General features: G+C 43.8%; 5 long non-coding RNA genes across 15 annotated transcripts; 3 read left to right on the top strand and 2 right to left on the bottom strand.

Moving 5' to 3' along the window:
- Positions 1-50853: 50853 nt before the first annotated feature.
- Positions 50854-79624, bottom strand: LOC139041474 (uncharacterized). Of its 2 annotated transcripts, XR_011496701.1 has the most exons (3): positions 79325-79590; positions 58464-58655; positions 50854-52080 (listed from the first exon to the last, which is right to left on the bottom strand). It is a non-coding gene; the product is annotated as an uncharacterized lncRNA (long non-coding RNA). The 2 variants fall into 2 exon arrangements; XR_011496682.1 differs by lacking the exons at positions 50854-52080; positions 58464-58655 and adding an exon at positions 72574-73244 and having other exon boundaries at positions 79325-79624.
- Positions 58612-69037, top strand: LOC139041507 (uncharacterized). Its single transcript, XR_011496797.1, has 2 exons — positions 58612-58748; positions 58933-69037. It is a non-coding gene; the product is annotated as an uncharacterized lncRNA (long non-coding RNA).
- On the top strand, positions 77999-106863 carry LOC139041481 (uncharacterized). Of its 7 annotated transcripts, none has more exons than XR_011496729.1 (3): positions 77999-79164; positions 98259-98450; positions 104834-106863. It is a non-coding gene; the product is annotated as an uncharacterized lncRNA (long non-coding RNA). The 7 variants fall into 7 exon arrangements; XR_011496727.1 differs by lacking the exon at positions 77999-79164 and adding an exon at positions 79685-79777; XR_011496743.1 differs by lacking the exon at positions 77999-79164 and adding an exon at positions 103625-103919 and having other exon boundaries at positions 98205-98450.
- Positions 82514-84342, top strand: LOC139041513 (uncharacterized). Its single transcript, XR_011496804.1, has 2 exons — positions 82514-82863; positions 83672-84342. It is a non-coding gene; the product is annotated as an uncharacterized lncRNA (long non-coding RNA).
- LOC139041501 (uncharacterized) lies at positions 87879-98302 on the bottom strand. 4 transcript variants are annotated; one of them, XR_011496787.1, is made up of 4 exons: positions 98166-98302; positions 97791-97981; positions 94506-94558; positions 87879-90009 (listed from the first exon to the last, which is right to left on the bottom strand). It is a non-coding gene; the product is annotated as an uncharacterized lncRNA (long non-coding RNA). The 4 variants fall into 4 exon arrangements; XR_011496784.1 differs by having other exon boundaries at positions 94506-97981; XR_011496781.1 differs by having other exon boundaries at positions 87879-94558.
- Positions 106864-144179: the final 37316 nt, after the last annotated feature.

Below are 144179 nucleotides of genomic sequence, written 5' to 3'. Positions count from 1 at the left end.
CAATAGGTGGAGTATTACACACAACATGAGATGTCACAGGGAGTGTGACACATGAAATCAGAGGCACAATGGGGAGTGTTACACACAAAGTAGGAGATGCCAGAGGGAGTGTGACACATGAAGTTAGAAACGCCAGGTGGACTATGACACACGATATCAGAGATGCAACAGTGAGTTTTACACTCAAAGTCAGGGTCGCCAGAGGTATTGTGACATAAGAAATCAGAGACACCAGTGTGAGTTTACACAAGAAGTCCGAGACTAAATGGGGGAATTTTACAAAAGCAGAAAGGTGATGTTGAGTGTTACGAAGTAAGACACGCTGGGGGAGTGTTGCACATTAAGTCAAAAATGCCACATGGAGTGTTCCAAAAGAAGTCCAAGACACCACAAGGGAGTGTTACACATGGTGGAAGAAATGCTACATGCAGTGTTACACACAAAGTAAGAGACAGCAGGGGAGTGTTACACATGGAGTCAGAAATGCCACATGGTGTGTTACACATGAAATCAACGATGCCAGGGTCAGTGTGATACACGAAGTCAGAAATGATTGGTCGAGCATGACACTCGAACGCAGAGATCCCACTGGGATCATTACACACGAAGTCAGAGATGCCAAAGGGACTATACAGATGATGTCAGAGATGACAGGGAGAGTATTACACACAAACTCAAAGACAACATGGGGAATGTGATACACGAATTCAGAAATGCCATGTAGGAGAGTTACAAACAAAGTCAGAGACACCATATTGGTTGTTAAATATGAAGTCAGAGACGCCAAAGTGATTGTACAGATGATGTCAGAGATGACAGGGGGAGTGTTACACACAAGGTCATAGACGCTACAGGGAGTGTGACACAGGAAGTCAACAATGTCATGGGAAGTATGACACCCGAAATCAGAGGCATCACCGCGTGTTACATACAATGTCAGAGATGAAAGGGGTAGTGAGAAACAAGAAGTTAGAGACAGGAAGCAGATTCTGACATGATGTCTGAGATGCCATGGTGAGTGTTACACAGGAAGTCAAAGACACCACATGGAGGGTTACACACAAAGTTCGTGGTGCCAGGTGGAGACTGACAAACAAAGTCAGAGGAGCAAAGGGAGGGTTACACACGATGTCAGTCTTCAGGGGGACTGTGACACACAAAGTCACAAATGCCAGTGGGAGTATTACACACAATGTTTGTGAAGCCAGGGGAGTGTGACGCAAAAAGTCAGAGACACCAGGGGGAGTGTTACACATGAAGTCAGAAATGGCCCTGGAGTGTTATACATCAAGTCTGAAATGTCTCAGGAGAGTGTCACACATGAAATCAGAGACACCAAGTGGAGTGTGAAACGTGAAGTCAGAGACACTAGGGACAGTGATACACACGAAGTCAGAGATGAAAGGGGGAGTGTGATGCATGAACTCAGAGAAACAAGGGGGAGTGTGACATATAAATCAGAGACATCACTGGGTGTGTTACACACGAAGTCAGAGGAAACAGGGCTAGGGTTACACACGAAGTTGGTGACACCACAGGGAGTATTAAACAGGAAGCCTGAGATGCCAGGAGGAGTGTGACACAAAACCGAATACCCAGGGCTAGTGTTACACAGGCAGTCAGAGATACGAGTGAGTGTTATTACACATGAACTCAGAAGTGCCAAGGGATATGTGACACATGAAGTCAGAGACATGAGAAAAGTGTGACTCATGGTGTCAGAATTGCCAAAAAGTGTGTTACACACAAAATCAGAAATGCCAGGTGGATTGTGACAGATGAAGTCAGAGATGCCAGGGGGATTTTTCTATACGAAGTCAGAGACACGGTGGTGAATGTTGCTCTCTACGTTGGAGATACCAGGCTGTGTGTGACAAAAGAAGTAAGAAATGACAGGTCGAGTGTGACCTATCAAAGTAAGACACCATGTGGAATATTACACAGGTCAGAGACGCCATGGTGAGCATTAAACATGAAGTCAGAGAGGCCAGGGGGACTGTGAAACAAGACATTAGACATGCCACGGGGAGTGTTACACACAAAGTCACTGATGCAAGGGGATAGACCTACACACGTATTCAGAGACACCTTTGTGTATATTACTCAGGAATCCAGACAGGCCACTTGGGTGTGTTACACACGATGTCAGAGACTCCACGTGACGTTTTACTCTCGAACTCATAGAAGAAATTGGGAGTGTGACACACGAAGTCAGAGACTACAGGTGGACTTTTAAAAAGGAAGTCAGAGATGCCAGGGGAAGTGTTACACACCCAGTCATAGATGCCATGTGTGGCACTACACAGGAAGTCATAGACACAAAGTGGAGTGTTACAAATGAAATCAGAGATGTGATAGTGTGTGTTACACACACAGTTTGAGATGCCAGGCAGCATGTGACACATGAAGGCAGAGACACAGCATAGAGTGCTACACACAAAGTAAGAGAGTCCAGAGGTATTGTGACACAAGACATCAGAGATGCCAGTATGAGTGCTACTCATGAAATCAGAGAGGTCTCGGGGAGTGTGACACACGAATTCAGAGATGTCACTGGGTTGTTATGCATGAATTCTGAGAAGCCAGGGGGAGTGTAATGCAATAAGTCAGAGACACAAGTGTGAATGTTATGCAGGAAGCCAGAGATGCCACAGGGGGTGTGACACATGAAGTCAGAGAAGCCAGGGACTGTTAAACACCAAGTCAGTAACAACAAAGGGAGTGTGACAAATGAATTCTGAGATGCCAGGAGAGTGTTACACACGAAGTCAGAGATGCCACAAGGGTTGTTGCACATGAAGTCCAAGACGTCATGGGGAGTGTGAGAAATGAAGTGAGAGATGCCACATGGGGTGTGACACAGGATGTCTGAGAAGCCACAGGGAATGTTTACACACAAAGGTAGAAACACCACGTGGAGTTTTTAACGTGAAGTCAGAGAGGCCATGGGTTGTGTCATACACAAAGTAAGAGATGCCACATGGAGAGTTACATACGATGTCACAGACACCAGGGGCAGTGTTACACAAGAGGTCAGAGATGCCATGGGGAGTGGGACACACAAAGTTAGAAAAGCCAGGTGTATTGTGACACATGAAATCAGAGATCCCACAGATATTATTACACACTAAGTCAGAGACGCCATTGGTAGTGTGGCAGAGGAAGTCAGAGGTACAATTGGGAGTGTTGCACACAAAGTCAGAAACATCAGGGATAGTGTGACACAGGAAGTCAGAGACAACAGGTTGAATGTGACCCTCAAAGTCACAGACACCGTAGGGAATGTTACACACAAATTCAGAGATGTCAGGGGGAGTGCTACACACGAAGTTATAGATGACAGGGGTAGCGTATCACACAAACTCAGAAACACAAGGGGAAGTGTGACACATGAAGTCAGAGAAGCCACCATGTGTGTTGCACAGTAAGTCATAAACACCAGGGAGAGTGTGATATACAAACTCAGAGATGCTAGGTGAGGTGTGACACACAAATACAGAGATGACAGGGGTACTGTTACACTGGAAGTCAGAGATACAAGGGAGTGTTTTACACACGAAGTAAGAGATGCCATGCGAAGTGTGATACATGAAGTCAGGAACACCATGGGGAGAGTGACACATGTAGTCAGAGATGCAATGGTGAGTGTTACACACAAAGTCAGAGATGTGAGGGGTACTGTGAATCATGAAATTAGAGATGCCAGGTGGATTGTGACACATGAGGTCAGAGATACCATGTGGAATGTTAGACATGAAGTTTGAGATGCCTGGTGGAGAGACGCATGATGTCAAAGATGCCACACGTTGCTTTATACACGAAGCTAGAGAAGCCAGTGGTAGTGTGACACACAAAGTCAGGGACACCAGCTGGAAAGTGACTCACCAAGTCAGAGGTACAAGGTGATGTGTGACACGTGATGTCTAGGATTCCATGGCAGAGTGTTACAGATGAAAGCAGAAACGCCATGTGGAGTGTTACACATTAAGTGAGAGACACCAGTGGGAGTATCCCACAGGAAGTCACAAATGTAACATGGAGTGTTACACACAAAGTCAGAGACACTAAGGGAAGGGTTACACAACAAGTCAGAGATGCCACTGGGACTGTGACACACAAAATCAGAGGTGACACAGGAAGTGTTACTCATGAAGTCAAAGACGCCAGGGGGAGTGTTACACACAAAGTCAGAACTGAGTGGGGGTGTGTTATGCATGAATTCAGAGATACCAGGTGGAGTGATACACACAGAGTCCGAGATGCAAGGGGTAGTGTTATGCAGGAAGTCAGAAAGACCAAATGGAGTGTTAGACTAGAAGAAAGAGAAGCCAGGGTGTGTGGGGCACAGGAAGTCAGAGACACCAAGGGGAGTGTTGCACACAAAGTCAGAGGTGACAGTTGGTGTGTGACACATGAAGTCAGAGACGTCATGGGGAATATTACCCACAGACTCAGAGACACCAGGGGCAGTGTGACACACGACTTAAGAGATGCCAGGGGGAGCATTACAAATGAAGTCAAAGAAATGAGGGGTAGAGTAAAAAACAAAGTCCACAGGGGGAGTGTGATACACTAACTCACTGACACCAGGTGGAGTGTTAGTCACAGGAGGAAAGACACCACATTGGAGTATTATGCACAAGGTGAAACACACCAGAAAGAGGTTACACACAAAGTCAGAAAGACCAAGGTGATTGTCACACATGAAGTCAGAGACACCAGGGTGACTGGGAAACACGAAGGCACAGACACCATGGGGAGTGTCACAGAAGAAGTCACAGATGGAACGTGGAGTGTTACACAGGAAGTCAGAGAAACAATATGTTGTATTACACATGAACTCAGAGACGCCATGGGTAGAGTTACACATGAAGTACAAGAGGATATGATGAGTGTTACACTTGATTTCAGAGATGCCAGGGGAATTGTGAAACACGAAGTAGGAGATGCCATGGGGAGTGTTACATACGAAGTCACTGATGCCAGAGGAAACGTTATGCGTGAATACACAGACACTCCTCTGAATATTACTCACAAATTTAAAGACGCCACATGGGCTGTTACACACAATGTCGCAGAAACCAGGGGTAGTGTTACACAAGTCAGAGATGCTACATGGAATGTCACATATGAAGTCCTCGACATGGTGGGTATTGGGACACAAAGTCAGAGATGCCAGGGGTGTGTGACACAAGAAGTCAGAGATGCCGCCTGGAATGTTATACAAGAAGTCAGAGAGGCAAAGGGAAGAGTTAGACAAGAAGTCAGAGACATCACAGGAAGTGTTACACATGAAGTCAGAGACACCAGGGTGACTGTTACAGACAAAGTCAGAAATGCCACAGGGAGTGTTACACACGAAAGCAGACACAGCATGGGGAGTGTTACACATGAAATCAGAGACATCAGGTGTATTGTGACACACAAGAGCAGAGAACACTGGAGGAGTGTGACACAAAGTCAGAGACACCAAGGGTGTTTTTACAAATGAAGTCAAAGACACCAGGGGGAGTATTTCACACAAAGTCAGAGAGGCCAGGGGACATGTTAGACATGAAATCAAGATGGCATGGGAAGTGTTACACGTGAAAACAGAGTCACCAGGGCAATCGTTACACGCAAAGTCAGAGATGCCACAGGGAATGTTACACATGAAGTCAGAGATGGCAGTGGGACTGTGAGACATGAATCCAGAGACGTCAGTGGGAGTATTACACAACTAGTCAGAGATGCCTGGGGAGTTTTACACATGAAGTCACAGATGCCACGGGAAAAGTTTTACACACAAAGGAAGAAATAGCACGTGTAGTTTTACACACAAAGTCAGAGACACCTGAGGGAATCTTATACATGAAGTCAGAAAAGCCATGTAGTGTGCTACACAAAAATTCTGTGATGCCAGGGGCACTATTACAGACAAAGTCAGAGATGCCACAGGGCAGTGTTAGGCACAAAGTCAAACACACAGGGGGACTGTTAATCAGGCATTCAGAGACCCCACAGTGAGTGTGACACTGGAAGTGACAGTTGAAAGATCGAGTATGACATGGGAAGTCACAGATGCCACCTGGAATGTTACACCTGAAGTGAGAACACATGTAGGAGTGTAACACAAGATGTTATAGATAGGAGGGGAACTGTGACACATGCAGTCTGACACACCATAGGGAGAATTACACTGGAATTCAGAGACTACAGGTGGAGTGTTAAACACGAAGTCAGAGATGCCAGGGCAAGTGTTACCCACCAAGTCAGAGACGCCGTGTGTGGTGTTACAGGAAGTCAGACACCAGGGGGAGTGTTATAAAGAAAATCAGAGATGCCATGATATTACACATGCAGTTCAAAATGCCAGGAAGTGTATGACACATGAAGGCAGAGACACATTGTAGAGTGTTACACACGAAGTCCAAGAGGCCAGGGGGAATGTGACACAAGAAGTCAGACATGCCAGTGGGAGTGTTACACACGAAGTCAGAGATACAGGGGGAGTTTTATGATTTCAGGGATGCCATGGGGAGTGTTACGCATGAAGTCAAATTCACCAGGTGGAGTGTAACGCACGAAGTCAGAGAAACCAGGGCAAGAGTTACACACAAACTCAAAGACACCAGGGAGAGGGTGACACACGAAGTCAGAGACCAAATGGGGTGTGTGACAAAGTCAGAGATGCCACATGGAGTGTTACATACAGAGTCCGGGACAACATGGGGGACTGTTACATGGGGCCTGGGGGAGTTTTACATATGACGGCAGAAACGCAATGTGGAGTGTAACACAGGAAGTTAGAGACGCCATTGGGAATGTGCCACATGAAGACAGATACACCAAGTGTGTTGTGCATGAATTCAGAGACACCAAGTGTAGTGTGACACACGAAGTCAGAGATGATAGGTCAAGTGTGAACCTTGAAGTTAGAGACACCATGGGGAATGTTACACACAAATCCAGACACCCCAGGTAGAGTGTTATACACAAAGTCAGAGACTCCACTGGGAGTGTTGGACACAAAGGTATAGACGGCTGAGTCAGTGTGATGCATGAATTCAGAGACACAAGGGGTAGTGTGTTACATACAGCATCAGAGATGCCTCCAGGAGTGTGGCACACAAACTCAGAGACACCAGAGGAAATGTGACAAACGAAGTAGAGCTGCCACAGGAAGTGTACCAAAGTCAGAGGTGACAAAGGAAGTGTGACACCTGAAGTTAAAGATGCCAGGCAGATTGTGACACACAAAATTAGATGTGCCACAGTGAGTGCTACATGCAAAGTCAGAGACGTTAGGGGTAGGGTGAAACAGGAAGCTAGAGATGCCAGGTAGATTGTGACACACAAAGTCAGACACATCATGGAGTCTTACACTCAACGTGAGAAACATCTGGGGAAGTTTGACACACGATATCAGAGATGACAGTGTAAGTGTTACATAAGTTGTCCAAAACTCCAAGGATGAGTGTTACACTCAAAGGTGGAAAGGTCTTGTGGAGTGTTACACATGAATCAGAGACACCCGGGGGTGTGTACCAAAGTCTGAGGTGCCCCATGAAGTGTAACACACGAAGTCAGCGATATCAGGTGGAGCATTACACAAAGTCCAAGATAACACAGGGCAGTGTAATACACAAAGGAAGAAATGCCATGTGGAGTGTGACACAGGAAGTCAGAGACAACAGGTGAAGTGTAACGCATGAAGTCAGAAACCCCAGGGGGCTGTGACACACAAAATCAGAGATGCAACAGTGAATGTTACATGCTAAGTTGGAGACAACAGCGGTGTGTGACACACAGAGTCAATAATGACATGTCAAGTGTGACCCTTGAAGTCAGACACCACAGGGAATGTTTCACACAACATCAGAGATGCCAGACGGAGTGTTACACACGATGCCAGAGAGGCCACCTGGAATGTTACACATGGAATCAGAGGTGAGAGTCTGAGAGTTACAAACGAAGTTAAAGACACCAGGGAGAATGAGATGCATGATGTCAGAGACGTGAGGGGCAGTGTGAGACATGAAGTCAGTGACGCCTGGGGGAGTGTGATAAATGAAGGCAGAGATGCCACAGTGTGTAACACATGAAGTCACAGACACCTGAGGGAGTGTGATACATGAAGTCAGTGAAGCCCAGAGGAGTGTGACACACGATGTCAGACACTGCATGGGGATTGCTATACACAGTCATGATGCCAAGGGGTGTGTGACACATGAAGTTAGTGATGAAAGGGGAGTGTTACACATGAAGTCAGAGACACCACAGGGCTGTGTTACACAAGAAGTCAGAAGCAACTGGTTGGTTGTGATACACTAAGTCAGAGAGAAGAAGCGGAGTGAGACACACAATGTCAGAGAAGTGATGGGGAGGGTTACACACGATGTCAGAGACACTTGAAGGAGGGTTACACACAAAGTGAGAGACAGCACATGGAATGTTACACACGGAGTCTGAGACTCCAGGGGGAGTGTAACACATGAAATCAGAGATGCCAGGGGTAGTGTTATAAATGAAATCAGGGATGACAGTTGGAGCATCACACGTTATGTTGGAGATAACAGGGTTTGTGTTACACATGGTGTCAGAGACAACGGGGGTATTGTATCGCAAGATGACACAGCGAACACGGGTGACACCAGAAGTCAGAGACGACATATGGGGTTTGACACACGAAGTCAGAGATGCCACAGGGAGCATTTCACATGAAGTCAGGAATGCAAAGGGGAGTGTTACACACGAAGGCAGAGACGTCATGTGGTTGTAACACATGATGTCAGATATGCCATGGGGAGTGTTATGCAGGTAGTCAGGTCACGTGTGGTGTTTCGCAGGAAGTCATAGGCACCAGGGGGAGTGTTATGAACAAAATCAGAGATGCCATGGTGAGTGTTACACACACAGTCTGAGATGCATGTAGCATCTGACACACAAAGGCAGAGAGACAACATAGAGTGTTGCACACGAAGTCCAAGATGCAAAGGGGAATGTGACACATGAATCAGAGATGCCGGGGGCAGTGTTACACATGAAATCAGAGACAGCATGAGAGAGTGTTACACCTGTAGTAAGAGAAGCCAGTGGGAGTGTTATGCACAAACTCGGAGACACCAGTTGGAGTGTTATGCAGGAAGTCAGAGATACCAAGGGGAGTGTGACACATCAAGTCAGACACGCCAGGGAAAGTGTGACACACAAAGTCAGAGACACTAGGGGAATCATGACACAAGAAGTCAGCGGCAACACGGGGAGAGGTACACACAAACACAGAGATGCCAGTAGGAATGTGACAGACAAAGTTAGAGATCCCAGGTGCATTGTGGCACGTGAAATAAGAGATGCAATGGTGGGTGTTACACATTAAGTCAAAGACACCAGGGGGAGTGTGACACATGAAATCAGAGACGCAATTGGGAGTGTGGTACACGAAGTCAGAGATGCCACCGAGAGTGTTGCACACGAAATCAGAAACACCATGGGGAGTATGACACACGAAGTAAGTGACAACGGGTCAAGTGTGGCCCTCAAATTCAGAGAAGCCATGGGGAGTGTTACACACAAATTCAATGATGCCAGGTAGAGAAATAGACACAAAGTCAGAGATGCCAGCGGGACTGTTACACAATGAAGTTTTAGACCACATGGGCACCATGATGCACCAAGTCAGAGATAGAAGGGGGAGTGTGTTACACATGAATTCAGAGATGCCACGTGAAGTGTTAAACTCAAAATCAAAGACAACAGTGTGAGTGTTACACAGGAAGTCAGATACGCCTCATGAAGTGTCACACAAATCAGGGACACCAGGGGGAGCATGATACACGAAGTCAGAGACGCAACTTGTAGTGTTAGACACTTAGAGACAGCAGGGGGAGTTTTACATATGAAGTCAGAGATTCCAGGGGGAGTGTTACTCATGAAGTCAGAGACAGCACATGGAGTGTTACAAATGAAGTCTGAGATGCAAGGTGGAATGTGACACACAAACTGTGAGATGCCAAGGGTAGTGTTACACAAGAATTCTGAGACACAAGTGAGAGTGTGATACATGAATTTAGAGACATCAGTAGGAGTACTATGCATGAAGTAAAGGAAAGCAGGATCAGGATGTGTGTTACACCAGGAGGTCAGAAATGCCACATGGAGTGTTACACACGACATCAGAGACACCAGGGGGAGCGTTGTAATCTAAGTCAGAGATGTCACTTGGAGTGTTACACACAAAGTCAGAGACACCAGGGGGAGAGTTACACAGGATGTCAGAGACACCACATGGACTGTTACAAATGAAGTCAGAGACACAAGTGTGTGTTTGACAGACGAAGTCAAAGATGTCACTGGGATTATGACACACAAAGGTGGATAAGACATGGGGTGTGTGATCCATGCATTCAGACACACCACAGGAGAATGTTATGTGAAATGTCAAAGACACCAGGGATTGTAATGCTCTAAGACAGTGATGCAGCAGGAAGTGTTACAAATTCACTGATGCCAGGGGAGGTGTTACACATGAATTCACACACCATTTGGAGTATTACTCACAAATTCAGAGATGCCACGGGTGTGTGTTACACACAATGTGAGACACCACATACAGTATTACCCGTGAAGTCATAGATAATATGGGGAGTGTCACACCCAAAATCAGAGACGCCAGAGGAGTTGTGACACATCAAGTCAGAGAAGCCAGAAAGATTGTGACACATGAAGTCAGTGAAGCCAGGTGAAGTATTACATATGAAGTCATAGATGTCAGGGGAGTGTTACATGAGAACTCAGAGACACCATGTAGATTGTTACAAATGAAGTCTGTGTGATGCCAGGGAGAGTGTGACAAATGATGTCACAAACACTATGGGGAGTGTTACACATGAAATCAGAGAAGTCAGGGGTACTATGACACAGGAATTCAGAGATGCCAGGGGAGTGTAACATACAAAGTCAGTGACACCTGGGGGAGTTTTATGCACAAAGTCTGAGATGCCACAGTTGTGTGTTACACACAAAGTTGGAGATGCCAGGAGGAGTGTTACGCATGAATTCAGAAAGAGCATGGGTAGAGTTAAGGAGGATATCAGAGATGCCACAGGGAGTGTGACACACAAAGTCACAGATGCCAGAGGCATTGTAACACACGAAGTCAGAGATGCCAAATTGACTGTTACAGATGAATTCAGAGGTGCCAGGAGGAGTGTTACACACTAACCCAGAAACACCACGGGAATTGTTATACATGAAGTCTGATGTGCCAGGGTGAGTGTGACACACAAAGTCAGAAATGCCAGGGGTAGAGTTACACAGGAAGTCAGAGACACCAGGGTGTGAGTGACGGAAGAAGTCATAGACATTTTGGGAACTGTGAAACACGAAACCAGAGACAACAGGTGCAGTATCACACACGAAATCAGAAAGGAATATTGGGGTGTTACACATGAAATCATAGACACTAGGAGGAGTGTAACAAACGAAAACAGACATGTGGTGTGTTACAAAGTAAGAAAACCCATGTGGAGTGTTACACACAAAGTCAGAGACACCATGTGGAGTGTGACAAACAAAGTCAGAGACGCCATTGGTAGTGTAACACATGAAGAAATAGACGACAGAGGGACTGTGATACATGCACTCAGAGAAAGAAGTGGGAGTGTGAAACGAATTCAGAAACAACAGGGTAGTCTGACACAGGAACTAAAAGATACCAGAGAGGTTGTGACACAGGCAGGCAGAGACACTAGAAGGATTGTGACACACGAAATCAGTGACACCACTAGGAGTGTTAGAAACAGTCAAAGAAAACAGGGGGCATTTTACACACAGAGTCAGAGAGGGCATGGGCAGTGTTAGACACAAAGTCCGAGATTCCAGGGCTTGTGTGACACACAAAGTCTGAGAATACAGGGGGAGTGCTACACATGAAGTCAGCAACACCAGATGAAGTGTGACACACGATGTCAGAGACGATGGGGGTAGTGTGATGCATGAACTCATAGACCAAACAGGAAGTGTGACACGGACGTCACAGACGCCACTGGGTGTGTTACAAACAAACTCAGAAATACCATGGGGAGTGTGATACGTGACGTTAGGGATGCCAGGCACAGTGTGACACACGAATTCAGAGCAGCCACAGGGAGTGTTAGAAACGAAGTCAGAGACACAAGGGCGAGTGTGACACACGAAGTCAGAGACACCAGGGGAAGAGTGATACACGAAGTCAGAGGTGCTATGGGGAATGTCACACACGAAACCCATTATGCTGTGCTGAGTGTAACACAGGAATACAGAGACACAATGGTGGAATGCCACAAGAAGGAAGAAATGCCTCATTGAATGTTACACACAAAGTCAGAGGCCCCAGGAGGAGTGTTACACGTGAAGTTATAGACACCACTGGAATTGTAACACACGAAGTCAAAGAGGCCAGGTTGGGTGTTACACCTGAACTCAGAGATGCCAATGGGAACATTACAAACGAAGTTAGAGAAGCCAGAGGGAGTGTGATGCAAGAAGTCAAGAGTCAAGAGGGAGAGTGTCGCATGAAGTCAGAGACAGTGGGGGACTGTTACACACAAAGCCTGAGTAGCCACAAGGAAATGTTACCCACCAAGTCGAAGACATCAGCAGCAGTTTGTGCAAGAAGTCAGAGACCACAGTTGGAGTGTGACACAGGAAGTAAGAGATGTCATGGGGCATATTACACACAGCCTCAGAGATTCAAGGGGAAGTGTGACATGAAGTCAAAGATGGCACAGGGATTGTTATATACAAAATCATGATACCAGGGGAATCGTGACACACGAAGTCAGTGATGCCAGGGGAGTGTTACACACGAACTCAGAGACACCATGTGGAGTGTGATATATGAAGTCAGAGATGAAAGCTTGAGCATGACACATGAAGTCAGAGACAACAGGGGGAGTGTTGCACACAACATCACAGACACTAGAGTGTGAGACACAGGAAGTCAGAGCCACCAGGGGTAGTGTGACACACGAAGTCAGAGACACAAGGGCAATGTTACACATGAAGACAGATACACCATGTAGAGTGTTCCAGACGACATCCGAGATGCCAGGCAGAGTGTGACAAACATAGTCAGAGATGCCATGGGGAGTGTTACAAAGTTAAAGAAACTAGGGGTAGAGGGACAAATGAAGTCAGAGACGACAGAGGCAGTGCTACACAAGAAATCAAGATGCCATGTGGAGTGTTAAACACAATGTCACAGACTCTAGGGAGAGTGTTACACACAAAATCAGAGATGACACATGGAAAGTTACACACAAAGTCCGAGACAACACAGGAGAATGTTTCATCTGAAGATAGAAGCACCATGTGGAGTGTTACACACGTAGTCAGGGACGACAGTGGGAGTGATACATACAAAGTCAGAGACGACATGAGGTGTGTGAAACATGAAGACACAGAAACAAGGAGGAGTGTGACACAAGAAGAGTCATCATGCAGAGTGTTACACAAGAAATTCGAGAGGACATGGGGAGTGTGATACAAGAAGTCAGAGACGCCAGAGGGATTGTGACACACAAAGTCAGAGACGCCAGGTGGAGTGTTACAGACAAAGTCAGATTTGCAAGGGGAACTGTAACACACGAGCTCATAGGTACCAAGGAAATTGTTACCCACGGAGTCAGAGATGCCAGGGAGAGTGTGACACACAAAGTGATAGACGGCAGGGGAAGTGTGACACAAGAAATCAGAGATGCCAGTGGGAGTGCTATACAAGCAGTCCAAGACATCATGGGGGAGTGTTACACATGAAGGCAGAAAGGCCACCTGGAGTATTACACATGAAGTCAGACAGCGTGGGATGTGCACCACATTAATTCTGAGATGTGAGGGGTAGTGTGACACATGGAGTCAGAGACGCCAGTGGGAATGTTACACACCAAATCAACAATGCCAGGTGAAATATGACAAACGAAGCAAGAGACACCATGGGTATTGTGACAAAAGAAGTCTGAATCACCATGGGGAGTGTTAGACATGAAGTCAAGATTACATGTGAGTATGAAACACGGAGTCATAGACACCATGGAGATTGTGACAAAAGAAGTCAGAGTCACCAGGGGTAGTGTTACACAAGGAGTCAGAGACGCAACAGTTTGAGTGTTACAGTCAAAGTAGAGACAGCAGGAGTTGTTGGACACTCGAAATCAGAGCTGCCAGTGTTAGTGTTACACAAGAAGTCTGAGACGCCATGGAGGAGTGTTAAACTGGAAGGCAGAAATGCCACATGGAGTGTTACACATGTAGTCAGAGACTCCAGGGGACCGTGACACATGAAGTCAGAGATGCCACGTGGAATCTTACAAACGATGTCACAGACATCAGGGGGAGTGTTACACCCAAACTCTGAGATGATATAGGGAGTGTTCTACGTGATGTCTGAGACTCCAAGGGCAGTGTGACACAAGAATTCAGAGATTACAGTGGGACTGTGACACACGAAGTCAGAGAAACTACCAGATGTGTTAGACATGAAGTCAAATATGTTGAGGGTGTGATACACAAATTCAGGGATACCAGGGGGAGTGTGGCAAAAGAAGTCAGAGACACCCCAGTGAGTGTCAGACACGATTTCTGAAACTCCAGTGGGAGTATTACAAACGAAGTAGAAAACACCAGGGGGAGTGTTACACACAGTCTGAGACACCAGGGCGAGGGTGACACACGAAGTCAGACACACAAGGGGTAGTGTTGCACAGGATGTCAGAGACACCAGGGAGTGTGTGACACACTAAGTTAGTGACGCCAATTGGAGTGTGACACGCAAAGTCACTGATGACAGGGGAAGCGTTACACTGGAAGTCAGAGACAACAGGGGGAATGCGACACGTGAATTCAGAGTTGCCAGTGAGACTGTGACACAAGAAGTCAGAGACGTCAGGTGGAGTGTTACACACTAAGTTAGTGACAGCTGGGAGAGTTTTGTGCCTGAAGTCAGAGACACCATGAAGGATTATTGCACATGAAGGCAGAGATGCCATGGTGAGTGTTACACTGGATGGCAGAGAGGCCAAGGGAGTGTTACACACGAAGTCAGAGACACCATGGGGAATGTCACACACGAAGTCAAAGACAGCACTTGGAGGTTTACACACAAAGTCCGAGAGGCCACTGGGAATGTGACACACGAAGTCAGAGGCACCAGGGAGACTGTTACACACGAAGTCAGAGAAACCAGTTGGAGTGTGACTCACAATGTCAGAGACGACAGGATGAGTGTTATGCACGAATTCAGAGATGACGAGGGAGTGTGAAACACTAAGTCACAGAAGCCAAGGGGAGTGTTACACACGATTTCAGAGATGCCATGGGGACTGTCATACATGAATTTAGTGACGTCACATAGGAGAGTTACACATGAAGTCAGAGATGCCACAGTGTGTGTTACAGATGAAGTCAGAGATGGCAGGTGGAGTTTGACATATGAAGTCAGATATAACAATTGGAGTGTTATACACGAAGTCAGAGAGACCAGGTGAGTGTTACACACGAAGTCATTGATGTCACCAGTTGTGTGACACACAAAGTAAGAGATAACAGATGGAGTATTACACATGAACTCACAGATGCCATGGGGAGTGTTACACACTAATTCAGAGATGCCACGGTGCAGTGTTGTGCATGAAGTCAAAGACATGTGTTGGAGTGTTATACACACAAAATTCGAGACATGAGTGCAAGTGTTACACACGAAGTCAGAGGTGCCACATGGAGTGTTACACATGAAGGCAGAGTCACCAGTTGGACTGCCACACAGGAAATAACAGATGCCACGGATGAGTATTGTGCACAAATTTACAGACAACAGGGAGAGTGTTATGCATGAAGTCAGTGACACCAGAGGAGTGTCACATGCAAAGTCAAAAAAGACAGGTGGATTATCACTGATGAAATCACAGACACCACAACTAGTGTACCACAAAGTCAGATACGCCAGGGGGAGTGTTACACATGATGTCAGAGATGCCAGGTAGAATGTGACACATGAAATCAGAGACAACATGGGGAGTGTGAAACAAAAAGTCCAAAATGCCATGTGGAGTGTGACACACAATGTCAGAGACGCCACTTAGACTTGACACACAAAGTCTGAGATGACTTGGGGGAGTGTTAAACTAGAAGGCAGAAATGCCATGCTGAGTGTAACACATGAAGTGACAGACACCATGATCAGTGTTACACAGAATGTAACAGATGCCACTTGGAGTGTCACACATGATGTCAAGGATGCCAGGGGAAGTGTTACATAGACAGAAAGAAACACCAGGTATCTTGTGATATACAAACACACTGAACACAGGGTGATTGTGATGCATGAAGTCAGAGACGACAGGGAGTTAGTGACACCTGAATCCAAAGACAGCTGGGGGAGTGTGACACACGAAGTCAGAGAAGCCACGGGGGGGTGTTCTGCATGAAAACAATGATACCAGGGGGAGTGTTATGAGCAAAGTCTGAGACAAGGGGGATTGTGAGACACAAATTCAGAGACACCAAGGGGGAGAGCTACACATGATGTCAGAGATGCCAGGAGCAGTGTTACAAGTGAATTCAAGGAAACCATGAGAAGAGTGACACATAAAATCAGAGACGACAGGAGATTTGGGACATTTGTCAGACATGACAAATTGCACAGGACACAAGAAGTTAGAGACGCCAGGGGAAGTCAAACATGGCAGGAGGAGTGTTACATGCGAAGTCAGAGAGACCAGGGGGAGTGTTACAGCTGAAGTCAGAGACAACAGAGTGAGTGCTACACATGAAGGCAGAGACGCCATGGGGAATATGACACATGAAGTCAGAGGCAAAACCTTGTATGTGACAGTTGAAGTCAGAGGTGCCGGGGGAATGTTACAAATGAAGTCAGAGGTGCCAGAGGGACTGTTATACACAAATTTATAGACAGCAGAGGGAGTGTGATGCACATACTCAGAGACACACGTGGGAGAGTGACACATGAAGTCAGAGTGGCCACAGGGTGTATTACACACAAATCAAACAGAGCAGGGGTAGTGAGATCCACGAAGTCAGTGACACTAGGAGGAGTGTGACACACAGAGTCAGAGACACCACTGGGAGTGTTACACACGAAGCTCATGATGCAAGGTGGAGAGTGACACATGAAGTTTCAGATGCCATGAGGAGTGTTATACATGAAGTCAAAAACACCACAGGGAGTGTTACACATGAAGGAAGAAACGCCAAGTGGAGTGCTACACATGACATCAGAGACGATGGGGGAGTGTGACACACAAAGTCAAAGATACCAATGGGAGAGAAACACGTGAAACAAACACAACAGGGGAGTGTGACACACAACGTCAGTGAAGTCACTCAGATTGTTTCACACAAATTCATAGATAACAGGGCAGTGTCACACATGATTCCAGAGAGGGAACATGGAGTGTTACACACGAACCCAGAGTCACCAGTGGGAGAGTTATGAATGAAGTTAGAGAAGCCAGGGTGAGTGTGATGCATGAAGCCTGAGACACCGTGAGAAGAGTGTCACAAAAAGCCAGAGACAACAGGGGGACTGTTAAACACTAAGCCAGAGAAGCCACAGAGGAGAGTTATCCACGAAGTGAAAGACCCAGGGGGAGTGTTGTCCTGGAAGTCAGAGATACAATGGTGAATACTACACACAGACTCTGAGATGCCAGGGGGAATGTGACACATGAAGACACACACCTAGGGGACTGTTACAAAGGAAGGCAAAGAAACCAGAGGTAGAGTGGCAAATGAAGTCAGAGACGACTGGTGGAGTGTTAAACATGAAGTCAGAGATGCCAGGGGTAGTATCACAAATGAAGGCAAAGACACCAAGGGAGGTGTTATGCCTGATGTTAAAGCCCAGGGGGAGTGTTATACAAGAATGCAACAAAACATGGGAGCAAGTGACAAAGGAATTACCACCTACTGTCAAATTGCATTCAGCAGGGACTTATTTCTTTCCATGACAGAGAGACTCTGTCAGTATGCCCTGAACTGCCAAGCTAGAAAAGTCCAATTCAAGAGATCCTTGGGAGCTGTAAGCAAGCGTTTTAGGTCAAACTCTCCTCTCATGCATTGGATGTCATAGATATTTTGACCCTGTTTCTAAGTCTAAAAAGGCCTCAAAGACTGGCCCTGTGGCCGAGTGGTTAAGTTCGCGTGCTCTGCTGCAGGCAGCCCAGTGTTTCATTGGTTCGAATCCTGGGCGCGGACATGGCACTGCTCATCAGACCACGCTGAGGCAGCGTCCCACATGCCACAACAAGAAGAACCCACAACGAAGAATATACAACTATGTACCGGGGGGCTTTGGGGAGAAAAAGTAAATAATAAAAATCTCTAAAAAAAATAATTAAATAAATAAATAAAAATAAAAATAAAAATGCCTCAAAGAAGATCTTCCTTAGCTCCAAAGGTTAAGCCGGGTTCCACAAGACCTCTCTTTCTAGGAGACAGAGTCTCTATCGGTAAGCTGTGAACTGCGATTTTGAAAAGGCAGTTTCAAGATGATCTTTCCCATCTGCAAGCAGGAGTTATTCTACACAGAGGTCTCTCCTGTCACGGATGGTACAGACACCCTGTCCTAGCTAGAGAGGAAAGATTTAAAAATCTGAAAGGAAATATTTCCATTAGAGGCATGGCAAACTGTGTTCAGTAATGCCTTCTCTCTTTCTATGTGGGAGAGACCCTTTCAGTGTGCCTTGAACTGCAAAGTTAGAAAAGTCACTTTTCTAGATGATCTTAAGCTGCTCAAAGGGAGAGTTTTAGTCCACCCTCTTCTTTCAAGGACCGGATGTCACGGATATCTTGTCACTGCTGTAAAGTCCAATGTCGCTGCATGGAAGATGTTCCTTTCCGCCTAATGCGACGCTGCATTCAGTGAGGCCACCTTCCTATGTGAAAGAGCCCCTGTCTGGACGAAGCGAACTGCAAAGTTTGGAAACTCATTTTTCAAGATGGTCCTAAAGAGCTGCAAGCAAGAGTTTTTGCCTGCAGTGTTTTCTCATTGAATGGATGGTATAGATGGTCTGTCCTGGCTGTAGGGAAAAGGTTTTAAAACTCAAAAGGAAGATGTTCCTTACCTGCTGTTGGCCAGCTGTGTCCAGCAAGGCCTTCTTTCTTTCCCTGTGAGTCCGAGACTGTCAGTTTGCCGTGACCTGCAAAAATTGCAGTCACTTTTCAGGATGATCCTAAAAATCTACCAACATCACATGTTCTCCACACTCTTCTTTCCTTGAGCAGATATCATGGATATTCTGTCCCGGCTGGAGGGGAAAGTTTTAAAAGTCTGAACAGATGATGTTCCTTAACGGCCACTGGCACACCGAGTTCTGCCTGAGTGTTCCTTCTTCATATGTAAATCAAAGCCTCTATGATACTGATGTGGATTAAGGCTGCCCCAGCTAGAGGAGCCCAAGGTGACCTGGCCGACATGCCAAACTATGTGACCCAGTGGACTTTTTTGATGGTATGAATTAGGACTGCTCCAGGGAGACAGGCACAGGGCATCCTCACCTGCATGCCAATCTATCTAAAGGGCCAGATTCGTATCTAAAGTTGTATGACCACACAATAACCGGACCCCATCTGCACTGAAATCATTTAATGACTTTTTACATCGTCTTTTCTTCTACCAGTAAAAATAAGTCACGTACCCATGCTTATAAAATTAGCCCTAACCCTCAACTCAGGGCAGCAGCAGGAGCTCTGACTGCCCATGGGCCCTGTCCCCATGCTATTCCACACTATTCTCTAAATAAAAGAGCACTACTGCCAGATCTTGAGAGTCCATGAAATCTTTCTTTCAACTCCTCAGCTCACCAACCCCGCATCAGAGAGAACAAATGTTTTCTGGAGCCCCTTGACCTATGAAACAGGATGAAAAAATACTTAAGTGTTTCTTTCTGTATGTACCAAAATGTTCTTTTCCCCTCTAGGGAGGGACAGGCTATATAAGTTAGGGGCCTCAATAAGCTGGGAAAAAGATAAAGTAGAGATCCAAGACCCAAAAAGTTGGGGAGTTGAGCTTATGGCCCTATTACAGGATACACCAGCACCTGAGATGGAAGAGATTCCCCTAAATGTTTTAAGTTGAGCTAACTCAGAATTATAGGCACAAGGACAGGTGGAGTGAGCAGCCAGTGCCATCTCAGTTAAGGCAAAACTGAAGCAGGTAGATTGCTGGCCCCGGGTAAAACAATACCCCTCGAAACCAGAAGCCATAAAGATGAATATTTCTTATGATCAATACGTTTTTAGAATTGGGGAATGTAGATTTGTTCAAGACTGTAGTGCTGTCAATGCTGTACAGTACTGTATTTATAATAATAAATATCTTCATTTTGTTTCCGGGACAGTGCTCCAAAAACTTTTGTAATTTCCCATATAGGAGCCATAGAAGCATATTTTGTTATAATAATTACTTTAGTCCTCGGTTCCTGAAATAACTCCAGAGCAATAAAGGGGAAAGAGGTGCTTTTTGTTATTCCTAACAAGGCCCTTTCAACCACACCTGCATTTATGCTAATAAGGTGACATTTGGAAAACCCCTAAGGGTGGGGGCTGGTGTGTGGGAAAATAGGGAAACCTATTGTGTGATTCGGGGTTGGAATTTTCAGCCCCATCCCCCTCTCCACAAGTCCAGGATGAGGAGAGAGGCTGAAGATTGAGTTCCATTGCCAAAGGCCAATGACATAATCAACTGTGCCTATGTGGGGGGGGTTCCATTAAAACCTAAAGGGATGGGCTTCAGAGAGCTTCTGGGTTGGTAAACACTCAGGGAGATTTGGGGAGAGTGGCATGCCCAGAGAGGGTCTGGGATCTCCACAGCCCTGCCCCATGTATTTTACGCTATGCACCTCTTCTATCTGCCTGCTAAATAAAATGTTTTCCTGAGCTCTGTGAGCTGCTCTATCAAAGTAATCAAACCCAACAAGGGGCTGTGGGAACATCTGCTCTGTGGCTGGTTGGTCAGAAGCACAGGTGACAACCTGAACTTGCAATTGGCATCTAAAGTGGGAGGGAAAAGGTAATCCTGTGGGACTGAACTCTTAACCTGTGGGATCTGATTCTATCCCCAGGTAGTGTCAAAACTGAGTTAAAATGTTAAACTTCTTAGCCAGTAAGGGATATAAAGTGTCTAAAGGGAAGGCACAAATATCTCAAGAGACTGTAAAGTACTCGGGGTTCATCATTTCAAGGGGACAACACAGCCTTCCCCTAGAGAGGAAAATGGTAATACGTCAACTTGCTTCACCAAAAACATATAGGCAGCTCTGAGGATTCTTGGGGATGGCTGGCTTTTGCTGCATTTAGATCCCTAACTTTGGATTAATTGCTAAGCCTCTCTAGGATACACTACCAGGGCCAGAAATAGACCACTTTGAATGGGATAAGCTATGTCACCAAACTTTCAATAAGCTTAAAACTTGCTAATGGAAGCATCTACACTGGCCTTAACAGACCTGAACAAAACATTTGACCTATGTGTCTGTGACAGACAGGGAGTAGCTACAGGACTGCTAACCCAAATGCTGAGAACTCCTAAAGGCGTGGTAGCCTATTACTGTGGCAAAATGATGACTCCCATGCTTGAGAACTGTAGCTGCCATCTGCCTATTAATCAACAATGCAGAAAAAGTGATGATGGGGCAAACTTTGACTGATGTGGAACCCCCATCAAGTCTCTAGCCTACTGATGTCGACAAAAATAATCCATAACCAATCTATAAATGAAAATTTGGGTGAGTTTATTCTGAGCTTAAATCTGAGGATTATAACCCAGGAGAGTCTTTCCACAAAGGAACAGAGCACTCCAAAGAAGTGGGGGTATACAGGATGGTTATATACCCTCAAAGAGTATGTTTCACGTATGATTGAAATGTCCCTTACAATAGTCACAAGGCTGCTCTGTCAGCACAGTGACTGATGGAAGCAGCAGATAGGCCTGCTGTCTCAGTGAACCCCGCAGGGTGACAGGTCCATTGCCTCGAGCTGGGCGGTCACAGATTAGCGCTGCAATCAGTTCCCAGCCTAAAGAAAGATGCTTAATCTTTAAGGAGATGCCAACATTGGGAGGGGGTTGGAAGATGCACCTTTATCTCAAAATGTCTAAGCAGATATACAATGCATGCTCAATGGCCACAGTCAGGCCCTTTTGGAAAAACAAAGTCAGGCCGAATTAGGTTTATACCAAATGGCTTCCTCATATACTCCAATATATCCTATTGCTTGCCATTTTTATTTGTCACTAGAGACTAAAGGACATCTCTGGCTATCCAAGAATAGAATACTACAATATCAAGCTATGCTGTTAGTGTCCCCTTGGATTTCTTAAAACCTTGTCATACCTTAAACCAAGCTACCCTGCTCCCTGATTCCAAGGGGCCTATTACCCATGCTTGCCCAGAAGTGATTGATCAGGTTTACTCTAGCCACAGAGATCTCCAGGTTGAACCATCGCCTAATGCAGAGGAAGTATGATTTGTAGATGGGAGCACCTTCATGAGTAACAGATAAGGAAGAGCAGGTTATGCAGTAGTGTCTCTGCATGCAACCATAGAAGCCAAGGGGCTGACACTGGTCACCTGGGCCCAAAAGGCAGAAATAATTGCATGAATCAGAGCTTTGGAATTGGGACTAGAAAAAACAATAACAATATACACAGGCCCTAAATATGCTTTCTCTGTAATTCATGCTCATTGCAAAGAAAGAGGACTTTGTAATGGCAGCAGTAAAAGATATCAGACGTGAGCCAGAGATCCTCTGGTGCACGGCCCCAAAGAAGTATCTGTGGCCATTGTAAAGGCCATCAAAGTGGGGAATCAGAGCATATAAAAGGGAATGATTTGGCAGATGCAGCTGCAAAAAGGGCTGCTATATCAGGAGAGCTTCTCCAATTATCATTAATTCCCATTCTACCCTTCTATGAATTTACACCAGTGTAAATTCCCCTGACTAAGTAAGGGAAGCCACTACACAGGGTTACCTGTGGTCCCCAATAGTCAAGAGCTGGATGATGAACCCATGAGGGAAGATTTGGGTGCCCAAACAGCTTGGGGGCTCCTTAAGAGTGCTCATGATTCTACCCATTATGGAAAAGAAACCTTATATACCTATGGCTGACAAAGGTCATAAGCACCCCAGGTATAAAAGAACTTATTGAAAACAATAACTGGACAGTGCATTTATTGCCAGAAGAATAATGCATAAACCAGACCTCCTGTACCTCCCCTGGCCAAAGAAATGTAAATTGGGGGAACTTTAGTGGGGGAAGACTGGCAAGTTGATTTTACTGTTATGTCCATGGCCACTGGAGGGTACAAATTCTTCTTGGTGTTTGTGGATAAATTCACTGGATGCATTGAAGCCCTTCCTTGTAGGTCAAAAATTGTGAATGTGGTAATAAAAGTGTTAAAAGAAATAATTGCCCATTTGGGGTAGCCTAGATCAATTCAGAGTGACAACAGGCCAACTTTTATATGAAAAATAACCTCCAAAGTAGCCAGAGTTTTAAAAATTAAACGGAGGGCTACATGCTGCAAAGAGACCACAACTTCTGAAAAAACTGAGTGGGCCAATCAAACTTTAAAGAAAACATTAGCAAAACTGGGCCAAGAGATGCAGGAAAATAGGCTAAATTACTGCCAATAGCCCTCACTCAGATAAGGGCAGTTTCAAAAGGCAAACTGAAGCTTAGCTCCTTGGAAATCACCTATGGGGGGCTGTTCTCTAAAGACTCAGATTCACTACAAACCCAGACAAAGAGGTTTCCATGGCAATCAAACACATAACCAAACTGAAGCAGGTGGTAGAAGTACTCAATAAATATGGAAACTTCTGACTTCCCTTGTCCATGGAGGTCAAACTCCACCCATATGAGCCAGGAGATTGGGTCTTCCTTAAAACAGTGAGTTGTCCCAAGTTGAGCTAAATCCTATTTGGGTAGAGTCTTGGTTGGTGTTACTAACCACACACTCTTCCCTAAACTAAGGAGTCGCCCCTTGGATCCACCACACAGGAGTTAAAAGTGCGCCCACGCCTGAACACCAAGAGAGGTCATCACAGACACTTGATGACTCGGAGTTTTCCTGGAAACCCCTCTCTGTTTTGAACCTCTCGTTTTGGTGACACTATACAGATTAGTAATGACTCCCTACTCACCCCAGGCTCTTCCCTGGATCCTAGCCAACCCCACACCAATTAGGGATGGTATGCTTCTAAGGAGGTGGCATGTTCCTAGGCAGCAAGACTAGGTCCATCAGAGAAGGATAGACAACTCATTAACCAGATTATAAAGAACTGGTGGAATCGGGGGCAAGTATGCCAGATCCTAAACATATACTAAACACATTGAGGGTATAAAATTACAGGTGGTTGTTATGAACAACTTGGGGCTATGCCTCTGGTGAGCCATAAACCTATTTGAGAGTAGCTGGAAATTCAGCTCCTCTTCTGGTCCCTATGACAATGCCCAAGCTCAGCAGTCACAGAACATGGACCTTCGACCTGTGCCCCTCAAGAACAAGGTGCAGGATTAAACCAGAGGAGGGATTTGTGTCACCGACTAGTTACCCTGTGAAACTCAAGGGTGGGTATGGATATTTTAACTGTTTTTCCAAGTTGTTACTGTTCCTTATGTTAAGGAGATGCAATCACCAAGCTCCCTGAATCAGACCAAGCCTCATCACAAAAGAAATGCCTATGACCTTTGCCTTATTTTTAACGCCAAGATCTCTCCAGGAGGAGCTTAGGCCTTATTACCATAACCTACAGTGTATGTGGAAGCATGTTTTCAAACTGAGCCTGTGCAAGGAAATACCCATCTCTCCCTTTTAACTATTCACTTCTTATCTGAAATAAATGTCCCTTCTTCCCTTTGTTCAGGGAGGCCATGACTTGGGAGATGATTCTTCATAGTCACCTATTTGCTGCAAATGTACCTTAATTTGTGAGATAAATACTTCTGATGGAGAGCCTGATTTAACTCACCAGGAACAAACCCACATTGGTTTGGTAAAAAAGGGAATCCTGAGAATAAAATAACAAAGCTGGAGGTACCACACTCCCTGATTTCAAAATATACTACAAAGCTATAGTAATCAAAACAGCACTGTAGTGGCACAAAAAGAGACACACAGATCAATGGAACAGAATTGAGAGCAAGGTAAATAAACCCACACATCTATGGACAGCTAATTCTTAACTAGGGAGCAAAGAGCATACAATGGACAAAGGAAAGTCTCTTCAATCAATGGTATGGGGAAAACTGGACAGCCACCTTCAAAAGGATGAAAGACCATTATCTTACATCATACACAAAAATTAACTCAAAATGGATTAAAGGACTTGAACGTAAGACCTGAAACCATAACACTTTGAGAGGAAAACATAGGCACTATCCTCTTCAACATCGATCTTAGCAGTGTATTTTCAAATGCCATGTCTGAACAGGCAAGGGAAACAAAAGAAAAAATAAACAAATGAGAGTATATCAAACGAAAAAGCTTCTGTACAGGAAAGGAAACCATCAACAAAATGAAAACTCAACCTGAAAATTGGGAGAAGATATTTTCAAACTCATGCTTATCACATATACGGTATGAGCAGTTAATATCCAAAATATATAAAGAACTCATACATCTCAACAGCAAATAAACTAAAAACCCAACTCAAAAATGGGCAAAAGACATTTCTCCAATGAAGATATACAGATGGCCAGCAAGCACAAGAAAACATGTTCACCATCACTAATTATCAGGGAAATGCAAATGAAAACTATCATGAGATATCAACTTATGCTCATCAGAATGGCTATAATTAACAAAAAAGGAAATAAGAAGTATTGTGGAGGATCTGGAGAAAAGTGAACTCATATCCAGCTGGTGGGAGTGCAGCCACTATGGAAAACATTATAGAGATTCCTCAGAAAATTAAGTATAGTAGTTCAGTATGATCCAGCTAGTCCACTGCTCGGTATTTTTGCAAAGAACATGAATAGGTAAAGACATATTCACCCTTATGTTCACGGCAGCGTCATTCAGAGTAGCCAAAACTTGGAAGCATTTAGGTGCCTGTTAAGAGATGAATGGGGGCCAGCCCAGTGGCACAGCAGTGAAGTTCACACGTTCTGCTTTGGTGGCCTGGGGTTCACCAGATAGGATCCCAGGTGTGGACATGGCACTGCTTGGCAAACCATGCTGTGGTAGGCATCCCACATACAAAGCAGAGGAAGATGGGGATGGATGTTAGCTCAGGGCCAGTCTTCCTCAGAAAAAAGAGGAGGATTGGTGGCAGATGTTAGCTCAGGGCTAATCTTCCTCAAAATAAAAAAAAAAAGAGAGACAAATGGATAAAGAAGAGGTGGTATATATACACAATGGAATACTACTCAGCCATGAAAGAGAATGATATCTGGCCATTTGTGACAACATGGATGGAACTTGAGGGTATTATGCTAAGTGAAATAAGTCACAGTGAGAAAGTCAAATACCGTATGATCTCATTCCTATATAGAAGATAAAAATGAGAACAAAGACATAGAGACAGAGATTGGATTGGTCCTTACCAGAGGTTAGGAGGGAGGCAGGAGGGTAAATGGGGTAATTACACACTTGGGTATGGTGATTCATTGTAATTAGCCTTTGGGTGGTGAATATGATGTAAATTACACCAAAATCGAAGGATAATCATGTACACTTGAAATTTATATAATGTTATAAACCAATGTTACTGCAACAAATAAATAAAAAAGGAATGAATATGGTAAAGTTGCAGGATGCAAATCAACATGAAGACATATGTTAGGTTTCTATACAATAACAAGGAATTTGCTGAAAGAGAAATTGCAAATGCAATCCCATTTACAATTGCAGCAAAAAGAATAAGCCACCTCGGAAGAAACTTCTCTAACGAGATTAAAGAACTTTGCATTCAAAATCGTAAAACATTGTTGAAAGAAATGGAAGACGCAAAGAAATGGAATGATATTCCATGCTCTTGGATTGGAAGAATTAACATAGTTAAAATGTCCATACGTCTTAAAGCAATCTACAGGTTCAATGCAGTCCCTACCAAAGTTCCAATGACATTTGTCACAGAAATAGAACAAAGAATCCTAAAATTTATATGGCACAACAAGAGACCAAAAAGACCCAAAGGAATCCTGAGAAAAAAGAACAAAGTTGGAGATATCACACTCCCTGATTACAAAATATACTACAGAGCTATAGTAATCAAAACAGCACTGTACTGGCACAAAAGCAGACACACAGATCAACGGAGTAGAATCACGAGGGCAGAAATAAACCCACATATCTATGGACAGCTAGTTTTTCACAAGGGAGCAAAGAACATACAATTGACAAAGGAAAGCCTCTTCAATAAATGGTGTTGGGAAAACTGGAGAGTCACTTGCAAAAGAATGAAAGTAGACCATTGTCTCACACCGTATACAAAAATTAACTCAAAATGGACTATAGATTTGAATGTAAGACCTGAAATCATGAAAATTCTAGAAGAAAATAAAAGCAGTAACGTATTTGACATCAGACTTAGCAGTATATTTTCAAGTACTATGTCTGACCGGGTAAGAGAAACAGTAAAAAAATAAAATAAACAGATGGGACTACATCAAACTACAAAGCTTCTGCACAGCAAAGGAAACCACCAACAAAACAAAAAGACCACCTAACAATCTGTAGAATATATTGGCAAGCCATATATCTGATAAGAGGTTAATATCCAAAATCTATAAAGAACTCATGCATATAAACTAGAAAAAATTGAAAAGCCCAATAAAAAAATGGGCAAAAGACATTTCTCCAAAGAAGATATACACATGGCCAACAGGCACATGAAAAGATGTTCAACGTAACTAATTATCAGGGAAATGCAAATGAAAACTACGATGAGATATCACCTCATGCCCGTCAAAATGCCTATAATTAGCAAGACAGGAAATAAGTGTTGGAGAAGATGTGGAGAAAACAGAATTCTCATACACAGCCAGTGGGAGTGCAAACTGGTGCAGCCACTATGGAAAAACTTTGGAGATTTCTCAAAATAATTATGAGTAGAACAACCATACGATGCAGATATTCCAACAAAGGATATTTACCCAAAGAAGATGAAAACATGAACATGTCAATATGTATGCACCCCTATGTTCATGGAAGCATCATTCACACTAGCCAAGACTTTGAAGCAAACAAGGTTCCTGTCAAGGGCCAATAAGTAAAGAAGATGTGGTATACAACTAGACAGACACACAACTAAAACTGCACGACTATGTACCTAGGGGTTTTGGAGAGAAAAAGGAAAAATAAAATCTTTAAAATAGAAAAAAGGAGATGTGGTATATATACACAATGGAATACTGTTCACCATAAAGAAGGATGAAATCTGGCCATTTTGTGACAACATGAATGGAACTTGAGGGTCCACTGTGCTAAGTGAAATAAGTCATAGTGTGGAAGTCAAATATTGCATGATCTCATTCATAAATAAAAAACAATAAACAAACACATAGAGACAGAGATTAGATTTGTGGTCACCAGAGGGTAAGGAGGGAGGAAGGATGGTGAAGGGAGTGATGAGGAACATGTGTATGGTGATGGGTTGTAATTGCCCTTTGGGTGGTGAGCATGATATACTCTACACAGAAATCGAAATATACTGATTTACACCTCAAATTTACATAACGGTGCAAACCAATGTTACCACAATAATGAATGAATGAATGAATAAAACAAATAAATAAATAAGAAACGAATATGGTAAAGTTGTAGGATACAAAGTTAACGTGCAGAAATCAGTTGCGTTTTTAAACACTAACAAGGAAGTAGCAGAAAGAGAAATTAAGAAATAAATCCCATTTACAATTGCAGCAGAAAGAATAAAAAACTTGGGAAGAAACTGAACCAAAGAGGTAAAAGACTTTTATACTGAAAATGATAAAACGTTGTTCAGAGAAATAGAAGAAGACACAAAGAAATGGAATGGTATTTGGTGCTCTTGGATTGGGAGAATTAACACAGCTAGAATGTCCATACTCCCTAAAGCAATCTACAGATTCAATGCCATCTTCATCATAGTTCCAATGACACTTGTCACAGAAATAGAACAAACAATCCTAAAATTTATATGGCACAACAAGATTCCAAACAGCCAAGGGAATCCTGAGAACAAAAAACAAAGCTGGAAGTATCACACTCCCTGACTTGATGTAAGTTGAAGAGATTGGAAACATTGGCTGAGCCGGTGGCTGGTGTCTCTGATGAGCTCCTGTGGCTCATCTTTGATCTGGAAGTCACTGACATGCTTCCCATTCTCCCCTACATCCCTAATCCTGCCGTCTCCTTCCATAGGTCTCAGGGGTGGGAAAAGCATTAAGCCCCAACATCTACCTCCTTCAACTCTTCCTGGCACTTTTGGCAAATATCAGCCCAATAATGACATTGACCATGGCCAAGCTCCCTGCTGAGCACTTTCATTCATGATCACCTCATTTAAATCCCATAGAAGCCTCCATGAGGTGGATAAAATGAACATTCCTGTTGTTCAGATGGGGCAACTGAGGCTCAGAGAAGTGAAGCAAATGGGCCAAGAAGTGCACATGGGTTTGAATCCAGGTCTCTGAGGGATGGGTGGAGAAACTAGGACATCCACACAGGGGAAGAGGGGGATCATGGGACACAGAGCTATCTTTGAATCTTTCTAAACTTCAGTTCCTTTGTCTTTAACATGGGGATAATTATAATAATACTTTCCACCACAGTAATGGTGAGAGAACGTGTAAGTCACTTCTCAGAAGTGCTCAGTAGGTGTTCATTATTGTCACTGTTATTGCTTCTATTCCCAACTCCAGGAAGCCTTTTCTTTCTGGTCAGGGTCTCTTTCCTAGCCTGGGAGAAGAGACAGCCAGACAACCCCGCACTGCTTGTCCCTAGGTCTCTGGCTGTATAAAGCAGGACCTCAGGAGTTCCCTTGGTCTCTGTCTCTAGTTTGGACTACATGTTGGCCACCATCCAGGCACTGTTCTCCTCCAATCTGGACCACCTCATGGTGAAGCAAGTGCTTTTAGACAACATCCTGAATGCCTCATCCCACTGCCTGGGTGCAACTTAACTGGTTGTTGATGTGCACGTGACAGGTGCTAGATGGGGTCTGGTTTCATGGCTCGAAGAGATGGGGCTGTGAGGAAGGATGGGTTTTCTCAGTAGCAATGTAATGGATGGAGGCTCTGAAGGTGAAAGGGGGTCTATCTAGATACCCATGGAAGTGTGCCATCCAACAGGAGGCAGGAAGACGACGTCAAGCAACTGCACCCAAGGGAATGGTTATTATTACACATCAATTTTTCCAACTCAAAACGTGAAGGATCCTGAGTTGACTTCTTAGGTTCCTTAGTTATGAGTCATGCATTGTTTCATTCTCATTCATTTATTCAACAAATACTTAAGGGGAGTAAATAGGCACTGATGGTACATTTTGATGGTTGCTATAATCAGAGAATTTCAAGAGCCTGTGGGAACCTAAAGGAGGGACACACAGCCATGTCTTGAAAAGTTTTCTGAGGAAGTGATGAGGAAACAGAGATGTGATGTGGAACAGGACCTAGAAAGGGGGAAGAGATGGGGAGTGGTGCTGCATGTGTCTATAACCTAGAGAGAAAGATCAGGGCATATTTGGGGAAGCTGTTAGAAGTTTAGTGAGGCTGAACCATACAGTTTGACACAGGAGAGGTGACAGTTGAGGCTAAAGGTGTGGGCAGGGTCTTTGGGCACTGGAATAGTTCATGGGGGGACACTACACATTCAGAGTCCTGCTTTTGAAAGCTCACCTTCTAAGTGATGTTTGGAGAGTGGATTGGGAGGGGGAAGAGGACCAGAGGCAGAAAGCCCCATTATGAACCTAGATCAGAAAAGGTATGTGACAGATGCCCACTGGGATGATCAGCAACTGCACTTATTGACTATGCCCCCAAAGAGGCCCAATCTCCTCTTCCCCCATCCTAGTGAACTTTCATAATTCTTGGTTGAGAGTTGGACAGGTAGACATATGAATGGGTTCAATGTGGGCAGGGAGATGAAGGGTCTTCTGCAGCCCACCCTTAAAAACCCAGCTCAGGTCATGTTGCCAGGAATAAGTGGACCTGGCTGGAATGACGTCTTTGTTAAAGTCGTCTCCTGATCGAGGAGTTTTATACTTTCTGTTTATTCTAGGTGTGGAGGCACCATTTCAGCTACTGACAGACAAGCCAAGAAGCGATCCCAGTCCCCAGCATTTCCAGCTGAATTTCACTGTCACCAACCTACTCTATTCCCAGGACATAACCCAGCCAAGCACCACCAAACACCAATAGAACAAGAGAAGTATTAAGGATGCGGTGAGAATGGAGTTGCTTGGCCACTCTGTTCTCATGTAAGGACTGACCTTTGGGCACTGTGTGGTCAGAGTTTGACTTTTCTTAACAATTCATGAAGACACGTCCTTATTCCTGTTTTACAAATTAAGAAATAGGCACTGAGAGTTTCAATAGCTGGCCCAGGGTCACATAGCTAAGTCATAGCCTGGAACAAGACATCCTTTGGTACACATACCTGGTCTAGTGTTCATTGAGACAAGAAAAAATAAATGGGGAAATTCATTCAGTAGCTGAAAACTCTCAGAGGCCACGGAGCCTGGGATTCTGACCTCGGCAATATTGCCGTGTCTTTCAGCTCAACCAGCTCTTCTGAAATAGCAGTGGCAGGAGCTATTTTTCTGACTGTTAAGTTTTAGCATTCAGTTGAGTTTCAACTCAGGACCTAATGACTCTGGGAAGTTCTCCTTCTGTAAAAGTATTCCCATTCCATAGTCTCTCAGTTCCAGCTATTATGGAAGAGAATCCTTGGAATATAGAACTGTTACCTAAAATCCAGCTTCTTCCTAAACCAGTGAGCCCAACAGGTTTAGAACCTCAAGGAAGCCTGTGTAAACTCAGAAGTCATGGAGGTACCTAGTGCTGGGAGCCATGGAATATAGTGTGTAGGAATCATGCCTTAGTCAAGATTCATGGAAGATGGGGGCCTAGAACCAGTTGATTTAGGATCCAGCAGTCTAACTGTGCTGTTCAGTAGTGTATCCACTAACCACATGAGGCAATTTAAGTTTTTATACACCTGTTGGGATAGATTCACATAGCGTGTATTCATCTGCTTATCTCTTAGGATTTCCTATATATGATATGTCATCTGCAAAAGGAAATAGTTTTACACCTTCCTTTCTAACCTGGATGTCTTTTATTTCCCTTTCTTGCCTAACTGCCCTCATTAGAACCTCTAGTACAATGTGGTTACCACATGAGATGAGGGCAGACCTTGCTGTCTTGTCCCTGGTATTAGGGGGAAATTTTCAGTCTTTCACCATTGAGTATGTTGTTAGCTGTGGGCTTTCCAAGGATGATATTTATCAGGATGAGAAAATTACTTTCTATTCCTAATGTGTTGAGTGATTTCTTTTTTAATCCTGAAGGATTTGTATTTTGTGAAACCTATATTCCATGTGTGTATTGAGATTATGTGGTATTTGTCCTTTACTCTATTAATATGGCATATTACGTTAATCAATTTTTCAGATAAACCAAACTTTCAGCTAAAGGTGAGGGATTAAGACCTTCTCAAGTCTTTCCTGGTTATGCACAGAGCCCTGCACACTTACAGCCTTCTAGATAACCACAAATCCACTGGAGCTTTCCAAAGCCCCCTATGGACATTTCATTCCCACAATTTTTCTTTTATGCTTCTGCTCACCTCTTGCCTGCCTCAACTGGTATAGCTCACTCAGGCCTCTGAAATGTAAAACACTTATCACTGATGTTTTTTCTTCAAGTGCTCTGGGCTAAAGCTTTCCTTACTGAGCAAGCTCTGAGTCAACTACAGAGAAGCCCTGAGAGTGAGGCTTTTTCAAGGAGCTGCCAGACAGGTCAAATAGTGACAGTTCATTGGGGATGGGTCTTTTGGGAGCTCCAAATCCATTATGGCTGCTAAGGTGTTGGTTTTCAGAGTGACCATGGTTCTGCGACTGATGGTTTTCAAAGTTATTGAGAATACTGTGAGGGCAGGATGGGAATAGTGCACGTTATAATGCCACAGAGCTTACTCGCTTCACCAAGAATCAAGTTTTTCTTAACCAAACAGTCCTCAGATTGCTGTAAGCCTTTGGTTCATTTCTAGACTTCTGAAAATATTGATTTTGACCATTTTGACCAGTCTTCTCTTTTTTTTTTTTTTGGATTTTCAGAAATCCTTTCTCCAACATTTCCCTGTGACTACTTATTTATAAATCAATTACTTTAAAGTGCATGAGAAATTTAGCTCCTTGTCCATGCCCAGTAGGCACATTTTAACTGCTCAATAACAATATAGGACTAATAATGACTGTATTGGGTAGGGCAGACAAATGTTCACATCCTTACAGAAAGTTCTCTTGAACAGGACCTAGAATCAGGGTAGAATTCCAGACACACTTATGCATCCCTTGTGCCCTTCTAGGTCTGTCCCCACAGTAACCACACTGGGGGACCGTCTGTGTAACTTCTCACCATTGATGTGGAGACTGGACAGAGTTGCCATCTGTGAGGAATTCCTGTGACTGATGCAGAATGGTACCCAGCTACAGAGCCTTACCCTGGACAAGATCAGTATTTTTGTGGATGGGAAGGCTTCCTGGTCACTGGGGCTGGAGTAGGTTTCCAACTTCTAAACCTGAGGTTGTTCCTGGGAATCTGGAGGACTGGAGCGGAGAGAGCATGGAAACTTCTCAGGCTAGTGGGAGGTGGCATAGACCCCCAGGCTTTACCTACCATTGAGGGAGAGAAAAGGAGACCCAGTGGAATATAAGAGGCCTTCTCCTAGACAGCTCTGTGAGCTCAGGCTAGTCACCTCCCCTCTCTGGACTCTGTTTCCTTATCTCTGCACTGAAAGCCACTTGGCCAGTTGGTCAGTGAGGGCCTCTAGCTGTGTGTGAACCAGCATTGACAAGTGTGGCAGGGTGGACCTGTTTCCACATCTATAGGCTGTATAAAAATAGGAATGAGCCTGATTTGGCCCACAGGCTGTAGTTTGCCAAGTCCTGCTCTAGATCAGCACCATGAACTCGAGCTTTCTGCAATGATGGAAATGTTCTATATCTGTGCTGTCCAGTGCATAACTACCTGTGGCTATCGAGTACTTGAAGTTACATTATTGTGACTAGGATTTATGATTACCGATTTCTAATGGTACTGAGGTACCAGATTTTTAATTTTACTTAATTAAAATTAATTTTAACTTAAAAAGGCACTTGTTGTAACTCCACATTGGATGACACATTGGCTGGAGAGAGGTCGCACAAGTACAGGGACCTGAAACCCTCCCCCCATGTACAACAGGTGCTGTGTGTCCAAACCCTCCTGGAGTTTATGTTGCAGTTGGTAACAACAATGATAGGTGATTGAAAATTATAAATTAGGTGATGCGAACCAATCCATGATTGGGAGTGGTAATCTGAGAAGGCTTCTTGGAGGAAATTACAAGAGAATCCTTAAAAAGTAGTATAAAACAACTCAGTAAAGGAGAAGAGGATGAATATTTTTCTAGGCAGAGGAGAAAGCGTTTGAGTGAGAATTTACAAATTTGGAGAGCTCCCATGGGCTTGCCAGTTATGATGACCCATTGTTCCCACGACCATCATGAGATGGCCAGGCCCAATTTCAGTTCTCCGTGCCCAGAGGTATAAGTTTGATTTAATTTGTTACTCTCTTGTCGTGCGATAATGGCCTTGAATATGTAGCAAAATTCCCTGATTTTTCAGAGGTGCAAAATGGGGTTGAAACCCCACGATGTCTACTTAACTTTAGTATTTCAAGGAAAATATCCATTTTCATTGAAGCAAGGGTGGCAAGTGTTAATAATTTACACATTGGAAGAAACATTGTTTTAATTGGCTAAAATATACATTGTTAAATCTAGGTGATGGATGTTCCTGATATTGTTCTACTTTTCTGTGTTTGAAAAGTTTTACTTAAAAAAGTAAACTACACATGCATTCTCCATTCCATTCACTTCCAGGGTATTCTCTCAACAGAAATGGTGCCTTGACTGACAGTTCTAGTCAACCTCAAGGAAGCCCCAGCCCAGGGTGGGGAGGGAATTTCTTGATGCTCTGACCCATAAAAGATAACCATGCAAACAGGGCCTTGGGTGATGATGAAAGTTGGCCAACCCATGTCAAGGAGTGTTGCAACACAGTGAGGGGTCAGCAGCAGCCCTGGGGGAATTACAGGAGGTTCCTCACACCAGGAATTGTCTGCCCATATCTCCCCTTCTAGACCATCGTTCTCATTTGATTGGCAGGATTCATGGTGCTCATCACATGTCTGATCTGCTGTCTCCTGGTAAGCAAGGAAGTGTTGTTTGTCTTCTTACTGTTGGGTTGTAAGAACTCTTTATATTTATAAATACATGTGCTTTGCTAGGAATATGTTTTGTTTTCTCCCATTGACCACTTGGTATGCAGAGCTCCTTTAGAGCTTAAATTAATAGTGAAATTATCTACCTGACTCTTAGTGACTCACTCCCACATCCCAGATATTTCCATCAACCCAAATGGTCTTGTGCAAAAATAAATAACTCAGAAAACATATCCACCCCCCACCAATTCCTGATTTCCTGTTTTTATTCAAATGCTCATACAATAGATACTCTTTCCTCAAGATTGGAAGTGATGCCAGATCACCACATCCTCACCTTCATTTCTCTTCTCCTCTTCATTCTCCTCTCCTATCATCCCAGGATTCCATGGGCTATGATCTCAATAATTCCCTTGGAATGATCCAAACTTTGTTACTGCTCATATCTGTCTTGTAAAACTTCAAACCCAGAAGATCCTGGTTATCTGCCATGCCCTACCTGCTGCTGGTCTTATGTTAACTGCTAAGAAAAGCACATAACATATGTTGGTACCACTGTATATCCAATATCATCTACCTCAACTGGGAAGCATCCATAAAGCCTGGACATTTTACTTTCTTTTTATGTGTCAGTAATTTAGAGCCTGTTTTTAATATTCTCCACTTTCCTTATTCCTTCCAACATATTCAAAGTCACTTAACTTTCCTCACATTTCACAGAGAAATTGCTGTCTATAACTCCTTTTCTGTAGTGGTGCACCATTGCGAAAAGATCATCTATCTTATGTGTCTCTGTCCCACCACCTCCTCAGATCCCCCACACTCCATCTGCCCTCAGTATTCTATGAGTGATTCCCTTGGTAAGGCCGCACTGACTCCTTTCTTACTAGACCCAAGAGAAACTTTTCATTATTCATCCTACGTGATCCTTAAATGGAAATCTTTTAAGCATGGTTCCAGCAACTTAGAGATGTGAATCTTGTTACAACTGTCAACGTTATAATATAATGTATATACGAAAAAATTCAAGTTACGAATGGAGATTATGCTACAGCTGAAGGGTACAAACTGGATTTGTGGAACCAATAAAACCCCCCAGAATGTAAACTCTCTCATTATTAATTTTTATATAGATTGCATCACGAATAATATCATGGTTATAATGGGTTAAAATATACTATTAAAATTAGGTTCAGCTGTTTGTTTTTATTTTCTTAAATGTGCCACTAGAAAGTTTTGATTTCATGTTATAGAGTGTTAATGCTACTATTGCACAGCACCGGTCAAGGCAGGAGTGAAAATAAAGCACAGAGAAAGTGGTTAGGGGGGCCCGCTGGGTGGTGCAGTGGTTAAGTTCACATGTTCCGCTTCTTGGCAGCCTGGGGTTCACCGGTTTGGAACCCGGGTGTGGACATGGCAATGATCTGCAAAAGCCATGCTGCGGTAGTCATCCCACCTATAAAGTAGAGGAAGATGGGCATGGATGTTAGCTCAGGGCCACTCTTCCTCAGTGAAAAGAGGAGGATTGGCAGTAGTTAGCTCAGGGCTAATCTTCCTAAAAAAAAAAGTGGTTAGGGAACATTTTTCCCAAGAAAAGGAGTGTACTCTGCCCCACACTGCAAGAGGCAGTAAACACTCTCATTCACACACACAGACACACAAAATGAAACAAATGTCATCCTAGGGTCCCACCACTACTTCTCAAGTGGCATGAAGTTGCACTCCTACATAGTCCTAAATAGACTAATCTCAAGAAAGTAATCAGAAATCAAGATAATTTACCAATCAGGAAGATCTAAAACCAGAGACTAAGGGTCAAAATTTTTTGTGTGAATTTTCCATCAATGGCTTCTGTTATTAATTCAATATGCTAGGGAGACTCTTTGAAGGAGAGTTCTTTTAAAACTCACTTTTTCTTTACTATGTAAATGTATACAAGATATGTAAAGAATAATTGAATTACACTAGCCAATCAATGAAAAGGAGATGATAGAATACAAACATCACTACTATAAATCACTACTGGATTAGCGAATTGGTCAGGGAACAGATGACATTGGATTAATTTGGACCTCATTGGGATGATTCTGACTTCATGAACCATCATATTGCAGGTATTATGCTAGGACCTATGAAACAGCCATCCCCACCCCACACACAGTTTAACTATCAAGGCCCACCAGCAAGACCGGTCCTTGCTGACAACTCCCCTGACTCCACCCCTCTGACAACACCTGGAGAGTTTTACACAAATCCCACCCTGTCACTGCATGCTTCTACCTGCCACAGGCCAGGAAACGTTTCTACAAGGCTCATGTTCTGTGCATGCCCAGATCTGGGGATGACACTTCTCCTTAGTGTGAAGAAAAGGATCAGAGTGCAGACCCTGTGAGCTGCAGCAATTAGGACAAGGACTGGGGTTTGTGACAGAGAGAAGAGAACTTTTAGAGGGAATCTTCACTAGGGTCCAAGAAGCCCCAGTGATTCCTGGATAGAATCAAAGAAGACACTTAAGGATAGAACACATAGGTTTGGGTGTGATTCTTCTTGGGAATGCCTGTAGGATGACATATGTGACAGTGGTAAAGCATTCAACAGTGTTGTTCATTCTTTTATTCATTGTATGTCATGGAGTGCTTTCTACATACATCCGGGCACTAGCCTCACCCTCTGGAGCTTATGAACAGGGTCAGAAGATTTTTTTAATTTTATTTATAATGCATAGATACAGTGCTTATGATATGCTAGGTGTTCCAAGCATTTTACAGACATTAACGCCTTTAATACTCTCCATGACTTTACAAAGTGGCTACACTTATCATTATTGCAAGATGACATTATTGACAGATGAAGAAACTGAGGCACCAACGACATAGTAATTTGCCCAATACACATATCTAGTAAGTGACTGTGCTAGAATTTGAGCATGAGATGTTTGCTCCATTTTCTATGCTCCTAATAATGATATTTGCTCTCTAAAGACTTCACACATTGAAAAAATTTGATCAACTTACCCATTTTCTTGGTGTATTCAATAGCCTATCTTATCTGTTTGAAAAATATAATACCTGCATAGAAACTATTGCACATACACACCCAAAAACATTTACTATGTACCAGGGGACTTTTGGAGAATAAGCAAAAAAAAAGATTGGCAACAGATGTTAGCTCAGGTGCCAATCTTAAAAAAACAAAAAACTTAGACATGATCCCATCACCTTGGCTGTATTAAGTTGTTCAGAATCCAGTAACTAACCACATCATGGTTACATGAGGATATGCACACCAGGAGGCAGGGAGTATTGGGAGCCATTGTGAAGAACCCATAGGCCAACATGAGGCACTTGGGTCCATAAAACAGGAGACCCTGGAAGGTTTAATGCCAGTGGATGACATTAGATGAATATCTGAATTTCATTTACTTTCAACCCTTTAAAGATGCAGGCCTGAATATGAGGCCTGGTGGGGCAGTGAATTTCCCAAGATCACACAGCTGAAACCCAGGCCAGCATTGAGAGATAGTCCATGGTATATCCCACGCTTTCTTGTAATTATTTCATCTGTAAGTTTGTGCATCAGACACATGTGACGCTAGCCCACAGGTGTTGTAGATGTCATCTCATATACACCTGACCATATGCCTAGGTAGTAGTTTTGAGCATCATCACCATTGTGCAGGTTGGGAGAGTGGGGAAGCCCTGAGAGGCACAATGGTTTTTCCAGGACACAGGACTGGTAGAAAAAAAGAGGTCTGAATTCAGTTCTGCCTCCTCAAAGCTGGAGCCCTGGCTTCATCCCCAAGGATCTGTGGGCAGGGTTGTGATGGATATTTGTGTACAGTTATGGAGATGACATGAGCAAGGAGGATGAGCAGTCAGAGCCCAGAAGGCTCAATGCCTCAGCACAATGCCTTGCGAGCACAACACAATGTCTGCCTGTTTAGCACTCAGCAGAGTGCTGTCCATTTGAGCATTCAGCACAGTGGTTGGTGAGCACTCAGCATAACGCCTGCATGATGAGCACTCAGCACTGTGCCTTCCTGTGACAAATAGAAATGGCAAGCAATAGGATATATTGGAGAATATGAGGAAGCCACTTGGTGTAAACCTAATTTGGCCTGACTTTGTTTTTTCCAAAAGGGACTGAGCACAGCCATTGAGCACGCATTGTATATCTGCTTTAAAACATTTACTATGGCAAGAACAAATGGCCTTAATTAAGATAAAGGTGCAACTTCCCCCCACATTGGCATTTCCTTAGGGATAAGCATCTTTCCTTAGTCTAGGAACTGATTGCTGTGCTCACCCTTGACCACCCAGCTCACCTGTGACCACCCAGCTCGAGACAGCAGACCTGCCACCCTGCTGTGTTCACTGAGACAGCAGACCTACCTGCTGTTTCCATCAATCATCATGCCGACACAGCAGTCTCACGACTGTTGTAAAAGGACATTTCAATCCTGTGTGAAACATCCTTTTTGGGGGTATATAACCACTCTGTGCACCCCATGGTCCTCACATTTTAGCTCAGAATAAGCTCACCCAAATTTTCACTTATAGATTGGTTATGGATTATTTTCATTGACACCTGTGAGAACTCAACACTGTGCATGGTGCTCACTCAGCCGAGTGCCTTCCTGGTGAGCACTCAGCACAAGGCCTGCATGGTGAGCTCTCAGCACATTGCCTGGTGAACATTCACAAAGCTCACGCCAAGTGAGTGATAAGCACAGTGTCTGCCTGGTGAGCATTCAGCACAGTGACAGCCAGGTGAGTACTCAGCATAGTACCTACACTGTGAGCATTGTGCAAAGAGGCTGGTGAGCAGTCAGCACAGTTCCTATCTGGTGAGGACTCAGGATATTGCCTGTCAGATGAGCACTCAGCAAAGTACCTGGTCAGCATTCAGCAGACTACCTGCCTGTGGAGCACTCAGCAAAGTGCTAGGGGAGCACTCAACACGGTGCTTCATGAACACACAGAACTTCCCATATTTGCATTCTTAGCCCTGGCACCTCCATTCCCAGGTCTCTTTCTCTGAGGCCACCAACAGAGTTCTTCCTCAGGCACCTCTGCTACACATTTCCTATGAAGGGAAGAGGAAAAACCTGAAGACACTTTTTCCCTCTCTGACTCAGTAATCCACACTTCTCCACTCCTATCTCATCCCTCCTAGCCCCCAGCATCCAGAGAAAAAAATGAAGCCTTTTGTCTGGGGCTCTCCAAACAGTGAGATGACCCACATATCTGTGCTGATCCACATGACTCTCAACCAGTAAGCCATTCCATGGGAGAAAATTAAATAGGAGGAGACTAAAATTCCAGTTCTAGTTTCTTGCTTATACCATCACAGTAAGTGGTTAAAGGCTTAACTCCTTCATTTTGGGTTTGTATTTTAATCAGTCACTCTGACACCTGGCAGTTCAGCTGTCTCTCTCTCAGCCCAGCTGATCTCCTGACACTATCTTTATATAATTGTGTTACAAGATTCAGGAGGATAAAAGACAAGTTTAAATATTCTGTTGGAGGGGCTGGCCCCTTGACCGAGTGGTTAAGTTCACGTGCTCTGCTGCAGGTGGCCCAGTGTTTCGTTGGTTTGTAATCCTGGGTGCAGACATGGCACTGGTCATCAAACCATGCTGAGGCAGCATCCCACATGCCACAACCAGAAGGCCTCACAACAAATAATATACGACTATGTACCGAGGGGCTTTGGGGAGAAAAAGGAAAAAAATAAAATCTTAAAAAAAATTCTGGTGGAGAAGTGGAAGATAAACTTTCAAAAAGACAAAGTAAATTTGGAGAAAGGAAAATAAAAATTCTAAAACTGACAAGTAAAATAATATTAAGAACTCAACTGATGTGTTTGAAAGTATACATCTTAGAAACAGCTAAGGAAAAATTAATAAGCAGGATAAATGGTTGGAAAGAAATCCAAAATAAAGTCCAAAGAGGCAAAATTTTGAAGAAGAGAGAGAGAGACCATGAGAATGAAATAGAAATAATTCTAAAATGCATTCAGCTATTACCACAGGTTAAAGGGACACATGGGCAGCAACAATGTTGAACTGAAAATGACTAAGCATTTTTAAACTGATGAGTGACTACTCCATAGAGACAATAAGCTCAGTGGATCACAAGCACAACACAAAAAACAAATTCCACATCTACAGTGAGTATAATAAAATCACAAAAAAGAGAGGAATGAAAAGACAAAGAGAAAACCTGAAAGCAGTCAGGAGGGGGCAAAAACAGGAAGGAGAGGAGGAAATAAGGAAAGAGAGAAAGAACAAATTCAACAGATATCTCTTTTTTCAACAGCAAAAATGGAAGCTGGATCACAGTGGGAAAAAAATAGCTTTAATGTGCTGAAACAATAGAATGACAAACTCAAGAACTGTAAAGAAAACAAAAATATCTTTTGGAAAATAACAGAAAACGAAAACATTTCTAGAAAAACAAAAACTGAAATTTATCATTAATGTGTTGTCACAGAGCAGAATTTGCTACCCCAAAATGTGCATTTTTGGCTTGATTATTTTTTTTTAAGATTTTTAAAATTTTTTCCTTTTTCTCCCCAAAGCCCCCAGTACATAGTTGTATATTCTTCATTGTGGGTCCTTCTAGTTGTGGCATGTGGGATGCTGCCTCAGCGTGGCTTGATGACCAGTGCCATGTCCGCGCCCAGGATTCGAACCAATGAAACACTGAGCCGCCTGCAGTGGAGCGTGCAAACTTAACCACTTGGCCACGGGGCCAGCCCCTTGGCTTGATTATTTTTAGGAACAAAAGACCAAGAAGATCCGTTGACTTTCCTCCTAACTTCCTAAAGGATTTTAAGATAGAAGGCCTGTTCCAGGAAGGAGCTCTCACCATAGATAACTATAGTGTAATATGTAGTAGGTGTGGCAGACAGGGAGGAGCCTAGCAAGGCCCATTTGATCAAAACTCTCCTCATGTCCCACACTCTCTGCCAAACATGACAAACATTTGTTGACCAAACACTTACTTTTCCTTCTCTTAGTGAATTGCCTCCCTCCTCTTTGAAGTCTCAAGCCACTACCCTCAAAACCCTCTTTTGTCTTCAGCTGAAGTATTTAAGGTATTTCAGGTGGTGGCTCCAGCCATTTTGGGGAATTACTCAGTTTTCCTGTGTTTCTCCCATGTATACATGTTCTTAACTTTCTTTGATTTTCTCCTGTTATTCTTTCTCATGTCAATTTAATCCTTAGACCAGCCAGAAGAACCAAGAGGAAAGAGGAAAATTTCTTGCTCCCCTAAAATATCAAACTGAAGGATAATAGTGAAGGATATTTTTTGAGAGAAAGGGAGGAAATCTCATGATGGAGAAGTAGGAACAACGTAAGAACAGCAAAATTAATAAATATGTGGGTAGCTCAAAATAAATAATCTATAAAACAAAGATAAAATGTGATAGGCTTCAAATATATATTTTCATATATTACATTTATAGTTTTATAGTTATATGATAATTTAAGCACACAACAATAATAATCTAGAAGTCAGAAAGAGGTAAATGGGATTCTTGCACTCTGTGGGAAGAAGGTATACATACTAATTAATGTTAGACCTTGATAAAGTAGGGTAGCCACTAAGATAATAGGAAAAATATTTACTCCTCTGAGAAGAGAGAGCACACAGGAACGAGAAGGGAGTATTACTAGAGATGTGGTGGAGGAGAAGGAGCAGGAGGAGGGAGAGATGGGGGAGGGAATTCAGGAGAGAAGGGGTGTCTGGAAATCCAGAGGAAAGTGTTTCAAGAAGGAGGAGTGTTCAATTGTATAATCGGTGTCAAATGCAGCTGAAAGGTTGAGTGAGATGAGAGCAAAAACTTAACCTTGAATTTAGCAAAATGGAAATCATCGGTGACCTGGAAAAAGCCATTTCAGTGAAGTGGTGTGGAGAAAACTCCTGAATTGGTTCAGGAGAGAACCTGAGGAGAGGCAGTTTGAATTTGAGCAGAGAAACAGAATGGGAAATGGAGAGGAATCTTGGGTCAAAGGAGGTCTGCCTGTTTAACACACATTAGGGCATGTTTGTACATGGATGTTGGCAAGGAATCAACCCAGATACAGGACTACAGCACTCTGAGATTCAGCCTGAAAGGACTTCCCAGCCCAATTTTACTCAAAGTTACCACTTTAGGTCAAGATGGTGGTGTAGGCAGACTCTGAACTCACCTCCTCCCGTGGACACAACAAATCTACAACTACCCTTGGAAAAATTAACCCTAAGAGAGAACTGAAAACTGGGTTAAAAGAACCCCCACAAAATGGGACAGGGCCGACTGAGGTGGAAGAGGCAGAAACTCCTTTCTGGAGAGAAAAAGACCACCTTCTAGCAGAGATGCTTCACGGCCAGCTGGGAGTAACCTTAAGCCTAGCCTCCCCAGGCACCTGCAGCAAGAGCAACACAAACAGAAGGGCACATATAGCGCACACAGGTGATACTCCTGGAACATTTGGAACTGGTGATGAGAGGGAAGCAAACTGCTGGACCTCATAAGGCATCTCTTATATAAGCCCACCTCTCCAAGATCAGGAGATGTAGCTGGCATACATGATACATAGATATAAGCACAGAGAAAGAGGCAAAATGAGGAGATAAAGGAATACATTCCAAGTAAGGAAACAGGATAAAACCCCAGAAAAAGTACTAAATGAAACAGAAGTAAACTACCTATGTGACAAACAGTTTGAACAAAGAGTCATAAGGATGCTTGTTGATCTTGGGAGAAGAACTCAGTGAAAACATCAACAAAGAATTGGAAAATATAAAAAAGAACCAATCGGGGGCTGGCCCCGTGGCCGAGTGGTTAAGTTCGCATGCTCCACTGCAGGCGGCCCAGTGTTTCGTTGGTTCAAATCCTGGGTGCGGACATGGCACTGCTCATCAAACCACGCTGAGGCAGCGTCCCCCATGCCACAACTAGAAGGATCCACATTGAAGGATATGCAACTATGTATCAGGGGGCTTTGGGGAGAAAAAGGAAAAAAAAATCTTTAAAAAAAATAATTTAATTTAAAAAAGAATCAATCTGAAATGAAGAATACAATACTAGAAATGAAACCTTCACTTGAGGGACTCAATAGCAGACTAGATACAGAAGAATGCATCAGCAAGATGGATGAAAGACCAGAGGAAATCACACAAGCTGAACAGATAAAAGAAAAAAATTTAAAAAGAGTGAGGGCAGTCTAAGGGACCTTTGGGACAACATCTAGCATACTAATATCTGTGTTATAGGTGTCCCAGGAGGAGAAGAGAGAGACAAAGGTGCAGAGAATCTATTTGAAGAAATCATAGCTGAAAACTTTCCTAACCTAAGGAAGGAAACAGACATCCAAGTACAGGAAGCACAGAGAGCACCAAATAAGAGAAACCCAAGGAGGCCCACACCAAGACACATTATAATTGAAAGGTCAAGAATTAAAGATGAGCGAGAATCCTAAAAGCCACAAGAGAAGAGCAACAAGTTACATACAGAGGAAACCCCATAATGCAATCTGCTGACTTCTCAGCAGAAACTTTACAGGCTAGAAGGGAGTGGCGCGATATATTTAAAGTGCTGAAAGGAAAATCCTACAGCCATAATACTCTACCCAGCAAGTTTATCACTCAGAATGGAAGGAAAGATAGTTTCCCAGACAAGCAAAAACTAAAGGAGTTTATCAGCAAGAAACTAGCTTTACAAGAAATGCTAAAGGGACTTGATTGAATGGAAAAGATAAGACCACAAATAGGAATAAGAAAATTACTTTTTAAAAACCAATAAAATCACTGGTAAAGGCAAATATACAATAAATGTAGCAGCTAATATGAAGGTCAAAAGACAAAAGTATTAAAATTATCTATTTCCATGATAAGAGGGTAATGGATACACATGCAGAAAAAAAGAGGTTAGATATGATATCAAAAACAGAAAATGTGGGATGAAGGGAGTAAAAGAGTAGAGCTTTTAGGGCCAGCCCAGTGGTGCAGTGGTTAAGTTCACATGTTCTGCTTCAGTGGCCCGGGATTTGCCAATTCAGATCCCAAGTGTGGACCAATGCACCGCTTGTCAAGCCATGTTGTGGCGGCGTCCCACATATAAAGTAGAGGAAGATGGGTATGGATGTTAGCTCAGGGCCAGACTTCCTCAGAAAAAGAGAGGAGGATTGATGGCAGATGTTAGCTCAGGGCTAATCTTTCTCACACACACACACACAAAAGAGTAGAGCTTTCAGTAAGAGGTCAAACTAAAGAGACCAGCAACTCAATATTGACCATGATACATGTAGACTATAATATATGAACCTCGTGCTAATGACAGACCAGACACCTATAATACACGAATAATTAATAGAACGGAACCCAAACATAATACTAAAGAAAGCCATCAAACTATAAGGGAAGACAGCAAGAGAAGAAAGGAACTGAGAAGAATTACTAAAACACCCAGAAAAAAAAGCAACGAAATGGCAATAAGTACATTCTTATCAATAGCTACTTTAAATGTCAATGGACTAAATGCTCCAATCGAAAGGCATAGGGTGGCTCATTGGATAGAAAAGTCAGTGGATACAGAGGAAATTATTAATAAATGCTATTTTGTATCAAGAAAGAAAAAGTACCAGCTCTAAGAGATAACACGAACACCTTCCCCGTTAGCTCTTTCAAGAACGAACTTAAGGTAAAAGCAGAGCCCATGCCCACAAGTTCCTTTAGCTCATTATCAGAGCACTGCACACTATTTGTTGACCTTCACTGGAAGAATGGCTGCAGTGGACTTGCCGGGATGAGTTCTCTTACATATGAAGGGGGATCAGAATAAATAGTCTTAGTTGCAAAACGATATATTCTCCTGGTAAGAAAATAGATTCTTCATCATAGTAAATGTGGTGGCCACAAGATCATACCAGCTACAGGGAGCAGAACTGACCAATGGCCCCAGCCGCTGCTCTGAAATCCATCACTTCTTTGTGCTGAGGCCACGCCTCCCACAAGCTCTTCCCAGCCCATTACTGAGCTCAGCAGGGATAGCTTGGCTGCCCTCTTCCTGAAAGATGTGAGCTGCAGGGTTCCTCTATTGGTTGACTTTGGTTCAAGGTTGTCCCCCCTTTCCTCAAGTCAGACCTCTATTACAGTGTGAGAGCCCTGCCAGCTTCTCTAACTTCTACCACAATTTCTCTCTGAAATATTTCCCTGCCAAAATCCTTGTCATCTCTTGGAGGATCCAGATTTTCTTTAAGCAAAACAAGAAAATACTCAGTTTTCAAAAAATTTTTGCATCTATAATAACATCTATTCCTTATAAATATCCAATACATTACACAAAATGGAAATTGTAACCCCCACAGTTTGGATGAGGAAACGAGTTAAGTGATTTAGCCACGGTCCATTACCTTATTTTTGTTCAGTAGCTTCTCCATTTCCTAGTCTTCCATGATCAGTGTTCAGAAAAGAACTTTGAGTCTGCTTTCCCTTTTGATTAGTATTTCCCTACTATGGATAACAATAACACCTATAGTTTACTAAGCAGGCACTGTGTAAGCACTTTGCATATATTCAATTTTTCATTTAATCCTCACAACAACTCAGGGAGGTAGATACATCCCCCTTTATATATATGTGAGGAAATAGCTCCCAGGAATCAAGTGACCTGCTCAGGTCACTCACCTACTAAGCAGAAGGCCTAGGACCAGCCCCTGACTCTAAATCTAGTGCCATTAGCACTTATCATAACACGTCATATCTGTCAGCATTTTACTAAGCACACCTACATTCATTAGGAAGTGGGATGGGCACCCACCAGCAACTCCCCCTGCAGAGGTCTGGAGATGACAAGAGCCAGGGAAAGGAGGAGGTGGTGATAGGAGGTGACAAGGTACAGGCAAAGGTGAAGATGAGTAACCTTCTCCCAACTGCTCCATCTCAGGTTGCAGAAGAGTTGCTCATGGCCACCTGTACTCCAAGGGGTCTTATTTCAAAGAAAGTATGGGGGGAAGTAAGCTTTTATTTAAGAGGTTGCAGCAATTATTTTCGCAAATAATTCTCATAAAAATGTTAGGAGATGGGACCCAGCTCCCTCCCACCTGCCAGCCATGGAATGGGGAAGAAAGTATTAGACACTCAAGCTTCTCCATGGTCCAATCTTTAGCCTCCTCTCCAGCTTCATCTCCCCTCATACTCTGTTTTACTTGATGCTTCAATACAGCAGCATCCTTACCGTGCTGTCACATATCACTGTACATTCAGTCATGAAGTTCACTGTCTAGTTCACCCTTACTTCCCTTCCCTTGGCGAACTCTTACTCATTTCTCCACATCTCAGCTCAGCCACCATATACTTCAGGAAGTCTTGCTCAACAACCGAATTGAGAACTCCCAGAGGACACCTCCTCTGTGTTCCCCTATCCTACCCTCAGTGCTTACCTTGCCTCAACATTTCCCTTATTACGTGAGATTATCTCACACTAGAGATACAAACAAAATTATCTCCTTAAAACCTCACTCATACCACATCACTCTGGCCCATAAAGTGCTTCAAGAGGCATCCTATGGAAGGTAAGAGAAGATACAGGTCCCATGCTCTGACCTTTAAGGCCCTAAATGGCCTGGTCCCTGACCTTCTCTCCAAACTCCTCCTTTGTCCTTGCTTACTGTGATGCCACTGTCTGTTTTCAGATCCATCACCCTGCCAAACCGTCTCATGCCTTAAGACTTATTTCCTGAGCTCTTAGCACAGTTGTTCCTTTTTATTCTCCAGGGCTTTGCTTGAAAGTTGCCTTCTTACAGGCACCTTCCATCTCCACCTCTAGAACTGTCATCCTTTCCCACTGTTCCCTATTTCTTTTCTTCACTGCAACCACAGAATTTTATAATTAAGATATTTATTGACTTATTCATTTATTGTTTTCTTGTTATTTAAATCTCTAATTTAGTGGAAAACACACCGTCAACTCTTCATGCTACTGGAAAGCACAATCCAGACTTTTTAATCTGTATCCTTCCAGGGTGTTTGGTGCACTGTTACATCCTCAAACGTGCCAAGTAAATGAATGAGCAAGCAAAGTTCAGGAATGACATAAAAAGAGAGGGAATTACAAAATAGCAGAGATTTAAATAAATTAAATATTAGTGTTAGTTTCCATAATAACTTGCATTGAGGGAACTCTGAGTGCTTTAAAAACACTAATTTACACTCTGTTCACAGGAAGAACTCATTATCTCTAACTTACGAGCAAAGAAAGTCAGCCAAATGAAGCGACTTTTCCAAAAGGAATATAATGCATTAAATAGGGAGCTTGGTCTAAACTCTGAATAGCTTTATTTTATACCCTGTCTTGTTCCCAAAGGATTTTCGATGGCTTTGAAAGACACAGACAGTTACACAATTTAGAGTGTTCACAAAAACAAAACAAGCCAGTTGCTCAGGAGAAGCACGATTATTCCTGGTACAAGGTCTGAAAGAAACTTCTTTCTTGGGTCCACACAAAGGGCAGAAAACCACATCCTCAATCACATCCTCCAGGCAAGGAAGCAGTGGGGCTCACGGGGTTGTTTGCGGCACTCCTCAGTGTGGGCCAATGGCGCGGGGCCAAGGCTCAGATCCACAGAGCAATTCTCCAAGGAATCAGATCAAGACAGCCCAGGTGTGCAATTCTCTGATGGCCTGTCTTAATCCAAAAAGAACATCTGGAGATTCTGGAGGAATCATTTAACAGCACACTCTTCATACGCTGGGCTCTGTGAATTTTACTTTTCACCCAAAAACTTCTAATAAGTACTACCTAACAGTGAAATTGAATGTGACAAGCATCTGGAACACGGTCAATGTTGTGTAACAATGAAGATTTCCATCTGATTTATCAGTCAGATGACCTGGGGAAGGGTATATTAGCTAAGGTGTAGGTTAAGCTGTTCTAACAAAGAGACCCCAAAATACAGTGACCTAGATAAAACCACACTAACATTTTGGGAAAAAACACTGGGAACTTCTGGTCCTGTTGCCTGTGTTAACTAGGCCAAGAGGCCCATGGTGGGTAAGGAGGTCCTGTGGACCCACTGAGTGGGGCCTCAGAGAAGGGGCTTAGGGGGTCACTTACTGGGCTTCTGCGTGTCCTGTCTATAGTGCAGGAATTAGAGCTGTCCACTGTGATGTTTCCTCCTTTTAATACTATGGCTGGGGCTGTTCTTCTATGAGGCATGACCAAAGTGTAGACCCCTCAGCCAGGAGTTCTCCACTGTGAGGGTTCCAGCAGCCCGACCAGATGGAGGGGACGGAGGGAAAGGTGGCTTTGAAAATGCAAGTTCCACCTACCCGGGTCCCAGTATTTCCATTTTAGCCACTGAGCTTTTATCAGCCAGGGAGCTTTTGCTGGGTTTCAAGCTGCCTCAGGAGCCCTCAGGAGCCGGCCTCAGGCGCCATTAATTAAACCCGCTTTAGCCCGGCAGCATGGCTGCAGGGTCAGAGTGTGGAGGATGCCGGGAGGAAGGGGAGGGTCGTGAAGAAGGAAGGGGAGGGCTGTGAAGGAGCACAGAGCGTGGTGGGCGTGGGGAGGGGTGTGGGAAGGGGTGTGAGGGGAGGGGCTTGAAGGAGCGCAGAGCGTGATATGCGTGGTGACGGGCATGATGGAGGAAAGGGTGGATACATCGGTGCTTTCCTAAGAGCTGTAAGCAGCAGTGACTGTGACTCCTTTCAGCCCTCAGGCCATGGAGCAGTGGGCCTTTTGCTGCAATTTGCGCTTGCCCTGAATCTTTGGGGTGGGGCCTTCAGCCTGGGTGAGGCGTGAAGGGGGCGTTCCTGACGCCACAGGCGTCCAAGTCTTATGGCAGGCACCACTGTCACGCTCAGACTTCTCAGAATTGGTCTCAGGCTCACCTGCTGTCTCTATGGGGCGGCTGTGGACTCTTCAGGTGGGTGGGACTCACTTTGGGGGGCTAAGAGCTGGGGTGGGGTGAGCACAGCTCAGCAGGCAGGGGATGAGGGGCAGGGTGGGGGATGGGGTGGAGGGTTCTGTGGCCATTTGGGGTCTCCTGGAGTGACCATATACAATTGAGAGGCTGCTGTTACCTGTTATCAGATGCATAGGACTAAACTAAATGATAGCGGATGCTTGGAGGTCCCAGAGAAAATTCACAATGGAAGCCTCACTGCAGGTGGGGCAGGCTAGGGCCATCCTTCTGTATAGAAGTATCAGGGAACCTTGGGTTGTGTTTCTGGACCATCTGTCCTTCTACCTTGTAGTGAACACAGGGAATGTGTACAGATAAGAGACAGAGGCTGTACCTGCCGATCCGGGTTCTCTAAGTCTGTTCCATTCTGCAGAATGGTCAGCATGGCTTCATTCAAATAACATACTTATTACTTATATGTATTGAGTGTTTGATGCAAAAGAAGTGCTTTGCAAATTAGCTCATTGGGTTGGTCAACATTTGTAAGAGGTTGCTAAACCATTTCACAAAGGAGAAAGGTAAGGTTCCTATAGGGGAAATGTTTACACATAATCACAGTTATATGTCACAGGCAATTGATATTGCCTGCTGTGTGATGAGTCTGTGATTCACTTTAAATTGGTGAGGAGAATCTAGTTATGTATTCTTAAGTTGACAACCAATAAACTGTATTAAGCGTGCCAGTCTGTAAATGAGATTTACCATATTATTGCACATCATGTGATATTCCTTAATAATGAAGCTAGTATGTATTAAGGCTGTGTACAGACTGTATATACGTTTGCGGTTACGCAAGAATAACACATGCCAGATCAGCACAGGGAAGCGTTTGGCTAGAACCCCAAAGAGGACTTCAGCTTTATATACCTACAGCCTCATTTCCCCCACTCTATCATGTCAACTTTCTGCCCCTGGACTCTGGTAGAGATGTCCCTGTCTGAACCAGAATGTCCACAATGTTTTAGGAATCAGCGACCTTCATGGATGTGGTTCTGGGCTTCACCCAGGAAGAATAGGCCTTGGTGGGCGCATCCTGGCAAAAGCTACACAGAGATGTGATGCTGGAGAACATCATTCATCTTCTCTCTGTTGTTGAGTCTGTCAATAAGGATTTATTTACTCAACAAGTATCCAGAGAAGTTTCCACATATCATGCTCCCCTCAGCTCTCATTTTTATTCTTTCATAACACAACTACGAGAAGGTAACTCTGTTTATTGATTTAATGACATGTAGTTTGCCCCTTCACTAGAATATAGTCTTCTTGACCACAATTTTATGTCTTTGTTGCTGCTCTATTGCCAGCACCCAGAACAGTGCTGAAAACTCAATGGATTTTTTTTAATAACTAAAAAATAAGATTAAACAGTTCCTAAGTAATTATTCTGTTCTAAGCAGTAAGCCCAAAGTTTGAGGCCACAGTAGAAAAAACCACCAGGCAACATAAATTTAGGTTATTCTGGATTAACTAGAAACATTTAATTCCTCATTTGTTGAAAACACTGGGAATCTTTACTCTGTGAGCTTGCTCATGCACATCCACGAGTTCCTCAATGCTTTTGGCTTGGTGTCATGGTGTTCCTCCTGCTCTGCTCAAGGACTTACAAGGTTTTCTTCAATGCTCACTTAGTCGTTCATTGAGATCCTGTCCTTTACTTGAGGAATATGTATGGTTCCTAAAAGACAGTTCAAAATTCAAGTGGCTTTTCCCCATGAACAGGGTGGCAGGTCTGCAAATAAGACAGAATTTCCCATTGGAGCAAGGAGAGGAGTTGTGGAGGGAAGAAAGGGGATTCCCACAAGGCCTGAGGCTGGGTAAGCTCCAGGCATGTGTGTTCACTATGAGGAAAAGCCTAGTCAGTGAGGGATCAGGACCTTGGTAATGCCAACTGCAGATTTCCTTAAGTCCATGGTCTTTTCAGGAAAGTATGGGAATCCAGTGGGGAAAAATTCTCAATGTTGTCATTATTCCTAGCATTTATCAATGTCTTTTATTCATAGTTTATGTCCTCTTTGGATTGAAAGTTTCATATTGTGAACTTTGCCCTCATCCCTTCCCCTTGATGATTTCTTCTCTCATAACCTTACCAAAATCCGTCTTAGTTTTCTCTTCAATCTTGAGAACATTTTGTAATTGACAGTGCCCTAAAACATGTTTCTAGACACTAGTGCATTGCTCCATTTCACATTCTTGCCCTGTGTAAGGGTCAATATTTGCCTTGCATGCTGTACAACACTTTGGTTCCCTAATGCCTCTTGAGAAATTTATTTTTTAATTGACTTTAGGCAGGAGAAGTAACCTTTAAAACCAAGAAATGGTACCTATACCAGATATCTGCAGGAAGGATCCATCTAACTGCACAGTGATGGTAAGTTTCTTGGGTTGAACCCTGGTCCCCTACGTTAGAGGCCTGGGAATGGGATGATTACTAGTAAAGCACAATAACGGGACTATAATTTGAGTTGGGAGTAAGTGCCATCCCAGCAGAAAGTTTTGCATAATTTTAATTTAGGAAAGATATTGACCTGAGCTCAGAGCTACAACCTGAGTTCTTATAAAAGGAAAATTGTATAAACACGGCTCAAATACCTAGTCTATGAAACACAATGATGTTACAAAATTAACCAACTGTACAGTTGAGGTGTTATAAAGAGGAAATCTCTGGGCTGGTCCAGTGGCACAACAGTTGAGTTCACACGTTCCACTTCAGTGGCCCAGGCTTCACGAGTTTGGATCCCCAGTGCAGACATGGGACCACTTGGCAGGCCATTCTATGGCAGACGTCCCACATATAAAGTAGAGGAAGATGGACACAGATGTTAGCTCAAGGCCAGCCTTCCTTAGCAAAAAGAGGATTGGCAGCAGATGTTAGCTCAGGGCTAATCTTCCTCAAAAAAAACAAAACAAAACAAAAGAAGAAGAAATCTCAATGCATGCAAGAGAGTAACACACCGTGCATATGTAACTTACATAGGGAAGGTTTTTAACCAGGAACTATGACTGACTGATTAGCCTAGAATTCATACATAGAGAAAAGAACAAATGAACGTCTGTGGGCAGTCTTTTAAGTGCCTCTTATCTCCTCCAATAAGCAGAAATCTCACGTTGGGGAAGAACCCATTGAACAGAACTAGTGTGAGATGTTTTCACTCACAGGTTCACAGTGACTTAACATATGTGAAGTCACGTGGGCCCAGGAGGCCCACCTCTGTAAGCTGTTGGACCAACTGAGGCAGCAAAGCCATGAGGAAACACTGAAGTTTCACCTGGAAAATACCCAAGATATTCTCCAGAACATGAAATACTGGTAGGCAGACCAGATTCAAAAAGACAGAAGGGGATGGCCTGAAATCCATAATTAACGTCAGATGAAGCCTGCTTAGGAGCCCAGGGGTGTGCCCAGGAAGTTCAAGATGAAAATCTTGCCTCTAACTTTGGAGAATGTTGTGGACTTTGCTGCTCTGTTCTCAGCCAACTCAGGAGGTTCCAGGGAGAATTTTGATCTGAATAACTTATGGAGGGAGGTTTCAAGGTCATGTAATTTAAACAAGTGCAGTCAAAGAGATGGCTGTAAGTGAGGAAAGCAGGGCTCCTGGAGTGGTGAGAGTCACTAGGCCAGATGGGAGAGATGGGGGGCTGGGGAGGGTGTGGGTACACCAACGATGCACTCCTCGGGTCCCCAAGATGCCAGATGTCTGGGAAGCAGCTGCCACCATGGCCTTTACTGCTGCAGCCACCGCCAGTGCCATTTTCCCAACCACCAAGAACACCACCACAGTAGGCTGGACAGGGAAGTAAGAAGTAGGTTCCAAATTCACCACTGTGGTCTCAAATCTGGACGTGGGAATGTTGGGATTGGGTCTGATAGGAGTCGTTGGGCAAGAGGAATTATCCTGAGGCAGGGGCATGAAGATCCCTGAGCTCCTCTCCAAGTGTCATTTGTTGTATTTGCCTCTGTTGAGCTGAGGTGGATCCCTGCCCCAGAGGTGACCAGAGTCAGCCCACTCCACATGCCACACCACAGGGGGCGCCACCCCACCCAATGCATCCCAGGAGGCTGTGGGACACCACCCCCGCTGCTGGTGCCCTTGCACCGGCTGCTGCCAAGTTCATCATCCTCCCTCAGGAGCCCGGCCTGGGCTGGAAGGAGCCAGAATGTGGAGGGGCTGAGACACAGTTTGGGCACACTAGCTGCCTGGCAGCCTCCTGCTCCAACCAGGCTGATGACAACTGCCAGGGTACTTTCAGGTCTCAGGGCCCTTTTCCCCATCGTAGACCCCAGACAGAGACTCATCCCAGGAAGCTGGAATGGCTGGCCTCCTTAAGACAAAGCAGGCTCCTCCAGAGGATACACCTCTCCCCGTGCCCTGCCACAGTGCACCCAGGGAGATGGCCAGGGGAAGGCCTGCCTTGGCCCTTAGTCATGGATTTCTCTCAAGAGTAGAGCTCTGGGCAGCAGGAGGGCATGGCTTTAGTGACTCCAGAGTGAAGGGAGGTGCCTGCCCCTGGAAGGGCAGGCCTGCCAATTTCCCCACTATTTCCGCAGGGGGCGTGGCATGCCTAGTGTGGCCAAACTCCTTTGGCTAGCATTGTGAGCCCTGTTGACTTGTCAAACATTTACTGCTCCCTGTGTTGAAAAGTTCCTTCCTGATGGGAGGCCTTGTTCTGTCAAACAATAAAGGAGGCCCCGGATGATCAGCATGCAGGAGGGATAGCCTTGCCCTGCCCCCTGGCTCCTGATGGGCAAAGAGGGGCAGAAAGCTATTTTCAAAGGATGGGAGTGGGACCTGAGCAGAAGGGGAGAAGGGGATGTGAGACACAGTTGTAGAAGTTGGGAATCCCAGTTCACCAGCAGCTGCACCCAGCCACCACCAGTGGGCTCCCCCACACTTTCAGTGCCACAAGGACCTGTCCCTCAGCAAGCCCAAGGGCCTTTCTGAGGCCAGTCACCTTTGCTGTGCATGCGTAGATAGAAAGGAGGGTTTTCCCTCCATGGAGTGGCGCTTCCAGAGTGCTAACAGTCAATAAGACCCATGGGATTTGTCAGTCAGTTGGGGAGGGGCGGGTGCACCCACCATCCTCTCTTCATTTTCCTGAGATCCTAGATCTGGTGAGAGTCACTTGAGGTTTCCATGAAATTAGTGGAGTTCTCACTGTGTTGTAGGGGATCTTGTTGAGGTAATGGCTGGCCTCTGTGATATCAGGTCTTGGTGAGGTCAGAGGGGGGGTCTCTATAATGTCACTAGAGGTTTCTTGGAGGTCATGGGAGTTCTTTGTGTGTTCAGGGAGTTCTCTGTGAAATCAGGAGACCTCACTTTGAGGGAAGAGGGGTTCACTATGAGGTCAGTGGAGGTCTCTGGGTGGTCAGACAAGTCTCTGTGTGGGCATGGGATGTCTCTGTGTGGTCAAGGGGAGTGTCTAAAGTGTCAGGGGATGACTCTGTTAGGTCAGCTGAGATCTCTGTCTGTCAGTGAGGGCAGAAGGGGTCTCTATGAGGTCAGAGGTGGTCTCTGTGAGGTCACGGTGTTACCAAAATCAAAGTGGGTTGAATCCTTGCGAGTTAAGTTGGCATGAGCACACTAAAGCTATTTGGGGACATAAACCTTCCCTCGTTTGTTTGTCTTCCAGCCCTTGACTATTGGGGGCAACTGAGAATGCTGTGTAGTAGCTTCCCTCACTTCATCTGTAGTAAGTTCACAGAAGGTGTCAGTTCACACAAGGGCAGTGTGGAAATTAATGGTAACTAGAGAAGCTCTCCTGATGGAGCGGCCATTTTTGCAGCTGCAGCTGCCACGTTATGTCCTTTGAAGGGCTTTGCCATGGATCCCAGCTACTTTCTGGGGGACCTGTACCACTTCTAACAGTTTAAGCATCTCTGGCCCATGTTTAACGTCCATGATTCACTCTGGAGACCTCTGTGGCTGGAGGTCACTTCTGGGCAAGCATGGCTTAAAGACCCATTGGAATCAAGGAAAAGGGCAGCAGAGTTTAAGATATGACAGGATATTAAAGAAATCTGAAGGGTCTCTGGCATCATATCTTGATACTGAAGTATTCTATTTTGGGATAGCCAGAGGCCTCATCAGTCACTGGTAGACTAGAGAATTGATGTAGGAGTCCAAACCCTCATAGGTAGGTCCATAGCCAATTTTTTTGCTTTCTTGATTAACAGGCAGATGGCAGCTACTGCTCTGAAGCTTGGGGGCTACACTTTAACCACGGTGTCCAGCTTGCCCCACTCAAAAGCGTCCGTTTATGGTCGCCGTAGTTTATCAGAGAAGCTGATAGCCCTGCATCCAATGTAAAGAATCCAAGGAAGAAAAAACAGAGCCATCCCTTTAGACACATCATATCCCTTACAGGTCAAGAAGCTGAACATACTTAGCTCACATCTGACTCTATCCTCCTGGGGATAGAATCACACCCTGCAGGATTACCCTTCTCCCCGCCCCCATTTTCGATGCCAATTGCAAGTTCGGGTCGTGACCTGTGCTCCTGACAAAGCGGCCGCGAGACCGCAGGTTCCCACCACCCCCTCCCTGGGTTTGAGGGCTCTGATAGAGCGGCTCACACAACTCGGGAGAACCTCTCCCTTCTGAACAGCCACAGGGAAGAGGTGCATAGAGCAAAACATGTGTGGCAGGGAGGAGGAGCTCCCGGGGCCTCTCTGGGTGTGCCACTCTCCCCGAACCTCCACGTGTTCGCCAACGCGGCAGCTGTCTGAGCACCGTCCTTTCGCAGTCTGACGGAGACTCCATCGCCTGGGCATAGTCGATTACGGTCATTGGCCGTTGGCTACTCAGCGTGACCTTCAGCCCCTCTTGCCCCCGCCCCCACCCCAGGGCTGGGGGTGGGGATGGGGACGGGGACAGGCCTGAAACTTCCAAGGCCCGAATCGAATCGCACAGTTGGTTTCCCCGGCACCCAGCCCCCACCCTTAGGGCTTCTCCAACACTCACCTCGTTAACACCAGTTCAGGTGGCGTTGAAAGGGGCTTGTTAGGAATAACACCAGACAAACCACTTCGCCTTTCTGGCTCTGGACTCGTTTCAGGAACTGAGCCCTAAAGTAATTCTCCTAACCAAAGATGCGCCATGTGGCTCTCGTATGGGCAATCACAGGACTTTTAGGCACTCGGTGCCAGAAACCAAGGGAAGACATTTACTGTTATAGCCCCAGGAGCGCACAGCATTGAGAGCACTAAGGTCACGGGCAAAGCTAGATTCCCCTGTTCTGAAAACTTACTGATTCCGGGAAAGCTTCCTCTTTATGGCTTCTGGCTTCAAGGGGCATATGTTTTACCCGGGGCCAGCCACCTACCTGCTTCCGTTTTACCTTTCCTGGCGTGGCACCAGCTGCTCACTCCACCTGTCCTTGGGCCCATAGTTCCGAGTTAGCCCTGCTTGAATCATGTAGGGGAATCTCTCGCTTCTCAGGGGCTGCTGTATCCTGCAAGAGGGCCATCAGCTCCCCTCCCCCACTTTTTGGCGCTTGGAGCTCGGTTTTCTCCTGTTCCCGGCCTGTGGAGGCCCCTAACTCACAGCGCATGTCCCTCCCTAGAAGGGGGTGGGGAACGGGGCATTCTGGTACACACAGTGAGGAATCCTTCAGCAGTCTGGACCCTGTTTCACAGGTCCAGGGCTCCAGACGTCTTCCGGTCTCTCCCTTTCCTGAGACCTCCTTCAGTTCACACTTTCCTTCAGAAAGGTTTCCCTTGTGGGCATTCCACACCAAGAACACGGCTCCACTAGGGAGCAAAGATTCAGCCTGCTCTCCTCCTTCCTGCCGAGGTCACCGGGGCCTCCCGGAGCCAACCGGGGGAGGGGGCTGTCCCTCAGCCCCATCTCGTCTCATCTGTGGTCAAGGGAAACTGCCACGGCTCGGTCTTCTTTGATCCCTTCCCTCCCTGGGGACGGTTCGGACAATCCTGCCACCAACGCCCTTCCTCTTGGCAGTCCGCACACCGATTAGCCCCCGACATTGTGGGTGGCCTCCTGGCCCCTCGGTGGGGGCCGGGGTTACTCACCCATGGCATATGCCCCCTCTCCCTCAGGATACCTTGAGGAGACTGGCGGGCCACAGCGAGCAGGGCGGCCTGCCTTTTCATCATCTTGTCTTCCTTTGCATCCTCAGCTTCAAGTCGGTTATGGAGCACCCTCCGTGCAGCCACTCGTAGCTGTGCGGGACTGGTAGCAGGACGGATCGCCAACTTTTGGAGTTTCCCACGGGTGTCTGGAGCACTTCTGAGATCTGAAACACGGATTCGGGATCACTGTACTGCCCCGGGCCTCCAGGTCCCAGTTTGTGTATCGCCTGAGGCAGTCCTGCGGCCTCTGGAACAAAGTGTGTGGGTGTGGTGGGGTGGGGGTGGGGGGGGTGGGCGCGGGGCGGGGAGGGGCGGCTCGGCTTTCCCCAGGGCCCTATTGGACCTGTCTGAATTTAGGCCATTTAATGGGTGGCCGGCTTACTCTTTTCATGGCTTTCAGAAGCAGACCCCGACAATAGCCTCCCTTTCCTCCATCCCCAGGATCATTGGGATTCCACCCTGCCTCGCTCTCTGGCACAGCCTGTCCACCAGGCCTGCGGATGTCCGATCCTGGGTCATCTGCCTTACCCGCTTGTTCCCTGGCTTCGAACGGAACGGATGACTTTGCCTCAGGCATGCTAACCTTCTCCTCCAGAAGCCCACAATTCGTATGGGGTGAGAATTCATATGGAGTAAGTATAATAATATTGCTCATAATGTTATTTTTATTATTAATAGCTAACAATTATATAGTGCTTCCTATATTCCAAGCAATATTCTAAGTGCTTTCTCAATGTTAACTCTTTGAATCCTTGCAATTCCCCCATGAGGTAGGTATTATTTCTTTCAAATGAGGAAACTGAGGCACCAGAGAGAGGCTAAAACCAATATGTAACTGATAAATGAATTCCTCGATAAGGCTGAGTAAATGCAGGCTCTTTGTGTTCGGAGTCTTGGCTCTTGATACTCTATACCTGTTCTCCTGCAAGTCCTATGAAACTCAGAAGCTTGTACCGTGGTGGTGAGGCGCAGGGGCTTTAAGCACACTGCTGAGTTCCAGAGCTGACTCCACCCTTGGCTTGGTAGTGAAAACAGTCCTGGATTTGAGAAGCTCAGTATCTACTGCCCTCTCCTCTAGGACCCAGTAGAGGTGGGGGATACAGATGCAAATGTTGGGAGACTTTTAAGTTCTAGGGGCAGGTTGTATCCAAAGAAGCTGAGGGCCTGCAGGTAACTTCTCCTCGCCAGTTTAGCACCTCCCCTACCCCTTCAGCCCCCATCCATGCAGAAAGGCAGCATGAGCCTGGAATCACTCAGGCCTAGATGGAAATCCTGGCTCTGAAATGCACTGGCTTTGGGTAACAACTTAGGCTTCATGATCAAGAAGGTAAAATCAGAGGAAGATGGTGCTGTTGAGTGAGCATCCCAGCAGCTGAGTTAAACGGTAACCAAAATGACTGCCTGACTCAGGGGCATAAGGCTTTAATGCACACACACTTCACATGTCCCAGGCACAGGCTAGACATTCTACACGGCTCTTCCCTTTTCATACTCCCAATAGCCCCAGGAGTTGTGTTGTTCTATACCCACTTCACAGATGAATAAACTGAGGTTCAGAGACCTTAAGTAAGTTGTACCAAAAGTTGGGCTTCTTTGAATCCTTGTTACCATTATGGGCTTAACTGTATCCTCCCAAAATTCATATGTTGAAGACCTAACACTTAGCACCTCGGAAGGTGATTGTATTTGGAGACAAGGACTTTAAAGTGGTGATTAAGTTACATGAGGCCATTAAGGTGGAGCCCTAATCCTGTCTGACTGGGGTTCTTGTAAGAGGAGGAAATTTGGAATCACAGGGAGACATCAGGAATGCGCTCACACAGAGGGAAGAACATGTTAGCACAGTGAGAAAGTGGCCATCCACAGGTCCCCTACTATCAGCACATAATCAGGAAGGGCAAAGAGGTTTTCTGGTGCCATTTTGTCCCGAGGCTTTATCTCATATTTCGTAACTCCTAGCAGCTCTGAAAAATAAATGTTATGAATGTGGAAATATCAATGGATCTGGGACTTTGTTCTTGCATTATTGTCATTTCTCAGAGGATCAGAAGATGTCATAGGCATAAGCCTGTCTCTCCTAAGAAGGCCTGGAAAGAAATTACAGAAAGTGTAGAAGGCAGGAGCTACTTCTACTATAGCTCATTTCCAGATTCGGGCTAATATCAGATCTTCATTGGATTATTAATGTTTCTTGAGAGTGCAGCTTCATCAAATTTCTCTTCCCTGCCTGGGCCTTCAGCAGCTGATACGGTCATCAGCTGTCTAGCTTGTGGCCCTGCATACCTATGCCTTACCTATTCATATGTCCAAAGTGACATGAAGCTCAGGACGCCATATTTTCTGATTTATGGTATCATTTTTGGAAAAGTTTTATGAGGTATAAACAAAGCAAACTAGTTAAAAATCTAACAATCCTTTTTATTTGAAGAGAATAAGATTATATGCCATTAGAACTCCTCTGCAAAACCCAGGACATATATCTCACAACTTGCTTGACATTTTTTTTTAAAGATTTAATTTTTTCCTTTTTCTCCCCAAAGCCCCCCAGTACATAGTTGTATATTCTTAGTTGTGGGTCCTTCCAGTTGTGGCATGTGGGATGCTGACTCAATGTGGCTGGATAAGCGGCGCCATGTCCGCACCCAGGATCCAAACTGATGAAACACTGGGCCACTTGCAGCAGAGCACGCTAACCTAACCACTCAGCCACGGGGCTGGCCCCCTTGCTTGACTTTTGATAGGTAAGAAGGAGATAGAAATTCTTACCAGTGGCTATCTGGTTGCTAGAAACAGAAACTGCCTTTTGTTAACATAAGCAAAAGAAATATCTTTAAAGGCTATGGAATGACATATAAAATTGAGGGAAAATAGAACTTCAGGAAGAACCAGAACCAAAAAATAATGAGAGATACAGAGACAGAGATAGAGAGTGGGGGGGAAGGGAAGAAGGGAGGGAAGGATGGGTGGAGAAAGTGATAGAGTTAATTGAACAAGGTGGCCACAGCATAGGCTAAGGGAGGGGATGGGAGATTGACAGTAGTCCGTGATCCCAGAGAAGAATGTATTTATATACAAATGGAGGAAGGATACTGGACAAGCAAGTATAAGTGATTTTCACTAACAAAGCATTCCTAAATTACTCATAAGCATTACGTGACTCCCTGATTGTCACATGCACAAGTATTGCTCCATGAAATTCCTGCTTGGGGACTTCACCAAATGTCATCTATTTACACTCAACACCCATTTCCATCTCCTTGTACATTCTTTCTTGTGTTGCAGTACTTCCCATACTTGAGAGGGCTGAAAAGAACGTTTCCAAAACTCCCTTGATGCCACGGTTCCAGAATTGATTTAAGTTCCATCAATGTAATGCAGTTGCATGAGATTTGAAAGGCAGAAGGGGTAGTGAAGGGCAGCAGGGACATTTCGTATATTTATTTTCCGGCATTAGTAGGAACTCCAGGCCCTGGCAGGCATCAGTTTTTCCAGTGGCCAAAAGGCACTTTGCACTGCCTAGTCACCAACCTCATGGTCAGGGGCACGGAGACATCAGCCAGAATTTCCTGCAGTTCCCCCATCTCTGGACTACATCTGCTGAGGCCTGACCCTGAGCCTGAGCCTAGCAGCAGACACCAAACTCCATTCTACTAGCCCTTGCAATAATTCTGTGGATGTCTAATTTCCTATAGTAAAGCCCTTTCTAGTGGAGATACTTAAAGTAGTTTCTGTTTCCTGCATGCACCCTGAATGATACAAGTATCAAAAAGCTCCTTCAGTATCAATTTAATTTCCAGCTTTATTGCACCTTCTTTCAGTGCAATGATATGGTTCACCCATCTTATGGCTCCTTTCCTTGCACAGATGACAGAGTTTTCTTGAGTAATTGAGCAGAGCTTCCTCTGACTTTCCTACAGGTGAGTTGAGTTATTTTGTTCCTTGAGATCACTCCCATTTCCCAGAACTATTGTTGACTATGCTGCTTAGCTTAAGTGGTTTCTTTGTTGTGTTTCATCTCATTACTCCCAGAAATGTAGATGCCTCACCAGTGAAGAAAGACTAGGAGTGATGATTGCCTTGATGGCTGTTCTTTTAGGCCAGTTGGATCATAAAAGGCATACTTCTCCAAATATTATTATATCATGAAGCATTCTCTGGTGATAGCCCTTTGATAGGTACACTTATGGAAGAAGTTAGAGTTGGTATTATGCATTAGAATTTCAGTCACATAGTCCCTTGGATCTAGGAATCCCAAAGCTAGGGACTTATGTTACTGATATCTCACAAAAAATCCTCTCAGATTTACATATAAGTTTAGTGCAGGAATTTTTTTTGGTAAGTGTTTTTAAAAATGAAAACAGCAAAACGATCATTCAGGGACCATTTAATTGAATTACAGTATATTCAATTGATAAAAGTATTCAGCTGTAAAATAACATGGTTGGCCCAATACAGGAACATTTCCAAGATGTAATATTAAGTGAAATGATAAGGATGAATTGCACAAAATATTTAGCATTTAGCAAGTTTTAAGTATGACAGGTGAAAAAATATGCATTGGTGTCAACTACACATCAACTGTTCACTAATTCCCCTTGGGATCAAAATACTAGGTTCTGAGGGTTTAGAGTGGGGGGGTGGTATATCATTTTGTGTTTCAGTGGAGAAAGAGAAACATTACCAGGTATTTCAAACAGAGGGAATTTACAACAGGGGATTGTGGGTTGGTTATGCCAGGATTGGACGACTGAGAATGAGGGTATTCATTTCCTAAGGCTGCTGTAGCAAATTACCACAAACTTGGAGACTTAAAATAATAAGCATGAATGAAAAAAGAGAATGAAATATACAAAAAGAAGTGTATATGAGACATATAGGAAATGCTGACAATACTCAGTACACATGTAATCAACGTTTCAGAAGGACAGGAGGAAGAGAACGGAGCTAAAGCAATATCTGAAACAATTATGGCTGAGAAATTTCCAAAAGTGATAGAAGACTTTAAGCCACAGATCCAAGAAATGCTATGGATTCCCATGAAGACAAATACAAAACATTTAGAGCCCACCAAACATGGTATGGTCTAAGGTCTAAAGGGGTATTTCACAATAAGGAAGTGTGGGCCCAACTTTGCATCTCTTCATTGTGGGGCCTGTGAGTGAGGGAGAGGAAGAAGCAGCAATCATGGAGCAGGGCTATAGCATGGCTGCTGATGGGGGATAATTAGGAGGGAATGAAGGTAGCCTCAGAGGCTCATTGATCCCCTCAAACATTGCTTGAAGACCTGTAACTCAAGATTTGACAGAAAAATGGCTAAGAGTTTGCCTTCCCTTTTATCAAGGAAAAAAAATAGCTATAGTAATTCTTACTTACAACTACTTATACAAAGGGACAGAAAACCCAACTCAGTGGGTATAGACCATGAAGAGATTTTGTTTTATGTAAGTGCAAAGTCTGGCAGCAGCAAGCCTTACAGGTGTGGGTTGATCTAACCATTCAGGTGTCAAAATCAAGGATCTGCTTTCATTCTGGCTCTCTGTTCTGCTTTACTTGGTGTTGGCATAATCTCTAGGCTCTACGTGGTAGTCCTCCAACTTCTCCAGGTGGGCACTCCTCTGCAATAGCAAAATAGCCATGGCAGCTATGTCATCATATCTGTACAGCTCCCTCTTTTGGTAGGTCCTTCTAGGAAGGAGAGAACATTACTAGCTAAGAAATTATAGCAGATATCTCCTCTCACCTCTGAGGCTCAGATTGAGTCTTATGCCCATCTTTGAACCAAGATCGTGATTGAGATACCACGTTAGTCTTCAACTAAGCAGAGACCAGGTTTAGAGTTGGAATTGGGGGTTAATACTACCAAACCACAGCACTGGGATGGGGGAGGAGTGGTCTCCACAAAGCAAAATATAGTTGCTAACAGTAGAAGTGGGTAATCACCAGAGGAGGAACAAATGCTGAAAGCCAAAAAAAAAAAAAAAAAAAATTAACTCAAATCACATGGCATGACACTTGACCCACTTCTCTTCCCTTTTCCTCCTGGGTTAGCTCGGCTCTGTTCTCAACTGTTGCTTGAATGCACCAAACACCACGCCCTTGAGGCCTTTGCTCTCCCCAGAGCTTTATCCTGGAATGCTCTTTCCTCAGACATTTGCTTGGCTTTCTCCCTTGTTTTTCTATTCACGGCTCTATTTAAATGTCACTTCAGAGAGGCCTTTGGTGGATTCCCTATCAAAAATAGCAACTGCATTTCTATCTACCCCCATAATTGGCTTTGGTTGTGTTTATAGCATTTATCACTATTTGACATTATTTTATGTCTCTCTTTGTCCTCACCACTGGAACGCACTCTCCCTGAGAAGATTCTCTCTTGCTCATTGTTGTATCGTGGTGCCTAAAACAGTGCCCAGCATGTAGTAAACATTAAACAAATGTTTGTTGAATGAATGAATGCGTTAGAATCCAAGACCTAACCCCACTTCTGTAATCTTAAGCAGGGAACTGAAGCCTTTATTGCCTCTGTTACCTTATCTGTCAAATGGAGATGCTTTCTACCACAGAGCATTATTCTTCAAGTAAGAAAATGTGTGGGAAATGTCTGGCATGTACAGATCTTTGATATATATTATTCTCACAAACATATATATTGATGTGTATATATATATATATATATATTCTCACAAAGCTTCATTCAGTGGACCCAATGAGGCCAGAATCCTTTATTTAAATCAGTTGTTATCGACCCTGGTGTCACTTTAGGATTACCGAGGGAATTCTTCACAGGTGCTGAGCTTGGTTCTCACCCTGAGTCTCTTATTTAATTGGCCTGGTGTGACGCCCAATCATTGGCAATTTTTAAAGCTCCCCAGCGGGGTCTAATATGCAGCCAGTGCTCAAGACCACTAGTTTCTAGTCATTGGTGGGCTGATGGCAGGGCTGGATGTGTAACCATCAGACTCATGGAAGCATTGTAAAACCTGGCCCTTCCAACACCTGGAAATCTCTAGAAGCCAGCTTGGCTTATTTTCTCCAGTACAAACCTTCAACTGGCAGACTACACAGATGATCCTTCCCACTGTGTTAGAAAGAAAAAACATCAGCCCTGCCTCAGATTTCTCAAATGATTTTTACATGTGCAAACCATGACCTGTTTCCACGCTTGTAGATGTTAGGGGGGAGAAAGGGAAGCTTAAAGGAGACCAGGGAGACTAGTGTGTATTTTCTTCTAAAGAAACTTTTAAAAGTGCAGAGAAACTGGCCTGGGACAGGGTCTAGGATCTAGATCTTATACTAACAGGGATGATGCATGTGAACAGTGCCCAGGACAATTCCTGGCCCATCGTAATTAGTGTTCAATTAAGCAAACTAGACTTGCCTAAGGTGTTATGATAATAATGACACAACAAACAATGAATCCTTTTTTTGAGCATCTTCCCTGTGTTAAGTATTTTAGGTAGGTAATTTTTTATCTCTACAACATTACGGTAAATCACTGGTTTTCTCCCCTTTCACAACTGGCAAAATTAGGATCTGAAAGCTTGCAGCTGGGAGAGGGAAGACTCAAGATTAGCATTCAGGGCTGACACCAAAGTTCATCTTCCTGCCTGTATACTCTATACTGTTTCTAGAATCCCCTTAACTCTCAAACTCTATGACTCGGAGCAACTTGGACCTTTTTCACCTGCAGTAAACAGAAAGCTTTTCCTTCACTTAAAATAATGTAAATAGTGATAAATGCTAGGAATACAACCGAAGCCAATTGTGGGGGTACTGGGTTAGAGATGCTGTTCAAACCTCATCCCATTCAGACCCTCTGACTATTGATAGGAGAGGGAAAGTGGAAGAGAGAGGTTTTGCCTGATCTTTGAGGCATACACCTGTGTGGAGAGAGGGGGCAGAAATGCCTGGTTTTCTGTTAAGAGGTAGGGCCATGGGAGGAAGCTGCTGCCCACTCCTCAAACTGTGCAAGTCCTCCTGATTCAGGGCAGTTCTACAGGCTCTTGTCTCTGCTTATCTGGAACTCTCTGCTCCTTGTGAACACCCACCATCACCTTTGCCTAGAAATTCCTATTCACCCTTTGGATCCACAGTTTAAGTGTCACTTCCTCCAAGAAGCCTCCTCTGGTTCTCCACCACTCCCACCCCTACCCTAAAACAAAATATTTTCACATCTTCTTTTGTTGTGTTTATGGTAGTTTGTAATTAAATAATAATTTTGAGTAATTGTTTAGCACCTACCTCCCCTTTGTCAGCTCCATCAGGGCAGGAACCAGATCTTTCTGATCTACCTCCATATCCCCATCGCCTAACACAGTGCCAAACACATAGAAGGGCCTCAACATTTTATTTGCCTGGCTGTAAGTGTTACAATGAAGAGACCAAACTTAACCCTTCCATTTTTTCTATCTTTCTCAGGAAACAGAGGAAAGGGAACCTCTGCCACTCCAGTGCAGCCTGACATTCCTGAGATGACTCAAGACACAACTAAACAAATGGTATGCACCTGGGTATGTGGAGCTTGAGGAAGAGCTTCACTCATCTTTCACCTTCTATTCTCTGATGCTGGGTAGGGTCCTCCTTTCTGGTTTTTTTTTTTTTTTTGGTGTTGTTCATTTATTTTTTTAATGATTGGCCCTGAGCTAATATCTGTTACCAATTTTTTGTTCTTCTTCTCTCAAAATTCCCCTAGTACATGGTTTTATATTCTAGTTGTAGGTCCTTCTGCTTCTGCTATGTGGATGCTGCTTCAGCATGGCTTGTTGAGATCCATTCCCAGGATCTGAACTGGTGAAGCCCTGGGCTGCTGAAGCAGAGCATGTGAACTTAACCATTCGGCCACGGGGCTAACCCCCCCTTCTTGGTTTTTGGTTTCCACCCACCACCGTGATGTCAGACTCTCTTTGACTTTGAGAATCTCCTCTGGCAGAGAAGGGAGGTAGAAACCTCTTCAAGTGTGGGGTGGTTCCTGCCTTAGCTGATATCGCTGCAGAAACCTCTCTCCACAACCTGGTCATGGGCTTGGCACCTGCCGCAAGAAATTGGACCTGTAGCATGTGCAATGGTTCTGAAGCCTGTGACCAATCCTCCCACTGCCATCAAAATAAAGGGTGGTTCTGAGACCTATTTCAACATTTTTTTTAAAGATTTTATTTTTTTCCTTTTTCTCCCCAAAGCCCCCCGGTACATAGTTGTATATTTTACTTGTGAGTCCTTCTAGATGTGGCATGTGGGATGCTGCCTCAGCAAGGTTTGATGAGCAGTGCCATGTCCGCACCCAGGATTCAAACCAACGAAACACTGGGCCACCTGCAGTGGAGCGCACGAACTTAACCACTTGGCCACAGGGCCAGCCCCCTATTTCAACATCTTAAATTCAGCTTCCAGAGACTGAGGGTGACCTTTTCCCCAGACACCACATTTTAAAATGTAATGGGCTCTTTGATTTTGCAAACAAAATCTTGCAAGCAGTTAAATTACATTTTTAATATTCCCAGCACTTAGCCAGGAAAAGATGCAGACAGAATTGAAAAGCATCCTGAGGTTTTCTGTCGTTGTTTTTATTTAAATGCCCAGATTAGACCATAATTCATCTCAAAATGGCAGGAGGCCTCTTCATGCACTTCACACTTCAAAATGTCTTAGAAAATCATGTCAATTTTGGCAAGCCTCTTGCCATGCCAGAAACAACAGCAGATGCTTTTCTCCTTGAGTATCGTCTATTGTGAATCAGATTATTAAAAAATACACCTTGCTCTTTTATTTTGCCTCTGTTTTGAGGATTTTATGGCATCTCTGCAGTAATTGATTTGTGTCACATTCCTGCATAAGTAGCATTCATTGTCCCACTTTTTAGAAGGGGGAATTGAAGCAGAGGTGTGGTAAACCAACTTTCTTATGATCCCGGAGAAACTCACTCATTCATTCACTTGTTCATTCAGTAACCATGTCTTGAGAACCAGCTATGCCCTGGTCACTAACCAGACCTTGAGGATACATAAACGACTATCTCACAGGCCAGTCTCCAGATCTCTGGTAGAAGAGAGAGTCAATAAATGATTACAACATTCCACGATAAGTGCTGAGGTGGATAAAGGGGCCACAAAGAATCGCCCCTCAGCCAGCTTGTCTGTAAGAGAAGGCTTCCCACAAGAAGTGAAATATGAGTCAAATCTTGAAGGATGAGTAGGACCCCAACCATCCAAGGCCTGAGTGGCAAGAAGGGCTTTTACAGCAGAGGGAGCAGCATGCACAAGGCACAAAACAGCTTCGTGTTTTCTGGTTTTAGGTGGTTGGAGAAAAAGATGTATATGTGGGATTGAAAGAAGATAGGCAAGAACGAGAACGAGAACAGTCTTACATGCCAATCACGGGACGTGGACTTCCTCCTGACACAGTGGGACGAAAACAGTATAGAGTGTGTTAGTTAGTACTCACTCACTTACTTAGTTCAGCCTAATTCAGGTTCATACAAATTCCCCCTTTCCCTGTCTTTAGTGGTCAAAGAGAGTGTTGATCTATCTGAAGAAATATAAAATTATTAAAATCACTTTTTCAGATCCAAGGACCTCTTTGAACTGTCTAAAGTCATCCTGCATGCAAATGTGCATTTGCCTGGGTAGATTATCTAAAGCCTTCGTTGGATTTCTCAAGTGATCTAAAGCTCTAAAAAGTATAAGAATCACTACTCTGTTTATTTTATGAAAACTTTCAGCCCTTCCCAAAGTTGATTTTATCCAAGTAGAATTCTTTTATATCAATCTCTTAAAATTTACTGGTTGCTTGTTATCCATGTGGGTACCATATCATGTACCATTCTATTATTTCAAACAAAACAATTCTTCACATTTCCCAGCAGCAGGTTAATCCATGTTTGTTAACCAACTAAAACTGGACTTCTAATCTCAATTACTATTCTTTAGACCTATGGGATTTTCATACTTTCTATGTGAGAAGTTTGAGACAAAGGTACTATATTGGAGAAATACAGGTATTTGAATGTTGGGGGAAGCACAGATGATTTTCAAAAGTTAGAGTCATAATTCTATGGTGAGTTAGTTAAGATTATTTGGATTGAAATTAAGAGAAGAAACTCTACTAAATTTATTGGAAGGAGAGAGAAGCGTATTATGCTACCTAAGGTTAGAAATGTAACAAGTAACAGTGAAGTAAAATCAGGGACTTGAACTTCATCATGACGTCCTATATCTTTTCTCTTCTCTCTGCTGTTAGCTTCATTCTCCCTCTCTCTCTCTCTGTCCGTCTCTATCTTTCTGGACAGATCAGCCTTTTCTCATTTCCAGTACACAGTGTGTAAAACCTGTGAGAGTTCCTACCTCTCACACAGAATGATCTCTGTTTGTATATCCCTCTGTCTTCATCTCTCACAAATCGTTCCAAAATCACTGAACAATGAGTGCATTGGTCCCTTTGCATTAGATACCCAGTCCTGCACTGTACACTTAGATATGGCTGTTCTCTCCCTAACCATATGGCTCGGCAGGAGAGAAAATTCCTGGAAAAATGAAGTTGTGAAGATCAAACAATGGATGCCACTCTGTACATGGTAGGTGACAGAATGCCTGTCATGGCTGCCGGGACTAGGTTGTCCATTATTCTAAAAACATCTCTATTTTGCAGTAGACATGAGATTAGGATGCCAAACTGAGCTAGACATAACCTCTACATCTCCTTATAGTTCTGTGTCTACCATTCACTGCCTGATCTCAGTAAGTCACTTCCACTCTCTGGGCCTCGTCTTCCTTAGTTAAATTAACAGGACAGACAGAACTAGAAGTTCTTTATGGTCCATTACAAGGAGCCCATGAGCCTAAGACAATGTCACTATTCTTTCAGTCATTCTTTGTCAAGAACCTCAGGCTCATTGTCCAGAGGTTATTCCGTGGAGAAGTTATAAGCAATTCCTGAAGACCCTCCTCCATGAATCCCACTAGTATAGAACGTCAAGAAAAATCTCAACCAGTTACAAAAACCTTTTCTTTGTGAAAATCAGAAATGCAAACTGATTAAAGTCATGATTTCACCCTTCTCTTAAAAACATAGAAAACATTCAACACAGTAATTTACATCCTGGAAGGCTTCACAGATGTAGTCCTATAGCACTCAGGACTTGAAACCCATCCTCCAAGCTTTACAAAGCCAGACATTACAGTAAATCTCGCTAGCTGTATGGCCTCATCTTTGGCCAAGAGACTGGAGAAGATCTAGGTGGTGACTGTGTTGCCAGTGAGATAGTTGTGTTGTTTTGGTAGAAAACTCTAGAAGAGGATCTGCAGCCAGAAAACCCTACTGCTGAGACTTCAGCCTCCAAAGATCCCCCAAGCTCTTTGAAAATCAGGCCAGTCTCACAGCCTTTCCTGAACCCAGTGATGAAGAACGAGTCTGAAGAATCGGAGACATGGATCAAAAGGTTCAGGAAGCTAGAAGATGCCCTATACTTGTGTGATCTGAATAATGCAGGTGAAGTGCGAAGCTTAAAGCTAATAAACTTCTGTTTGTGTTTTAGTCTGAAAGTGGTGATCTCATTTTCTTTCACTTGTTAACAAACACAATTTGTATATAACCCACGTGCCTGGCACTGTGCTGGGCGCAGTCAGGGAATACAAAGATGGATCAGATGTGTAACCTCCACCAGGTTGCTTAAAGTTTCTCTGTGTCTCTGGAGGAGTCCACTTCACCACCTGGGTCTAACCCACAGTCCAATCTTGCAATTCCCTTGATTGACATTTTCAGCATGCTTGCTAACAGACTGAACTCCAAACTTCTTAGCAAAGCAAAACCTGATCCTTGTCTACCTGACCAGTGTCTTCTCCTTCAGTTGCTATTCTCTCAGCATACCCTATCCTGTCAGAGTCAACAACGTGCCTTCCTCAAATGTGATTTCTCCTGTGGCCATGCCCTCCATCTGTGCTGTCTGCCTCTCCTTTACCTACCTCACCCCCTCCCAACTCCCCGTCTTGTCCAACTGGCTAATTAATGCCTAAACATGTTTTACGTTGGAACTCCACTCCACTCCTCTGAGACTCCACAGACAGATCTAGGCCAACCTTTATCTGATCACTTAGAGTTCATTAACATCCAGTATCATATTTGATATATTGTATTTTTTCAATCGAGGGCTTGTTACTATCTCACCAGTAGACTATATTCCCTTTTTATCCCCAGCATCTTGTGCAATTCTGTTCAACACTTTTTTTGAGGCAATAAGTAAATAAATAAATGTACATAAATAACTAAATCCAAGATGGGAGGTGATAAATGCCATTAGGGTGTGCTACGTGGGCATTCAGAGAAAGGAGGTTCCTTCCCATAAGGTGATCAGGAAGTCTCTGGTAATATGGGACTGATCATTAGAGATCAAGCGCAGTTTGTATACAAAGGGATGAAATGGAGCGCCCTCTCTGGCAAAGGTGCAGGTTAGCCAAGCAAAGTTATGTATGAAGCTCAAGGCAAGGAGTTTGCTTTGTATAAAATGTAAGGACTATTAAGAAGAATATCAAACGGTAGAAGATGGGACCAGATCCAGGAGGATCTTAGATGCCAGACCTGGAGATGAAGATTTCATTCAAAGATAGTGAGTAGTAGTGAGGGTTTCTAAGCAGGGGAGTGGTATGATCAAGTTGTACTCCAGAAAGTTGGTGTTTCTGTGCAGAATGAAGGAGAAATTGAAAGCAGGAAAAGGAGGAAGGAGGCTATCGGAGTGTCCAACTGAGAGAGAATGTAATCCAGAACCAGGTCAGAGGCCTGCAGAAGGGAGGAGCACATACAAAAGCACATGGGCTGAAATTGTTGTACTTAATCACACGCTGTGGCTCGTGAAGACTTAGTGTCCCCTATGTGGCTCTGGAAACATGAAACTTGTAGAAACAGAGATAAGAGTGGTTGTTTTCAGGGGACAGGGGGAGATGTTTAAAGGGTACAAACTTTCAGTTTTCAGATGAATAAGTTCTGAGGATCTAGTGTACAGCATGGTGAGGCTAGTTAATGTAGGGGAGGAAGACATTTCCTCTTCCCAAATGTGGGTTCGTCTGGCCGGAGAATGAATTAAATTCACCTGAGACAGAATAGCAAGAGAAAATTAAACAAAGCTTTATGAGGAACCATGGCCCGGGGCCTTTCTTCCCGAAGGAAGAAAGGGCACCAAAGAAGTGGGGTGCACAGAGTGGTTATATATCCCCAAACAGGGTGTTTCACGTATGATTGAAATGTCCCTTTTACAACAGTCACGAGCCTGCTCTGTCAGCACAGCCCTTGATGGAGGCAGATAGGTCTGCTGTCTCAGTGAACGCTGCGGGGTGGCAGGTGTGTTGCCTCGGGGCTGGGGGATCACAGATGAGCGCAGCAATCAGTTCCTTGACTACAGAGAGGGAGGCACCTTTACAGATAGAGATTTACCTTACAGATGTAAATGTGTCCTAACAAAGGGCAAGTTCCACTCCTCAGAGCCTCCTTCCCTGTCCCACTTTATCAAAAGCAATCAGCCTCAAATAATCCTGATGCCAAAGAGACATATCTTGGGGTGGCCAATTTCAGGTCCCTACAGTCCCGCCTTTGAAACTAAAAGTTTCACAATCCAGAAGCTGAGTGGTAGATTGTTTCATCTCACTGAACACATTTCTTAGTCCTGGTAATAGATCAGTCCAGTTAAATTCATTTTAGAAGGTGGCGACGCAGGTGGGCTCCCAAAGTTAGGCCTTTATTTTGGAAGCAAGCAATCAGGTGTTTAAGAAGTATTTCTATGGAAATAAAAAGAAAAACAAGGTTAATGGTTGGAGCAAATTATAAACTAGTTCCTGAGTCCAGGAGGCAGCCAGTCAAGAAGACTTCTGGATGTCGGAGTGAAGCATCTTTAGCAGCTTGAAATGTCTCTGATGATGTCATCAGGCATTCAGATATCTTTCTGAGTGGCTTACAGCTTACACAGCAGCAGACAGGAATCTCTCAAGTTTTTATCAAGTCATTCAGCTTTAGTTTGCAAGGCTTCAGGAAAAAGAGCAGGTTCAAATCTCAATGATTCCAAATGAAAATGAGGAAAAGATTGAAAACATTAGTTTGGAGATTTGTAACCAGATATTTCAGCAGAAGAATTCAGGATCCAGTCCAGTTCACAGGTGGAAAAAAACCCTCAAAGACAGTTAACAAAGCTAGGATCTAACATCCACAAATGTGTCTTATAGCTTTTCACTGAAACGTAGTTCTTCTCTCTAAAATCACCCTCATTTTTACCAAAGATAGCCAAATTAAGACTAATTCGTTTGCAAAATAAGTTTAGTTTCAAGAAACTTGGCCCAATTATTTACATAAGTGCAGCAAGAATAGCAGTTGATCATATAGGCTCTTACATCTGCTTTGCTGAAATTTTTTATGAGGAATCTCAGATTGAACTTTAAAGACCTCTCGAGGCCAGGAAAGCCACGCCAAGGACTTGCTGTCAGATTTTGCCTACAGTACCTACAGATTTGGGTGGACTCCTCTCTTCTTGAGTTCCCCCAAAATATTCCAAGTTTCCTTACATCTGCCAGATAAGCAAGCTTCCTTACTTACCGGGTAAGATTGCCATAATCTCTATACACAAGGTACCAGGCCCATGTTTCCAAGTGGCTTTATTTCCAGAAAGTCAACCTTATTCCTCAAAGGCAGTATTGTCATATCTGAGTCTGTACGTTTCTCTCAAATATGACATTCCAGTCAAAGCCTTGGTAATACAACCAATGTCCTGTTATAAGGAGGACAGATTCTTATTGAACTTATGCAAATAACAATATTGCCATGAAACAACCATACTCACTCACTTACTAGGTTTCCAAATTCTGGAGGGATCAGGTAGGGAGAAAAAGATAAATGTTTCAGTTTTGTTCACAAAGGTATAATTTCACCAAATTGGTAAGTCATAGTTAGCATAAGAGAAAAAGAGAGAAAGATCTCCTTGAATCTGAGAAAACAAAGCAACACATCAAAAACAATATTTCAAACAAAAGTCATAAAAAAATTATAATCATCCTCAGTTCATTCAGTCCCATATAATCAGTTCTTGATCTTAAACTTCTGTTAACAGTTTTATGGGGTCTTCAGTTTCTCCACTACATTTCTGTACTTTCTTACCCAGTTCAGTTCTATGATCTGAAAGTTTGTCAGAAACCTGTATTCCAGAGTAAGTGTCAGAGTCCTTTTTATGAATCCCTCTGAAGATGAGACATACTTGCAAAAGCAAAAAGCATCAGAGTAAAACAACTGACTGTAAATAACAAAAGACTTAAAAATGACAATTGACAGAGAAACTTGGTTATTTCTGTGACATACAACACCTTAAAATGATAGTTAGAATTATGGCTGATAGCCAGGACAGATCAGAATTTTAGGAATGTTATATAATTTTCAAAACACTTATATCAATAACATTTACCCACATAATACCAGCTAAGAAAGATTATCATCACTTATATGACAATGCTTCCAATGTAATTTAACAGACCAATAAGCCTAATTAGTTTAGAATCTTCCACCTTATAGGAAGAGAGAGCAAATTTCTCTGTGAAGTCCCAGTGGCCCTCTGAAAATCCCCAGAGAAATCCTCTTCCTTCATCCAGGTCAAAGGAAAGCCTTTATTTCAGGACTTGAATATTTTTGAGGAAGAAGCTTGTCAAAAATATCAAAGGTTTTAAAACATTTGTGAAACAATGCTCAGGTATCAACAGCAAAAACAAGAAAAACCTTAATAGAGAGACCTCTGTCTTTTTGCATAGGAGATTATCTTAACCAAACATAGATCTTCTTCTGGAAACTTACTCAGAAGGAAAAACCTTTTATAATTTCTTTATCAAGAGCAGACGAAGAGTTTAAGAAAATTATCATTTTTAGAGAGAAAGCCAAATTCTAATTCTTGTACCAGTTTACTTTTTCATATTAAAACCCATTTACCTAATTAGATTCATTTCAATCTTAACCAACTTGACCAGGTACAAAACTCTTTTCAGAATTTCTATAACTTTGTTTTACATTCAGAATTTGTCCCATGCTTTCTTTCTTACTTTCTAGTACTTTAGGACAAATTTATCTTTCTTAATCCAACAAAATATTTCCATTCTTTATACCGTCTTTACTAAAAACACACATTTTACTTTCCTTGAATACAGAGCATTTTCCTTATTAATTTCCAGTAGCTTTAATTACATGTGTTAATTAGACTTTTAACCCTTACAGACCATAGTAAAAAACTAAAAACTAAGCAATTAAGAATTATCTTTTATATCAGCATTCTAAACACTTCATAATTTCTAGAAACATTCCACTTCACAATAAAACACAAGGCATACTTTCTAATAGACCCAAATGTTTTTAGCCTCTTTGCAATAAGAAGCCAAAAGTAGATAAACTTACATTTAATAATTAATGTCTAATATCTTATTTGGAAATGATCTAGTTACTCAACGAATTTTATCATTTAAATTAACCTAGCAAAACTTCAAAATTTCAAGTTACCAAAGATTTTGGAAGTTATTTTAAATACACATACCGTAAACTACAATTATTGCTAAAAAAAGTTATCTATAAACTCTTATTTCATTTATATCTAAACCATTTGTTCCCAATAATTATGTTTAGATTACCCACAAAAACTTTGAGACATTAGACAAACAGCTATCATTTAAAGTTATTATGCTGACAAATTTCTAACAGAAAACATGAACTTTTTTGACTAGTGAACCCAGGCTGCATGTTTGCATCACATCCAAATACTGACAGCTCTTTAGGACATGCCTTTTCAATCAAACAAACAAAGTTAAACTTTCATTAACCAAAGATTAATCCATATCATCTTAACTTAAAAGACATTGGGTTAATTTCCATTGCATTTAGAATTTATGTAAGCGCTGACTTTAATCCAATTAAACAGAGCTCTTAGTTTGGGCCATATCACCCGGGGTAAAAATATCACACACACATAGACACACACAGACACAGCACTTCCACAGCAATTGTTTTAAAAATCACTCCATGAATCTGGTACAATACAAAACTCCCTAGTTATGAATCCAAATTTTGTTCTGAGCCTTTTTACTAATATTTCTGGAGAAGACACTCAAGATGCTAGATTTTTTTTCTCAGCAAGGGCACACTTATGACCTTTCCCCTCTTTTTTTTTTCCTTCAGTCTTAGGATTAGTGATGGTCTAGATAGTAGTTCCTGGAGAGGGGAGATGATAATCCTTTTGAGATAAAGGAACTGGGTGGAATCTGAACTGCCTCTAGAGCTGTATGTCCAGTCTTGCAAGGATTTTCCAAGGACAGTTGGAAGTTACTGGGTTTAACTTAATGACATTCTAGATTGACCTGCCTGTCCAACTACATCACAAAGGGACAGAGAAACTCCTCAAGTTTTCTCCAAGCTGGAGTTTCTGGGGCATAAGCCATCCAACTGAAAGCGTTTCCAACTTTAAAATGCACCCAGGGGGTGAGTCTCTTAGGATGCTTGAGGCATTCCTCATGGTGGTAAAGCTGGTGTCCAATTGACAAGGCCAGAGAAAGGGTGCAAAGGCGCCTGACCGCAGGCATCAACATAGTTATAAGATCTAGTCAAATCCCACTTAGCCCAGGGCACTTAGTCCCTGAGCCAGCACAGGTGAGCCAGGCAGGGAAGCAGGAGGCAAAGGCCTGGAGAACAATGGAAAAGAGATCAGGCCTCACCCTCATGGCCTCTTCCCCAAGGGTTATCGAGATAGAGGTCACACAGCAGTTCCCGTGCAGGGGCACACAACACCATCAGGACAGTTCACAGAATAAACCACAGGTCTCCTATTGTCATAACCAATTCAGTAGGCACCTAAAATGCTTAACAAGTCGATCGCCAAGAGAGGGCACCCCACGTGGTTGCTGGGGTGATCAGGCCCAGAAACCAGAGTGGGGGCTCCCAGAGGTCGAGCCTTTCACACTTTAAAGATTTCTTTGTTTCTCAATTGCAAAGCTCAAAAAGAGCCCAAAAATGGTCACTATCACTTTAAGAGAGAGGAAAGAAAAGGGTCCATTACCTTGAAAATCTCCCGAACCTAGGGCAGCATCCTACTTGTTCTGCCTGTGGGGTTCCTATAGCAAGGGATGATGGGGCGCATCCCTCTGCATTGCATCTCTTGTACGCCTTCCCTATTATGCCTGGCAGTCGTTAAGTGCCAGGTGAGTTGTCCCAAAGATCAAAGAACAGAGAAAAACCGTGAAGAATTTTTCCTCCGGTCTGGGGGACATTCTACCCAATTGCATCCTGGAGCCATTCTCCCAAGAAGGGGTTCCCATACTCAACCAAAGGTTAGAGTTTGGTACTTGCCTTGAACCGGAGTCCTGATTGGGACTTACCCACAGTTCAGAGAGTGATCAGGTGCCAGAGGAAGGGATCCCAATCCAGCCTTAGGAAAAGAAACCTTCCACAGGAGTCTTGGAGATTGGCGACCATCCTAATGATTTAAGTGGCCGACCCGTGCCCATGTAAAATTTGTCTATTACAGATAGAGTCAGGAAGGAATGGATTAATTCATTTTCCATCACCCTCAGGCTTAAGGTACTGATTCTATTCAGGCTGAATGCCACGATTTGCCCCATAGAGTAGCCATGGGCAAGCAAACATGGATTCATACAGCTGTCTGAGAAGGTTCCCGATGGAGCAGTTAATTTAGATCCATCCTTGAAAAAGAGAAAGGCACAAGGAAAACTAGAACTTCGGCTCCCAAGCTGGTGAAGCAAGCTGGCTCAGCAGCCAAGGAGTCAAAAGAAAGACTTCCTGGGCTCAAGGCCTGGAAATAGCGTTCCTCTATTCAAATAGCGTGGGTACAGGGCCTATGGGCAGTGAAGAGCTGCAGCATGGCAGCAGGACCCATGGCCAGGACTTAACAGGTCTTAGTCTTATAATATTGCATAAGGAAGCATTCCCAGAAAGACGCTTTAAAACATACTCAAGCAAAGTTGATATAACCTCTTCATAAAAAGAAAATCAGCTCAAGCATTCCAACCTTTACAATCTTAACACATAGACCTTTATATTTCACCAGTTCAATTATAACCTGAGTCAGGGTTTAAACCTAGTTACCATTTTCTTGTGTTTCCTTTTCAATTTGGCTTTTTTTCATAGATACCAATAAAAATTATGATGAGAGCTCTCACAATTTTTTTCCCCAATTTAGAAGTTTTCCGAATTTAAATGATCCATCGTCTGGCTGATTTGACGAGTAGGATCTTAACAGCGACTCAACCAAAGCTTAACCAAGGACAAAGAGGCGTCCCCAAAAGAGATCCAGAAAGTTCACTCCCAAAAATAGCCTAAGAAAGTAAAGGCAAGCAACAAATGTTGAGACGACAAAGGCCCCTTATGAAAGCAGTTGGGACCTCTTATGACAAACTTCCCCGAGAGCTTACACAGCCAGACAAAGAGAGCCAAGCTCTCAAGACAAACTTTCCCAGAGCCCCAGTCTATGTGACTGGCTGCCAAGATGCATGCCGGTACATGCATCCTCCAATGGCGGAGACCAGAAAGGTCACAAAGCCAAGCTCTCAAGACATAGAACAAGACAAAAAGCCCAGACAACACGCTTATAGAGATGCCTGTGTTGTATGACAAACAAAAAGACAGAGACAAGGAAAAGTCTATCTCTGGGAGGAAAAGGATCTACAACCAGTGAGTACTCAAATCCTAGAGTCGCTGAATCCGAGAAGCTAGCCCCACCAACATTTTCTCCTGCTAATCTAAATTTAGAAGAGCAAAAACCTCACCACTCTTGCTTCCTTTGGACTCTGCAGGCAGAGATCCGGGAGACTGATGTGGTAAGAACTCTTACCTCTTGCCGGCTCTCGTCAGGGGTCTGGGATCTCTCAGCCGCAGCAGTCTAGGAGCAAGCAGTGTCCAGCCAGGGAAATTTCAGCCTGCCAACTACGCCAAAACTGTAGGGGAGGAGGACATTTCCTCTCCCCAAATAGGGGTTCGTCTGGCTGGAGAACGAATTAAATTCACATGAGACAGAATAGCAAGAGAAAATTAAACAAAGCTTTATGAGGAACCATGGCCCGGGGCCTTTCTTCCAGAAGGAAGAAAGGGCACCCAAGAAGTGGGGTGCCAGAGTGGTTATATACCCCCAAACGGGGTGTTTCACATGTGATTGAAATGTCCCTCCCACAATAGTCACAAGATTGCCCTGTCGGCACAGTGCTTGATGGACACAGCAGGTAGTGGTCTGCTGTCTCAGAGGGCGTAGCTGGAGGCAAGTCGATTGTCTGGAGCTGGGCGGTCACAGGTGAGCTCACCAATCAGTTCCTAGCCTAAGGAAAGATGCTTAATCATTAAGAAATGCCAGCGTTGGGAGGGGGAGGGAAGTTAGTTCCAGGAGGTTACCAGAGTAGCACAATAAAATGCAGATTTTAAGTCCTTGTCTTTGGTATTGATTAAGAGTTTTAGAGAGAAGGTCATCTCCTTTCTTCTTCCTGGTACAGAGAGGGAGGCAACTTTACAGATAGAGATTTACCTTAAACATGTAAATGTGTCCTAACAAAGGGCAAGTTCCACTCCTCAGAGCCTCCTTCCCTGTCCCACTTTATCAAAAGCAATCAGCCTCAAATAATCCTGATGCCAAAGAGACATATCTTGGGGTGGCCAATTCCAGGTCCCCACAATAACAAAAGAAAATCAAAAGAGACACGGGAAATTGAGCTTCTGAAAAGGCCCGAATCAGTTCCCGAATTTGCAGCCTTTCCTCCAGACTCTGGTTGGCTTCGTGCTGTGATTGCAATTGCTTAACAAAGGGGGTATCCCAAGCCAGATTGCTAAGGCGAAAAGAAAGAAAGAAAGAAAGAAAGGAAAAAAAAAAACTGGGAAAACAAGTTTTTTCACCGTGGTCTGCTATGACAACACCTAAATCAAATCTAAGGAAAATCTTTGTTCTATATGTCTGTCTGTATCTATATATGTTACAAATGTGTGATACTTTACCTCCAGATGGTACAATTTCTAAAGAGCTCTATTCCTTTGACTTAAAGTAAACACTTACAAAAAAGTTTCTCTAAGAAGTATTAACCCAAATGTCTTTCAAGTTAACATGACATAGATTAATCTTTGCTTAATGAAAGTTTAAGTTGTTGGTTTGATTGAAAATGCATGCCCTCAAGAGTTGTAGGTATTTGCATATGATGCAGGCATGCAAGCCTGTGTTTACTAGTCAAATAAGCTCAGGTTGTCTGTTAGAAATTCGTCAGCAAAATAACAGCTATAAATGATCAGTTTTGTCTGATGTCTCATGAGGTTTCCGTAGGTAATCTGAATATAATTGTTGGGAACAAATGATTTAAATAGATAAAAGTGGATACAATAACTGTTTTATGGTTTGTATACTTGGGGAAAAAAAACAGCTTCGAAATTCTTTTTGGTAACAATCTTCAGTTTTGCCAAGTTAAGTTAAATGATAAAAAATCTGAGTATCTGGGTCATTTTTGGATTGGATAGAACACTGAAACACTATTGCTAAACGTATCTAAGTTTATCTACTTTTGCCTTCTTATTGCAGAGAGGCTAAAAGTCTTTGGGTCTTTTACTGTAAAGTGTGGGGTGTTTCTAGAAATTATGAAAAGTGTTTAGAAGGCTGATATAAAAGACAATTCATAATTGCTTACCATTTTCGTGTTTCCTACGGTTTGTTAAAGGTTAAAGAGTTCTAATATATGTGATTAAAGCTGCTAGAAATTAATAAGAAAAACAGCTCTGTATTTAAGGAAAGTAAGGTGTAAATTTTTAGTAAAGAAGGTATGAAGAATGGAATATTTTTGTTTGATGGGTTAAGAAAAGATAAACTTGTCCTAAAGTACTAGGTGGAAAAAAAAAAAAGAAAGACTTTGGGACAAATTCTCAAGGCAAAAAGAAAGTTGTAGAAGGTCTGTGAAGGAGAAATTCTGAAAGGAGTTTTATGCCTGGTGAAGTTGGCTAAGATTGAAATGAATCTAATTAAGTAAATGGGTTTTAATATGAAAAAGTAAAGTGGTACAGAAATTAAAATTTGGTTTTCTCTCAAAGGATAATTGTCTTGAACTTTTGGTCTGCTCTTGATAAAGAGGTTATAAAAGGTGTTCCTTTGAGTAAGTCTACCTAAAAGACAAATCCGTTTTGTTAGTATAATGACTGAGGTCACTCAAGACTTTTGATTGTTTCTGTTGTCACTTTAAATGGACACCTGAGCATTGTCTGACAGTGAGCGTTGTTTGAACAAGTGTTTTCAAATCTTTTGATATTTTTGACAAGCTTCTCCCTCAAGAATATTCAAGTCCCGAATGAAGGCTGTCGTTTAACCTGGTAGAAGGGGGAGGATTTCTCTGTGGATTTTCAGACGGCCCCTGGGACTTCGGAGAGACATTTGTTCTCCCTTCCTGTAAGGTGGAAGATTCTAAACTAATTAGGCTTCCTTGGTAGCTTAATTTACATTGGAAGCATTATCAGATAAGCGATGATAATCTTTCCTAAGTGGTATTATGTGGGTAAATATTACTGATATAAGTGTTTTGAAAATTAGATAACATTCCTAAAATTCTGATCTGTCCTGGCTATCAGCCATAATTCTAACTATCATTTTAAGGTGTTGTATATCAGAAATAATAAGTTTCTCTGTCAATTGTCATTTTTAAGTCTTTTGTTGCCTACAGTCGGTTGTTTTACTCTGATGCTCTTTGCTTTTGCAAATACACTCATCTTCAGAGACATTCATGGAAAAGACTCTGACACTTACTCTGGATTACAGTTTTCTGATAAACTTTCAGATCACAGAACTGGACTGGGTAAGAAATTACAGAAATCTAATGGAGAAACGGATAACCTCATAGATCCTCCTAACAGGAGCTTAAGCACAGTAATCAATTATACAGGACTGTGTGAACTGATGAAGATGATTATGACTTTTTATGACTTTTATTTGAAATATTGTTGATTCTTTTGATGTTTGGTTTTGTTTTGTTTCCTCAGATTTAAGGAAATCTTTTCTCTTAGGCTGACTATGACTTACAGCAATTTACTGATAGTATACCATTATGAGCAAAACTGAAACATTTATCTTTTTCTCCCTACCTGATCCCTCCAGAATTTGGAAACCTAGTAAGTGAGTGAGTATGGTTGTTTCATGGCAATATTGTTATTTGCATAAGTTCAATAAGAATCTGTCCTCCTTATAACAGGACATTGGTTGTATTACCAAGGCTTTGACTGGAATGTCATATTTGAGAGAAACGTACAGACTCAGATATGACAATACTGCCTTTGAGGAATAAGGTTGACTTTCTGGAAATAAAGCCACTTGGAAACATGGGCCTGGTACCTTGTGTATAGAGATTATGGCAATCTTACCCGGTAAGTAAGGAAGCTTGCTTATCTGGCAGATGTAAGGAAACTTGGAATATTTTGGGGGAACTCAAGAAGAGAGGAGTCCACCCAAATCTGTAGGTACTGTAGGCAAAATCTGACAGCAAGTCCTTGGCGTGGCTTTCCTGGCCTCGAGAGGTCTTTAAAGTTCAATCTGAGATTCCTCATAAAAAATTTCAGCAAAGCAGATGTAAGAGCCTATATGATCAACTGCTATTCTTGCTGCACTTATGTAAATAATTGGGCCAAGTTTCTTGAAACTAAACTTATTTTGCAAACGAATTAGTCTTAATTTGGCTATCTTTGGTAAAAATGAGGGTGATTTTAGAGAGAAGAACTACGTTTCAGTGAAAAGCTATAAGACACATTTGTGGATGTTAGATCCTAGCTTTGTTAACTGTCTTTGAGGGTTTTTTTCCACCTGTGAACTGGACTGGATCCTGAATTCTTCTGCTGAAATATCTGGTTACAAATCTCCAAACTAATGTTTTCAATCTTTTCCTCATTTTCATTTGGAATCATTGAGATTTGAACCTGCTCTTTTTCCTGAAGCCTTGCAAACTAAAGCTGAATGACTTGATAAAAACTTGAGAGATTCCTGTCTGCTGCTGTGTAAGCTGTAAGCCACTCAGAAAGATATCTGAATGCCTGATGACATCATCAGAGACATTTCAAGCTGCTAAAGATGCTTCACTCCGACATCCAGAAGTCTTCTTGACTGGCTGCCTCCTGGACTCAGGAACTAGTTTATAATTTGCTCCAACCATTAACCTTGTTTTTCTTTTTATTTCCATAGAAATACTTCTTAAACACCTGATTGCTTGCTTCCAAAATAAAGGCCTAACTTTGGGAGCCCACCTGCGTCGCCACCTTCTAAAATGAATTTAACTGGACTGATCTATTACCAGGACTAAGAAATGTGTTCAGTGAGATGAAACAATCTACCACTCAGCTTCTGGATTGTGAAACTTTTAGTTTCAAAGGCGGGACTGTAGGGACCTGAAATTGGCCACCCCAAGATATGTCTCTTTGGCATCAGGATTATTTGAGGCTGATTGCTTTTGATAAAGTGGGACAGGGAAGGAGGCTCTGAGGAGTGGAACTTGCCCTTTGTTAGGACACATTTACATCTGTAAGGTAAATCTCTATCTGTAAAGGTGCCTCCCTCTCTGTAGTCAAGGAACTGATTGCTGCGCTCATCTGTGATCCCCCAGCCCCGAGGCAACACACCTGCCACCCCGCAGCGTTCACTGAGACAGCAGACCTATCTGCCTCCATCAAGGGCTGTGCTGACAGAGCAGGCTCGTGACTGTTGTAAAAGGGACATTTCAATCATACGTGAAACACCCTGTTTGGGGATATATAACCACTCTGTGCACCCCACTTCTTTGGTGCCCTTTCTTCCTTCGGGAAGAAAGGCCCCGGGCCATGGTTCCTCATAAAGCTTTGTTTAATTTTCTCTTGCTATTCTGTCTCAGGTGAATTTAATTCATTCTCCGGCCAGACGAACCCACATTTGGGAAGAGGAAATGTCTTCCTCCCCTACATTAACTAGCCTCACCATGCTGTACACTAGATCCTCAGAACTTATTCATCTGAAAACTGAAAGTTTGTACCCTTTAAACATCTCCCCCTGTCCCCTGAAAACAACCACTCTTATCTCTGTTTCTACAAGTTTCATGTTTCCAGAGCCACATAGGGGACACTAAGTCTTCACGAGCCACAGCGTGTGATTAAGTACAACAATTTCAGCCCATGTGCTTTTGTATGTGCTCCTCCCTTCTGCAGGCCTCTGACCTGGTTCTGGATTACATTCTCTCTCAGTTGGACACTCCGATAGCCTCCTTCCTCCTTTTCCTGCTTTCAATTTCTCCTTCATTCTGCACAGAAACACCAACTTTCTGGAGTACAACTTGATCATACCACTCCCCTGCTTAGAAACCCTCACTACTACTCACTATCTTTGAATGAAATCTTCATCTCCAGGTCTGGCATCTAAGATCCTCCTGGATCTGGTCCCATCTTCTACCGTTTGATATTCTTCTTAATAGTCCTTACATTTTATACAAAGCAAACTCCTTGCCTTGAGCTTCATACATAACTTTGCTTGGCTAACCTGCACCTTTGCCAGAGAGGGCGCTCCATTTCATCCCTTTGTATACAAACTGCGCTTGATCTCTAATGATCAGTCCCATATTACCAGAGACTTCCTGATCACCTTATGGGAAGGAACCTCCTTTCTCTGAATGCCCACGTAGCACACCCTAATGGCATTTATCACCTCCCATCTTGGATTTAGTTATTTATGTACATTTATTTATTTACTTATTGCCTCAAAAAAAGTGTTGAACAGAATTGCACAAGATGCTGGGGATAAAAAGGGAATATAGTCTACTGGTGAGATAGTAACAAGCCCTCGATTGAAAAAATACAATATATCAAATATGATACTGGATGTTAATGAACTCTAAGTGATCAGATAAAGGTTGGCCTAGATCTGTCTGTGGAGTCTCAGAGGAGTGGAGTGGAGTTCCAACGTAAAACATGTTTAGGCATTAATTAGCCAGTTGGACAAGACGGGGAGTTGGGAGGGGGTGAGGTAGGTAAAGGAGAGGCAGACAGCACAGATGGAGGGCATGGCCACAGGAGAAATCACATTTGAGGAAGGCACGTTGTTGACTCTGACAGGATAGGGTATGCTGAGAGAATAGCAACTGAAGGAGAAGACACTGGTCAGGTAGACAAGGATCAGGTTTTGCTTTGCTAAGAAGTTTGGAGTTCAGTCTGTTAGCAAGCATGCTGAAAATGTCAATCAAGGGAATTGCAAGATTGGACTGTGGGTTAGACCCAGGTGGTGAAGTGGATTCCTCCAGAGACACAGAGAAACTTTAAGCAACCTGGTGGAGGTTACACATCTGATCCATCTTTGTATTCCCTGACTGCGCCCAGCACAGTGCCAGGCACGTGGGTTATATACAAATTGTGTTTGTTAACAAGTGAAAGAAAATGAGATCACCACTTTCAGACTAAAACACAAACAGAAGTTTATTAGCTTTAAGCTTCGCACTTCACCTGCATTATTCAGATCACACAAGTATAGGGCATCTTCTAGCTTCCTGAACCTTTTGATCCATGTCTCCGATTCTTCAGACTCGTTCTTCATCACTGGGTTCAGGAAAGGCTGTGAGACTGGCCTGATTTTCAAAGAGCTTGGGGGATCTTTGGAGGCTGAAGTCTCAGCAGTAGGGTTTTCTGGCTGCAGATCCTCTTCTAGAGTTTTCTACCAAAACAACACAACTATCTCACTGGCAACACAGTCACCACCTAGATCTTCTCCAGTCTCTTGGCCAAAGATGAGGCCATACAGCTAGCGAGATTTACTGTAATGTCTGGCTTTGTAAAGCTTGGAGGATGGGTTTCAAGTCCTGAGTGCTATAGGACTACATCTGTGAAGCCTTCCAGGATGTAAATTACTGTGTTGAATGTTTTCTATGTTTTTAAGAGAAGGGTGAAATCATGACTTTAATCAGTTTGCATTTCTGATTTTCACAAAGAAAAGGTTTTTGTAACTGGTTGAGATTTTTCTTGACGTTCTATACTAGTGGGATTCATGGAGGAGGGTCTTCAGGAATTGCTTATAACTTCTCCACGGAATAACCTCTGGACAATGAGCCTGAGGTTCTTGACAAAGAATGACTGAAAGAATAGTGACATTGTCTTAGGCTCATGGGCTCCTTGTAATGGACCATAAAGAACTTCTAGTTCTGTCTGTCCTGTTAATTTAACTAAGGAAGACGAGGCCCAGAGAGTGGAAGTGACTTACTGAGATCAGGCAGTGAATGGTAGACACAGAACTATAAGGAGATGTAGAGGTTATGTCTAGCTCAGTTTGGCATCCTAATCTCATGTCTACTGCAAAATAGAGATGTTTTTAGAATAATGGACAACCTAGTCCCGGCAGCCATGACAGGCATTCTGTCACCTACCATGTACAGAGTGGCATCCATTGTTTGATCTTCACAACTTCATTTTTCCAGGAATTTTCTCTCCTGCCGAGCCATATGGTTAGGGAGAGAACAGCCATATCTAAGTGTACAGTGCAGGACTGGGTATCTAATGCAAAGGGACCAATGCACTCATTGTTCAGTGATTTTGGAACGATTTGTGAGAGATGAAGACAGAGGGATATACAAACAGAGATCATTCTGTGTGAGAGGTAGGAACTCTCACAGGTTTTACACACTGTGTACTGGAAATGAGAAAAGGCTGATCTGTCCAGAAAGATAGAGACGGACAGAGAGAGAGAGAGGGAGAATGAAGCTAACAGCAGAGAGAAGAGAAAAGATATAGGACGTCATGATGAAGTTCAAGTCCCTGATTTTACTTCACTGTTACTTGTTACATTTCTAACCTTAGGTAGCATAATACGCTTCTCTCTCCTTCCAATAAATTTAGTAGAGTTTCTTCTCTTAATTTCAATCCAAATAATCTTAACTAACTCACCATAGAATTATGACTCTAACTTTTGAAAATCATCTGTGCTTCCCCCAACATTCAAATACCTGTATTTCTCCAATATAGTACCTTTGTCTCAAACTTCTCACATAGAAAGTATGAAAATCCCATAGGTCTAAAGAATAGTAATTGAGATTAGAAGTCCAGTTTTAGTTGGTTAACAAACATGGATTAACCTGCTGCTGGGAAATGTGAAGAATTGTTTTGTTTGAAATAATAGAATGGTACATGATATGGTACCCACATGGATAACAAGCAACCAGTAAATTTTAAGAGATTGATATAAAAGAATTCTACTTGGATAAAATCAACTTTGGGAAGGGCTGAAAGTTTTCATAAAATAAACAGAGTAGTGATTCTTATACTTTTTAGAGCTTTAGATCACTTGAGAAATCCAACGAAGGCTTTAGATAATCTACCCAGGCAAATGCACATTTGCATGCAGGATGACTTTAGACAGTTCAAAGAGGTCCTTGGATCTGAAAAAGTGATTTTAATAATTTTATATTTCTTCAGATAGATCAACACTCTCTTTGACCACTAAAGACAGGGAAAGGGGGAATTTGTATGAACCTGAATTAGGCTGAACTAAGTAAGTGAGTGAGTACTAACTAACACACTCTATACTGTTTTCGTCCCACTGTGTCAGGAGGAAGTCCACGTCCCGTGATTGGCATGTAAGACTGTTCTCGTTCTCGTTCTTGCCTATCTTCTTTCAATCCCACATATACATCTTTTTCTCCAACCACCTAAAACCAGAAAACACGAAGCTGTTTTGTGCCTTGTGCATGCTGCTCCCTCTGCTGTAAAAGCCCTTCTTGCCACTCAGGCCTTGGATGGTTGGGGTCCTACTCATCCTTCAAGATTTGACTCATATTTCACTTCTTGTGGGAAGCCTTCTCTTACAGACAAGCTGGCTGAGGGGCGATTCTTTGTGGCCCCTTTATCCACCTCAGCACTTATCGTGGAATGTTGTAATCATTTATTGACTCTCTCTTCTACCAGAGATCTGGAGACTGGCCTGTGAGATAGTCGTTTATGTATCCTCAAGGTCTGGTTAGTGACCAGGGCATAGCTGGTTCTCAAGACATGGTTACTGAATGAACAAGTGAATGAATGAGTGAGTTTCTCCGGGATCATAAGAAAGTTGGTTTACCACACCTCTGCTTCAATTCCCCCTTCTAAAAAGTGGGACAATGAATGCTACTTATGCAGGAATGTGACACAAATCAATTACTGCAGAGATGCCATAAAATCCTCAAAACAGAGGCAAAATAAAAGAGCAAGGTGTATTTTTTAATAATCTGATTCACAATAGACGATACTCAAGGAGAAAAGCATCTGCTGTTGTTTCTGGCATGGCAAGAGGCTTGCCAAAATTGACATGATTTTCTAAGACATTTTGAAGTGTGAAGTGCATGAAGAGGCCTCCTGCCATTTTGAGATGAATTATGGTCTAATCTGGGCATTTAAATAAAAACAACGACAGAAAACCTCAGGATGCTTTTCAATTCTGTCTGCATCTTTTCCTGGCTAAGTGCTGGGAATATTAAAAATGTAATTTAACTGCTTGCAAGATTTTGTTTGCAAAATCAAAGAGCCCATTACATTTTAAAATGTGGTGTCTGGGGAAAAGGTCACCCTCAGTCTCTGGAAGCTGAATTTAAGATGTTGAAATAGGGGGCTGGCCCTGTGGCCAAGTGGTTAAGTTCGTGCGCTCCACTGCAGGTGGCCCAGTGTTTCGTTGGTTTGAATCCTGGGTGCGGACATGGCACTGCTCATCAAACCTTGCTGAGGCAGCATCCCACATGCCACATCTAGAAGGACTCACAAGTAAAATATACAACTATGTACCGGGGGGCTTTGGGGAGAAAAAGGAAAAAAATAAAATCTTTAAAAAAAATGTTGAAATAGGTCTCAGAACCACCCTTTATTTTGATGGCAGTGGGAGGATTGGTCACAGGCTTCAGAACCATTGCACATGCTACAGGTCCAATTTCTTGCGGCAGGTGCCAAGCCCATGACCAGGTTGTGGAGAGAGGTTTCTGCAGCGATATCAGCTAAGGCAGGAACCACCCCACACTTGAAGAGGTTTCTACCTCCCTTCTCTGCCAGAGGAGATTCTCAAAGTCAAAGAGAGTCTGACATCACGGTGGTGGGTGGAAACCAAAAACCAAGAAGGGGGGGTTAGCCCCGTGGCCGAATGGTTAAGTTCACATGCTCTGCTTCAGCAGCCCAGGGCTTCACCAGTTCAGATCCTGGGAATGGATCTCAACAAGCCATGCTGAAGCAGCATCCACATAGCAGAAGCAGAAGGACCTACAACTAGAATATAAAACCATGTACTAGGGGAATTTTGAGAGAAGAAGAACAAAAAATTGGTAACAGATATTAGCTCAGGGCCAATCATTAAAAAAATAAATGAACAACACCAAAAAAAAAAAAAAAACCAGAAAGGAGGACCCTACCCAGCATCAGAGAATAGAAGGTGAAAGATGAGTGAAGCTCTTCCTCAAGCTCCACATACCCAGGTGCATACCATTTGTTTAGTTGTGTCTTGAGTCATCTCAGGAATGTCAGGCTGCACTGGAGTGGCAGAGGTTCCCTTTCCTCTGTTTCCTGAGAAAGATAGAAAAAATGGAAGGGTTAAGTTTGGTCTCTTCATTGTAACACTTACAGCCAGGCAAATAAAATGTTGAGGCCCTTCTATGTGTTTGGCACTGTGTTAGGCGATGGGGATATGGAGGTAGATCAGAAAGATCTGGTTCCTGCCCTGATGGAGCTGACAAAGGGGAGGTAGGTGCTAAACAATTACTCAAAATTATTATTTAATTACAAACTACCATAAACACAACAAAAGAAGATGTGAAAATATTTTGTTTTAGGGTAGGGGTGGGAGTGGTGGAGAACCAGAGGAGGCTTCTTGGAGGAAGTGACACTTAAACTGTGGATCCAAAGGGTGAATAGGAATTTCTAGGCAAAGGTGATGGTGGGTGTTCACAAGGAGCAGAGAGTTCCAGATAAGCAGAGACAAGAGCCTGTAGAACTGCCCTGAATCAGGAGGACTTGCACAGTTTGAGGAGTGGGCAGCAGCTTCCTCCCATGGCCCTACCTCTTAACAGAAAACCAGGCATTTCTGCCCCCTCTCTCCACACAGGTGTATGCCTCAAAGATCAGGCAAAACCTCTCTCTTCCACTTTCCCTCTCCTATCAATAGTCAGAGGGTCTGAATGGGATGAGGTTTGAACAGCATCTCTAACCCAGTACCCCCACAATTGGCTTCGGTTGTATTCCTAGCATTTATCACTATTTACATTATTTTAAGTGAAGGAAAAGCTTTCTGTTTACTGCAGGTGAAAAAGGTCCAAGTTGCTCCGAGTCATAGAGTTTGAGAGTTAAGGGGATTCTAGAAACAGTATAGAGTATACAGGCAGGAAGATGAACTTTGGTGTCAGCCCTGAATGCTAATCTTGAGTCTTCCCTCTCCCAGCTGCAAGCTTTCAGATCCTAATTTTGCCAGTTGTGAAAGGGGAGAAAACCAGTGATTTACCGTAATGTTGTAGAGATAAAAAATTACCTACCTAAAATACTTAACACAGGGAAGATGCTCAAAAAAAGGATTCATTGTTTGTTGTGTCATTATTATCATAACACCTTAGGCAAGTCTAGTTTGCTTAATTGAACACTAATTACGATGGGCCAGGAATTGTCCTGGGCACTGTTCACATGCATCATCCCTGTTAGTATAAGATCTAGATCCTAGACCCTGTCCCAGGCCAGTTTCTCTGCACTTTTAAAAGTTTCTTTAGAAGAAAATACACACTAGTCTCCCTGGTCTCCTTTAAGCTTCCCTTTCTCCCCCCTAACATCTACAAGCGTGGAAACAGGTCATGGTTTGCACATGTAAAAATCATTTGAGAAATCTGAGGCAGGGCTGATGTTTTTTCTTTCTAACACAGTGGGAAGGATCATCTGTGTAGTCTGCCAGTTGAAGGTTTGTACTGGAGAAAATAAGCCAAGCTGGCTTCTAGAGATTTCCAGGTGTTGGAAGGGCCAGGTTTTACAATGCTTCCATGAGTCTGATGGTTACACATCCAGCCCTGCCATCAGCCCACCAATGACTAGAAACTAGTGGTCTTGAGCACTGGCTGCATATTAGACCCCGCTGGGGAGCTTTAAAAATTGCCAATGATTGGGCGTCACACCAGGCCAATTAAATAAGAGACTCAGGGTGAGAACCAAGCTCAGCACCTGTGAAGAATTCCCTCGGTAATCCTAAAGTGACACCAGGGTCGATAACAACTGATTTAAATAAAGGATTCTGGCCTCATTGGGTCCACTGAATGAAGCTTTGTGAGAATATATATATATATATATACACATCAATATATATGTTTGTGAGAATAATATATATCAAAGATCTGTACATGCCAGACATTTCCCACACATTTTCTTACTTGAAGAATAATGCTCTGTGGTAGAAAGCATCTCCATTTGACAGATAAGGTAACAGAGGCAATAAAGGCTTCAGTTCCCTGCTTAAGATTACAGAAGTGGGGTTAGGTCTTGGATTCTAACGCATTCATTCATTCAACAAACATTTGTTTAATGTTTACTACATGCTGGGCACTGTTTTAGGCACCACGATACAACAATGAGCAAGAGAGAATCTTCTCAGGGAGAGTGCGTTCCAGTGGTGAGGACAAAGAGAGACATAAAATAATGTCAAATAGTGATAAATGCTATAAACACAACCAAAGCCAATTATGGGGGTAGATAGAAATGCAGTTGCTATTTTTGATAGGGAATCCACCAAAGGCCTCTCTGAAGTGACATTTAAATAGAGCCGTGAATAGAAAAACAAGGGAGAAAGCCAAGCAAATGTCTGAGGAAAGAGCATTCCAGGATAAAGCTCTGGGGAGAGCAAAGGCCTCAAGGGCGTGGTGTTTGGTGCATTCAAGCAACAGTTGAGAACAGAGCCGAGCTAACCCAGGAGGAAAAGGGAAGAGAAGTGGGTCAAGTGTCATGCCATGTGATTTGAGTTAATTTTTTTTTTTTTTTTTTTTGGCTTTCAGCATTTGTTCCTCCTCTGGTGATTACCCACTTCTACTGTTAGCAACTATATTTTGCTTTGTGGAGACCACTCCTCCCCCATCCCAGTGCTGTGGTTTGGTAGTATTAACCCCCAATTCCAACTCTAAACCTGGTCTCTGCTTAGTTGAAGACTAACGTGGTATCTCAATCACGATCTTGGTTCAAAGATGGGCATAAGACTCAATCTGAGCCTCAGAGGTGAGAGGAGATATCTGCTATAATTTCTTAGCTAGTAATGTTCTCTCCTTCCTAGAAGGACCTACCAAAAGAGGGAGCTGTACAGATATGATGACATAGCTGCCATGGCTATTTTGCTATTGCAGAGGAGTGCCCACCTGGAGAAGTTGGAGGACTACCACGTAGAGCCTAGAGATTATGCCAACACCAAGTAAAGCAGAACAGAGAGCCAGAATGAAAGCAGATCCTTGATTTTGACACCTGAATGGTTAGATCAACCCACACCTGTAAGGCTTGCTGCTGCCAGACTTTGCACTTACATAAAACAAAATCTCTTCATGGTCTATACCCACTGAGTTGGGTTTTCTGTCCCTTTGTATAAGTAGTTGTAAGTAAGAATTACTATAGCTATTTTTTTTCCTTGATAAAAGGGAAGGCAAACTCTTAGCCATTTTTCTGTCAAATCTTGAGTTACAGGTCTTCAAGCAATGTTTGAGGGGATCAATGAGCCTCTGAGGCTACCTTCATTCCCTCCTAATTATCCCCCATCAGCAGCCATGCTATAGCCCTGCTCCATGATTGCTGCTTCTTCCTCTCCCTCACTCACAGGCCCCACAATGAAGAGATGCAAAGTTGGGCCCACACTTCCTTATTGTGAAATACCCCTTTAGACCTTAGACCATACCATGTTTGGTGGGCTCTAAATGTTTTGTATTTGTCTTCATGGGAATCCATAGCATTTCTTGGATCTGTGGCTTAAAGTCTTCTATCACTTTTGGAAATTTCTCAGCCATAATTGTTTCAGATATTGCTTTAGCTCCGTTCTCTTCCTCCTGTCCTTCTGAAACGTTGATTACATGTGTACTGAGTATTGTCAGCATTTCCTATATGTCTCATATACACTTCTTTTTGTATATTTCATTCTCTTTTTTCATTCATGCTTATTATTTTAAGTCTCCAAGTTTGTGGTAATTTGCTACAGCAGCCTTAGGAAATGAATACCCTCATTCTCAGTCGTCCAATCCTGGCATAACCAACCCACAATCCCCTGTTGTAAATTCCCTCTGTTTGAAATACCTGGTAATGTTTCTCTTTCTCCACTGAAACACAAAATGATATACCACCCCCCCACTCTAAACCCTCAGAACCTAGTATTTTGATCCCAAGGGGAATTAGTGAACAGTTGATGTGTAGTTGACACCAATGCATATTTTTTCACCTGTCATACTTAAAACTTGCTAAATGCTAAATATTTTGTGCAATTCATCCTTATCATTTCACTTAATATTACATCTTGGAAATGTTCCTGTATTGGGCCAACCATGTTATTTTACAGCTGAATACTTTTATCAATTGAATATACTGTAATTCAATTAAATGGTCCCTGAATGATCGTTTTGCTGTTTTCATTTTTAAAAACACTTACCAAAAAAAATTCCTGCACTAAACTTATATGTAAATCTGAGAGGATTTTTTGTGAGATATCAGTAACATAAGTCCCTAGCTTTGGGATTCCTAGATCCAAGGGACTATGTGACTGAAATTCTAATGCATAATACCAACTCTAACTTCTTCCATAAGTGTACCTATCAAAGGGCTATCACCAGAGAATGCTTCATGATATAATAATATTTGGAGAAGTATGCCTTTTATGATCCAACTGGCCTAAAAGAACAGCCATCAAGGCAATCATCACTCCTAGTCTTTCTTCACTGGTGAGGCATCTACATTTCTGGGAGTAATGAGATGAAACACAACAAAGAAACCACTTAAGCTAAGCAGCATAGTCAACAATAGTTCTGGGAAATGGGAGTGATCTCAAGGAACAAAATAACTCAACTCACCTGTAGGAAAGTCAGAGGAAGCTCTGCTCAATTACTCAAGAAAACTCTGTCATCTGTGCAAGGAAAGGAGCCATAAGATGGGTGAACCATATCATTGCACTGAAAGAAGGTGCAATAAAGCTGGAAATTAAATTGATACTGAAGGAGCTTTTTGATACTTGTATCATTCAGGGTGCATGCAGGAAACAGAAACTACTTTAAGTATCTCCACTAGAAAGGGCTTTACTATAGGAAATTAGACATCCACAGAATTATTGCAAGGGCTAGTAGAATGGAGTTTGGTGTCTGCTGCTAGGCTCAGGCTCAGGGTCAGGCCTCAGCAGATGTAGTCCAGAGATGGGGGAACTGCAGGAAATTCTGGCTGATGTCTCCGTGCCCCTGACCATGAGGTTGGTGACTAGGCAGTGCAAAGTGCCTTTTGGCCACTGGAAAAACTGATGCCTGCCAGGGCCTGGAGTTCCTACTAATGCCGGAAAATAAATATACGAAATGTCCCTGCTGCCCTTCACTACCCCTTCTGCCTTTCAAATCTCATGCAACTGCATTACATTGATGGAACTTAAATCAATTCTGGAACCGTGGCATCAAGGGAGTTTTGGAAACGTTCTTTTCAGCCCTCTCAAGTATGGGAAGTACTGCAACACAAGAAAGAATGTACAAGGAGATGGAAATGGGTGTTGAGTGTAAATAGATGACATTTGGTGAAGTCCCCAAGCAGGAATTTCATGGAGCAATACTTGTGCATGTGACAATCAGGGAGTCACGTAATGCTTATGAGTAATTTAGGAATGCTTTGTTAGTGAAAATCACTTATACTTGCTTGTCCAGTATCCTTCCTCCATTTGTATATAAATACATTCTTCTCTGGGATCACGGACTACTGTCAATCTCCCATCCCCTCCCTTAGCCTATGCTGTGGCCACCTTGTTCAATTAACTCTATCACTTTCTCCACCCATCCTTCCCTCCCTTCTTCCCTTCCCCCCCACTCTCTATCTCTGTCTCTGTATCTCTCATTATTTTTTGGTTCTGGTTCTTCCTGAAGTTCTATTTTCCCTCAATTTTATATGTCATTCCATAGCCTTTAAAGATATTTCTTTTGCTTATGTTAACAAAAGGCAGTTTCTGTTTCTAGCAACCAGATAGCCACTGGTAAGAATTTCTATCTCCTTCTTACCTATCAAAAGTCAAGCAAGGGGGCCAGCCCCGTGGCTGAGTGGTTAGGTTAGCGTGCTCTGCTGCAAGTGGCCCAGTGTTTCATCAGTTTGGATCCTGGGTGCGGACATGGCGCCGCTTATCCAGCCACATTGAGTCAGCATCCCACATGCCACAACTGGAAGGACCCACAACTAAGAATATACAACTATGTACTGGGGGGCTTTGGGGAGAAAAAGGAAAAAATTAAATCTTTAAAAAAAAATGTCAAGCAAGTTGTGAGATATATGTCCTGGGTTTTGCAGAGGAGTTCTAATGGCATATAATCTTATTCTCTTCAAATAAAAAGGATTGTTAGATTTTTAACTAGTTTGCTTTGTTTATACCTCATAAAACTTTTCCAAAAATGATACCATAAATCAGAAAATATGGCGTCCTGAGCTTCATGTCACTTTGGACATATGAATAGGTAAGGCATAGGTATGCAGGGCCACAAGCTAGACAGCTGATGACCGTATCAGCTGCTGAAGGCCCAGGCAGGGAAGAGAAATTTGATGAAGCTGCACTCTCAAGAAACATTAATAATCCAATGAAGATCTGATATTAGCCCGAATCTGGAAATGAGCTATAGTAGAAGTAGCTCCTGCCTTCTACACTTTCTGTAATTTCTTTCCAGGCCTTCTTAGGAGAGACAGGCTTATGCCTATGACATCTTCTGATCCTCTGAGAAATGACAATAATGCAAGAACAAAGTCCCAGATCCATTGATATTTCCACATTCATAACATTTATTTTTCAGAGCTGCTAGGAGTTACGAAATATGAGATAAAGCCTCGGGACAAAATGGCACCAGAAAACCTCTTTGCCCTTCCTGATTATGTGCTGATAGTAGGGGACCTGTGGATGGCCACTTTCTCACTGTGCTAACATGTTCTTCCCTCTGTGTGAGCGCATTCCTGATGTCTCCCTGTGATTCCAAATTTCCTCCTCTTACAAGAACCCCAGTCAGACAGGATTAGGGCTCCACCTTAATGGCCTCATGTAACTTAATCACCACTTTAAAGTCCTTGTCTCCAAATACAATCACCTTCCGAGGTGCTAAGTGTTAGGTCTTCAACATATGAATTTTGGGAGGATACAGTTAAGCCCATAATGGTAACAAGGATTCAAAGAAGCCCAACTTTTGGTACAACTTACTTAAGGTCTCTGAACCTCAGTTTATTCATCTGTGAAGTGGGTATAGAACAACACAACTCCTGGGGCTATTGGGAGTATGAAAAGGGAAGAGCCGTGTAGAATGTCTAGCCTGTGCCTGGGACATGTGAAGTGTGTGTGCATTAAAGCCTTATGCCCCTGAGTCAGGCAGTCATTTTGGTTACCGTTTAACTCAGCTGCTGGGATGCTCACTCAACAGCACCATCTTCCTCTGATTTTACCTTCTTGATCATGAAGCCTAAGTTGTTACCCAAAGCCAGTGCATTTCAGAGCCAGGATTTCCATCTAGGCCTGAGTGATTCCAGGCTCATGCTGCCTTTCTGCATGGATGGGGGCTGAAGGGGTAGGGGAGGTGCTAAACTGGCGAGGAGAAGTTACCTGCAGGCCCTCAGCTTCTTTGGATACAACCTGCCCCTAGAACTTAAAAGTCTCCCAACATTTGCATCTGTATCCCCCACCTCTACTGGGTCCTAGAGGAGAGGGCAGTAGATACTGAGCTTCTCAAATCCAGGACTGTTTTCACTACCAAGCCAAGGGTGGAGTCAGCTCTGGAACTCAGCAGTGTGCTTAAAGCCCCTGCGCCTCACCACCACGGTACAAGCTTCTGAGTTTCATAGGACTTGCAGGAGAACAGGTATAGAGTATCAAGAGCCAAGACTCCGAACACAAAGAGCCTGCATTTACTCAGCCTTATCGAGGAATTCATTTATCAGTTACATATTGGTTTTAGCCTCTCTCTGGTGCCTCAGTTTCCTCATTTGAAAGAAATAATACCTACCTCATGGGGGAATTGCAAGGATTCAAAGAGTTAACATTGAGAAAGCACTTAGAATATTGCTTGGAATATAGGAAGCACTATATAATTGTTAGCTATTAATAATAAAAATAACATTATGAGCAATATTATTATACTTACTCCATATGAATTCTCACCCCATACGAATTGTGGGCTTCTGGAGGAGAAGGTTAGCATGCCTGAGGCAAAGTCATCCGTTCCGTTCGAAGCCAGGGAACAAGCGGGTAAGGCAGATGACCCAGGATCGGACATCCGCAGGCCTGGTGGACAGGCTGTGCCAGAGAGCGAGGCAGGGTGGAATCCCAATGATCCTGGGGATGGAGGAAAGGGAGGCTATTGTCGGGGTCTGCTTCTGAAAGCCATGAAAAGAGTAAGCCGGCCACCCATTAAATGGCCTAAATTCAGACAGGTCCAATAGGGCCCTGGGGAAAGCCGAGCCGCCCGTCCCCGCCCCGCGCCCACCCCCCCCACCCCCACCCCACCACACCCACACACTTTGTTCCAGAGGCCGCAGGACTGCCTCAGGCGATACACAAACTGGGACCTGGAGGCCCGGGGCAGTACAGTGATCCCGAATCCGTGTTTCAGATCTCAGAAGTGCTCCAGACACCCGTGGGAAACTCCAAAAGTTGGCGATCCGTCCTGCTACCAGTCCCGCACAGCTACGAGTGGCTGCACGGAGGGTGCTCCATAACCGACTTGAAGCTGAGGATGCAAAGGAAGACAAGATGATGAAAAGGCAGGCCGCCCTGCTCGCTGTGGCCCGCCAGTCTCCTCAAGGTATCCTGAGGGAGAGGGGGCATATGCCATGGGTGAGTAACCCCGGCCCCCACCGAGGGGCCAGGAGGCCACCCACAATGTCGGGGGCTAATCGGTGTGCGGACTGCCAAGAGGAAGGGCGTTGGTGGCAGGATTGTCCGAACCGTCCCCAGGGAGGGAAGGGATCAAAGAAGACCGAGCCGTGGCAGTTTCCCTTGACCACAGATGAGACGAGATGGGGCTGAGGGACAGCCCCCTCCCCCGGTTGGCTCCGGGAGGCCCCGGTGACCTCGGCAGGAAGGAGGAGAGCAGGCTGAATCTTTGCTCCCTAGTGGAGCCGTGTTCTTGGTGTGGAATGCCCACAAGGGAAACCTTTCTGAAGGAAAGTGTGAACTGAAGGAGGTCTCAGGAAAGGGAGAGACCGGAAGACGTCTGGAGCCCTGGACCTGTGAAACAGGGTCCAGACTGCTGAAGGATTCCTCACTGTGTGTACCAGAATGCCCCGTTCCCCACCCCCTTCTAGGGAGGGACATGCGCTGTGAGTTAGGGGCCTCCACAGGCCGGGAACAGGAGAAAACCGAGCTCCAAGCGCCAAAAAGTGGGGGAGGGGAGCTGATGGCCCTCTTGCAGGATACAGCAGCCCCTGAGAAGCGAGAGATTCCCCTACATGATTCAAGCAGGGCTAACTCGGAACTATGGGCCCAAGGACAGGTGGAGTGAGCAGCTGGTGCCACGCCAGGAAAGGTAAAACGGAAGCAGGTAGGTGGCTGGCCCCGGGTAAAACATATGCCCCTTGAAGCCAGAAGCCATAAAGAGGAAGCTTTCCCGGAATCAGTAAGTTTTCAGAACAGGGGAATCTAGCTTTGCCCGTGACCTTAGTGCTCTCAATGCTGTGCGCTCCTGGGGCTATAACAGTAAATGTCTTCCCTTGGTTTCTGGCACCGAGTGCCTAAAAGTCCTGTGATTGCCCATACGAGAGCCACATGGCGCATCTTTGGTTAGGAGAATTACTTTAGGGCTCAGTTCCTGAAACGAGTCCAGAGCCAGAAAGGCGAAGTGGTTTGTCTGGTGTTATTCCTAACAAGCCCCTTTCAACGCCACCTGAACTGGTGTTAACGAGGTGAGTGTTGGAGAAGCCCTAAGGGTGGGGGCTGGGTGCCGGGGAAACCAACTGTGCGATTCGATTCGGGCCTTGGAAGTTTCAGGCCTGTCCCCGTCCCCATCCCCACCCCCAGCCCTGGGGTGGGGGCGGGGGCAAGAGGGGCTGAAGGTCACGCTGAGTAGCCAACGGCCAATGACCGTAATCGACTATGCCCAGGCGATGGAGTCTCCGTCAGACTGCGAAAGGACGGTGCTCAGACAGCTGCCGCGTTGGCGAACACGTGGAGGTTCGGGGAGAGTGGCACACCCAGAGAGGCCCCGGGAGCTCCTCCTCCCTGCCACACATGTTTTGCTCTATGCACCTCTTCCCTGTGGCTGTTCAGAAGGGAGAGGTTCTCCCGAGTTGTGTGAGCCGCTCTATCAGAGCCCTCAAACCCAGGGAGGGGGTGGTGGGAACCTGCGGTCTCGCGGCCGCTTTGTCAGGAGCACAGGTCACGACCCGAACTTGCAATTGGCATCGAAAATGGGGGCGGGGAGAAGGGTAATCCTGCAGGGTGTGATTCTATCCCCAGGAGGATAGAGTCAGATGTGAGCTAAGTATGTTCAGCTTCTTGACCTGTAAGGGATATGATGTGTCTAAAGGGATGGCTCTGTTTTTTCTTCCTTGGATTCTTTACATTGGATGCAGGGCTATCAGCTTCTCTGATAAACTACGGCGACCATAAACGGACGCTTTTGAGTGGGGCAAGCTGGACACCGTGGTTAAAGTGTAGCCCCCAAGCTTCAGAGCAGTAGCTGCCATCTGCCTGTTAATCAAGAAAGCAAAAAAATTGGCTATGGACCTACCTATGAGGGTTTGGACTCCTACATCAATTCTCTAGTCTACCAGTGACTGATGAGGCCTCTGGCTATCCCAAAATAGAATACTTCAGTATCAAGATATGATGCCAGAGACCCTTCAGATTTCTTTAATATCCTGTCATATCTTAAACTCTGCTGCCCTTTTCCTTGATTCCAATGGGTCTTTAAGCCATGCTTGCCCAGAAGTGACCTCCAGCCACAGAGGTCTCCAGAGTGAATCATGGACGTTAAACATGGGCCAGAGATGCTTAAACTGTTAGAAGTGGTACAGGTCCCCCAGAAAGTAGCTGGGATCCATGGCAAAGCCCTTCAAAGGACATAACGTGGCAGCTGCAGCTGCAAAAATGGCCGCTCCATCAGGAGAGCTTCTCTAGTTACCATTAATTTCCACACTGCCCTTGTGTGAACTGACACCTTCTGTGAACTTACTACAGATGAAGTGAGGGAAGCTACTACACAGCATTCTCAGTTGCCCCCAATAGTCAAGGGCTGGAAGACAAACAAACGAGGGAAGGTTTATGTCCCCAAATAGCTTTAGTGTGCTCATGCCAACTTAACTCGCAAGGATTCAACCCACTTTGATTTTGGTAACACCGTGACCTCACAGAGACCACCTCTGACCTCATAGAGACCCCTTCTGCCCTCACTGACAGACAGAGATCTCAGCTGACCTAACAGAGTCATCCCCTGACACTTTAGACACTCCCCTTGACCACACAGAGACATCCCATGCCCACACAGAGACTTGTCTGACCACCCAGAGACCTCCACTGACCTCATAGTGAACCCCTCTTCCCTCAAAGTGAGGTCTCCTGATTTCACAGAGAACTCCCTGAACACACAAAGAACTCCCATGACCTCCAAGAAACCTCTAGTGACATTATAGAGACCCCCCCTCTGACCTCACCAAGACCTGATATCACAGAGGCCAGCCATTACCTCAACAAGATCCCCTACAACACAGTGAGAACTCCACTAATTTCATGGAAACCTCAAGTGACTCTCACCAGATCTAGGATCTCAGGAAAATGAAGAGAGGATGGTGGGTGCACCCGCCCCTCCCCAACTGACTGACAAATCCCATGGGTCTTATTGACTGTTAGCACTCTGGAAGCGCCACTCCATGGAGGGAAAACCCTCCTTTCTATCTACGCATGCACAGCAAAGGTGACTGGCCTCAGAAAGGCCCTTGGGCTTGCTGAGGGACAGGTCCTTGTGGCACTGAAAGTGTGGGGGAGCCCACTGGTGGTGGCTGGGTGCAGCTGCTGGTGAACTGGGATTCCCAACTTCTACAACTGTGTCTCACATCCCCTTCTCCCCTTCTGCTCAGGTCCCACTCCCATCCTTTGAAAATAGCTTTCTGCCCCTCTTTGCCCATCAGGAGCCAGGGGGCAGGGCAAGGCTATCCCTCCTGCATGCTGATCATCCGGGGCCTCCTTTATTGTTTGACAGAACAAGGCCTCCCATCAGGAAGGAACTTTTCAACACAGGGAGCAGTAAATGTTTGACAAGTCAACAGGGCTCACAATGCTAGCCAAAGGAGTTTGGCCACACTAGGCATGCCACGCCCCCTGCGGAAATAGTGGGGAAATTGGCAGGCCTGCCCTTCCAGGGGCAGGCACCTCCCTTCACTCTGGAGTCACTAAAGCCATGCCCTCCTGCTGCCCAGAGCTCTACTCTTGAGAGAAATCCATGACTAAGGGCCAAGGCAGGCCTTCCCCTGGCCATCTCCCTGGGTGCACTGTGGCAGGGCACGGGGAGAGGTGTATCCTCTGGAGGAGCCTGCTTTGTCTTAAGGAGGCCAGCCATTCCAGCTTCCTGGGATGAGTCTCTGTCTGGGGTCTACGATGGGGAAAAGGGCCCTGAGACCTGAAAGTACCCTGGCAGTTGTCATCAGCCTGGTTGGAGCAGGAGGCTGCCAGGCAGCTAGTGTGCCCAAACTGTGTCTCAGCCCCTCCACATTCTGGCTCCTTCCAGCCCAGGCCGGGCTCCTGAGGGAGGATGATGAACTTGGCAGCAGCCGGTGCAAGGGCACCAGCAGCGGGGGTGGTGTCCCACAGCCTCCTGGGATGCATTGGGTGGGGTGGCGCCCCCTGTGGTGTGGCATGTGGAGTGGGCTGACTCTGGTCACCTCTGGGGCAGGGATCCACCTCAGCTCAACAGAGGCAAATACAACAAATGACACTTGGAGAGGAGCTCAGGGATCTTCATGCCCCTGCCTCAGGATAATTCCTCTTGCCCAACGACTCCTATCAGACCCAATCCCAACATTCCCACGTCCAGATTTGAGACCACAGTGGTGAATTTGGAACCTACTTCTTACTTCCCTGTCCAGCCTACTGTGGTGGTGTTCTTGGTGGTTGGGAAAATGGCACTGGCGGTGGCTGCAGCAGTAAAGGCCATGGTGGCAGCTGCTTCCCAGACATCTGGCATCTTGGGGACCCGAGGAGTGCATCGTTGGTGTACCCACACCCTCCCCAGCCCCCCATCTCTCCCATCTGGCCTAGTGACTCTCACCACTCCAGGAGCCCTGCTTTCCTCACTTACAGCCATCTCTTTGACTGCACTTGTTTAAATTACATGACCTTGAAACCTCCCTCCATAAGTTATTCAGATCAAAATTCTCCCTGGAACCTCCTGAGTTGGCTGAGAACAGAGCAGCAAAGTCCACAACATTCTCCAAAGTTAGAGGCAAGATTTTCATCTTGAACTTCCTGGGCACACCCCTGGGCTCCTAAGCAGGCTTCATCTGACGTTAATTATGGATTTCAGGCCATCCCCTTCTGTCTTTTTGAATCTGGTCTGCCTACCAGTATTTCATGTTCTGGAGAATATCTTGGGTATTTTCCAGGTGAAACTTCAGTGTTTCCTCATGGCTTTGCTGCCTCAGTTGGTCCAACAGCTTACAGAGGTGGGCCTCCTGGGCCCACGTGACTTCACATATGTTAAGTCACTGTGAACCTGTGAGTGAAAACATCTCACACTAGTTCTGTTCAATGGGTTCTTCCCCAACGTGAGATTTCTGCTTATTGGAGGAGATAAGAGGCACTTAAAAGACTGCCCACAGACGTTCATTTGTTCTTTTCTCTATGTATGAATTCTAGGCTAATCAGTCAGTCATAGTTCCTGGTTAAAAACCTTCCCTATGTAAGTTACATATGCACGGTGTGTTACTCTCTTGCATGCATTGAGATTTCTTCTTCTTTTGTTTTGTTTTGTTTTTTTTGAGGAAGATTAGCCCTGAGCTAACATCTGCTGCCAATCCTCTTTTTGCTAAGGAAGACTGGCCTTGAGCTAACATCTGTGTCCATCTTCCTCTACTTTATATGTGGGACGTCTGCCATAGAATGGCCTGCCAAGTGGTCCCATGTCTGCACTGGGGATCCAAACTCGTGAAGCCTGGGCCACTGAAGTGGAACGTGTGAACTCAACTGTTGTGCCACTGGACCAGCCCAGAGATTTCCTCTTTATAACACCTCAACTGTACAGTTGGTTAATTTTGTAACATCATTGTGTTTCATAGACTAGGTATTTGAGCCGTGTTTATACAATTTTCCTTTTATAAGAACTCAGGTTGTAGCTCTGAGCTCAGGTCAATATCTTTCCTAAATTAAAATTATGCAAAACTTTCTGCTGGGATGGCACTTACTCCCAACTCAAATTATAGTCCCGTTATTGTGCTTTACTAGTAATCATCCCATTCCCAGGCCTCTAACGTAGGGGACCAGGGTTCAACCCAAGAAACTTACCATCACTGTGCAGTTAGATGGATCCTTCCTGCAGATATCTGGTATAGGTACCATTTCTTGGTTTTAAAGGTTACTTCTCCTGCCTAAAGTCAATTAAAAAATAAATTTCTCAAGAGGCATTAGGGAACCAAAGTGTTGTACAGCATGCAAGGCAAATATTGACCCTTACACAGGGCAAGAATGTGAAATGGAGCAATGCACTAGTGTCTAGAAACATGTTTTAGGGCACTGTCAATTACAAAATGTTCTCAAGATTGAAGAGAAAACTAAGACGGATTTTGGTAAGGTTATGAGAGAAGAAATCATCAAGGGGAAGGGATGAGGGCAAAGTTCACAATATGAAACTTTCAATCCAAAGAGGACATAAACTATGAATAAAAGACATTGATAAATGCTAGGAATAATGACAACATTGAGAATTTTTCCCCACTGGATTCCCATACTTTCCTGAAAAGACCATGGACTTAAGGAAATCTGCAGTTGGCATTACCAAGGTCCTGATCCCTCACTGACTAGGCTTTTCCTCATAGTGAACACACATGCCTGGAGCTTACCCAGCCTCAGGCCTTGTGGGAATCCCCTTTCTTCCCTCCACAACTCCTCTCCTTGCTCCAATGGGAAATTCTGTCTTATTTGCAGACCTGCCACCCTGTTCATGGGGAAAAGCCACTTGAATTTTGAACTGTCTTTTAGGAACCATACATATTCCTCAAGTAAAGGACAGGATCTCAATGAACGACTAAGTGAGCATTGAAGAAAACCTTGTAAGTCCTTGAGCAGAGCAGGAGGAACACCATGACACCAAGCCAAAAGCATTGAGGAACTCGTGGATGTGCATGAGCAAGCTCACAGAGTAAAGATTCCCAGTGTTTTCAACAAATGAGGAATTAAATGTTTCTAGTTAATCCAGAATAACCTAAATTTATGTTGCCTGGTGGTTTTTTCTACTGTGGCCTCAAACTTTGGGCTTACTGCTTAGAACAGAATAATTACTTAGGAACTGTTTAATCTTATTTTTTAGTTATTAAAAAAAATCCATTGAGTTTTCAGCACTGTTCTGGGTGCTGGCAATAGAGCAGCAACAAAGACATAAAATTGTGGTCAAGAAGACTATATTCTAGTGAAGGGGCAAACTACATGTCATTAAATCAATAAACAGAGTTACCTTCTCGTAGTTGTGTTATGAAAGAATAAAAATGAGAGCTGAGGGGAGCATGATATGTGGAAACTTCTCTGGATACTTGTTGAGTAAATAAATCCTTATTGACAGACTCAACAACAGAGAGAAGATGAATGATGTTCTCCAGCATCACATCTCTGTGTAGCTTTTGCCAGGATGCGCCCACCAAGGCCTATTCTTCCTGGGTGAAGCCCAGAACCACATCCATGAAGGTCGCTGATTCCTAAAACATTGTGGACATTCTGGTTCAGACAGGGACATCTCTACCAGAGTCCAGGGGCAGAAAGTTGACATGATAGAGTGGGGGAAATGAGGCTGTAGGTATATAAAGCTGAAGTCCTCTTTGGGGTTCTAGCCAAACGCTTCCCTGTGCTGATCTGGCATGTGTTATTCTTGCGTAACCGCAAACGTATATACAGTCTGTACACAGCCTTAATACATACTAGCTTCATTATTAAGGAATATCACATGATGTGCAATAATATGGTAAATCTCATTTACAGACTGGCACGCTTAATACAGTTTATTGGTTGTCAACTTAAGAATACATAACTAGATTCTCCTCACCAATTTAAAGTGAATCACAGACTCATCACACAGCAGGCAATATCAATTGCCTGTGACATATAACTGTGATTATGTGTAAACATTTCCCCTATAGGAACCTTACCTTTCTCCTTTGTGAAATGGTTTAGCAACCTCTTACAAATGTTGACCAACCCAATGAGCTAATTTGCAAAGCACTTCTTTTGCATCAAACACTCAATACATATAAGTAATAAGTATGTTATTTGAATGAAGCCATGCTGACCATTCTGCAGAATGGAACAGACTTAGAGAACCCGGATCGGCAGGTACAGCCTCTGTCTCTTATCTGTACACATTCCCTGTGTTCACTACAAGGTAGAAGGACAGATGGTCCAGAAACACAACCCAAGGTTCCCTGATACTTCTATACAGAAGGATGGCCCTAGCCTGCCCCACCTGCAGTGAGGCTTCCATTGTGAATTTTCTCTGGGACCTCCAAGCATCCGCTATCATTTAGTTTAGTCCTATGCATCTGATAACAGGTAACAGCAGCCTCTCAATTGTATATGGTCACTCCAGGAGACCCCAAATGGCCACAGAACCCTCCACCCCATCCCCCACCCTGCCCCTCATCCCCTGCCTGCTGAGCTGTGCTCACCCCACCCCAGCTCTTAGCCCCCCAAAGTGAGTCCCACCCACCTGAAGAGTCCACAGCCGCCCCATAGAGACAGCAGGTGAGCCTGAGACCAATTCTGAGAAGTCTGAGCGTGACAGTGGTGCCTGCCATAAGACTTGGACGCCTGTGGCGTCAGGAACGCCCCCTTCACGCCTCACCCAGGCTGAAGGCCCCACCCCAAAGATTCAGGGCAAGCGCAAATTGCAGCAAAAGGCCCACTGCTCCATGGCCTGAGGGCTGAAAGGAGTCACAGTCACTGCTGCTTACAGCTCTTAGGAAAGCACCGATGTATCCACCCTTTCCTCCATCATGCCCGTCACCACGCATATCACGCTCTGCGCTCCTTCAAGCCCCTCCCCTCACACCCCTTCCCACACCCCTCCCCACGCCCACCACGCTCTGTGCTCCTTCACAGCCCTCCCCTTCCTTCTTCACGACCCTCCCCTTCCTCCCGGCATCCTCCACACTCTGACCCTGCAGCCATGCTGCCGGGCTAAAGCGGGTTTAATTAATGGCGCCTGAGGCCGGCTCCTGAGGGCTCCTGAGGCAGCTTGAAACCCAGCAAAAGCTCCCTGGCTGATAAAAGCTCAGTGGCTAAAATGGAAATACTGGGACCCGGGTAGGTGGAACTTGCATTTTCAAAGCCACCTTTCCCTCCGTCCCCTCCATCTGGTCGGGCTGCTGGAACCCTCACAGTGGAGAACTCCTGGCTGAGGGGTCTACACTTTGGTCATGCCTCATAGAAGAACAGCCCCAGCCATAGTATTAAAAGGAGGAAACATCACAGTGGACAGCTCTAATTCCTGCACTATAGACAGGACACGCAGAAGCCCAGTAAGTGACCCCCTAAGCCCCTTCTCTGAGGCCCCACTCAGTGGGTCCACAGGACCTCCTTACCCACCATGGGCCTCTTGGCCTAGTTAACACAGGCAACAGGACCAGAAGTTCCCAGTGTTTTTTCCCAAAATGTTAGTGTGGTTTTATCTAGGTCACTGTATTTTGGGGTCTCTTTGTTAGAACAGCTTAACCTACACCTTAGCTAATATACCCTTCCCCAGGTCATCTGACTGATAAATCAGATGGAAATCTTCATTGTTACACAACATTGACCGTGTTCCAGATGCTTGTCACATTCAATTTCACTGTTAGGTAGTACTTATTAGAAGTTTTTGGGTGAAAAGTAAAATTCACAGAGCCCAGCGTATGAAGAGTGTGCTGTTAAATGATTCCTCCAGAATCTCCAGATGTTCTTTTTGGATTAAGACAGGCCATCAGAGAATTGCACACCTGGGCTGTCTTGATCTGATTCCTTGGAGAATTGCTCTGTGGATCTGAGCCTTGGCCCCGCGCCATTGGCCCACACTGAGGAGTGCCGCAAACAACCCCGTGAGCCCCACTGCTTCCTTGCCTGGAGGATGTGATTGAGGATGTGGTTTTCTGCCCTTTGTGTGGACCCAAGAAAGAAGTTTCTTTCAGACCTTGTACCAGGAATAATCGTGCTTCTCCTGAGCAACTGGCTTGTTTTGTTTTTGTGAACACTCTAAATTGTGTAACTGTCTGTGTCTTTCAAAGCCATCGAAAATCCTTTGGGAACAAGACAGGGTATAAAATAAAGCTATTCAGAGTTTAGACCAAGCTCCCTATTTAATGCATTATATTCCTTTTGGAAAAGTCGCTTCATTTGGCTGACTTTCTTTGCTCGTAAGTTAGAGATAATGAGTTCTTCCTGTGAACAGAGTGTAAATTAGTGTTTTTAAAGCACTCAGAGTTCCCTCAATGCAAGTTATTATGGAAACTAACACTAATATTTAATTTATTTAAATCTCTGCTATTTTGTAATTCCCTCTCTTTTTATGTCATTCCTGAACTTTGCTTGCTCATTCATTTACTTGGCACGTTTGAGGATGTAACAGTGCACCAAACACCCTGGAAGGATACAGATTAAAAAGTCTGGATTGTGCTTTCCAGTAGCATGAAGAGTTGACGGTGTGTTTTCCACTAAATTAGAGATTTAAATAACAAGAAAACAATAAATGAATAAGTCAATAAATATCTTAATTATAAAATTCTGTGGTTGCAGTGAAGAAAAGAAATAGGGAACAGTGGGAAAGGATGACAGTTCTAGAGGTGGAGATGGAAGGTGCCTGTAAGAAGGCAACTTTCAAGCAAAGCCCTGGAGAATAAAAAGGAACAACTGTGCTAAGAGCTCAGGAAATAAGTCTTAAGGCATGAGACGGTTTGGCAGGGTGATGGATCTGAAAACAGACAGTGGCATCACAGTAAGCAAGGACAAAGGAGGAGTTTGGAGAGAAGGTCAGGGACCAGGCCATTTAGGGCCTTAAAGGTCAGAGCATGGGACCTGTATCTTCTCTTACCTTCCATAGGATGCCTCTTGAAGCACTTTATGGGCCAGAGTGATGTGGTATGAGTGAGGTTTTAAGGAGATAATTTTGTTTGTATCTCTAGTGTGAGATAATCTCACGTAATAAGGGAAATGTTGAGGCAAGGTAAGCACTGAGGGTAGGATAGGGGAACACAGAGGAGGTGTCCTCTGGGAGTTCTCAATTCGGTTGTTGAGCAAGACTTCCTGAAGTATATGGTGGCTGAGCTGAGATGTGGAGAAATGAGTAAGAGTTCGCCAAGGGAAGGGAAGTAAGGGTGAACTAGACAGTGAACTTCATGACTGAATGTACAGTGATATGTGACAGCACGGTAAGGATGCTGCTGTATTGAAGCATCAAGTAAAACAGAGTATGAGGGGAGATGAAGCTGGAGAGGAGGCTAAAGATTGGACCATGGAGAAGCTTGAGTGTCTAATACTTTCTTCCCCATTCCATGGCTGGCAGGTGGGAGGGAGCTGGGTCCCATCTCCTAACATTTTTATGAGAATTATTTGCGAAAATAATTGCTGCAACCTCTTAAATAAAAGCTTACTTCCCCCCATACTTTCTTTGAAATAAGACCCCTTGGAGTACAGGTGGCCATGAGCAACTCTTCTGCAACCTGAGATGGAGCAGTTGGGAGAAGGTTACTCATCTTCACCTTTGCCTGTACCTTGTCACCTCCTATCACCACCTCCTCCTTTCCCTGGCTCTTGTCATCTCCAGACCTCTGCAGGGGGAGTTGCTGGTGGGTGCCCATCCCACTTCCTAATGAATGTAGGTGTGCTTAGTAAAATGCTGACAGATATGACGTGTTATGATAAGTGCTAATGGCACTAGATTTAGAGTCAGGGGCTGGTCCTAGGCCTTCTGCTTAGTAGGTGAGTGACCTGAGCAGGTCACTTGATTCCTGGGAGCTATTTCCTCACATATATATAAAGGGGGATGTATCTACCTCCCTGAGTTGTTGTGAGGATTAAATGAAAAATTGAATATATGCAAAGTGCTTACACAGTGCCTGCTTAGTAAACTATAGGTGTTATTGTTATCCATAGTAGGGAAATACTAATCAAAAGGGAAAGCAGACTCAAAGTTCTTTTCTGAACACTGATCATGGAAGACTAGGAAATGGAGAAGCTACTGAACAAAAATAAGGTAATGGACCGTGGCTAAATCACTTAACTCGTTTCCTCATCCAAACTGTGGGGGTTACAATTTCCATTTTGTGTAATGTATTGGATATTTATAAGGAATAGATGTTATTATAGATGCAAAAATTTTTTGAAAACTGAGTATTTTCTTGTTTTGCTTAAAGAAAATCTGGATCCTCCAAGAGATGACAAGGATTTTGGCAGGGAAATATTTCAGAGAGAAATTGTGGTAGAAGTTAGAGAAGCTGGCAGGGCTCTCACACTGTAATAGAGGTCTGACTTGAGGAAAGGGGGGACAACCTTGAACCAAAGTCAACCAATAGAGGAACCCTGCAGCTCACATCTTTCAGGAAGAGGGCAGCCAAGCTATCCCTGCTGAGCTCAGTAATGGGCTGGGAAGAGCTTGTGGGAGGCGTGGCCTCAGCACAAAGAAGTGATGGATTTCAGAGCAGCGGCTGGGGCCATTGGTCAGTTCTGCTCCCTGTAGCTGGTATGATCTTGTGGCCACCACATTTACTATGATGAAGAATCTATTTTCTTACCAGGAGAATATATCGTTTTGCAACTAAGACTATTTATTCTGATCCCCCTTCATATGTAAGAGAACTCATCCCGGCAAGTCCACTGCAGCCATTCTTCCAGTGAAGGTCAACAAATAGTGTGCAGTGCTCTGATAATGAGCTAAAGGAACTTGTGGGCATGGGCTCTGCTTTTACCTTAAGTTCGTTCTTGAAAGAGCTAACGGGGAAGGTGTTCGTGTTATCTCTTAGAGCTGGTACTTTTTCTTTCTTGATACAAAATAGCATTTATTAATAATTTCCTCTGTATCCACTGACTTTTCTATCCAATGAGCCACCCTATGCCTTTCGATTGGAGCATTTAGTCCATTGACATTTAAAGTAGCTATTGATAAGAATGTACTTATTGCCATTTCGTTGCTTTTTTTTCTGGGTGTTTTAGTAATTCTTCTCAGTTCCTTTCTTCTCTTGCTGTCTTCCCTTATAGTTTGATGGCTTTCTTTAGTATTATGTTTGGGTTCCGTTCTATTAATTATTCGTGTATTATAGGTGTCTGGTCTGTCATTAGCACGAGGTTCATATATTATAGTCTACATGTATCATGGTCAATATTGAGTTGCTGGTCTCTTTAGTTTGACCTCTTACTGAAAGCTCTACTCTTTTGTGTGTGTGTGTGTGAGAAAGATTAGCCCTGAGCTAACATCTGCCATCAATCCTCCTCTCTTTTTCTGAGGAAGTCTGGCCCTGAGCTAACATCCATACCCATCTTCCTCTACTTTATATGTGGGACGCCGCCACAACATGGCTTGACAAGCGGTGCATTGGTCCACACTTGGGATCTGAATTGGCAAATCCCGGGCCACTGAAGCAGAACATGTGAACTTAACCACTGCACCACTGGGCTGGCCCTAAAAGCTCTACTCTTTTACTCCCTTCATCCCACATTTTCTGTTTTTGATATCATATCTAACCTCTTTTTTTCTGCATGTGTATCCATTACCCTCTTATCATGGAAATAGATAATTTTAATACTTTTGTCTTTTGACCTTCATATTAGCTGCTACATTTATTGTATATTTGCCTTTACCAGTGATTTTATTGGTTTTTAAAAAGTAATTTTCTTATTCCTATTTGTGGTCTTATCTTTTCCATTCAATCAAGTCCCTTTAGCATTTCTTGTAAAGCTAGTTTCTTGCTGATAAACTCCTTTAGTTTTTGCTTGTCTGGGAAACTATCTTTCCTTCCATTCTGAGTGATAAACTTGCTGGGTAGAGTATTATGGCTGTAGGATTTTCCTTTCAGCACTTTAAATATATCGCGCCACTCCCTTCTAGCCTGTAAAGTTTCTGCTGAGAAGTCAGCAGATTGCATTATGGGGTTTCCTCTGTATGTAACTTGTTGCTCTTCTCTTGTGGCTTTTAGGATTCTCGCTCATCTTTAATTCTTGACCTTTCAATTATAATGTGTCTTGGTGTGGGCCTCCTTGGGTTTCTCTTATTTGGTGCTCTCTGTGCTTCCTGTACTTGGATGTCTGTTTCCTTCCTTAGGTTAGGAAAGTTTTCAGCTATGATTTCTTCAAATAGATTCTCTGCACCTTTGTCTCTCTCTTCTCCTCCTGGGACACCTATAACACAGATATTAGTATGCTAGATGTTGTCCCAAAGGTCCCTTAGACTGCCCTCACTCTTTTTAAATTTTTTTCTTTTATCTGTTCAGCTTGTGTGATTTCCTCTGGTCTTTCATCCATCTTGCTGATGCATTCTTCTGTATCTAGTCTGCTATTGAGTCCCTCAAGTGAAGGTTTCATTTCTAGTATTGTATTCTTCATTTCAGATTGATTCTTTTTTAAATTAAATTATTTTTTTTAAAGATTTTTTTTTCCTTTTTCTCCCCAAAGCCCCCTGATACATAGTTGCATATCCTTCAATGTGGATCCTTCTAGTTGTGGCATGGGGGACGCTGCCTCAGCGTGGTTTGATGAGCAGTGCCATGTCCGCACCCAGGATTTGAACCAACGAAACACTGGGCCGCCTGCAGTGGAGCATGCGAACTTAACCACTCGGCCACGGGGCCAGCCCCCGATTGGTTCTTTTTTATATTTTCCAATTCTTTGTTGATGTTTTCACTGAGTTCTTCTCCCAAGATCAACAAGCATCCTTATGACTCTTTGTTCAAACTGTTTGTCACATAGGTAGTTTACTTCTGTTTCATTTAGTACTTTTTCTGGGGTTTTATCCTGTTTCCTTACTTGGAATGTATTCCTTTATCTCCTCATTTTGCCTCTTTCTCTGTGCTTATATCTATGTATCATGTATGCCAGCTACATCTCCTGATCTTGGAGAGGTGGGCTTATATAAGAGATGCCTTATGAGGTCCAGCAGTTTGCTTCCCTCTCATCACCAGTTCCAAATGTTCCAGGAGTATCACCTGTGTGCGCTATATGTGCCCTTCTGTTTGTGTTGCTCTTGCTGCAGGTGCCTGGGGAGGCTAGGCTTAAGGTTACTCCCAGCTGGCCGTGAAGCATCTCTGCTAGAAGGTGGTCTTTTTCTCTCCAGAAAGGAGTTTCTGCCTCTTCCACCTCAGTCGGCCCTGTCCCATTTTGTGGGGGTTCTTTTAACCCAGTTTTCAGTTCTCTCTTAGGGTTAATTTTTCCAAGGGTAGTTGTAGATTTGTTGTGTCCACGGGAGGAGGTGAGTTCAGAGTCTGCCTACACCACCATCTTGACCTAAAGTGGTAACTTTGAGTAAAATTGGGCTGGGAAGTCCTTTCAGGCTGAATCTCAGAGTGCTGTAGTCCTGTATCTGGGTTGATTCCTTGCCAACATCCATGTACAAACATGCCCTAATGTGTGTTAAACAGGCAGACCTCCTTTGACCCAAGATTCCTCTCCATTTCCCATTCTGTTTCTCTGCTCAAATTCAAACTGCCTCTCCTCAGGTTCTCTCCTGAACCAATTCAGGAGTTTTCTCCACACCACTTCACTGAAATGGCTTTTTCCAGGTCACCGATGATTTCCATTTTGCTAAATTCAAGGTTAAGTTTTTGCTCTCATCTCACTCAACCTTTCAGCTGCATTTGACACCGATTATACAATTGAACACTCCTCCTTCTTGAAACACTTTCCTCTGGATTTCCAGACACCCCTTCTCTCCTGAATTCCCTCCCCCATCTCTCCCTCCTCCTGCTCCTTCTCCTCCACCACATCTCTAGTAATACTCCCTTCTCGTTCCTGTGTGCTCTCTCTTCTCAGAGGAGTAAATATTTTTCCTATTATCTTAGTGGCTACCCTACTTTATCAAGGTCTAACATTAATTAGTATGTATACCTTCTTCCCACAGAGTGCAAGAATCCCATTTACCTCTTTCTGACTTCTAGATTATTATTGTTGTGTGCTTAAATTATCATATAACTATAAAACTATAAATGTAATATATGAAAATATATATTTGAAGCCTATCACATTTTATCTTTGTTTTATAGATTATTTATTTTGAGCTACCCACATATTTATTAATTTTGCTGTTCTTACGTTGTTCCTACTTCTCCATCATGAGATTTCCTCCCTTTCTCTCAAAAAATATCCTTCACTATTATCCTTCAGTTTGATATTTTAGGGGAGCAAGAAATTTTCCTCTTTCCTCTTGGTTCTTCTGGCTGGTCTAAGGATTAAATTGACATGAGAAAGAATAACAGGAGAAAATCAAAGAAAGTTAAGAACATGTATACATGGGAGAAACACAGGAAAACTGAGTAATTCCCCAAAATGGCTGGAGCCACCACCTGAAATACCTTAAATACTTCAGCTGAAGACAAAAGAGGGTTTTGAGGGTAGTGGCTTGAGACTTCAAAGAGGAGGGAGGCAATTCACTAAGAGAAGGAAAAGTAAGTGTTTGGTCAACAAATGTTTGTCATGTTTGGCAGAGAGTGTGGGACATGAGGAGAGTTTTGATCAAATGGGCCTTGCTAGGCTCCTCCCTGTCTGCCACACCTACTACATATTACACTATAGTTATCTATGGTGAGAGCTCCTTCCTGGAACAGGCCTTCTATCTTAAAATCCTTTAGGAAGTTAGGAGGAAAGTCAACGGATCTTCTTGGTCTTTTGTTCCTAAAAATAATCAAGCCAAGGGGCTGGCCCCGTGGCCAAGTGGTTAAGTTTGCACGCTCCACTGCAGGCGGCTCAGTGTTTCATTGGTTCGAATCCTGGGCGCGGACATGGCACTGGTCATCAAGCCACGCTGAGGCAGCATCCCACATGCCACAACTAGAAGGACCCACAATGAAGAATATACAACTATGTACTGGGGGCTTTGGGGAGAAAAAGGAAAAAATTTTAAAAATCTTAAAAAAAAATAATCAAGCCAAAAATGCACATTTTGGGGTAGCAAATTCTGCTCTGTGACAACACATTAATGATAAATTTCAGTTTTTGTTTTTCTAGAAATGTTTTCGTTTTCTGTTATTTTCCAAAAGATATTTTTGTTTTCTTTACAGTTCTTGAGTTTGTCATTCTATTGTTTCAGCACATTAAAGCTATTTTTTTCCCACTGTGATCCAGCTTCCATTTTTGCTGTTGAAAAAAGAGATATCTGTTGAATTTGTTCTTTCTCTCTTTCCTTATTTCCTCCTCTCCTTCCTGTTTTTGCCCCCTCCTGACTGCTTTCAGGTTTTCTCTTTGTCTTTTCATTCCTCTCTTTTTTGTGATTTTATTATACTCACTGTAGATGTGGAATTTGTTTTTTGTGTTGTGCTTGTGATCCACTGAGCTTATTGTCTCTATGGAGTAGTCACTCATCAGTTTAAAAATGCTTAGTCATTTTCAGTTCAACATTGTTGCTGCCCATGTGTCCCTTTAACCTGTGGTAATAGCTGAATGCATTTTAGAATTATTTCTATTTCATTCTCATGGTCTCTCTCTCTCTTCTTCAAAATTTTGCCTCTTTGGACTTTATTTTGGATTTCTTTCCAACCATTTATCCTGCTTATTAATTTTTCCTTAGCTGTTTCTAAGATGTATACTTTCAAACACATCAGTTGAGTTCTTAATATTATTTTACTTGTCAGTTTTAGAATTTTTATTTTCCTTTCTCCAAATTTACTTTGTCTTTTTGAAAGTTTATCTTCTACTTCTCCACCAGAATTTTTTTTAAGATTTTATTTTTTTCCTTTTTCTCCCCAAAGCCCCTCGGTACATAGTCGTATATTATTTGTTGTGAGGCCTTCTGGTTGTGGCATGTGGGATGCTGCCTCAGCATGGTTTGATGACCAGTGCCATGTCTGCACCCAGGATTACAAACCAACGAAACACTGGGCCACCTGCAGCAGAGCACGTGAACTTAACCACTCGGTCAAGGGGCCAGCCCCTCCAACAGAATATTTAAACTTGTCTTTTATCCTCCTGAATCTTGTAACACAATTATATAAAGATAGTGTCAGGAGATCAGCTGGGCTGAGAGAGAGACAGCTGAACTGCCAGGTGTCAGAGTGACTGATTAAAATACAAACCCAAAATGAAGGAGTTAAGCCTTTAACCACTTACTGTGATGGTATAAGCAAGAAACTAGAACTGGAATTTTAGTCTCCTCCTATTTAATTTTCTCCCATGGAATGGCTTACTGGTTGAGAGTCATGTGGATCAGCACAGATATGTGGGTCATCTCACTGTTTGGAGAGCCCCAGACAAAAGGCTTCATTTTTTTCTCTGGATGCTGGGGGCTAGGAGGGATGAGATAGGAGTGGAGAAGTGTGGATTACTGAGTCAGAGAGGGAAAAAGTGTCTTCAGGTTTTTCCTCTTCCCTTCATAGGAAATGTGTAGCAGAGGTGCCTGAGGAAGAACTCTGTTGGTGGCCTCAGAGAAAGAGACCTGGGAATGGAGGTGCCAGGGCTAAGAATGCAAATATGGGAAGTTCTGTGTGTTCATGAAGCACCGTGTTGAGTGCTCCCCTAGCACTTTGCTGAGTGCTCCACAGGCAGGTAGTCTGCTGAATGCTGACCAGGTACTTTGCTGAGTGCTCATCTGACAGGCAATATCCTGAGTCCTCACCAGATAGGAACTGTGCTGACTGCTCACCAGCCTCTTTGCACAATGCTCACAGTGTAGGTACTATGCTGAGTACTCACCTGGCTGTCACTGTGCTGAATGCTCACCAGGCAGACACTGTGCTTATCACTCACTTGGCGTGAGCTTTGTGAATGTTCACCAGGCAATGTGCTGAGAGCTCACCATGCAGGCCTTGTGCTGAGTGCTCACCAGGAAGGCACTCGGCTGAGTGAGCACCATGCACAGTGTTGAGTTCTCACAGGTGTCAATGAAAATAATCCATAACCAATCTATAAGTGAAAATTTGGGTGAGCTTATTCTGAGCTAAAATGTGAGGACCATGGGGTGCACAGAGTGGTTATATACCCCCAAAAAGGATGTTTCACACAGGATTGAAATGTCCTTTTACAACAGTCGTGAGACTGCTGTGTCGGCATGATGATTGATGGAAACAGCAGGTAGGTCTGCTGTCTCAGTGAACACAGCAGGGTGGCAGGTCTGCTGTCTCGAGCTGGGTGGTCACAGGTGAGCTGGGTGGTCAAGGGTGAGCACAGCAATCAGTTCCTAGACTAAGGAAAGATGCTTATCCCTAAGGAAATGCCAATGTGGGGGGAAGTTGCACCTTTATCTTAATTAAGGCCATTTGTTCTTGCCATAGTAAATGTTTTAAAGCAGATATACAATGCGTGCTCAATGGCTGTGCTCAGTCCCTTTTGGAAAAAACAAAGTCAGGCCAAATTAGGTTTACACCAAGTGGCTTCCTCATATTCTCCAATATATCCTATTGCTTGCCATTTCTATTTGTCACAGGAAGGCACAGTGCTGAGTGCTCATCATGCAGGCGTTATGCTGAGTGCTCACCAACCACTGTGCTGAATGCTCAAATGGACAGCACTCTGCTGAGTGCTAAACAGGCAGACATTGTGTTGTGCTCGCAAGGCATTGTGCTGAGGCATTGAGCCTTCTGGGCTCTGACTGCTCATCCTCCTTGCTCATGTCATCTCCATAACTGTACACAAATATCCATCACAACCCTGCCCACAGATCCTTGGGGATGAAGCCAGGGCTCCAGCTTTGAGGAGGCAGAACTAAATTCAGACCTCTTTTTTTCTACCAGTCCTGTGTCCTGGAAAAACCATTGTGCCTCTCAGGGCTTCCCCACTCTCCCAACCTGCACAATGGTGATGATGCTCAAAACTACTACCTAGGCATATGGTCAGGTGTATATGAGATGACATCTACAACACCTGTGGGCTAGCGTCACATGTGTCTGATGCACAAACTTACAGATGAAATAATTACAAGAAAGCGTGGGATATACCATGGACTATCTCTCAATGCTGGCCTGGGTTTCAGCTGTGTGATCTTGGGAAATTCACTGCCCCACCAGGCCTCATATTCAGGCCTGCATCTTTAAAGGGTTGAAAGTAAATGAAATTCAGATATTCATCTAATGTCATCCACTGGCATTAAACCTTCCAGGGTCTCCTGTTTTATGGACCCAAGTGCCTCATGTTGGCCTATGGGTTCTTCACAATGGCTCCCAATACTCCCTGCCTCCTGGTGTGCATATCCTCATGTAACCATGATGTGGTTAGTTACTGGATTCTGAACAACTTAATACAGCCAAGGTGATGGGATCATGTCTAAGTTTTTTGTTTTTTTAAGATTGGCACCTGAGCTAACATCTGTTGCCAATCTTTTTTTTTGCTTATTCTCCAAAAGTCCCCTGGTACATAGTAAATGTTTTTGGGTGTGTATGTGCAATAGTTTCTATGCAGGTATTATATTTTTCAAACAGATAAGATAGGCTATTGAATACACCAAGAAAATGGGTAAGTTGATCAAATTTTTTCAATGTGTGAAGTCTTTAGAGAGCAAATATCATTATTAGGAGCATAGAAAATGGAGCAAACATCTCATGCTCAAATTCTAGCACAGTCACTTACTAGATATGTGTATTGGGCAAATTACTATGTCGTTGGTGCCTCAGTTTCTTCATCTGTCAATAATGTCATCTTGCAATAATGATAAGTGTAGCCACTTTGTAAAGTCATGGAGAGTATTAAAGGCGTTAATGTCTGTAAAATGCTTGGAACACCTAGCATATCATAAGCACTGTATCTATGCATTATAAATAAAATTAAAAAAATCTTCTGACCCTGTTCATAAGCTCCAGAGGGTGAGGCTAGTGCCCGGATGTATGTAGAAAGCACTCCATGACATACAATGAATAAAAGAATGAACAACACTGTTGAATGCTTTACCACTGTCACATATGTCATCCTACAGGCATTCCCAAGAAGAATCACACCCAAACCTATGTGTTCTATCCTTAAGTGTCTTCTTTGATTCTATCCAGGAATCACTGGGGCTTCTTGGACCCTAGTGAAGATTCCCTCTAAAAGTTCTCTTCTCTCTGTCACAAACCCCAGTCCTTGTCCTAATTGCTGCAGCTCACAGGGTCTGCACTCTGATCCTTTTCTTCACACTAAGGAGAAGTGTCATCCCCAGATCTGGGCATGCACAGAACATGAGCCTTGTAGAAACGTTTCCTGGCCTGTGGCAGGTAGAAGCATGCAGTGACAGGGTGGGATTTGTGTAAAACTCTCCAGGTGTTGTCAGAGGGGTGGAGTCAGGGGAGTTGTCAGCAAGGACCGGTCTTGCTGGTGGGCCTTGATAGTTAAACTGTGTGTGGGGTGGGGATGGCTGTTTCATAGGTCCTAGCATAATACCTGCAATATGATGGTTCATGAAGTCAGAATCATCCCAATGAGGTCCAAATTAATCCAATGTCATCTGTTCCCTGACCAATTCGCTAATCCAGTAGTGATTTATAGTAGTGATGTTTGTATTCTATCATCTCCTTTTCATTGATTGGCTAGTGTAATTCAATTATTCTTTACATATCTTGTATACATTTACATAGTAAAGAAAAAGTGAGTTTTAAAAGAACTCTCCTTCAAAGAGTCTCCCTAGCATATTGAATTAATAACAGAAGCCATTGATGGAAAATTCACACAAAAAATTTTGACCCTTAGTCTCTGGTTTTAGATCTTCCTGATTGGTAAATTATCTTGATTTCTGATTACTTTCTTGAGATTAGTCTATTTAGGACTATGTAGGAGTGCAACTTCATGCCACTTGAGAAGTAGTGGTGGGACCCTAGGATGACATTTGTTTCATTTTGTGTGTCTGTGTGTGTGAATGAGAGTGTTTACTGCCTCTTGCAGTGTGGGGCAGAGTACACTCCTTTTCTTGGGAAAAATGTTCCCTAACCACTTTTTTTTTTAGGAAGATTAGCCCTGAGCTAACTACTGCCAATCCTCCTCTTTTCACTGAGGAAGAGTGGCCCTGAGCTAACATCCATGCCCATCTTCCTCTACTTTATAGGTGGGATGACTACCGCAGCATGGCTTTTGCAGATCATTGCCATGTCCACACCCGGGTTCCAAACCGGTGAACCCCAGGCTGCCAAGAAGCGGAACATGTGAACTTAACCACTGCACCACCCAGCGGGCCCCCCTAACCACTTTCTCTGTGCTTTATTTTCACTCCTGCCTTGACCGGTGCTGTGCAATAGTAGCATTAACACTCTATAACATGAAATCAAAACTTTCTAGTGGCACATTTAAGAAAATAAAAACAAACAGCTGAACCTAATTTTAATAGTATATTTTAACCCATTATAACCATGATATTATTCGTGATGCAATCTATATAAAAATTAATAATGAGAGAGTTTACATTCTGGGGGGTTTTATTGGTTCCACAAATCCAGTTTGTACCCTTCAGCTGTAGCATAATCTCCATTCGTAACTTGAATTTTTTCGTATATACATTATATTATAACGTTGACAGTTGTAACAAGATTCACATCTCTAAGTTGCTGGAACCATGCTTAAAAGATTTCCATTTAAGGATCACGTAGGATGAATAATGAAAAGTTTCTCTTGGGTCTAGTAAGAAAGGAGTCAGTGCGGCCTTACCAAGGGAATCACTCATAGAATACTGAGGGCAGATGGAGTGTGGGGGATCTGAGGAGGTGGTGGGACAGAGACACATAAGATAGATGATCTTTTCGCAATGGTGCACCACTACAGAAAAGGAGTTATAGACAGCAATTTCTCTGTGAAATGTGAGGAAAGTTAAGTGACTTTGAATATGTTGGAAGGAATAAGGAAAGTGGAGAATATTAAAAACAGGCTCTAAATTACTGACACATAAAAAGAAAGTAAAATGTCCAGGCTTTATGGATGCTTCCCAGTTGAGGTAGATGATATTGGATATACAGTGGTACCAACATATGTTATGTGCTTTTCTTAGCAGTTAACATAAGACCAGCAGCAGGTAGGGCATGGCAGATAACCAGGATCTTCTGGGTTTGAAGTTTTACAAGACAGATATGAGCAGTAACAAAGTTTGGATCATTCCAAGGGAATTATTGAGATCATAGCCCATGGAATCCTGGGATGATAGGAGAGGAGAATGAAGAGGAGAAGAGAAATGAAGGTGAGGATGTGGTGATCTGGCATTATTTCCAATCTTGAGGAATGAGTATCTGTTGTATGAGCATTTGAGTAAAAACTGGAAATCAGGAATTGGTTGTGGGCGGATATGTTTTCTGAGTTATTTATTTTTGCACAAGACCATTTGGGTTGATGGAAATATCTGGGATGTGGGAGTGAGTCACTAAGAGTCATGTAGATAATTTCACTATTAATTTAAGCTCTAAAGGAGCTCTGCATACCAAGTGGTCAATGGGAGAAAACATTTGCGAAACATATCCCTAGCAAAGCACATGTGTTTATAATATACAAAGAGCTCTTACAACCCAATAGTAAGAAGACAAGCAACACTTCCCTGCTTGCCAGGAGACAGCAGATCCGGCATGTGATGAGCACCATGAATCCTGCCAAGCAAATGAGAACGATGGTCTAGAAGGGGAGATATGGGCAGACAATTGTTCCTGTGAGCCACCTCTTGTAATTCTCCCAGGGCTGCTGCTGTCCCCTCACTGTGTTGCAACACTCCTTGACATGGGTTGGCCAACTTTCTTCATCACCAAAGACCCTGTTTGCATGGTTATCTTTTATGGGTCAGAGCATCAAGATATTGCCTCCCCACCCTGGGCTGGGGTTTCCTTGAGGTTGACCAGAATTCTCAGTCAAGGCACCATTTCTGTTGGGAGAATACCCTGGAAGTGAATGGAATGGAGAATGCATGTGTGTTTTACTTTTTTAAATAAAACTTTTCAAACACAGAAAAGTAGAACAATATCAGAAACATCCATCACCTAGATTTAACAATGTATATTTTAGCCAAGTGAAACAATATTTCTTCCAGTGTGTAAATTATTAAAACTTGCCACCCTTGCTTCAATGAAAATGGATATTTTCATTGAAATATTAAAGTCAAGTAGACATCGTGATGTTTCAACCCCATTTTGCACCTCTGAAAAATCAGGGAATTTTGCTACATATTCAAGGTCACTATCGCACGACAAGAGAGTAACAAATTAAATCAAACTTATACCTCTGGGCACGGAGAACTGAAATTGGGCTGAGTCACCTTATGATGGTCGCAGGCAGAATGGATCATCATACCTGGCAAGCCCATGGGATCTCTCTAAATTTGTAAATTCTCACTCAAACGCTTTCTTCTCTGCCTAGAAAAATATTCATCCACTTCTCCTTTACTGAGTTGTTTTATACTCATTTTTAAGGATTGTCTTATAACGTAATTTCCTCCAAGTAGCCTTCTCAGATTACCACTCCCAATCATGGATTGCTTCACGTCACATAATTTATAATTTTGAATCACCTATCATTGTTGTTACCAACTACAACATAAACTCCGGGAGAGTTTGGACACACAGCACCTGTTGTGCATGGGGGGAGGGTTTCAGGTACCTGTACTTGTGCAACCTCTCTCCAGCCAAATTCTTATAGATGTGTTGTCCAATGTGGAGTTGCAACAAGTGCCTTTTTAAATTAAAATTAATTTTAATTAAGTAAAATTAAAAATCTGGTACTTCAGTACCGTTAGAAATTGGTAACCATAAATCCTAGTCACAATAATGTAACTTCAAGTACTCGATAGCCACAGGTAGTTATGCACTGGACAGCACAGATATAGAACATTTCCATCTTTGCAGAAAGCTCTAGTGCATGGTGCTGATCTAGAGCAGGACTTGGCAAACTACAGCCTGTGGGCCAAGTCAGGCTCGTTCCTATTTTTATACAGCCTATGGATGTGGAAACAGGTCCACCCTGCCACACTTGTCAATGCTGGTTCACACACAGCTAAAGGCCCTCACTGACCATCTGGCCAAGTGGCTTTCAGTGCAGAGATAAGGAAACAGAGTCCAGAGAGGGGAGGTGACCAGCCTGAGCTCACAGAGCTGTCTAGGAGAAGGCCTCTTATATTCCACTGGGTCTCCTTTTCTCTCCCTCAATGGTGGGTAAAGCCTGGGGGACTATGCCACCTCCCACTAGCCTGAGAAGGTTCCATGCTCTCTCAGCTCCAGTCCTCCCGATTCCCAGGAACAACCCCAGGTGTAGAAGTTGGAAACCTACTCCAGCCCCAGTGACCAGGGAGCCTTCCCATCCACAAAGACGCTGATCTTGTCCAGGGTAAGGGTAAGGCTCTGTAGCTGGGTACCATTCTGCGTCAGTCACAGGAATTCCTCACAGATGGCAACTCTGTCCAGTCTCCACATCAATGGTGAGAAGTTACACAGACGGTCCCCCAGTGTGGTTACTGTGGGGACAGAGCTAGAAGGGCGCAAGTGATGCACAAGGGTGTCTGGAATTCTACCCTGATTCTAGGTCCTGTTCAAGAGAACTTTCTCTAAGGATGTGAACATTTGTCTGCCCTACCCAATACAGTCATCATTAGTGCTATGTTGCTATTGAGAAGTTAAAATGTGCCTTTTGGGTGTGAACAAGGAGCTAAATTTCTCATATATTTTAATTTAATGTAATTGATTTATAAATAGTCACAGGGAAATGTTGGAGAAAGGATTTCTGAAAATACAAAAAAATGAGAAGACTGGTCAAAATGGTCAAAATCAATATTTTCAGAAGTCTAGAAATGAACCAAAGGCTTACAGCAATCTGAGGACTGTTTGGTTAAGAAAAACTTGATTCTTGGTGAAGCGAGTAAGCTCTGTGGCATTATAACGTGCACTATTCCCATCCTGTCCTCACAATATTCTCAATAACTTTGAAAACCATCAGTCGCAGAACCATGGTCGCTCTGAAAACCAACACCTTAGCAGCCATAATGGATTTGGAGCTCCCAAAAGACCCATCCCCAATGAACTGTCACTATTTGACCTGTCTGGCAGCTCCTTGAAAAAGCCTCACTCTCAGGGCTTCTCTGTAGTTGACTCAGAGCTTGCTCAGTAAGGAAAGCTTTAGCCCAGAGCACTTGAAGAAAAAACATCAGTGGTAAGTGTTTTACATTTCAGAGGCCTGAGTGAGCTATACCAGTTGAGGCAGGCAAGAGGTGAGCAGAAGCATAAAAGAAAAATTGTGGGAATGAAATGTCCATAGGGGGCTTTGGAAAGCTCCAGTGGATTTGTGGTTATCTAGAAGGCTGTAAGTGTGCAGGGCTCTGTGCATAACCAGGAAAGACTTTAGAAGGTCTTAATCCCTCACCTTTAGCTGAAAGTTTGGTTTATCTGAAAAATTGATTAACGTAATATGCCGTATTAATAAAGGACACATACCACATAATCTCAATACACACATGGAATATAGGTTTCACAAAATACAAATCCTTCAGGATTCAAAAAGAAATCACTCAACACATTAGGAATAGAAAGAAATTTTCTCAACCTGATAAATATCATCCTTGAAAAACCCACAGCTAACAACATACTCAATGGTGAAAGACTGAAAATTTCCCCCTAAGACCAGGGACAAGACAGCAATGTCTGCCCTCATCTCATGTGGTAACCACATTGTACTAGAGGTTCTAATCAGGGCAGTTAGGTAAGAAAAAGAAATAAAAGGCATCCAGGTTGGAAAGGAAGGTGTGAAACTATTTCCTTTTGCAGATGACATATCATATATAGAAAATCCTAAGAGATAAGCAGATGAACACACGGTATGTGAACCCTATCACAACAGGTGTATAAAAACTTAAATTGCCTCATGTGGTTAGTGGATACACTACTGAACAGCACAGTTAGACTGCTGGATCCTAAGTCAACTGGTTCTAGGCCCCCATCTTCCATGAATCTTGACTAAGGCATGATTCCTACACACTATATTCCATGGTTCCCAGCACTAGGTACCTCCATGACTTCTGAGTTTACACAGGCTTCCTTGAGGTTCTAAACCTGTTGGGCTCACTGGTTTAGGAAGACACTGGATTTTAGGTAACAGTTCTATATTCCAAGGATTCTCTTCCATAACAGCTAGAACTGAGAGACTGTGGAATGGGAATACTTTTACAGAATGAGAACTTTCCAGAGTCATTAGGTCCTGAGTTGAAACTCAACTGAATGCTAAAACTTGACAGTCAGAAAAATAACTCCTGCCACTGCTGTTTCAGAAGAGCTGGTTGAGCTGAAAGACACGGCAATATTTCTGAGGTCAGAATCCCAGGCTCCGTGGCCTCTGAGAGTTTTAAGCTACTGAGTGAACTTCCCCATTTACTTTTTCTTGTCTCAATGAACACTAGACCAGGTATGTGTACCGAAGGATGTCTTGTTCCAGGCTATGACTTAGCTATGTGACCCTGGGCCAGCTATTGGAACTCTCAGTGCCTATTTCTTAATTTGTAAAACAGAAACAAGAACCTGTATCCATGAATTGTTAAGAAAAGTCAAACTCTGACCACCCAGTGTCCATAGGTCAGTCCTTATATGAGAACAGAGTGGACAAGCATCTCCATTCTCACCGCACCCTCCATACTTCTCTTGTTCTATTGGTGTTTGCTGGTGCTTGGCTGGGTTATGTCCTGGGAATAGAGTAGGTTGGTGACAGTGAAATTCACCTGGAAATGCTGAGGACTGGGATCGCTTCTTGGCTTGTCTGTCAGTAGATGAAATGGTGCCTCCACTCCTAGAATAAATAGAAGGTATAAAATTCCTGGATCAGGAGAAGATTTTAACAAAGACGTCATTCCAGCCAGGTCCACTTATTTCTGGCAACATGACCTGAGCTGGGTTTATTTTTTTAAAAAAGATTTTATTTTTCCTTTTTCTCCCAAAGCCCCCCAGTACATAGTTGTGTATTTTTAGTTGTGGGTTCTTCTAGCTGTGGCAGGTGGGATGCCTCCCCAGCATGGCCCGATGAGCAGTGCCATGCCTGCGCCCAGGACCCGAACTGGTGAAATCCCTGGCCCCCAAATCAGAGCATGCGAACCCAACCACTCGGCCACCAGGCCGACCCCTGAGCTGGGTTTTTAATGGTGGGCTGCAGAAGGCCCTTCACCTCCCTGTCCACATCGAATCCATTCGTATGTCTACCTGTCCAACTCCCAACCAAGAATTATGAGAGGTCATTAGGATGGGGGAAGAGGAAATTGGGCCTCTTGGGGGGCATAGTCAGCAAGTGAAGGTGCTTGTCACCCCAGTGGGCATCTGTCACATACCTTTTCTGACCTAGGTTCCTAATGGGGCTTTCTGCCTCTGGTCGTCTTTCCCCTCCCAATCCATTCTCCAAACATCACCTAGAAGATGAGCTTTCTAAAGCAGGACTCTGAATGTGTAGTGTCCCCCCATGAACCATTCCAGTGCCCAAAGACCCTGCCCACATCTTTAGCCTCAACTGTCACCTCTCCTGTGTCAAACTGTACGGTTTGGCCTCACTAAACTTCTAACAGCTTCCCCAAATATGCCCTGATCTTTCTCTCTAGGTTATAGACACATGCAGCACCACTCCCCATCTCTTCCCCCTTTCTAGGTCCTGTTCCCCGTCACATCTCTGTTTCCTCATCACTTCCTCAGAAAACTTTTCAAGACATGACTGTGTGTCCCTCCTTGAGGTTCCCACAGGCTCTTGAAATTCTCTGATTATAGCAACCATCAAAATGTACCATCAGTGCCTATTTACTCCCCTTAAGTATTTGTTGAATAAATGAATGAGAATGAAACAATGTATGACTCATAACTAAGGGGCCTAAGAAGTCAACTCAGGATCCTTCACGTTTTGAGTTGGAAAAATTGATGTGTAATAATAACCATTCCCTTGGGTGCAGTTGCTTGACGTCGTCTTCCTGCCTCCTGCTGCATGGCACACTTCCATGGGTATCTAGATAGACCCCCTTTCACCTCCAGAGCCTCCATCCATTACATTGCTACTGAGAAAACCCATCCTTCCTCACAGCCCCATCTCTTCGAGCCATGAAACCAGACGCCATCTAGTACCTGTCACGTGCACACCAACCACAAGTTAAGTTGCACCCAGGCAGTGGGATGAGGCATTCAGGATGTTGTCTAAAAGCACTTGCTTCACCCTGAGGTGGTCCAGATTGGAGGAGAACAGTGCCTGGATGGTGGCCAACATGTAGTCCAAACTAGAGACAGAGACCAAGGGAACTCCTGAGGTCCTGCTTTATACAGCCAGAGACCTAGGGACAAGCAGTGCGGGGTTATCTGGCTGTCTCTTCTCCCAGGCTGGGAAAGAGATCCTGACCAGAAAGAAAAGGCTTCCTGGAGTTGGGAATAGAAGCAGTAACAGCGACAATAATGAACACCTACTGAGCACTTCTGAGAAGTGACTTACACATTCCCTCACCATTACTGTGGTGGAAAGTATTATTATGATTATCCCCATGTTAAAGACAAAGGAACTGAAGTTTAGAAAGATTCAAAGATAGCACTGTGTCCCTTGATCCCCCTCTTCCCCTGTGTGGATGTCCTAGTTTCTCCACCCATCCCTCAGAGACCTGGATTCAAACCCATGTGCACTTCTTGGCCCATTTGCTTCACTTCTCTGAGCCTCAGTTGCCCCATCTGAACAACAGGAATGTTCATTTTATCCACCTCATAGAGGCTTCTACGGGATTTAAATGAGGTGATCATGAATGAAAGTGCTCAGCAGGGAGCTTGGCCATGGTCAATGTCATTATTGGGCTGATATTTGCCAAAAGTGCCAGGAAGAGTTGAAGGAGGTGGATGTTGGGGCTTAATGCTTTTCCCACCCCTAAAACCTATGGAAGGAGACGGCAGGATTAGGGATGTAGGGGAGAATGGGAAGCATGTCAGTGACTTCCAGATCAAAGATGAGCCACAGGAGCTCATCAGAGACACCAGCCACTGGCCCAGCCAAAGTTTCCAATCTCTTCAACTTACATCAAGTCAGGGAGTGTGATACTTCCAGCTTTGCTTTTTGTTCTCAGGATTCCCTTGGCTGTTTGGAACCTTGTTGTGCCATATAAATTTTAGGATTGTTTGTTCTATTTCTGTGACAAGTGTCATTGGAACTATGATGGAGATGGCATTGAATCTGTAGATTGCTTTAGGGAGTATGGACATTCTAGCTGTGTTAATTATCCCAATCCAAGAGTATGGAATACCATTCCATTTCTTTGTGTCTCCTTCTATTTCTCTGAACAATGTTTTATCATTTTCAGTATAAAAGCCTTTTACCTCTTTGGTTCAGTTTCCTCCCAGGTATTTTATTCTTTCTGCTTCAATTGTAAATGGGATTTATTTTTTAGTTTCTCTTTCTGCTAATTCCTTGTTAGTGTATAAAAAAGCAACTGATTTCTGCATGTTAATTTTGTATCCTACAACTTTACCATATTCATTTCTTATTTCATTCATTCATTCATTCATTCATTATTGTGGTAATGTTGGTTTACACCGTTATGTAAATTTGAGGTGTAAATCAGTACATTTCGATTTCTGTGTAGAGTATATCATGCTCACCACCCAAAGCCCAATCACAATCCATCACCATACACATGTGCCTCATCACTCCTTTCACCATCCTTCCTCCCTCCTTACCCTCTAGTGACCACAAATCCAATCTCTGTCTCTATGTGTTTGTTTGTTGTTGTTTTTTTAAAGATTTTATTTTTCGTTTTTCTCCCCAAAGCCCACTGGTACATAGTTGTATATTCTTCATTGTAGGTCCTTCTAGTTGTGGCATGTGGGATGCTGCCTCAGCATGGTTTGATGAGCAGTGCCATGTCCGCGCCCAGGATTCGAACCAACGAAACACTGGGCTGCCTGCAGCGGATCGCGTGAACTTAACCACTCGGCCACGGGGCCAGCCCCTTGTTTATTGTTTTTTATTTATGAATGAGATCATGCAACATTTGACTTCCATACTATGACTTATTCCACTTAGCACAGTGGACCCTCAAGTTCCATCCATGTTGTCACAAATGGCCAGATTTCATCCTTTTTTATGTTGAACAATATTCCATTGTGTATATTTACCACATCTCCTTTTTTATTTTAAATATTTTATTTTTCCTTTTTCTCCCCAAAGCCCCCAGGTACATAGTTGTGCATTTTTAGTTGTGTGTCCGTCTAGTTGTATACCACATCTTCTTTACCAATTGGCCTTGATGGAAACCTTGTTTGCTTCAAAGTCTTGGCTATTGTGAATGATGCTGCCATGAACATAGGGGCACATACATATTTACATGTTCATGTTTTCATCTTCTTTGGGTAAATACTCTTCATTGGAATAGCTGGATCATATGGTAGTTCTACTCATAATTATTTTGAGGAATCTCCAAACTGTTTTCCGTTGTGGCTGCACCAGTTTGCACTCCCACCTGCTGTGTATGAGAATTCTCTTTTCTCCACATCTTCTCCAACACTTATTTCCTGTCTTGCTAATTATAGGCATTTTGACGGGCATGAGGTGATATCTCATCATAGTTTTCATTTGCATTTCCCTGATAATTAGTCACGTTGAACATCTTTTCATGTGCCTGTTGGCCATGTGTATATCTTCTTTGGAGAAATGCCTTTTGCCCATTTTTTGATTGGGCTTTTCCATTTTTTCTAGCTGATATGTATGAGTTCTTTATAGATTTTGGATATTAACCTCTTATCAGATATATGGTTTGCCAACATATTCTAGCGATTGTTAGGTTGTCTTTCTGTTTTGTTGGTTTCCTTTGCTGTGCAGAAGCTTTTTAGTTTGATGTAGTCCCATCTGTTTATTTGTTCTATTGTTTCCCTTGCCCGGTCAGACATAGTACTCGAAAATATACCGCTAAGACCGATGTCAAAGATGGTACTACTTTTAATTTCTTCTAGAATTTTCATGGTTTCAGGTCTTACATTCAAATCTATAGTCCATTTTGAGTTAATTTTTGTGTACCGTGTGAGACAATGGTCTACTTTCATTCTTTTGCAAGTGGCTCTCCAGTTTTCCCAACACCATTTATTGAAGAGGCTTTCCTTTGTCCATTGTATGTTGTTTGCTCCCTTGTCAAAAACTAGATGTCCATAGATGTGTGGGTTTAGTTCTGCCCTCGTGAGTCTGCTCCATTGATCTGTGTGTCTGCTTTTGTGCCACTACAGTGCTGTTTTGATTACTATAGCTCTGTAGTATATTTTGTAATCAGGGAGTGTGATATCTCCAACTTTGTTCTTTTTTCTAAGGATTCCTTTGGGTCTTTTTGGTCTCTTGTTGTGCCATATAAATTTTAGGATTCTTTGTTCTATTTCTGTGACAAATGTCATTGGAACTTTGGTAGGGATTGCATTGAGCCTGAAGATTGCTTTAAGATGTATGGACATTTTAACTATGTTAATTCTTCCAATCCAAGAGCGTGGAATATCATTCTATTTCTTTGCATCTTCCATTTCTTTCAACAATGTTTTAACTTTTTGAGTGCAAAGTTCTTTCACCTCATTGGAGAAGTTTCTTCCCAGGTGGCTTATTCCTTTTGTTGCAATTGTAAATGGGATTGCATTTGCAATTTCTCTTTCAGAAAATTCCTTGTTATTGTATAGAAACCTAACATATGTCTTCATGTTGATTTGCATCCTGCAACTTTACCATATTCATTCCTTTTTTATTTATTTGTTACAGTAACATTGGTTTATAACAGTATATAAATTTCAAGTGTACATTATTATCCTTCGATTTTGGTGTAAGTTACATCATATTCACCACCCAAAGGCTAATTACAATGAATCACCATACCCAAGTGTGTAATTACCCCATTTACCCTCCTGCCTCCCCCCTAACCTCTGGTAACGACCAATCCAATCTCTGTCTCTCTGTCTTTGTTCTCATTTTTATCTTCTATATAGGAATGAGATCATATGGTATTTGACTTTCTTACTGTGACTTATCTCACTTAGCATAATACCCTCAAGTTCCATCCATGTTGTCACAAATGGCCAGATTTCATTCTCTTTCATGGCTGAGTAGTATTCCATTGTGGAGTAGTATTCCATTGTGTATATATACCACATTTTCTTTATCCATTCATCTATTTTTTTGTTTGAGGGAGATTAGCCCTGAGCTAACATCTACCACCAATCTTCCTCTTTTTGCTGAGGAAGACTGGCCCTAAGCTAACATCCATGCCCATCTTCTTCTACTTTATATGTGGGATGACTACCACAGCATGGCTTGCCAAGCAGTGCCATGTCCCCACCTGGGATCCTAACTGGTGAACCGCAGGCCACCAAAGAGGAACATGTGAACTTAACTGCTGGCCCCCATTCATCTCTTAATGGGGACCTAAATGCTTCCAAGTTTTGGCTACTCTGAATGAAGCTGCCATGAACATAAGGGTGAATATGTCTTTACCTACTCATGTTTTCATGTTCTTTGCAAAAATGCCCAGCAGTGGACTGTCTGGATCATACTGAACTACTATACTTAATCATACTTCTTATTTCCTTTTTTGTTAATTATAGCCATTCTGATGGGTGTAAGTTGGTATCTCATGATAGTTTTCATTTGCATTTCCCTGATAATTAGTGATGTTGAACATCTTTTCTTGTGCTTGCTGGCCATCGGTATATCTTCATTGGAGAAACGTCTTTTGCCCATTTTTGAGTTGGGTTTTTCGTTTATTTGTTGTTGAGATGTATGAGTTCTTTATATAATTTGGATATTAACTGCTCATACTGTATATGTGATGAGCACGAGTTTGAAAATATCTTCTCCCAATTTCCAGGTTGACTTTTCGTTTTGTTGATGGTTTCCTTTGCTGTACAGAAGCTTTTTTGTTTGATGTACTCTCATTTGTTTATTTTTTCCCTTGCCTGGCCAGACATGGTACTTGAAAATACACTGCTATGATCGATGTTGAAGAGGATAGTGCCTATGTTTTCCTCTAGAAGTGTTATGGTATCAGGTCTTACATTCAAGTCCTCTAATCCGCTTTGAGTTAATTTTTGTGTATGATGTAAGATAATGGTCTTCCATCCTTTTCAGGTGGCTGTCCAGTTTTCCCCATACCATTTATTGAAGAGACTTTCCTTTGTCCATTGTATGCTCTTTGCTCCCTAGTCAAAAATTAGCTCTCCATAGATATATGGGTTTATTTACCTTGCTCTCAATTCTGTTCCATTGATCTGTGTGTCTGTTTTTGTGCCACTACAGTGCTGTTTTGATTACTATAGCTTTGTAGTATGTTTTGAAATCAGGGAGTGTGGTCTCTCCATCTTTGTTATTTTATTCTCAGGATTCCCTTTTTTACCAAACCAATGTGAGTTTGCTCCTGGTGAGTCAAATCAGGCTCTCCATCAGAAGTAGCCATCTCACAAAGTAAGGCATATTTGCAGCAAATAGGAGACTATGAGTAATCATCTCCCAAGTCATGGCCTCCCTGAACAAAGGGAAGAAGGGACGTTTATTTCAGATAAGAAATGAATATTCAAAAGGGTAAGGTGGGTATTTCCTTGCACAGGCTCAGTTTGAAAACATGCTTCCGCATACACTGTAGGTTATGGTAATAAGGCCTAAGCTCCTCCTGGAGAGATCTCAGCCTTAAAAATAAGGCAAAGGTCATAGGCATTGCTCTTGTGATGAGGCTTTGTCTGATCCAGAGAGCTTGGTGATTGCATCTCCTTAACATAAGGAACAGTAACAACTTGGAAAATCAGTTAAAATATCCATACTCACCCTTGAGTTTCTCGGAGTAACTAGTCGGTGACACAAATCCCTCCTCTGGTTTAATCCTGCACCTTGTTCTTGAGGGGCACAGGTCGAAGGTCCATGTTCTGTGACTGCTGAGCTTGGGCATTGTCATAGGGACCAGAAGAGGAGCTGAATTTCCAGCTACTCTCAAATAGGTTTGTGGCTCACCACAGGCATAGCCCCAGGTTGTTCATAACAACCACCTGTAATTTTATACCCTCAATGTGTTTAGTACATGTTTAAGATCTGGGCGTACTTGCCCCCAATTCCACCAGCTCTTTATAATCTAGAAACTGAGTTATCTATCCTTCTCTGATGGACCTAGTCTTGGTGCCCAGGAACATGCCACCCCCTTAGAAGCATACCATCCCTAATTGGTGTGGGGTTGGCTAGGATCCAGGAAAGAGACTGGGGTGAGTAGGGAGTCATTACTAATCTGTATAGTGTCACCAAAGCAAGAGTTTCAAGACAGAGTGGTTTGCAGGAAAACTCCGAGTCATCAAGTGTCTGTGATGACCTCTCTTAATGTTCAGGCGTGGGCGTCTTTTTAACTCCTGTGTGGTGGATCCAAGGGGAGACTCCTTAGTTTAGGGAAGAGTGTGTGATTAGTAACACCAAGCGAGGCCCTACCCAAATAGGACATAGTAGATCTTGGGACAAACCGCTTTTCCAAGTTTTAAGGAAGACCCAATCTCCTGGCTCATATGGGTGGAGTTTGACCTCCATGTACAAGGGAAGTCAGAAGTTTCCATATTTATTGAGTTCTTCTACCACCTGCTTCAGATTGATTATGTGTTTGATTGCCATGGAAACCTCTTTGTCTGGGTTTGTAGCGAATCTGAGTCCTTAGGGAACAGCCTCCCATGGGTGATTTCCAAGGGGCTAAGCTTCAGTTTCCCTTTTGAAACTACCCTTATCTGAGTGAGGGCTATTAGCAGTAATTTAGCCAATTTTCCTGCATCTCTTGGCACAATTTTGCTAATGTTTTCTTTAAAGTTTGATTGGCCCACTCAGTTTTTCCAGAAGTTGTGGTCTCTTTGCAGCATGTAGGCTTCCACTTAATTTTTAAAACTCTGGCCACTTTGGAGGTTATGTTTCATATAAAAGTTGGCCTGTTGTCACTCTGAATTGATCTTGGCAACCCCAAATGGGCAATTATTTCTTTTAACACTTTGTTACCACATTCGCCCTTTCTGACCTACAAGGAAGGGCTTCAATGCATCCAGTAAATTTATCCACAAACACCAAGAGGAATTTGTACCCTCCAGGGGCCATGGACATAACAGTAAAATCAGCTTGCCAGTCTTCCCCCAATAAAGTTCCCCAAATTTGCATTGCTTTGGCCAGGGTCGGTACAGGAGGCCTGGTTTATGCATTATTCTTCTGGTGATAAATGCACTGTCCAGTTATTGTTTTCAATAAGTTCTTTTATACCTGGGGTGCTTATGACCTTTGTCAGCCATAGGTATATAAGGTTTCTTTTCCATAATGGGTAGAATCATGAGCACTCTTAAGGAGCCCCCAACCTGTTTGGGGACCCAAATCTTCCCTCATGGGTTTATCATCCAGCCCTTGACTACTGGAGACCACTGATAACCCTGTGTAGTGGTTTCCCTGACTTCATCAGGGGAATTTACACTGGTGTAAATTCATAGAAGGGTAGAATGGGAATTAATGATAATTGGAGAAGCTCTCCTGATATAGCAGCCCTTTTTGCAGCTGCAGCTGCCAAATCATTCCCCTTTATATGCTCTGATTCTCCACTTCGATGGCCTTTACAACGGCCACAGCTAGTTCCTTGGGGCCATGCACCAGAGGATATCTGGCTCAAGTTTGATTTCTCTTACTGCTGCTGTTACAAAGTCCTCTTTCTTTACAAATGGCTCCATGAGCATGAATTACAGAGAAAGCATATTTAGGGTCTGTGTATATTGTTAGTATTTTTTCTAGTCCCAATTCCAAAGCTCTGATTGATGCAATTATTTCTGCCTTTTGGGTCAAGGTGACTGGTGTCAGCCCCTTGGCTTCTATAGTTTCATGCAGAAACACTACTGCATAATCTGCTCTTCCTTGTCTGTTACTCACGAAGGTGCTCCCATCTACAAATTGTACCTACTCTGCATTAGGCAATAGTTCACCCTGGAGATCTCTGTGGGTAGAGTAAACCTGATCAATCACTTCTGGGCAAGCATGGGTAATAGGCCCCTTGGAATCAAGGAGCAGGGTAACTTGGTTTAAGGTATGACAAGGTTTTAAAGAAATCTGAGGGGACCCTAACAGCATAGCTTGATATTGTAGTGTTCTATTCTTGGATAGCCAGAGATGTCCTTTAGTCTCTAGTAGGCTAGAGACTTGCTGGGGGCTCCAGATCAGTCAAAGTTTGGCCCATCATGACTTTTTCTGCATTCTTGATTAATAGGCAGGTGGCAGCTACAGTTCTCAAGCATGGGAGTCATCATTTTGCCACAATAATAGGCTACCACGCTTTTAGGGCGTCTCAGCATTTGGGTTAGCACTCCTGTAGCTACTCCCTGTCTGTCACAGGCACATAGGTCAAATGTTTTGCTCAGGTCTGGTAAGGCCAGTGTAGGTGCTTCCATTAGCAAGTTTTAAGCTTATTGAAAGTTTGGTGACATAGCTTATCCCATTCAAAGGGGTCTATTTCTGGCCCCTGCAGCTTATCCTAGAGAGGCTTAGCAATTAATCCAAAGTTAGGGATCTAAATGCAGCAAAAGCCAGCCATCCCCAAGAATCCTCAGAGCTGACTATAAGTTTTTGGTGAAGCAAGTTGACGTATTACCATTTTCCTCTCTAGGGGAAGGCTGTGTTGTCCCCTTGAAATGATGAACCCCGAGTACTTTACAGTCTCTTGAGATATTTGTGCCTTCCCTTTAGACACTTTATATCCCTTACTGGCTAAGAAGTTTAACATTTTAACTCAGTTTTGACACTACCTGGGGATAGAATCAGATCCCACAGGTTAAGAGTTCAGTCCCACAAGATTACCCTTTGCCTCCCATTTTAGATGCCAATTGTAAGTTCAGGTTGTCACCTGTGCTTCTGAGCAACCAGCCACAGAGTAGATGTTCCCACAGCCCCCTCATTGTGTTTGATTATTTTGATAGAGCAGCTCACAGAACTCAGGAAAACATTTTACTTAGCAGCCAGATGGAAGAGATGCATAGAGTAAAATACTTGGGGCAAGGACGTGGAGCTCCCAGACCCTCTCTGGACATGCCACTCTCCCCAAATCTCCCTGGGTGTTTACCAACCCAGAAGCTCTCTGAAGCCCATCCCTTTGGATTTTAATGGAGACCCCCCTACATAGGCACAGCTGATTACATCATTGGCTTTTGACAATCGAACTCAATCTTCAGCCCCCTCCTCATCCTGGACCTGTGGAGAGGGGGATGGGGCTGAAAATTCCAACCCTGAATCACAAAATAGCTTTCCCTATTTTCCCACACACCAGCCTCCACCCTTAGGGGCTTTCCAAATGTCACCTTATTAACATAAATTCAATGTGGTTGAAAGGGTCTTGTTAGGAATAACAAAAGACACCTCTTTCCCCTTTATTGCTCTGGAGTAATTTCAGGAACTGAGGACTAAAGTAATTATTATAACAATATATGCCTCTATGGCTCATATATGGGAAATTACAAGAGTTTTTGGATCTCTGTGCCAGAAACAAAATGAAGATATTTACTATTATAAATCCAGTACTGTACAGCATTGACAGCAGTATGGTCTTGAACAAACCTACATTCCCCAGTTGTAAAAACGTATTGATTATAAGAAAGATTCATCTTTATGTCTTCTGGCTTCGGGGGGTATTGTTTTACCCAGGGCCAGCAAACTGCCTGCTTCAGTTTTACCTTTACTGACATGGCACTGGCAGCTCACTCCACCTGTCCTTGTGCCTATAATTCTGAGTTAGCTTAACTTAAAATATTTACTGGAATCTCTTCCTTCTCAGGTGCTGGTGTATCCTGTAATAGGGCCATAAGCCCAATTCCCAAACATTTTGGATCTTGGATCTCTATCTTTTTCCCAGCTTATTGAGGCCCCTAACTTAGATAGCCTGTCCCTCCCTAGAGGGGGAACAAGGCATTCTGATACATACAGAAAGAAACGCTTAAGTATTTTTTATCCTGTTTCATATGTCAAGGGGCTCCAGAAAACTTTTGGTCTCCCCTTTGCCTGATACACATTTGAGGCTACATCTTTAACTTTTTGAAAGGTTTCTCTTTTTGGTATTCAACACCGAGAATGTGGCTCCAGTATTGACCAAAAATTTTAACATGTTCTCCTCCTACTGCCAAGGTCAACCCTAGAACCAACTGGGGAGCCACATGGCCCTGTCACGTCTCATCTGTGGTCAAGAGAAGATGCCGTGGCTTGGTCTTGTTCAATCTCTTCCCTCTCTGGCGATGGTTGGGACAGTCGTGCTGCCAATGCCCTTCCAGTTTGCAGTACACACACCCAAATTTGTTGGTGGCTTTCTGGTCACTGGTTGGGGGCTGAGGTCACTCACTCCTTCTCTTCCTCAGGTTACATTGAAAGGACTTGAAGGGAGACACCTAACAAGGTGGGTTGCTTTTTCATCTTCTTGTCTTCCTCTTCGTGATCATCAGGATCATTGGGAATCCACACAGCATCGGTCTCTGGCACAGGCTGTTCACTAAGCCTGCCAATGGCTTATCCTGGGTCATATTCATTATATGCTTCTTCTCTAGCATTTAATAGAACAGCTGACTTTTTCTCAGCCATAAGCAGAGTAAATAACACTGTTCGAATATCTGACAAGACACGGCTCAGAGCAAAAGTTCTAATGCAGCGAGGTCAGGGCTGGAAAGAAACTGCGATTCAGAGGCCTTTGTAGGAGATGTTAACGGGAGGCTGGAAGAGCACAATGGAGAGTGAGCTGTTTCTTAGCTTGCCACAGAGCTGGAAGCCAGACGCTTTGGGGCCTGTCTCCCCTTGAGGAGACAAGGCAGGACTTTGTGCTTTGCAGCTCTAGGGCAATGTAGGACACGGCAGAGCCAAAGTTCTACTTCAGCGCGATGAGGGCTGGGAAGAAACTGCATTTCACAGGCCTTTGTAAGAGAGGTTCCAGGGAGGATGGAAGAGCACTGTGGAGAGCGAACTCTGTATGAGATTGCCAAAGAGCTGGAAGCCAGACGCTTTGAGGCCTGTCTACCCTTGAGGGGACAAGGCAGGACTGTGTGCCTTGCAGCTCAAGGGCAATGTACCAGACGGCAGAGCAGAAGTTCTACTTCAGCCAGATCAGGCCTGCAAAGAAACTGCGTTTCACAGGCCTTTGTAAGAGATGTTCCCAGTGGCTGGAACAGCACTGTGCACACTGAGTTGTTTCACAGCATCTCAAAGGGCCGTAAGGAAATGCTTTGGGGCCTATCTTCCCATTTGGGAACAAGGTAGGACTTTGTGCCTTACAGCTCTAGGTCAATGTAGCACATGGCAGAGCAGAAGTTCTCCTTCAGCCAGATCAGGCCTGCAAAGAAACTGCGTTTCACAGGCCTTTGTAAGAGATGTTCCCGGTAGGCTGTAAGAGCACTGTGCAGAGCGAGTTGTTTCTTAGCTTCCCAAAGAGCTGGAAGCAAGATTCTTTGGGGCCTATCTCCCCCTTTGGAAACAAGGCAGGACTTTGTGACTTGCATCTCCTGGGCAACGCAGCACACGGCAGAGCAGAAGTTCAACTTCAGCCAGATGAGGGCAGCAAAGAAAATGCATTTCACAGGCCTTTGTAAGAGATGATCCTGGTAGGCTGAAAGAGCACTGTACAGAGCCAGTTGATTCTGAGCTTCCCAAAGAGCTGGAAGCAAGAAGCTTTGGGGCCTATCTCCCCCGGGCAAACAAGGCAGGACTTTGTGCCTTGCAGCTCAAGGGCAATGTACCAGACGGCAGAACAGAAGTTCTACTTCAGCCAGATCAGGACTGCAAAGAAACTGCGTTTCACAGGCCTTTGTAAGAGATGTTCGCAGTAGGCTGTAAGAACACTGTGCAGAGCGATTTGTTTCTTAGCTTCCCAAAGAACTGGAAGCAATATGCTTTTTGGCGTATCTTTACCTTTGGAAACAAGGAAGGGCTTTCAGCCTTGAAGCTCTAGAGCAATGTAGCACACCCACAGCAGAAGTTCTACTTCAGCCAGGTCAGGCCTGCAGAGAAACTGCGTTTCAGAGGCCTTTGTAAGAGATGTTCGCAGTAGGCTGTAAGAGCACTGTGCAGAGCGAGTTGTTTCTTAGCTTCCCAAAGAGCTGGAAGCAAGACGCTTTGGGGCCTATCTCCGCCTTTGGAAACAATTCAGCACTTTGTGCCTTGAAGCTCAAGGGCAACGTAGCACACCCAGTGCAGAAGAACTACTTCAGCCAGATCAGGCCTGCAAAGAAACTGCATTTCACAGGCCTTTGTAAGAGATGTTCCCGATAGGCTGTAAGAGAACTGTGCCGAGCGAGTTGTATCTTAGCTTCCCAAAGAGCTGGAAGCAAGATGCTTTGGTGCCTATCTGAGAAGTTTCTAAACAATTCAGCACTTTGTGCCTTGAATCTCTAGGGCAATATAGCACACCCAGAGCAGAAGTTATACTTCAGCCAGATCAGGCCTGCAAAGAAATTGCGTTTCCCATGCCTTTGTAAGAGATGTTCCCGGTAGGCTGTAAGAGCACTGTGGACAGCGAGTTGTTTCTCAGCTTCCCAAAGAGCTGGAAGCAAGATGCTTTGGAGCCTATCTCCCCCTTTGGAAACAAGGCACGGCTTTGGGCCTTGAAGCTCTAGGGCAATGTAGCACACCCACAGCAGAAGTTCTACTTCAGATAGATCAGGCCTTCAAAGAAACTGCGTTTCACGGGCCTTTGTAAGAGATGTTCCCAGTAGTGTGTAAGAACTCTGTGCAGAGCGATTTGTTTCTTAGCTTCCCAAAGAACTGGAAGCAATATGCTTTTTGGCATATCTTTCCCTTTGGAAACAAGGCAGGGCTTTCAGCCTTGAAGCTCTAGAGCAATGTAGCACACCCACAGCAGAAGTTCTACTTCAGCCAGATCAGGCCTGCCAAGAAACTGCGTTTCACAGGCCTTTGGAAGAGATGTTCCCAGTTGTCTGTAAGAGCACTGTGCAGACTGAGTTGTTTCTTAGCTTCCCAATGAGCTGGAAGCAAGATGCTTTGGGATCTATCTCCCACTTTGGAGACAAGGCAGGGCTTTGAGTCTTGACGCTCTAGGGCAATGTAGCAGACCCAGAGGAGAAGTTCTACTTCAGCCAGAGGAGGCCTAGAACGAAATTGCGTTTCACAGGCCCTTGTAAGAGATGTTCCCGGTAGGCTGTAAGAGCACTGTGCAGAGCGAGTTGTTTCTTAGCTTCCCAAAGAGCTGGAAGCAAGATGCTTTGGGGCCTATCTCCCCCTTCGCAAACAAGGCAGGACTTTGTGCCTTGCATCTCCTGGGCAATGCAGCACACGGCAGAGCAGAAGTTCAACGTCAGCCAGATCAGGGCAGCGAAGAAAATGCGTTTCACAGGCCTTTGTAAGAGATGTTCCAGGCAGCCTGTAAGAGCACTGTGCAGAGCGAGTTGTTTCTTAGCTTCCCAAAGAGCTGGATGCAAGATGATTTGGGGCAAATCGCCCCCTTTGGGAACAAGGCAGGGCTTTGCGCCTTGAAGCTCTAGGGCAATGTAGCATACCCAGAGCAGGAGTTCTACTTCACCCAGATCAGGCCTGCAAAGAAACTGCGTTTCACAGGCCTTTGTAAGAGATGTTCCCAGTGGGCTGTAAGAACACTGTGCAGAGCGATTTGTTTCTTAGCTTCCCAAAGAACTGGAAGCAATATGCTTTTTGGCGTATCTTTCCCTTTGGAAACAAGGCAGGGCTTTCAGCCTTGAAGCTCTAGAGCAAGGTAGCACACCCACAGCACAAGTTCTACTTCAGCCAGAGGAGGCCTAGAATGAAATTGCGTTTCACAGGCCTTTGTAAGAGATGTTCCCGGTAGGCTGTAAGAGCACTGTGCAGAGCGAGTTGTTTCTTAGCTTCCCAAAGAGCTGGAAGCAAGATGCTTTGGGGCCTATCTCCCCATTCGCAAACAAGGCAGGACTTTGTGCCTTGCATCTGCTGGGCAATGCAGCACACGGCAGAGCAGAAGTTCAACGTCAGAGAGATCAGGGCAGCGAAGAAAATGCGTTTCACAGGCCTTTGTAAGAGATGTTCCAGGTAGCGTGTAAGAGCACTGGGCAGAGCGATTTGTTTCTTAGCTTCCCAAAGAACTGGAAGCAATATGCTTTTTGGCGTATCTTTCCCTTTGGAAACAAGGCAGGGCTTTCAGCCTTGAAGCTCTAGAGCAAGGTAGCACACCCACAGCAGAAGTTCTACTTCAGCCAGGTCAGGACTGCAGAGAAACTGCGTTTCACAGGCCTTTGTAAGAGATGTTCGCAGTAGGCTGTAAGAGCACTGTGCAGAGCGAGTTGTTTCTTAGCTTCCCTAAGAGCTGGAAGCAAGACGCTTTGGGGCCTATCTCCGCCTTTGGAAACAATTCAGCACTTTGTGCCTTGAAGCTCAAGGGCAACGTAGCACACCCAGTGCAGAAGAAGTACTTCAGCCAGATCAGGCCTGCAAAGAAACTGCGTTTCACAGGCCTCTGTAAGAGATGTTCCCGATAGGCTGTAAGAGAACTGTGCCGAGCGAGTTGTTTCTTAGCTTCCCAAAGAGCTGGAAGCAAGATGCTTTGGTGCCTATCTGAGAAGTTTCTAAACAATTCAGCACTTTGTGCCTTGAATCTCTAGGGCAATATAGCACAACCAGAGCAGAAGTTATACTTCAGCCAGATCAGGCCTGCAAAGTAATTGCGTTTCCCATGTCTTTGTAAGAGATGTTCCCGGTAGGCTGTAAGAGCACTGTGGACAGCGAGTTGTTTCTCAGCTTGCCAAAGAGCTGGAGGCAAGATGCTTTGGAGCCTATCTCCCCCTTTGGAAACAAGGCACGGCTTTGGGCCTTGAAGCTCTAGGGCAATGTAGCACACCCACAGCAGAAGTTCTACTTCAGATAGATCAGGCCTTCAAAGAAACTGCGTTTCATGGGCCTTTGTAAGAGATGTTCCCAGTAGTCTGTAAGAACACTGTGCAGAGCGATGTGTTTCTTAGCTTCCCAAAGAACTGGAAGCAATATGCTTTTTGGCATATCTTTCCCTTTGGAAACAAGGCAGGGCTTTCAGCCTTGAAGCTCTAGAGCAGTGTAGCACACCCACAGCAGAAGTTCTACTTCAGCCAGATCAGGCCTGACAAGAAACTGCGTTTCACAGGCCTTTGTAAGAGATGTTCCTAGTTGTCTGTAAGAGCACTGTGCAGACTGAGTTGTTTCTTAGCTTCCGAAAGAGCTGGAAGCAAGATGCTTTGGGGCCTATCTCCCCCTTCGCAAACAAGGCAGGACTTTGTGCCTTGCATCTCCCGGGCAATGCAGCACACGGCAGAGAAGAAGACAACGTCAGCCAGATCAGGGCAGCGAAGAAAATGCGTTTCACAGGCCTTTGTAAGAGATGTTCCAGGTAGCCTGTAAGAGCACTGTGCAGAGCGAGTTGTTTCTTAGCTTCCCAAAGAGCTGGAAGCAAGATGCTTTGGGGCCTATCTCTGTCTTTGGAAACAATTCAGCACTTTGTGCCTTGAAGCTCTAGGGCAATGTAGCACACCCACACCAGACGTTCTACTTCAGCCAGATCAGGCCTGCCAAGAAACTGCGTTCAACAGGACTTTGTAAGAGATGTTCCCCATAGGCTGTAAGAGCACTGTGCTGAGCGACTTGGTTCTTAGCTTCCCAAAGAGCTGGAAGCAGGATGAATTGGGGCCTATCTCCGTCTTTGCAAACAAGGCAGGGCTTTGAGGCTTGGAGCTCTAGGAAAATGTAGCACACTCAGAGCAGAAGTTCTACTTCAGGCAGATCGAACCTGCAAAGAAACTGCATTTCACAGTCCTTTGGAATAGATCTTCCCGGTAGGCTGTCAGAGCACTGTGCAGAGCGAGTTGTTTCTTAGCATCCCAAAGAGCTGGAAGCAAGATCCTTCGTGGCCTATCAAAGAACTTCCTAAAATATTCAGCACGTTGTGCCTTGAAGCTCTAGGGCAATGTAGCAGACCCAGAGCAGGAGTTCTACTTCAGCCAGATCAGGCCTGCTAAGAAACTGCGTTTCACAGACATTTCTAGGAGATGTTCCCAGTAGGCTGTAAGAGCCCAATGCAGAGCGAGTTGTTTCTTAGCTTCCCAAAGAGCTGGAAGCAAGATGCGTTGGGGCCTATCTCCGTCTTTGGAAACAAGGCAGGGCTTTGAGCCTTGGAGCTCCACAGCAATGTAGCACACCCAGAGCAGAAGTTCTACTTCAGCCAGATCAGGCCATCAAAGAAAGTGCATTTCCCAGACCTTCGTAAGAGATGTTCCCGGCAGGATGTAAGAGCACTGTGCAGAGCGAGTTGGTTCTTAGCTTCCCAAAGAACTGGAAGCAGGATGCTTTGGGGCCTATCTCCGTCTTTGGAAACAAGGCAGGGCTTTGAGGCTTGGAGCTCTAGGGCAATGTAGCACACCCAGAGCAGAAGTTCAACTTCAGCCAGATCGAACCTGCAAAGAAACTGCGTTTCACAGGCCTTTGGAAGAGATGTTCCCGGTAGGCTGTAAGAGCACTGTGCAAAGAGAGTTGGTTCTTGGCTTCCCAAAGAGCTGGAAGCAAGATGCTTTGGGGACTATCTCTGTCTTTGGAAACAATTCATCACTTTGTGTCTTGAAGCTCTAGGGCAATGTAGCACACCCACAGCAGAAGTTCTACTTCAGCCAGATCAGGCCTGCCAAGAAACTGTATTCACCATGACTTTGTAAGAGATGTTCCCCATGGGCTGTAAGAACACTGTGCAGAGCGACTTGTTTCATAGCTTCCCATAGAGCTGGAAGCAAGATGCTTCGTGGCCTATCAAAGAACTTCCTAAAATATTCAGCACGTTGTGCCTTGAAGCTCTTGGGCAATGTAGCAGACCCAGAGCTGGAGTTCTACTTCAGCAACATCAGGCCTGCAAAGAAACTGCGTTTCACAGACATTTCTAGGAGATGTTTCCCGTAGGCTGTAAGAGCCCAATGCAGAGCGAGTTGTTTCTTAGCTTCCCAAAGAGCTGGAAGCAAGATGCTTTGGGGCTAATCTTCCCTTTTGGAAACAAGGCAGGGCTTTGTGCCTTGAATCTGTAGGGCAATGTAGCACACCCAGAGCAGAAGTTCTACTTCAGCCAGATCAGGCCTGCCAAGAAACTGCGTTCAACAGGACTTTGTAAGAGATGTTCCCCATAGGCTGTAAGAGCACTGTGCCGAGCGACTTGGTCCTTAGCTTCCCAAAGAGCTGGAAGCAAGATGCTTTGGGCCTATCTCCGGCTTTGGAAACAAGGCAGGGCTTTGAGCCTTGGAGCGCTAGACAATGTAGCACACCAAGAGCAGAAGTTCTACTTCATCCA

The sequence above is a fragment of the Equus asinus genome, chromosome 1 (assembly GCF_041296235.1).
Source record: "Equus asinus isolate D_3611 breed Donkey chromosome 1, EquAss-T2T_v2, whole genome shotgun sequence".
NCBI classification, from domain to species: domain Eukaryota; kingdom Metazoa; phylum Chordata; class Mammalia; order Perissodactyla; family Equidae; genus Equus; species Equus asinus.
The sequence above is the reverse complement of the archived record's forward strand: the minus strand, read 5'-3'. Positions and strand labels throughout refer to the sequence as shown.